The sequence below is a fragment of the Orbicella franksi genome, chromosome 3, assembly GCF_964199315.1.
Source record: "Orbicella franksi chromosome 3, jaOrbFran1.1, whole genome shotgun sequence".
Lineage (NCBI taxonomy): Eukaryota > Metazoa > Cnidaria > Anthozoa > Scleractinia > Merulinidae > Orbicella > Orbicella franksi.
Genome location: NC_138147.1, coordinates 34,815,749 through 34,956,968, shown reverse-complemented (window position 1 = coordinate 34,956,968; position 141,220 = coordinate 34,815,749). Strand labels below are relative to the sequence as shown.

The following is a 141,220-nucleotide window of genomic DNA, read 5'->3' as shown; positions in this document are numbered from 1 at the left end:
TGGAATAGTGATGTGGGAGACCATGGCATTTGGTGAGAGGCCATATTGGAACTGGAGTAACTTTGAGGTAACAAAATAAATATATTTTAAACTATTTTAATTGTTATTTCCTTTTCAACATAGATCGTTATGTGAGACACTGCATGTGTAATGGCTGGTGACCTGAAAAGCTGAAGGTTCAAAATGTGTTGATGATTCGATGACGATAAACAAGCCGGGATGTTTGAGAAACACGGATTTATCATGTGTTTTCATTGCTAATGTGCAGTCACTCGTTATCTTTACAGGTCATGGACAGAGTAGAGGGAGGCTACAGGCTGCCAGCACCTGTGGTAAGTATTTTACTTCTGAGTCTTGTTTAAGAACGTCAGCAGTTTGTTTGTAGTTTTCTTCGTGTTTCTTTATTTCTTTTTAAGTACAGTTTCCCTAGCCTGCGTGTTTCGCTACTCGGGGAAGAGGTGGTCAAAGAGTTGGAATAAAAAGGCGAGTTTATTGAAGTACATGGTTTGTCTCCATTTGTTTAGAAATGCCCGAAAATTCTGCATACAATTATGATGGATTGCTGGGACAAAGACAGGTCCAATCGACCGAAGTTTGAAGAAATTGTGAAGCGGTTGGATGAGCTTATCCGCACGCCGGAAATGTTAAATGACAGTCTAGTTTGCTATACAAGGTAAGAGGTAAAGAGGCTGTTGATAGTATTACGGGCGGCCTGACAGTTAGTGAGTGGAAGTTTATATTCAGTGCAGTCAGTATTTGAGGGATGGCCATTTTTCTCACGTTCTGGTCTTGGGGATTGACGCAAATTTATAGATAAAGGTAGCAAAAAAATGGATTGGAGGAGCTGAGAATGACGTTAATTAGTATCTGCGTTGAGGTGCACTGACGCACGACGATCCATGACCGGGAAATTATAATGAACCAATAGAGTTTATGTTCAGGTAAACTTGCTAGAAATAAAAAAATCTTACATGGCAAGAAATCTCGATAAAGCTTAGTTGTAAGTGTTCAAATTTCAGTGGGTTAACAGAGATTTTAGCCGGTCAAATTCTCCATTGTAGTCCGCAAAATGAGCCACAATGCCCGACAAGCTGATATATATCTGTTGTCACTTGTTATGCTGTGCTAGTAACTCTCCGGGTTCTGTGTATTAAAGCGCAGACAATTTCCATTTCCAACCAAGCCATTTACGAAAAGTCAGTTTTCTAAATTTTCCGTTAGTGGTCATTTCCTAAATTATTGTTTTGTGTATGTTAAATGACGTATTGCTATTACCTGGGAAATGAGTCTGTTATACTTAGTCGCGGTGGTTAACCGTCGCACGTGTGGAACAGAAGACGTCTTATCAATTGTAAACATACTGATCTCTTTCAGCGCCGTTTCAGCGGACTTCACCAAACTTAGTACGATCAACGAGTGGTTAGGCAGTATTCATATGGGACAGTATGCCGCGAACTTCAAGACTGCAGGCTTCAAGGACTTAACACAAGTAACATGCCTAAAAGACAACGATCTCAAAGAGATCGGGGTTACCCTGATAGGTCACAGGAACAAGATATACAAAAGCATCAAGTCCATGAGAAAGCATTTCGATAACATGCCTGAAGCGGTGTAAGACAGTAAAACATGGAGTCAATATTAAGTCAGACGGGATAAATATTACTTCATTAAATGGGAACCACAGAATGGTTTTTCGGGAAAAGGCGGAGAGGCCCAAAAGGGAAAGTCTGTGCTGCTTTCTGAGCCAAGATCAGCAGTAAGAATGGATGGAAGACTAAGGAGCGTCGTAAGATCTAATTTTGTAAATGGTTTAAGTTCACTGGAGAACTGTTATGGTCACATTATGGTAAAGCATTTCAATCAACCTTTGTGCCAACAGTTAGGTTGTGTTTTAACTTGCAAACACCGAAAAAATGTAATTTATTTTATTACGATCTTAAGGAGTGGATATGTCATTCCCTTTATTTTAATTTTTCCTTTTTAATTTTTCGCTTCTATTTATGAGAACGAAACGTGAAATCGAATAGAGAGGCAGTATTGAAAGCATGTACTTTAAAGAAAAGATTTCAAAGATAAGTTGTTCATTATACGTTAAATATCTAAACTTATTTAGTTTCCTGAACTGCATTCCAGTGATAACGACTTTGTTTCTCTTTAAGTTATAATTTGGATTTATTTAAACTTGTTGTTGGAAAGAGGTCGACCTTTTTAATTTATAGAGGTGTCTTCGGCCCTACCCTTTAGGGAGATTTAAAGGGATATTTTCCCCAGAGGTAGACTGAATGAGGGAGGTGTTGTTTCTGCAAGCAGTTCAGCAGAAGCTTGAAGTTTAAAAGCAGTTGCTAATTTCTTGATGACAAATTATTATTCCCTGGTCTCGGTCAATTTCATTTGTGCTGTTCAGTCTGCTGTGTGAAACCCCTCCCTTACCTATAAGGGGGAAATAAAGAGCTATCGTAGGACTCTCTACAGTCTCCTCCCTTGCCCGGTGTCCCCCTCCGGGGATGGCCACCAATGGTAAGTGCACTGCAGCTATTTCGAGAAAGCCTTTGAACAGGACAATGTCGCAAGGTAGCCTGGGACGGGTTGTTTCTTTTTTGTTTTTCGTTGTTAACCGGACATTGAAATTATTGTCGAGTCTTTTTACTCTTGACATAAGTGGCTATTGTCCAGGGAAGGGGGGCGGGCGGAGTTAAATGATAGACTTTGTTGAAGACGACATTTGTTGTATTTGAAGGGCTGGATCATCCGCAGATGACTATATTTAGATCATAAACGCTAGGCGGAGAGATTCAACTTTATGGGGAGGTATGGGTTGGGAGATCTTTGCTCTGTTAAACAGGCGTGTTTATACGGCCAAGCCGAATTGCTGTGTTCCATTACAACAGAGTAGAACACTTGTACTATAGCCCTTTTTGTGTTATTTAAGAAGTTTGTTTATCTATACGCGTTTTGAAAACCCGAAATTTCGAAATAACGATTCAAAATCTTCCAGCTGAAAATAGTTATAGTTATTTTACTGAGTAAGTAGACTTGTGTTTAAAGTACATTAAGTATATTTTAGGCTGAAAGAATTTACGAGCACCATGTTTCAGCTTCTTTGCTGATAGTTTTCTTGTCTGCTGTTTTATTTTCAGTACAGTATTTCATACACGTTTGTAATCAAACTTAACTGAGATAAGAATTGTAGCTGCGACACATTAGATAAGCTACTTAAACCTCGATTGGTATTTACAGTATTTTACTGTGAGTATATAAATTATTAAAGATTTTTATAAAGTAGTCTTGATACTTTCATCGACAATACTCTTGTACTGATGGTCTTGTTCTTGATGCTGGAATTTGAACGGTACTATCTATTTAACAATCATTCAACGAGCGCGTGATAGCTTCCATTTGGCTCGAAAATATGCTAGGATATTTGTCCGCGGACATTATCTGTACCGAGAAGAGAGCAGCGAACAGTAACATCCAAGGACAAATATTCCGCGCCAAATGAAGCGCTATCATGTTTATTGTCCTTCAACTGTTTTTCGCGGCACACGCAGTTTTCAAAATTGGGGTCGGGATAAATTCAGTCAGGTGACACATTAAAACAAAAAGAGCTAGTCTTGGATAGGGTAGGGGTTTTAGGTATCTAGTCTAGAACAGGGTTGCAAAATCAAGCTTATCATGGTCCGGTAAGGGTAAAGGTTTCAGTGTCCCAGCGATACAACCCTACCCAAAGATTTACAGAGTATTGCCCGACGGTTTTTCAAAGAACTTAATCAATCAAATAATTGCTGAACGGCATTGTTGATTGGTCAGCAGACATGCAACCGTTGAGTTTTCTATTTTATTTTCTTTCTTCTCACTAAATTGTGCTCTTCATTTGAACGAAACATCGCAACAAAGTGTCTCTCTCACAACAAAGAAAAAGGGTTTCTTTCTTTTTTCTTATGTGTTAACACTGAAAGCTATTGTTTATTTTCCAGCTAAATGAAATAATCCACAAGGCAGAGGTCGGATCTCTTCAATTCTTGTAGAAATTACTATTTGCGGGAAATTGGACAATGTTAGTGTCAATTGCAGTTCCAATGTGACCATCTTTATTATCCATTTATCGCTGTGTACGAGTTTGCACCTTAATGGCAGCTTAAAACGGACGACCGAGATAAACACAAACACTTATGTAAATTATGATCGACACATATCTACACTAGCTTTCGTCTCTAACCTTGGAAAATATCAGTTTGTCTGATTAATAGGAATTTAGTTCTAGCATTTACGTGAGATCAGCGCAATATTAGGGTGAGTAAAAGGTTCGAATCTTTGCTGTACATATTGTAACAATTATTAGGGACTTTGAGATACGCTACGGCGAGGTGCTACTACGGCTACTTTGGCCGTGAGGGACTAGGCTGACAACGGTGTTTTACCCGCCAAACTCAAATGATTAAGATTTTGCTGTACGGCAACGGTATGTGCAGTCTCTACGTGTCTTTACAAAAATGACTACTTCAAGGAAACCAGAGATTATTCTACTTTCTTACTAAATAGGATTTCCTTCTCCTGTACCCGTCTTACATCTCCCAGAACTCAGATCTGCCTTTTCGAACTTGATAGAACCGCCTGTAATTCCAACCACAAAACAAAATATAAACTCTGACATAAAAAAAAAGCTCGATTTCAACACGGACAGGTTGTTCGTACAACGATTACGTGATAAGCCCGAAAATACAAAACTTTCGATATAATAAAATACATTTTGAACAGTAATAAACAATTATAGCTCAGATGAGAACATACGAAGCTTTCTTATCTACGGCTGTTCGGCTCGATACTAATATGACTGAATTGATCATCTTGCGGTATGTGTTAAAATCGTCCAAATTTTCTATACAAATGACAGAGAAACAATGATCTTAGAGCTGATTTTTATGATTGAGAACTTTATCTTCAAACTAGGCCGTTCAAACAGTGAAAAAAAGCGTTAAAATGAGAAGTAAACAGCCGGCTTTAGAGTTAGGGTTAGGGTTAGGGTTAGGGTTAGTGAAGAGTACGTGAAACCAGGCACTTTCCCGTAGTAGAAAACAAGGCTACGGCGGGAAAGCCGTACTGGTACGCGCGTTATGACGTCACCGGAAGTGATCTTTACTATCTGCCGCCATATTACAGGCTAGCCATACCATATCTTAAAGTCCCTTAGTATTTACAACTGAATACGGGAGTATTACGACTGGAATATAGCGCTTTTCAGGATATTAGATTATATTAATTATACGCTGGATAATGTTATAAAGAAAATATATATACATGAACAAACGCAGCTCAGAGCGCGCAAAAAATTGTCGAATCTTTGGAACATCAACCGACGAACCCAAATCCACACAGCGGCAAAATGACAGTAGAGAAAGCACAAAAACGAGAGGAGAGCATAAGATCATCTTATTGAGAGATAAGTATATGATGAAGGCATCACTTGATATGTCGCTACTAAGAAAATAATCAAGAACAACGATCTCCACAAAAAAACAGGAGCAAAATATCTGAAAGGCCCACTATTTTATACCAACAAAGTCCGCAAACCAAGTTAGTAACTTGTAGGTCTATAGTTAGGTCTGACAAGGTCAGAAGAAACGTTTTTGGCAACGGACAGTGTACGGAAACAATCCTGAACGCACCCGAGGACAAATCATGTGTGTAAACTGAAGACATATCAATCGATTGGAATTAAAAAGGCGTATTGTAAAGGATGAAGATCATTACTTAATTCCTGACCGTCGACTCCAAGGAGATGTGTATGGACGAACCCTAATGAAAATTGCTGTCATGAACATTGCGTCTAAGGAACAGACATGATCGAGCGTTGCTAATTTAGTGTTCAGTACCGAGCAGATCACTAGAGCTGCCTCTGGAATCTCGTGCAAGCTGTACGCATGCGTGCACAAAACCGAGCAATCGAAAAGCACCTCTTAAGTGTATTTCCTCTGTTATGGCTACGGCTTGTGACGCACGCACAAGACCTGCATAGGATCGGAGAAACAATGTGTGACAGATGAGTAGATTATCAGGCTTAAAATCCTCCTCCTCAGCTCCTCCCCCTCATCGACATTTTTCATTTGTCAATGTACTTTTAAGTAGATGGACTATTGCATCCTCTGTGAGACAAGATGTTTTCTATTTGTTCCGAAAATAGACAAACAATTGTAGTCAAAAAGAAAGAATATACTAAAAAAAAATGAGACAGTAGATGTAAAACATCAACATGAATGGTTTGACTGATAAACCACAATTAGCTTCACCGGTCTCGGCATCTGTTTATTTCAATCTGTGTTTGGTTTAGAGGTTCAGTTTGCCATAAATTGCGTCTGCTGTTGTGTACCATCATTGAACGGTGCACTGATAATGAAGTATGAGGGTTTGCGGTGTTATAATTTTCCCTTCGTTTCTTCGTAACTGCGACACCGTATAGAAATTGTGATCTTCTTCAAACCTTTCATCTTTTTAACAGTGTTAGGCGACGAAGACATGCGCATGCGCTCCTAACCGATTTCGCGACTGTCATGTATCAGAAGTAATATATTGATATTACGCTACTCGTGGTCATGCAAATCTGTTTCTATCAATCTTAACAAGTGGGCGAGGGGTATTCGTAAAGGAATTGTTGCATCATTTTTCAAGCGACTGGTAGAGGCAAGAAGCGCAGAATAACTTGACTGACGTAGGTTATAACTGCACGGTATTGTGATAAGCTATGTTACATCGCAACAAGTGAAATAAATATACGAAAGAAACATATTAGAAAATAATAGAAAGAGAGAAAGGACTCTGCATTTTCTCCTGTCAGATTAATGAATCGAACCAGCTTTCGTCAACCCTGAGTTTAATTTAATTCAATTTATTCGCGACAACACTATTACAACACTATAAGTTACATAGTCATACTGGCGACAACAGACATTTCTCTCTCACCAAACTACTGTCTAGTCTTGCTAACTAACCAAATATGAAATGATAACATGATCTTCTGAGTTGTCCAATGATTTCCCTTGTTACGTAAACCAGCGAACTAAGTGAAAACAAAATAAGTTATAAAAAGGTGCCTGCATGTTTTGTCAACCTTTGATTTACATTATGTCGATTAGGTTAAAACTACATTTCTCTTTTTCACATTGCTGCTGCATTACACCCTTGGAATAAGTGTATGGAAATAATAAGTTAAAAAAAGGTGGTGTTCTTTTATTCTTCTTGCCTGCTTGTTCATTGTTACGAAATATCGTAAATCGTAAGAATCTACTCTTTAATCAGGCATTTTCTATAAGTTTTACGTTCCCTTTCACTTAGACCCTGCGAGACAGACGAATTCCGTTTTCTCTCTTCTCAGAAACATGGAATCTCCGATGTTTTGCAACTCCTTTGAAGACGGTTTAAGCAGACTGATACAGTTCTGTTTATCCGTCTTGGTTATCAAGACCGTGTTCCCTATCTTTTTGATATGGATCCTACACATATGGAGTATTAAACCCCACAATATTGAGTATCGTAGTGGGATCAATATGATTAAAATAACATTCAGTTAGATGCAATGTCACAAACATGTCAAAAATTAAGTACTACTCAGGACCACGTGCTTCAATTTCCTTTCAAGAATGGAAAAACAATGATATTCTCTAGACGTACAGTTTAGACCTCCTTCCTCTCTACACCGCCTTCAATTAACGATAAATGTCGTCAAACGAACTCCAACAGCAGATGTTCAGTATTTCAAGAGTCTTGATTGATGTCATTGACTGAGTTCACTCGTTTAGCTGCAGTTAAGAAAGTCCTATTTTGCTCGAGATGACCTGTTTTTTATCTTATAAACGTCAAAGAGATATTGACGGAGTATAAAAGTACTTTGAAAATGGATGGATATTTCTTAAGTTTCCTACGCACAATCTTTTAAAAACGAATGCTGTGAAGATGGTATCCCACTGTGCCTAAAATGGGACAAAACGCAATTGTAATGGTAGCCAAAATAGTGCATTTAAAAATAGTGCTTTCTAACTTAGAGTTTTCGCGGAAGCTTTTATCTCTCACAGCTTGTGTTGCTGAAAGAAAACCGCGCGACACATCGAAGAGCAAGCAAACATCGGTCAGTGTGGTCAACTGTGTGGCTGAGCGAACGCTCATATTGAAATAGATGAAAAGCTGATGAACGAGTGAAGGAGTCCACCAGAGTATCTTCGTTGAAAACGTTTACCGACGAGACGCAAAGCTTCACAAGCGAAACAAACAGATCGCGGTTATCTAAAATTGTCCGTTAAGTCGTCTTTCACACTCAGGTAAGCGTCTATCCCACAGTTAACTGTTTTTCACTTAATAAGATCCTCGATCGCTAGTTAAGGACTGAAGTGACAAATACCTCTTCTTAAGAATGATCTTCGAGCAAGAAGCCTTAATCTTTGTCTAAGTGCAATGTTTGAATTTGGATTATAAATCTTAAGAAATCATTTTAAAACTTATTGATATTAGGAATATGCTTTTTTATTCTCTTTGCAAAATATACTAAACATAAATTGACCAAAGGAAATTCTTTACCTTAATAAATTTATTTCACTGTATAGAGAGACTTGTACAAGTCTGCCACCAAGAATGGGGGTGTTAGCATTTCAGTGAACACGAATTTACATTGTATACTTGTTAGATAGAGCACTGATCCATTATGTATAGCCATCCATGTGTGAGAAGACTGCTGGATCATATCATTCTAAGATTTTAATTCCACAAATGTGGCGCCGAAACGCAGCTGACATGGTTGCCAAAATGATATTCTCGTTCACTAATTAATGTACGTATATCTCAGTTTATGGTTCATCAGTGCCACGAGAACAAGCTCCTTTCTCCATTCTTGATAAGAAAGTATTCTTTGTATGAACGATAAACAGGACAGAAAACATGGTGGTCATATAATTTATGCTCGAGATGAACTAAATCACGTAAGTTTCACAATTTTGAGCCACTTGACTCGTCACTTTCCGTTCTGGAAGTTGAGTAAGATATATATAGAACATGTTTTTAGAAAGAACAGTTTTTAGAACCTCTCTTTTTAGAATGACCCCATGGAGGGAATTTGTAACCACAGCAAAGTGGCGCATAGCATATGATGGAACAGATCGAACGTATATTTTCCTAAACTGAGTTCATTTAAAATAATGAACTGAATTATGTAAAATAAGAGGGTATTTGACGAAAACTGAGTTTGTCTCATCGAGGTAAAAATCGGTGTAGTGTTCACTGAAAAATAATTGTGTTCCTTTTTCAAGTTAAAAAAAGTTATTCTTGGTGGTTGTCTTAATTTCTAAATATTAGTCTAACTTCCGGCGGTACATCAAGGAAATATTTCCCAGTGGATAATGGTTTTTTGTTGTTTTCGTTCCCCGCATGTTTTACTGCAAAACTTTATTCCGGATGCGGCATCTTCAAACAGTTTCTTTCAAGCTCGCGGCTTTCATAGTAAGAACTAAGTTTTCGTAATTTTAACAATCAATGTTCCTATATGGTTTGTTATTATTTGAGTCTATTTTTACCTAGTGTGTACATGGCAATGAAAAATAACTTGATATTTTTGACATTGGTTCGACTTCGGGGTTAAAAAAAAGACTAAACTAACAAAACGAACTTATGAACGAATGAATAAAAACATACTAACAAAAGGATCATTCAATAAACGCGCATATCCTTAATCTTTAAAGAGTTACGAATAAAACACAACTCGGCCAGAGAGAAGACCAGAGAGAAGTTAAGCAAAAGATTATAGCAACTTTGTCTGAATTTAGAAATATGGTGCCTGGGGTGGCAACCGTGAGATAGTCGAGCAAAATTTATGAGAGTAAACTATTTATGCCATACGTTAGTTGGAAGAAACAAGCGTCCAGTATTCTATAGTTTCATTCCATCGCCATTGTGGAACGGTTATGGTCTATCTGCTGGGTGGTGCAGTTTTCTTAGAGTTGGACGATGTATCTACCTGCACGTAGTGTTGGGGTCGGGTGCCGCTGTAGGGAAGTGGCCACTAGGTTGCATCAAGTCTTAGTCGACTATAATCACCTGGGTTGTATTCACTGATTTAATTAACAACTCGGAAATGATTCTCAGTACCATAAAAGGGGGCGGGGGCGGTTGGTTGACGAGTCTCAGTGTTCGTGGAAAGACGAGCAAAGAAAATTGCTGGTTTAAAAGAACAGCCAAGTCCTTTGTCTATGATTGTACGTTTTAGAGAGCACTTCCATGGTGTTTGTATTTTTCCCCTGGTGTACAAAGTAGGCTATTAAAATCATCTTTTAAACACACAAGGCTGGTCCTGAAAACACAGGCTTCAATTTTTTATTCTTGGAATCAATGATCATCTTATCGTTTAAACAACATAAATATAGTTATTACTAAATTGTTATCATAAAGAATATTGTTGTCTTATTTTGTTGGGTCTTTTCTTTGTTCTGTAGCTTTGCATGGATCACTTTACAATACTAATCTGGCTCATTGGAGTGGTCCTGTTTACCCCTTTATGTATCAATGCACGAGCACCTACCATGGAGGAACCCCCTGAGTGCAGACCTCGTAAAAGCCATCCGTGCTCGAGATATTGCGGTGATTTAATGAAAATCGTTTATACGAGCGTGTGCTTCTCCGATTCAAGACGGCGACCACGCCCAGGTATAGTATGAACTATTCCCACAGGCTTATTGCAGATAGTTACAGGAACTTGAATTCTATGGTACAATAACATCACATTCTGTTGTATTCGATATATATGGTCTGACCGCTGTCTTACGGAAGAGTCTTCCATGTGAAGAGTATGTGTTCTAGGTATTTAACAAATTGACGTCATTCTTTTATCCGACGTCGCAAATCGAAAAACAGGGTTATCAGTTTTGGTGCAAAAACGGTGATAAAATGGTCCACAACGCCTATGATTGACCAAGGTCCATTTCTAGGCTTCGCCCGTGATTGACATTCAACTTTTCACTGCAGCCAGAAAGAACATACAATGCGAAAGGTAGCCAGTGTAAAAGGGCAGAGAAAAACAGAAAGGAAAGGGCCAACAAACGAAATTGAGAACGGTTAATGGCAAAAAAAAAAAAAAAAAAAAAAAAAAGAACAGAAGTCCAAATTTTGATTCTGCGCGTGCCCGTGATTGAAGTTTTGCTCAATTTTGTACCTAATCCTCGAAAAATCTCTCCTTTTAGTAAAAAAACGCTTTTGTAGCAAAACTTAGGCTTATTTAGCGTCATGGCAGCTAAAAAACCTGACTAAACGGTTAAAAACGGTATTTTTTGGCGAATGTTTTGTATTCAAAGGGTTAACAGCTCTTCCTCGCTTGATTGGACATAACATTTTAGCGATATCTTTGTTTGATTGACACAATCCTCCACGGATATAAGGCCTTTCCGTCAGTCCTTCTTTGGCACATAAAGTCGTGCCACCCAGTTCCGTGGATGAAACCCTCCATTCCGAGTGGTTAGCAATTTTCGTGTTCTGCTATCTTGGTCTCGGAGTTCTTGTTTCCTCCATTCAGGTATTCCTCCTGCACATCTTGCGAGTGACACTGCCGGGATGTTTATGGCTTGTACCAAGTTTCGAGTGGGCAACTTATCATTACTGATTACTTTTCACGTACAATCGATGACGCAAAACGCAAATACGTGTGCTACCTTTCTGTGACATTTTAAACAAGTCATTCCAATTTTCAGCTCTTCTCAATTTTACTCATATCTGTGAACTACATTTTGCTTCCTTTTTAAACGACTTTATTAGAATTGTTATTGTAAATAGTTTTGTGCATTACTTGAATGACCTAAATAAAGTTTCTCGTATTATTATTAAAGTAAAAATTATTATCACTATTGTTATCATTGTCATTATTATTATTATTATTATTATTAAAACAATTAAAAATTTATTATAATTATTATTATTTATATGAGATAACTCTTCTTCGGGGACTCAAAATTTGTCTCTTCTGGTTAATTACAGTAAAACATCTTCATTTTGAGTGGCCATCACACCAGTAATAAAATCGACAACGAACAAACATAGAAACCCCGGTTATGCAACAATCGTCCCAAGATGTGGAAAATTATCTCGGAATATTTTGAAGGAAATTAATGTGATATATGATATTTAATAAACTGATCTCGAGGTATAGGATTCTCAGACCAGCCCCTAGTAATGAGGTCTCGATGTCGTCGAGCGTCGTCGTGAAATGAAAAAGATTTAACAGATATCCAGAGGAGCCACTAAATCAGCTAGCCAAACTGATTCCCTTAGCTCTTATCTCACACTATCTCGCTCCAGCCAGCATCAAACTCGTCTAATTACTGTTCTTGCTCTTAATTTCAGGTTCATCATTTAATGAGATCAGGCTTAAGAGGGAAGATGCGTCAAAGTTTCTCTCTTTGTCTCTCAGCCCACGCAAACGTACAAAGGGATCTACATCTAGACCAACTACTCTGCCGGAAGAATGTTGCGGTGAGACATGTAAATTGGAGGAGGTTCGCGAATATTGTTAACTGTGCACGTGGCGAGAAATGATGATGTCTGTTAACTATCTAACTACTGTTGTAGACGAGGAATTAAGCAAATAGACGGTGGTAAGATACGGGTTGAACCTCGGCCTGAGAAAATAAAAGCAGTTATCAAATACGAGCGTTGTTGCTATACTGTTGTTTTTCTAACAATAATGACAACAACCATCTTTATCTACACTTTTCTTGCCTTTCAAATTAAACAACTAGTTAACTGGAAATGTAATTAGGGCTGCCTGGAATGTTCATGGGAGCTGGAGGAGCCTAGTCAGTCAGCCAGTTGAGCTAATTAGGGCTGCCTGGAATGTTCATGGGAGCTGGAGGAGCCTAGTCAGTCAGCCAGTTGATCTAATTAGGGCTGCCTGGAATGTTCATGGGAGCTGGAGGAGCCTAGTCAGTCAGCCAGTTGATCTAATTAGGGCTGCCTGGAATGTTCATGAGGGCTGGCGCGCAGAGCCTAGCTAGGCAGCCAGTCGATGTCATTAGGGTTGCCTGGAATGTTCATAGGGGCTGGCGGAGCCTAGCCAGGCAGCCAGTCGATGTAATTAGGGCTGCCTGGAATGTTCCTAGAGGCTGCCTGGAGTGTTCATGGGGGATGGTGGAGCCTAGTCAGTCAGCCAGTTGATCTAATTAGGGCTGCCTGGAATGTTCATGGGAGCTGGAGGAGCCTAGTCAGTCAGCCAGTTGATCTAATTAGGGCTGCCTGGAATGTTCATGGGAGCTGGAGGAGCCTAGTCAGTCAGCCAGTTGATCTAATTAGGGCTGCCTGGAATGTTCATGGGGGCTGGCGCGCAGAGCCTAGCTAGGCAGCCAGTCGATGTCGTTAGGGTTGCCTGGAATGTTCATAGGGGCTGGCGGAGCCTAGCCAGGCAGCCAGTCGATGTAATTAGGGCTGCCTGGAATGTTCCTAGAGGCTGCCTGGAGTGTTCATGGGGGATGGTGGAGCCTAGCTAGGTAACCAGTTGATGTAATTAGGGCTGCTTGGAATGTTCATAGGGGTTCATGGGGGCTGGCGGAAACTAGCCAGGCAGCCCGTTGATGTAATTTATGCTGCCTAGAATGTTCATGGGGGCTGGCGGAACCTAGCAAGGCAGACAGTTGATATAAGCATTATAAGCATAAATTTGCTCGCGTTCTATCACGAATGCCGTCCTCTTATTGACTACTCTACTCACTATCTATTCTGTTGCAGATAACAAAATGGCGACCTCTTCTTTACAAATTTCCAAATGTCTATATTAAAGAGGGATCTATACTCGTTTTGTCAAAATTCTAATAAGATGAATTTTGGCACAACGCTCTTGAACGTTTTTTTCCTATTTTCACTCGTCACCATTTGATTACCCGCACTAGTTTAGAATAAATTACAAGCTCCTATAAAATGCTAATCGTTTGCTCGAAAGAATAGTCTTTCAAGAAATTCACTGATAATCGTTTCACCTAGGAAATCTTCATAACCACAATATGCAAGTCACCACGTGCGAGCATCCAGCAGAAGTTTCTATTCGCTTTAAAAGCATAGAGTTCTCAACGAAAGGTTGCCGAATAAAGGAAATGTAAAAATTTAAAATTTCGTTTTAGAATGACTACCATTCAAAATACAGATGAAATGCATGTAGAAGCGGAAGAACCTCCAAAATTTCAAAGAGCTTTTCACTGCATTCAGTATATGAAAGTTAAGTATTCACACTAAAGCGTAATTTAAATATTATTTTTTTCCGACGGCTTTGCAGTCATTTTATCGGTCATAGCTTTACCAGTCCTTTAAAAATCCGAATCAAACACAGTTGAAAGCTAGTGCATTGATCCGTCATGCCTTTACAGCTATCGAAGAAAAGAAAAAATTCTCCAGGTTTTCTTCACCAGTAGGGTTTACACTACCCCACGATTTTCCTCTTCGTTGCCTCTTAAACGTTATTTGATGTTCATTCTTTGCGTACGTATGGACGTACGGACAATCACGTGGCAACTAAAATTTTTTTAGCTCGATGAGTTATCAATTTTTTTTTAAGTATAGGACTGCGCTCGTGCGCCTTCTGGGGGCACGAGCTCCGCTGTTAATATGTATTATAAAAATCAAAATGCACACAGCTGGTGGTTATGAACAACTAATAACATTAAAGTGTACTCTGTAATTTGTTTTGTTGGCTACATCTCGTGGCAATGTGAATAACAATGCATGATTTATATTTTTATGTATGTATTACACAAACGACAGTGAAATGTCAGTGTCCTTTCAGTCAATAGAATTATACCAGAAATACACGTAAACACAGCTCTGGCCGTGGTTGTTTACCTCACTGCAATCACCAAGGTCTTGTCCATACCATAACTGAAACTCCTGGTTCACTGAAACTGGCACAGCCTCAGAGCTCATATTAAATATGATTTCTGGCGAGACATCGTCGACGTTATCAAGGCGGTAGGTGTATTCAGTAGCGCAGACCGCATAATTGAAAGGCCTTGCCATCTGAGCTGTGCGTCTAGACGGCAGAAACATGCTCTTGTTTGAATACGTGATTATTGTCATAAGCGTCTTATCCCTATAACTAGGTCTTTCACAGCCCCAGTACGATCTCGTACTTTTTTTCGTGGCAAACAAGGATACCTGATGTGTGAACTAGCTTCAAAGCTGAAATAAAGCCGATCTTTCCGATAGTGAAGGAACCATAAGTGTCATCGCGCGCTCCAAAGCATACAGGATTGCTGTTTATCTTTTGCCAGGTTCCTAAATAAAACAGCAAGTATGGACATAGTTAACATTTGAAGTATTCTCGCTCTGAAACAATGAAACGTCAAACCGCAAGCTCTGTTAGGTTTCGAGGTCAATAGACCTATATAGGTTGGGCGGTTTGTTTTCCCATTAGAGACTATGTGATATTCTCTACGCAATTGTTCTATTATCCATCTAAAAGTTACTATTTGAAATTTGAAAGCAACAGTTCTTAAGAGTGCATCACATGGTCTGAAATATGGCAACAAACCGCTCAAGCTAACAAGGTCTATCAAACATAATGATGGGAGAAACTTCTCTGGCAAGTACGCTAGTGCAAATTCATCCAAGATGCACCAATTAAAACCAAAGTGTTTGTTCTCACCTAGCTCACATTTTTTCCCAAGAGCTCCTGATTGACATTTGCAACGGTAACCTTGGTCTGTGAAACCATTCTGACATCTACCAGCAGCGGAACAAGCGGATTTGAAACACGAGTTCTGAAAAATAACGTCAGTTGTGAATAAAAGGTAAAATTGTACTATTTAGACTGAGCAACAGCTTATGACAAAGTTACGTTCTTTTCATGCTAAATCTCGACAGAAAACTTTATCCTGTTGGACCGGTATTGGCGCCTTACTTTAAGAGAAATTGCCTGTAGTTTACGCTTTTTACCTTTACAATTTCCGGTGGAAAATATCATACGCAGTTTTGTCAACGCAAAGTTAATCTAAACCAAACATTCTGACTCAATAGACATCACGGTGACTTGTCTAACAAACTGATCCTTCTTAATTAATCAGCTGCGCTCGGATATAGTTAGAAAACTGTGGCACGTATATCATATGAAGACATGACTGATCATAACACATCATCCAAGCCGACTCATGTCTTTATTAGCATTTGAATAAACCTGAAACCAGCTGATTATATGAAGTCTATGTGAAATCAACTGTTGTCAATTGGAACTCTACGGAATGTAACACTTGACCACAGGAAACGTGCTACGGACTAAAACAATAAAAAAATGTAGTTTTTATAAACTAAATTTCAATTATTAAAATTAAAAGAAAGTAGTTTTATTTATTTTGTTACATCGTTTTGGTTATGTCCCCCTCCATGAGTGTTTAGGGTGTTAATGTATATCGACTCTTCCCAACGTAAAAAGGGATGAACACCTTTTGCCGCCTTAATTACAGCCAGAAAAGAGTAGCAGACTTTCTTTTCATAGTTGAGAGTGTGTCCGTGACTATGACTCAACAAAAAAACACCTTGAGTTAGAGTACCTGAAGAAGGCTGGTTTGGCCAGCCGAAATATAGTACACCTTCAAAAAAATCATCCTACGTTGTGTCGGTTTTTGCTTTTGTATTCTTGAGTTAGAGTATCTTAACGTTTTCAATGAGTTGCTCTCAAATAAGTTGCAAAACCAGTTCTTCTTGTTGGTTCTCCGGGTTTGTTCTAAAATGTCTCGTTACAATGAATACTAAACACACTTGCACTAATCCCCGTTTGACAGACAATGCTAACTTGTTAAACTATTTCCTAAACTTATGGTTCATGACACCGTATATTATGGGATTTATTGCGCAGGACGAATAGGCTAGCATAAAACAGATCGAGGGGTAGTGTGGAGGAAGGGTATGCATGATTTTTGCCAGAATGAGACTAATAACGATCGGTGGAACCCAACAAAGTATAAAGCCAAGCTTGACGGAAAACAGGATTTGAGTAGTGTTGAGTTATTCGCAGTTTGGTCTCAATGGATGTTCGCCTCGCTGCAGTGAACACGTTACTCTTAGGGAATGTCGGCGGACAGCTCTATAAACCAAGATATAACATACGAATATCAAGATCAGCGGAGGGCACCAGATAGCCAACGATTGAAACGACAAGAGGAACATAACGAGGAAAGCAAGTACGGCGGTTGAAATGAAGATAATTTCGCCGCCGCTCGCCCAAGCATACAGCTCTCCAAAACAAAGTCCCACAAGCCATATTGCAGCTATCATGATAACTGTCGACCGTTTAGTAAATATGGACAGGTACTTCCTTGGATGAACAATGCGAAAGTACCGGTTGACCGCCATGAGCGTCTTTGTTTGTAAAGAAATGAAAGACAAGGAAACTTCAAGGATGCCTTGGAACTTGCATATGGAATCATCTAATGGCCACTCAATAGTTATCAAAGCAGTGAATGTTAAAGGCATACAAAACACCGCCATAAAGATATCGATATGGCCAGGTTTACAATATAAGCATTCGTTAAGGTTCGAAGACGTCGATTTCGATGCACAACTACCAACACCATGGTATTACCAATGATTTAGAACAGCCATATGGTAACTGTAATGAAGGATTTGACTAACAGAACAGCAAAGGTTTTGGTATCCATTCCAATCTCGTTCAATAGTTCAAGGCAAATTCACCTCCTGTTCAGTAACGGTGATCGCTTTGTTCTGAGAAAAAGAAAACCTCTCTAACTGATGAATTTTAAATATACCAGGAAGTAATTAACTGCTAATTGAAACAATTGGATTGCATGTACCGCTTTCAGTATCTGCCTTAATATGTCTTAAGCATTCATTGTTATTTTGCCATCAAGAGTTTTTGGATAGTTCTATCCTTCGGACTATAGTTTTTTTTCGTTTTTTGTTCATTTTTTTTTTTTACGTGAGTAATTTCTTAATTGATTAATTATCTGTATAATTGAAAACGGCTAAATAAATATTCAAGGAGCAACTGCAGTTCTTTGTAAATATGGACGTTCCCGTTGCGATTATTTTCTTTGTGTTACCGGCAGAAGATAAGGCGGCAAAACATTTCCGCCACATATATTAGCTAGAGTGGACACACATGTGCTCGCTTCCTTAATGAGGAGAACATTGTCACAGAGTTACTTTTACAAGCTAGAGACCAGTATATTCGGACTGGGGAAAAACACTTTAAATGCAACTACAAAATAGATTACGCTCCATTCTTCAAAACTATTGTTGTATTTCCGGCGGTTTTGTGCTTACGGAGGCGATAAAACATGGCAGAACTTTAGTTTTAGCAAAGAGAATGCTGCGGTTTAACATTTGACTCCGGGAAACTGACACTTCGAAAAAGAAAGGACAATTTACATGCATGGAAATTCAGTTATCATCACGTACTAAGTACAGCTTTATTACAAGTAAAACTGATAAAAACTAAAAAAATAAAACTCCAATAAAAAAAGCCTCTGACAACAACGTTATAGAACACTAACTTTTACTTTTTCACGAACTTTACGATACTTGGATCCATTTAAAGGCTTGTATGCAATAAAAATAGATTGTTTATTACATTCACTGAAAGTTCCAAACTTTTGTTCCTTCCTAATCCAATCCTATTTTGTCATTTCCCTCAATCAGCTCAATCAGTGTTTTGAACCAAAGGAATATAAAATGCCAAACTACTCACAAGAGAGTAATTGTCTTTAAATTTGTGATATGTCAAACGTGTACAGAGAAAACTGTATTGAAATTTCTATTATAATGAACCTTTGACAACGAGGCATTTTCGAAAAATAATATATATATCTCTTAACGTTGGTTACTCCAAAGGCTGTGCTACCTGTAGTTACCTCTCGTAGGGCGGTAGCCAGAAAAAAAAAAAAAGAAAAAAAAATATATGACCGTGGTTAAATGCTCTTCCTAGGTGTTTAGCAGTATTTCATTTCCCCCTCATTAAAAAAAAGAAGGAAAAAAAAAAAATAATAGTTAAAACACTTGTTGTTTCCATGGTTACACAAGAAAACAGAATAATCAATTCCTTTGCCTTGGGCTACCTCGTGTCGCATATCAGAGTGCGAAATAAACAAGTGTAATGCAAGCGAAACGATAGCTTACGCTAGATAAAGTAAACAGGGTCAGTACATTTTCACTCCCGGTAATTTTACGAATACAATTCGATCGGGCAGCGCTTGAATGGTACTTACAGCTGTATTGACAATTAAGTTTTGCGACTTATCAAAATCGAGAAAATAAATAAAATGTGTCATGTGATCAGTGACGTACGATGTTGAAAAGAGAACAGACTGGACACTGATCCATCATGGCGGACACTTAAAGGAAACAACAGCAAGTGTCTACATGCACATGAACCGGCCTGCTGCTCCATAATCTATCCAAAATGATGCAACAACGTTTAAACGGCTTGAAAAGTCGCAGCGATGAGTCAAGACTGCAAGCTGCGAAAGATCTTCAACATTATGTGTCGACTGAGCTTCGCGAAGCTTCTGCCGAACAATACACGAGTTTCATGGACGAACTAAACCACCATATATTCGAAATGGTTTCCAGTTCTGATGCAAATGAAAAGAAAGGAGGAATTATGGCGATTGGTGAGTACTATAATTTATCTAACCAATTACTTAAGAAACGTTGACCCGTGAAAAGAAGCTAATTAATTAATCAATACACATGTAATCTCTGACATTTTCTTGCCTTTTGTTGCTTCTTTTAAGGTGAACAAAAAAGCTTACTTTCCAATTTCATGTGCACTAGTATAAGAGCACTATATTTAATAGACGTTCAAATCCTCTCGTTCATTAATTCACCTTCACAATCCACGTCCCGGAGCACACGTCTGATCACCGATTATTTACATTCTTCGAAAAATTATATAATTGTTGGTTATGGCACCTTAAGGTACATGCATCGGATGATTAACTTTGCATGCAGTACAGAGCTGGGGCCCATATAGAATTTTAGAGAAGAGGGTTTGAAATACAGCTGTACAGGCCACCAAGGGCAGTCCTCTTGTAGGTTGGTTCAGGAGTATCCTCCCCCCCCCCCCCCCGGAACATTTTTAAAATTGAGGTCCTTGGAAATGGGATTTGCGGCATTCTGAGGCCAAGACAGCATGTTGTAATGTCCCGAACCCCTCTAGATCTGCCCCAGCAGAGGAGAGTGGCAATTTTAGAGAGGTGGCCCTTATGGCGAGGAAGGGGTGTAATACATGGATGAAACCTGATTTGTTTGGGGGGATGCAACATTTTTATTTTCAAAACATGCTGATTGTAGCATGTAGAAATAGGTAACAGAATCAAAATATTTCTAGAAAACTGAAACCAAACAGAAACGGGGACCAACAACGTAGTATGTGTCCTATTACAATGAAACATGAGGTTTCATTTGCACCATTCATCAGTTGTTGATTAACTTGTTGTTTTGAAGGTTATGTGATAGTTGGGACATGCTTTAGTGACCATTGCTGTTGTGGAGAGGTTAAAATAAGAGTGAATGTATGGACTGTCAGCCGGGACAAAAAAGTGCCTGTTGTAGAGAGGTGGCTGTTAATACTGCATGCTTTTCTTTCTTTGTTTTGCAGTTGCTCTTATTGGCATTGATGGTGGGAACACCACAAAAATGAGCAGATTTGCCAATTACTTGAGAAATCTGTTACCATCCAATGATCAAGTTGTGATGCAGATGGCATCTAAAGCAATGGGTAGATTGGCTTTGACAGGAGGCACATTCACTGCTGACTACGTGGAGTTTGAGGTTAAGAGAGCTTTGGAGTGGCTGGGAGGTGATCGAAATGAGGGTCGACGGCATGCTGCTGTAAGTACACATCTGGATACAGTTAAGTGGTAAACATAAAGCAACTACACTACTTACTCATATTTTGGTTCTGCACTGTAATTATTAAATACAAACTGAACAGACAAGGATACCTGGACACAGAACAACAGTAAAGTAACTGGTCAATAATCTTAGTAATATGTACGTGTACTTGTAGCTTGCCAGGGACTGACCCTTCTGTTTCTGTTTGTCTCTACAATGTAGTGCATTCATACATGTACAGTTAACATGTGCGTGTAACTAACATGCATGTAGTAAAAGGTGATTTCTATGTCGATGTACGTACCATGCATGTGGTCACTACAGTGTGTATTCTCTAAAGTACATTGTGCAACTAACTTCAGAAATGAATCCTGGGTCACAAAGAGAGCCTTAGGGAAACTCTTTGTTGAGAGGATATTAATAAGATTGTTCTTTTAATAACAGGTCTTGGTACTGAAAGAGCTGGCCCTAAATGCTCCAACTTTCTTCTTCCAACAAGTTCAACCTTTCTTTGAGAACATTTCTAACACTGTACGGGATCCAAAGGTTAGTGACAGTGCCAACTGGGACATCATGTACTATTGTGTACTTTCCAGAAAATATCCACACCTCTCCCGCCCACAAAAGAGATTTTTTACTGGCACCTGCCCCACCCCTCTGGAAATTCCAATTAAGCCTCATGCGTTTCTATAAATGTTTTGGTCTTAGAAAACCCCCTATCCCTGAGGGAAATCCAATCCCTCCTGTGGGGGAGAGGAGGGAGAGTATGGATATTTTCTGGAACTACACATTATATATTACGTTTGAATAAAATGTTTGAAAAGAGTAATAGATGACAATATTATTTTTGTAAGTCATGTAGATTGGCCTTGATAATTTTCTGCTCAAAGGAAATTTTGGTTTATAGTTATATTTTGTTGTAGATAATAATATACCACATTGCATAATAAGAAAACAGATACCTTGAATAAAGATACATTGTATAAATTATGAATGTGCCATGAAAATGTAATTCCTTCTTCTCTGTTAAACTTAACACCTGTGACGCTTGTCACTTGTGTTGTAAACACATTGTGATTCGAGCCTGTCTGTTGCATGAATTGCCTTGCTATTCCAGTAAATTGAAATGCAGTGACTGATGAAAAAGACTGTTATTAAGGACCACAGTCTTGTACAGCTGTTTATGTTTACCCATAAATTTGAACTACTGTACATGTATAGTGTAAGCATGCCTACATATGAGTGTTTAATGTTACATCTTCATGCTTTAACCTTCCATGTCCACAGCAAGCTATTCGTGAGGGTGCAGTAGAAGCATTACGGGCATGCCTTGTTATTTTGGCCCAGAGAGAAACAAAGGAAATGCAGAAACGTCCAATTTGGTATAATGTAAGTTTGTAAAACTTATTGTGCATTGTACAGTGTAACTTGTAAGCACATCATTAAAGTCATCACATGATTACCTGTCATCAGTGGTCTGAGAGGTCTCAATGTAATCGGAATCGGATATCTGTATGCATGCATTCTTCGGATCATGTTTACTTAAGGCATCTGTTGGTCGAGTATCGGCCGATACCATCGCCCACCGACAATCGGTCGACATATCGGCCAATACGCGGCCGATATAACTGATGCCAGTTTACTGACCGCACGTGATCTACCCGAAAACTGATTTTTTTCTGAGGTCAGTTTTTCAGACCGAGGTCGGTTGCACAGAAACAAAAACTGATCCGGTCGTCAATGTCTGTCGATATGTCAGCCGAGTGTCAGTTGACATATCGACCGGGTATCTGTCGATATGTTGGCCAAGTTGTCGGTCGACATATCAACTGATAGTGTCAACCGATACTCGGCTGACAGATGCCTTAAGTACACATGATCCCATTCTTCTTCCTCATTACATAGCAGTTCTAATGATTTCCTTTTTTTTGCTGGTCATGTATGTAGTGTCATTCATTCTTGGATAAAATTTTACTAATGTTCAATCTTTGTTGTTTGTAGCAAATTTACATTGAGGCAAAAAAAGGGTTTGAGGACAATCTTAACACTAAGGAAAAAGGAGTTGTTCTTACAAAAGATGACAAAGCTCATGGATCTCTGCTTATTATGAATGAGCTGATAAGAAGTGCAAGCATCGAAGGAGAGGTCAGTAGACCTATTAAAATGCAAAATACTGCTATGCTAAGTACAATTTGTATATACATGTATGCTGTGCAGTATTGTGTTAGACTTGTGTCATGATTATACAGCAATTACAGTAAAGGTGCTTAGTAATCATACAATTAATTTATAATGAAGTGATATAAATATGTACATGTATCACCAAGTAGCCAAAGCTAGATACCAAAGCTATATAGTGTATCTGGAAGTTCTCATTTGATTTCTTCCATTTTAAGTGAAGTCTGTGTCTTCTTGCTTGTTGTTTCCATTCTGCACTGTCTTATGACTTTGTAGCTCAGTCAGAGTGTACATGTATGTAGGTCAGAGTTAATTAGGTTTTTGATCCTGAAAGTATAAAGTACATAATGCATAAAGCTTTATATAAAATAATTAATGAAATATTGGATGGCTCAGTTTTAAGAGGCCAGAGCTGTTTATGTATACCCTTAGTTATTTTGTACTATAGCGGGCCAAACAGGAACTAGAGGAAATCTACTGTGACCAAACACAGAGTCAAGTCAGCTTAGATGACCTGGGCATAACTTCTCCCAAGAGTAAGTTTGCTCTACAAACAGGCTACCAGCATCAGAGATCACTGGCTTTACTTGGTGGGGGAGGTATGGCAGAAACCATGTGCCACAGTAAGGTGTGCAAAGAATTTATGGATGACCACTTTGAAGAGGTGAGAATGTTTTGTCTTGAACTCCATTATTATTCTGTTATAACACTGCAAGATATTCATCATTTTATGAGAAATAAGTTAAGTAAACATTTACCATGGTAAACATGGTCATAATCATTATCAGTTCAGTATTGTTTTGTTTATTTATTACATTCAAGGAAATACCCAAAACTTATATCAAAAGAAATACAATCAGCTTAGTTACAGCTGTACTTTATTACAGGAGAATAATACATGTAAACTTTGGAGCTTGGAACCCAAAGACAGTTTTCTTTATGCACTTATCATTACATGTATGTAAAACCTATATATGGCGATTGACGTCTGAGGGAGCCAACGTAGAGGACTTGAATCTAATGTACATGTATATATATATATATATATATTTTGTCTTTCAAAGTTAATTTTCCTGAATTCATATATTTAGGTGTGCAAGTTGGTTTTGCGATACAAGGCAACGCGCAATAGTTCAATCCAGCAGATGTTATTGACCATTCTTCCCAGACTTGCTGCATTTCAACCTAAGAGATTTGTTAAAAAGTAAGTAAAAATATTACACAAAAGTTTAAATTACATTGGATGTTGGCAAGCAGTGTGTCTGTTATATAATTATATCATCATTCTATTATGTAAGTTATTAAACTGTGATGTTACATGTACATCTACACATAGACCTCCAAGCAATCCCTTATTTTTCTCAGTGTTAGTCTAGTGGATGAGCATGCAAGTCAAGCACGAAAATCACCTCTCCCTAGAAGATGCAATGCACTGTTACATGTAGTTGAGAGAAAAAGAAGGACCACTGTAGAGGCAACAAAAATAAAGTGTTTAAAAATAAGACTCCATGGGTACTTGAACATGTTCTCACATAATATACTTGTATGACTATACAAAAATAGATTCTAATTTGTGTTGTTTTTAAACCTTTCAATTTGATTAGATATTTAAAGGAAACCATGGACTATCTTTGTTTTGCACTCAAAAGGGTAAGTAGTTTTTGTTGAATGTACATGTAAAACACACTTAGTGAACATGTTTATGTAAAATGTAACGTGCTTTACATGTACAGCACATTTGGTGATAATTACTTAATGCGTTAAAACAAAAAGTTAATGCCATTTTCAGGAAAAAGAACGATCTTCTGCCTTCAAAGCCATTGGGTTGATTGCCATCGCTGTACGACAAGATATTGAAAAGCACAGGGGGCCTGTTTTTGAACAAGTGAAAGTTCTTTTTCCCATGAAGGATCTTGGACACAAGTAAGTGATTTTTTGGATAAATATGTATATTTTTAAAAGCACATGTGTGTAAATATGTAAGTTTTGTGTGTAGAACATTATTTTCTATGTCCTGTAATGCCCTTAGATCCACAGCACTTGGATTAGGAACAATTTTGTCATTAACTTGTACGTTTTCTGAAACCATTAACTATTTTATACGTACTGTACTGTACTTATAAGAATTGTTCACCACAACTCACCTCAACTCATGCTATCTTTTTGCAGGCGTCAAAAAGCAGTTACAGTTGATCCCATGGTATTTGCATGTGTTGCCATGATGTCCCAAGCCATTGGGCCAAAAATCTCAAAAGAAGTAAAAGACTTGTTGGAGCCAATGCTGTCAGTCGGTTTGAGGTAATATATCCATTCTGTTTGTTTCTGTGAACAACAGTTGGTGATTCTACACAATATACAAATTATTCATATTGTCTGTTGAGATCTAAGATTAAAGAACCCTTGTGGTCTCATTTAATTTATCTGCTGAAGAATGTGACTCAACTGGATATGTTGTTGTCCAAGTTCGGCAAAGGTACATGGTGTAGATCTGTCTACAATAGAAAAGCAATCTTGAACAAATGTTAGTCCGTCATGGCTTGGTTTCACTAGCAAAGATCCAGAAGGGGGGTGATCCAAATCAACTACACTCTCATGGCTGGTGAGGCCAATGTGTGACTGGCAGGCCCTGTTGTAGCGGTTGCAGATGAAAGATGGATCTAGGTTTGGTGCTGCAGCTTCACGGTTCTTTCTTCTACAAGTTAGATTACATGTATATCACCAACCGAACAAGTGGCAAATTGTAATATGCAAACCAGTTTATACACAAGAAAAGATTAAGAATTATTTATAACATGCACATAAAAATTCGTAGATTCTTATGTTGCCTAATGAGTGCGGTCATTTTTTGGCCACATGAAAGAGAGCTGCAGCAATAAAGCGAGAAGTACTATCTGAAGCCTGGATCTACATTTATTTAACAACATCTGGTTTTATCTACATGTATTTGTGGGGTAAATGTAACACATCATGAGTCAGAATATATATTTTGTGTTTTAGTCCAGCTCTTACAGCATGTCTACATGATTTAGCACACCAAGTACCTCAACTTAAAAAGAGTATTCAAGGTATGACACTACATCTGTACATGTAGATTATTACTGCTTTTGATTGCACTTTATAGCAAGCTTAATTAACTTATTATTTTGTTATTTCTCAGTGCAGCATATCTAGACATTAGTCTGCTTCAATTAAATAGTTCTGTCTACAATTGTGCAAGTGGACATGCCCAGCAAATGTGGACAGTGATTCAGACACAGACTTTCTTGGTCTAATTTACAGATGGCCTCTTGAGAATGTTGTCCATGATCTTGATGAACAAGCCATCTCGTCATCCTGGAGCACCAAGAAGTACCACGCCCACCCTCACTCCATCAGGTGGTTTCCATTACTGTTCCGACGATAAATACTGTACAATTCCCATATAATTATATTATTTTGCAGTACATTGTGGTAATTAAACACTTGTTAGTTTAGAGAATTTGAGGTTCATCAAGTGAACATTTATATGTAACTACATTTGTAATGACTGTAGTTTTATTTTCAACTTATTGCAGCTTCTTCTCACTCACTGTTTGAGTCACTGGATGTGACGAGCACTGTGTTAGCTCTGAGGACGCTGGGTACATTTGATTTTGAAGGTAATTAACACACGACTGTACACACAAACTGTTAGCTTTACTTTCTGTCGGTGAGAAGACTGTTACTGTGATCTAGCCAGATTGCCCTCTCATACAAATTTATTACATCACTTTGAAGTTTAGAAGCATACAGTGTAAACCTTTTGTACATGTATATCAGAGCTGTTGTTTGAGGCTGAAGTTTTCTATTTTAGGCCAGATGTTGAATAAATTGCTTGTCTGTCTGTGTCTGTCTGTCAGTCTTTTCTGTAACTCATCATAGTAAACAATGTACATGTACATGTTCTATAATCACTCACTGTAGCATACATGTATATGTACATGTATACTTTATTTATTCCAGAAGCAAACTATATGTACAATTAAAACCTAAAAATATGGCTAAAAAGAAAGATGCCTATAGAAAAGGAAGTTAAGAGGTTATCCCTATATGAAAACTCCCTTAGACTACGAGTAATCCCTCTTTCGCTTTGTCCGTCGTACGTGCACGACAGACAAAGCAAAAGAGGGACTACTCGTAGTCTAAAACTCCCCTAAAAATCCTTGATTATAATTAAATATTAAATATTTACATGTAAGCACAATTTGAGTTTAGATTTAAAATGCTGAAGGTACAATGTTTATCAGCTTCCACTACATCTCTTGTTCATTCATTCCATAATTAAACAATCGTAATGAAAAATGAATGTTCATACATGTATGGGTGAGTTATCAGAATTCATTTTATCGTTATCCATGCAGGACATCTGTTGGCACATGGGAATCTGGTTCGTCATTGTGCTGATACTTTTCTAGCAAGTGAACACAAGGATATCCGCATGGAAGCTGTTAGAACCTGCTCTAGACTTCTGTCACCATCTCTTCATGTAAGTGGAAAATATAAACATGTACTGTAGATAGACCTGGAAACGGACAGACAAAAATATGGATGAATGTACATCGAGATAGATGAAATACACTGTGACATATACACTGTACATGTGTACAGCCAGCAATGGTTCAAAAGTAGTGAAATCCAATGTCATTCTTTGCAGCCCATGGTAGTTCCCAATGCTGCAATTCATCATGTGTCAATCAGCGCCAGTTCAACACAGGTTGTATCAGAAGTGTTGTCTAAGATGTTGATGGTTGGAATTACTGATCCAGGTACATAAATTTGCTTGCTGTTAGCCAAGATAACTATAAATTACGTAGACAATATGATACTCTGCTTTGTACTTGATGTGCATGTAGTTATTAGTAAGAATAGTTTGAAAATGGCAGAAACATCCCATTAAAAAGATGCTCTTGTGAAAAAAACAAAGCAAATCAACACAAAACAAAACAAAACAGAACAAACAAACCTGTTGACAATGTAGGGTGTTTCTGTGGGCACTCTGGAATACTGAGCGGTGGGTGTACCATAGATATATGGTTCAATGGAGACATGTGCTTGCTGCAGTGTGAACATTGCAAGTCAATTTTGATTTTAACTCATTTCAACCTTAATATACAGAGTTCTCATTTCTAATTCTCTGACTGCAGACTCAGATATCCGATTTTGTGTGTTGTCATCACTGGATGAGAGATTTGACGCCCACTTGGCCCAAGCAGAGAACTTATCAGCCCTGTTTGTGGCCCTTAATGATGAGGTAAAAATTAATTGTTACGATTAGTTAATTAAAATTTATTTATAAGAAAACTTAGTAGTGAAAAAAGTGCCCTCAACTGGTTGAGAAAATTAAACTAAAACAGTGGTAATTCTGTGACACATTTTGATCATATCTAGAGTTTCAGTTTTGTCAGCTGAAAATATCTATTCTATCTGGGCATTATGTTTTGTAACACCAGCATATGACTTTATTTTTTTCAGGAGTTTGAGATTCGGGAACTTGCTATTTGTACAATTGGCAGGCTAAGTAGCCTAAATCCTGCTTACATCATGCCATCATTAAGAAAAACTCTTATTCAGGTAAAGAGAACACAACAGTTATCCACACTTCTTCACACTGTTGATGTAAAATATTCTTTGTAATGGCGTAAGTTAGTTTCCTAGTTTCATACATGTACAATGTACAAGTCATGTATTGATTTGCACATTGATTTTTAAGCAATATGATAGCTTCAGTGTACCCCACTAATTCGAGCTCAGTTATTTTGGATTCCCCATTATTTCAAACTCAAAATGACTTCCCTTGCTGGGAGTTCGAAATAGCAGGGTTCAACTGCATACACTTTATGGGGGCTTAATCTGTTTGAACTTTTCAAAGACAGTGTACTGTCTTCTGTGATGTTTAAAAGCTTTAAAATTTCATGAAAATTCAATGTTTTTTTCCAGTACATACTGTAATATGTTCAAAACAGTACCGTTATATTGCAGTGATTGTTTACATGTTGTATGTTTGCATCTTTTAATTGGAATTCATTATTTTTATTTATTTTCTTAAGATACTGACTGAGCTGGAATACAGTGGAGTGGGTCGTAACAAGGAGCAGAGTGCTCGCATGCTGGGTCATTTGGTGTCCAATGCACCAAGGCTGATTAGGCCCTATATGGAGCCAATCCTCAAGGTCTGTGGGACCATATACAAGTTACCGACAGCTAAAGTTAAAAAGCATGCCATTCTGTAAAAATGTTTGGTGACTTTGTTGTTGTCAACCATTTTCAGTACTTACATGTATAGCATGTCAAACAGTTCTTGTGATGCAGATCATGTTTTCAGTTATCATTAGAAACAAGTTTTTTTATCCACTCTGGACAGCTGTGTTTACATGCACTGTGCAGTCGTGTACTTGTAAGTACTACAAACCAGTATTTGTGTTTGAGGCCCTCTCTCTGGTGGATTATGGGGTCAGCAGATTTTACTGAGGCTTGGCAGGAGATTTCAGCTGGCCAATCCTTGCTCAATAAATATTTGGATGTTCTGTGTGTCTGTGTGTCTTTAACATTAACCAAAATGTTTCATCTTCACATTCCCTATTCTAAGCACCTGCTGTGTACTTTTAATACATTGTCAAATATACAGTACATTTAAACATGTATAACAAACTGTAATGTGGCAGAAGTTTGTAATGATTTCGACCTCTCAATAGGCACTGATTCCAAAATTAAGAGACCAAGATCCCAATGTAGTTATCAGTGTGTTGGCTGCAATTGGAGAACACGCTCAGGTAAGTTGCGTTTGTTTAATAAATATTATATTACAGCTTATAAATTAGGGAAATCCTTTTTACATTTGCAACTAGTCATACAAACATACATACTGTACATGTATACATCTGGCATTTCATTATTCCCAGTTCACCTCATGGATGAATACAATCATGTACATGTGAAGTACATCATAAATTGCAGAAATGTGTCTTAGGATGGTGTATATTTTTGTACTAATCAGGTTAGTGGCACAGAGATGAGCAAATGGCTGAATGAGCTTTGTCCCATAATACTGGATATGTTGCAGGATGCATCACTTATTGCAAAGAGAGAGGTAACTAACATTGTACATGTCAACGTCACAAAAAAAATATATCATTAGGTAAAGGAACTGAATGAAATTCAAGATTCAGTTAAAACCGTATGATTGCTATTTTAAGTGTCATTATTATGTTAGACTGAATTGTACTGTTTGCTTATAATTAACATGTACATGTACATACACGTATAATTATACGAATACCTTGTGCGAAACTGTATTGTAATTATTAAATGTATCTAAAATACCTGTATGTGCACACCTCTGATGATATGACGTGGGAACAGTATGCATATTCTATATTGCCATCAGTATCAATGTGTTTTTACCGACAGATTGCTTTGTGGACTCTTGGCCAGCTTGTTGAGAGCACAGGGTAAGATTAACAGTGTAGTTTGATCTTAACATATTATTAACACATATCCCAGCCACAAGTAGTGGCTGCTTGGTCATTTACTTACATGTAGCCAATTATTCAACTGTTGAATTTGATGTCCAGACTGAAAGTGTTTAACCTGTTGTGACAAGTTGAAATTCCTGTTGGTTTTACATACACAAGATTCTGTCATAAAATTGCGGATGGATAAAATTCATTAGCATGCCTGATGTTACTTTCAATTGTTTTTGAATAATAAGTTACAAATAATGCACAGGCCTGTTTTTCTCTACTCATTAGATATGTGGTAGAACCATACAGAAAATACCCGAACCTTTTGGAAGTGTTGTTGAATTTCCTGAAGACAGAACAGGCACCTGGGATAAGACGAGAGGTAATACTGTATCTGATGAAAAAGTACTTGGTATACTTCACTTAACCCCACTAACATGATCGCGTTCAATAGACCAGACCTGCACACATGCATCAATTTGCATCCCTTCTCCAAGCATCTGCTATTGAATTTATGTGACTACGTGTTTTTTTGTATGTAGGCCATTAGAGTGCTAGGACTCCTTGGAGCACTTGATCCTTATAAACACAAACTCAACCAGACAGGAGGGGTGCTAGTGGATGGTGACTCTGCTGCCATCAGTAAAGACATGACTGACAGTGAAGCAGGTAACACAGATAATTTATTGTCTCAAGAAACCTTTTTCCAGTCCTGACAAAGTTATGGCAACCAAACGTTCAATTAGGTTCTCCCTGAAATCTTGTTTGCTTGCCTCATGTTTTTTCTAATCCTTTTTCCATTGATATTTACAGCTGACACCAATACAAGTGAAATGTTAGTGACAATGGGAAGTATTCAATTGGAAGAGTTCTACCCTGCTGTTGCTGTATCAGCACTGATGAGGATAGTTAGAGACTCATCACTCTCCAGTCATCACACTATGGTCATCCAGGTCTGTTTATTACTGTGTATGATGCTTAGTGGTAAGGCTGCAATCTTCTATTAACTGCACTCCTGTTAAGTGGATGGACAAACATATATTAAAAGAGTCTGCTCAGAGGTTAAGAGAAAATATGAAGATCTCTGTCGAAAATGGGCTTGAACAAGGATTCAAGCACTTCCAAAAGGATTGGGTATACATGTATGACATGTTTTCAGAGAGAGGCTTTGATCTTAAATGACTGATATATCATTTCACTGTACAGTTGTTTGAAATATATTGTTCTAAAATTAGAGTAATGTAAATTGTTTTGTGGTTGTTGTGGTGATGAGGATTATTCAATAGATTATAACAATTATTGTTAATGTCATACTAATATTTTTGCCTTTTGCTTTCCTTTCATCAGGCTGTTACATTCATTTTCAAGAGTTTAGGAATGAAATGTGTGACATACCTATCTCAGGTATTTTTTTTTAAACAGAAAAATGCTAATATGGCATATACTTTATATGCATTGGAGTAACATGCACAATGCAGTAGAGATATTCCATAGTCTCTTTCTGATACCTTAGTCCAGAGAGCTGCAGGACAGGTTAACCTCTTTAGATGAGTTGTAATTGTAGATATACAAAACAATCAAGGTTTTCACTTTTATCACATTATTTGATTGAGCTTGCATTTTTCTTTCAGATCATGCCTTCATTCCTGAATGTAATCAGAACCTGTGATTCCTCATTCAGAGAGGTACTATCCTTAATTTACCTGTACTTACAAACGTTAAAGGTTATTTTTTTAATGAAATTAATAAAATCATTGCTATCATTTTCTGTTAATGACCAACATGTACATTGTCAGTGTATTTCAATGAAGGTTCCTTATGAACACATAAACAAGTAACAGACTGACGGATCTTATCTTGTCTTACATTGTTTTTCTTGCATTAAGTTTGTACTTCAACAACTTGGTGTACTGATATCAATTGTCAAGCAACACATCAGGAATTACTTGGATGAAATTTTTGGCTTGATTAAGGTTTGATTATTTACTAGACAGTTCTTTTTTTCTGTTATTTGTAAGTGTATTGTTTTCTTTCTAGAGAGAATAGATAGAGAACAGTATGTTGTAAGATAGCTAAAACAGGATAAAAGCAGAACATAAAAATTTGACATACATGTAAAAATACATTACAGATTCAAAATGCTTTAAACAGTTCTTAAGTTCAACTTTCAGTTTAGAGTTAAAATTATGAAGTACTGTCAGTTACTTAAATCAACTAACAAAGTATGCAACAGTGCAATTAGTCAGGCTCCCACACCGCAATCGTGTAAAACAGTGTATTTGTAATTGAACTTTTTTTTTATTCTATTGTAATGATTCACTGAAGATTTTACTGTGTTGAAATAACTAAATAAATAAAGTACTATAAAGCTTAGAATTTCATCCCTCAAATCACTGTAATTAACAGCTTTTAAAGTTGTAAGCTTCACTTTATACATGTAAAAATCTTGTCAAGGGAATTACATAAACCTTGTTTTTGGTCCCCTCATAGGGCCCCGAATCATCAAATGAAGCACTCAAGTTTGATAATGCTTGTAAAAGATCACTTAAATTCAGTTGCATAAAACAAAGGATACAAACTAGTAACAAGAATTCCTTTTCAAGGACTTCATGTACGGTTTTAAATTGTAATTTAACTTCACACTCTTAATGTTCTCAGCAATACTGGATTCTTAACAGTCCAATGCAGACAACTATTATTCTTTTGGTGGAGCAGATAGTTACTGCTTTAGGAGGAGAATTCAAGGTAATATAATTCTTCATGATTCTACTGAGCACCTTAATAGTAACACAGATCACTCTAACAACAGTAGTAGAGTTGATTCATTCCTGAGAATCACAGGGTTTATTACTAAATATCAGCTGTTGAATTGTGTACTTTCTGTAGATCTACCTGCCTCAGATCATCCCTCAGATACTCAAAGTGTTCATGCACGACAACAGTCCACAAAGGAGTGTAACGACAAAGGTACATCAGCCCTACATGTACAGTGTATGTACATGTAATGCATCTTATAAATAACATAAATGTACAGTTCTACTGGTACGCAAAACTGACCATAGTTCACATTTCACATGTAATATTCTAACAATGGGACGGAGACTTTTCCGAGAATTCTTTGTCTGTTACTTTCCATAAGAGACAAGTTTGGCAGAAGTCTGCTTGAAGTGATAGAGTTGTTATAATGACTTGTGGGATATTTGTCAGAGGTTTACCACAACAGTATTTATGCAATGTGTGTTATCATACCAGGGTTGCCACAGGTCAAAAAAAAAAGGTCATGAAAAAAAATAGTCTTCAGTTTCAGTCACAGAAAAATTGATGTTTTGAAGAAAATTCGGAAAAAAACTGAAACTGTTAGACCGCTGATTTAATACCAGTGAAGGCTGGGAGAAACATGTCAGATTAATATGATCTCAATCATGTTTTTCTCAAAGAAGAAAGCGAACTTCTTTGAAATGTATTGGTCTTGAAGAAATGGGTGGAAAGGACAGCTCTAATGGGGCACAAGCTGCTATTATATCTGACATTTTGTATTTAGTTGTTCAGGGAAATGTTATTTGTATTAAAGAAAGTTTTGGGAAACGTTAAGGAATTCTGAAAACTGGTGGCTATGGCAAACATGCGTAGTAAATCTCCATGATTGTTTTTGTTTTTGTTTTTTGTTTTTTGTTTTTGTTTGTTTGTTTGTTTTTTTCCACAGCTGTTAAATGCTCTTCAAATGTTTGGTTCGAGCCTGGATGATTACCTTCACCTTCTTGCACCTCCTGTTGTGAAACTCTTTGACTCTTCTGACATCCCACTCACCGTCAGAAAGTAAGTCAAGAGGTGCTTCATTTTGCCATTTATGAACAAATACTGTAGTTGGGTGGGTTAGAGAACAAATAAACTTAGGTTAGACCCAGCTGTTTGCACCTAGGGAATTGCTGATTATAACATTCTTGAATGAGGTAGTGCAAGTGTAAATACTGTTTTTGACTCGCAAATGGATTCTCACACACTGTACATTATCACACAAGTAACCGGATATGATGAACTGTGGTATGTCTGAACCTGAGCGAGTTGGTTCAGTGCGGTATCAATCTGTGGTGATTTTAGTTATATGTTGTCAATATTGCTGTACCTTGTTGTGGTTTCAGGTGTGCTTTGGAGACTCTAGATCGTCTTAGTGAGTCGCTGGATCTCACAGACTTTGCATCACGGATTATTCATCCCATAATCAGAACCCTGGACTCATGTCCTGAACTGCGGAGCACAGCCATGGACACTCTGTGCTCTCTGGTGTTTCAGCTAGGAAAACAGTATTCTAATTTTATACCCACAGTTCACAAGGTCAAGAAATTATTGTGAATGATTTAACCAATGCTGTAACTAAGATATTCATACATTGTAGCTCCTATACTGAAAATACGTCTCCACTCTAAACCCTTGAAAGCCCTGGGTAGAGTCCTAAAAGAAAAACTTCAGAATTGTTTGACTTATAGTAGACTTGCTCCATCACGTACCATTTTACTGCCAGACAGGCATTAACGACGGGGTTTCTAAGTCTTTCAGGAATGTAAAATGGCCGTTTTAAACTTCTTAGCACAAGCTGAAATTATCTTTATCCCTGACACTTGTAGGTCATTGTTAAACACCGCATTCAGCACCAACGATATGACATTCTCATCTGCAAAATTGTGAAGGTTGGTCCAATTTGTTTCTGTCAAGGTTTGTCTAATTTGTTCCTATTAACATGTGCAACACTGTACAATATTATTGGTTCACGTTTGTTTGCTTGTTTGTTTTGTTTTGTTTTGTTTTTTTTTTAAGAGCCCATTTCTGTTGGATTGGGAGAATGAAGTTCTGTCGCGACGCCAGAAGGCGGGCCGAGGTAACTTGGCAGATGACTCAGCCACTAATGCTGCCATTGAAGCTGCAAGCATCAAGAAGCTGACATTCAAAGCAGACAGTCTTCAGAGGGTAACACGATGATCGCCTTTGAAATTGTTTGTTTGTCTTGTTTATCTTTTACTTAAATTTGTGCCGTCTGAAGCACATGCACATGTACAGACCTATAACAGGTAGGAAAAGGGCGTTTCATTCTAGAAATTGTTTTGCTGTGGAACAATCATGCATGGTCAATGAACTCCAAACTATGGTAGAATAGTGCAGGACAAGTATTTGTCGGGTTATATTTGGTAGCATTGTGCCTTGATCTATTGAATCATCTGCACACAAAGGCTATAAAAGTGTAAAGAGATTTGAAGGCCTTTAACGATAATCGTGTTTTAAATAAAGGATTTTACTTTACTTTACTTTACTTTACTTTCCTTTCCTTGTAGGCTTGGGGAGCGACAAGGTGTGTGTCAAAAGATGACTGGATGGAGTGGCTGAGAAGACTGAGTGTAGAACTTCTGAAAGAGTCACCGTCTCCAGCGTTACGGTCATGCTGGGCCACTGCACAGACTTACCCTCCCCTTGCCAGGTACACACGCTACCTACATACACTATACAATGTAGATTAACGCTATACCTCTCACCATACGTCACTGCTCTGCTCTTCAGGGACCTTTTCAATGTCGCATTTGTATCCTGTTGGTCAGAACTGCACGAGGAATTACAGAATGAGTTGGTGAAACATTTGGAGATGGCCCTGGAATCTCAGATCCCAGAGATCACTCAAACTCTTCTAAATCTTGCAGAGTTCATGGAACACACAGAAAAGGTGAGATACTTATTATAATCGATGATTGGATAATTCTGGCAATTTGATGACAGTTGACATTATTAGGTAAACAAAGTTGTTGCTATGCGATCCAATGTAACACCTGCTGTGATCATTTGATTTAAGGGTGCACTGCCTCTTAACAATGATCTGCTAGGCGAACAGGCCTCCAAATGTCGAGCGTATGCGAAGGCTCTGCATTACAAAGAGGAGGAATTCCACAGAGGTCCAACCACCGAGACTCTTGAAGCGCTCATCAGGTGAAAAAAAAATTATATCTATTATCACTGGGAGTGACTTAGTTAGACTACACTATAGTCAGGCAAACATAAGTTTTAAGTTAAAACGTTGGTCAAAACTCTGCGTTAGGTGTGAAAAGGTGATATTTTTGAGACGATTTCTCGATTAACATATTTTTGTTGCGTCTTAGTATTAACAACAAGCTGCAGCAGCCTCAGGCAGCTCATGGTGTCTTGGTGTATGCCATGAAGAATCACGGGGCAGATGTGGTAAGCATATTAACTAACAGCAGATTGCAAAGGCGTTGAGGGTCTGCATGAACGTGTGTGTATCAACATTAAGAGATCTTGTCTGTTTAGAAAATCAAGGAGCGCTGGTACGAGAAACTTCATGACTGGGAACAAGCTTTGGAAGCTTACAACAAGAAACTGCTCCAGAACCCTGACGAGATCAACCTCGCTCTGGGGCGGATGAGATGTCTTGAAGCATTAGGAGAATGGTAACTAGCTTCTAATTGATTGAGGGTTTAAACTACAGAACTCTTAAGTTTAGCGTGAGTGTTTTTCATATGGCTCGTTAAATTTCTAAGCTTCCCTTCCGATATACGGTATAAAGAGTTAATTTTAGCTTCAGTGTTTTGTTTTGGTGGTGACCCGTTTCAGACCTTCTAATTTCTTCATATCATGAATTCAACCTTAAGGCATACAATGTGTAGATGTGCTTGTTTATGACCAAAAAGTTTGGATTTCGAAACGAAAGGAAGGTTAATTTTAATTTGCCTTATTCTTCGTTACTTTATGGTACTGTAGGTGATTAAGTAGATGACGTTGTTTTCAGGGGTGAACTTCACCAAGTAGCTGTCGAGAAGTGGCCGGTTGTTAGTGATGACATCAGACAACAGATGGCTAGAATGGCCGCCGTAGCTGCGTGGGGACTGGGTAAGACTTTATTAGACATTTAACGGAGGGAAGAGAAGTAGTGGTGAGTGTGATTGTATTGTGGTTATTCCTGTAGGTAACTGGGACAGTATGGAAGAGTACACTTGCATGATTCCTCGCGAAACGCAGGATGGAGCATTTTATAGAGCAGCTCTGGCCTTGCATCAAAACCATTTCCAGCAAGCACAAGCTGTGAGTCAATTGTCTACTAATTAATATCTGTATTTCAATGGCAGCGATAAACTGGCTTGTACCCAAAGCAGCAAGCTCTCCAGTGTAATTGACTTGATAAACAAGCCTCCGCTTCAAGTAGTAGACATACATGTGCACATACATGTCGCTAACAAAAGTTGATCTCTTTACTCCACTGATCAGTGCCAATGGAATTCTCACAGTTTAATTCTTTACTTGCTCATGTTTTGTTATTATTTTTTGTTATTATGTTTTGTTATTATTTTTTTGTTTTCTTTTCACTTAAGTGCATAGATGCAGCACGTGATGTGTGGGACACGGAGTTAACAGCCAGAGCTGGCGAGAGTTACAATAGAGCCTATGGGGTATGGCACTTCGCTATTATTCGTGCTTTTAACATTCTACCTATGCTGTTTACTTTGACTGATTAGAGTACATTATAGTGACCAGTGACCCTCTTTTTTTATCTCACATCTTTTAATGATGATGATTAAATGGTTTCCATTGAGATCGTTTGCACAGTATTGACATTCAGTCTTGTTGTCACTTTACTCTCAGGCAATGGTTAATGTGCAGATGTTATCCGAACTTGAAGAGATTATCCAGTTTAAACTTGTTCCAGAGCGCAGGGAAGCGATCAAGAGAACGTGGTGGAACAGACTTCAAGTAAGTGATGAACATAATCTTAGTTCTTCCATGAAAATAGGTTTCTAGGTAATAAAATAATATATTTCCCTTGATACAGTCTACAGGGTGAGGGTTTAAGCTGTGTGTGTATACGTGTGTGCATGTGTACATTTGTACATGTGTACAAGCGAGCGTGCTTACAATCGTGCAAGAGGATTGGGTAACCAAAAGTCTGAAAAGATCTTGTCCTTATTGATTTGTCTCCTTTATAGGGCTGTCAGCGTGTAGTAGAAGACTGGCAAAAGATTCTTCAAGTTCGTTCGCTAGTCCTGTCCCCACAGGAGGACATGAAGTCTTTTTTGAAGTACTCCAGTCTGTGTAGAAAGAGTGGTCGACTGGCCCTCAGTCACAAGACTCTTGTCATGCTGCTTGGAACAGATCCATCCAAACAGCCCGATCAACCTTTACCAACTACCTACCCACAAGTCACGTTCGCTTACATGAAACATATGTGGAGAGAAGATAAGAAGGTGCAGTAAGGCTACTGATTCGTTCTCGTAGTGATTTCACGGCCAATCTTCTTGTTCAGCTATCCAGACCGCCATGACTTGTTTCCCTAAATTTGTTGCGTCAGTGATGACATCAGTGTTTTGACATCAGTTTGTCGCTCTTAAGAGCCCTCCTGCAAAATGCGGTCAGCATTGTGACGGAGGTGTTGTCTACTGTTTCTTTCAGTGTAGTGTGTTGTCGAAGAAGTTTATTCTGCTTGTTTATACACACCGCGTGGATGTGTGTGCTTTCTGGATTTGCATAATGTGCTAGCCTACTTAAACATGCGTACACAAAATATAACACACAATAGGTGCTAATTATCACGTGGCAATATGTTACGTTCAGGATGAAGCTTTTCAGCATCTCCAGCACTTTGTACAAAGCACGTTAAACCAGCAGGCTTTGCAGTCACTGTCTCCTACAGATGATGGACAGAAGAGGGAGGAGCTTCTTAAACTCGTTGCCAGGTAACTGGCACATGACACATTCCTTACAACCATCGACTAGACTGTCTTGCGTTTTTCTTCTAACTGTTCGTGTTTTCTGGAAAATGCATTTTTGGTAGAACAGCTTGGCTGACCAGTTGAATATTGCTTAAACAGATGCTACCTGAAGCTGGGAGATTGGCAGACAGCTCTCCAGGGGTACAGCGAGAAGTCCATACCACAAATTCTGCGATATTATGCTGCAGCCACGGACAATGACAGGAATTGTTACAAGGCTTGGCATGCTTGGGCTTACATGAACTTTGAAACAGTGTTGTACTACAAAAGCCAGCAGTCATCTGGGGCTGATGATGCTAATAATGGCAACATCTGTAGGACTCCTCCTCCTGTACAGACATCCTCTGTAAGTCCAACTTAAAATTACGTCTGTTTATGTAGAACATACATGTTTAAAAGCATGAATGTAATGATATTTCCCCAAACTTTTAAGTGTCCTGGAAAGTTCTGGCTAAAAGCGGATAAACAGTGTCAGAATTTTTTCCTTGCATATCATCCACATGCGGTCAAGCTTACGATTAACGAGAATAAAAAATTAGCTGCAGGATATTGGCTTGATTTGTGATAAAATAACTCGAAGACTCTCTAAGAAGCCGCTACTGGTCTTTAAAAGGCAAGGTAGTCTCATAGACCGATTTTTGATCGTTATTTATTACAGGTGGCAAATCCAGTGATTACATATGCGGTGCCGGCAGTAAACGGTTTCTTTAAATCAATCGCATTGTCCAGCGGAAACTCCCTTCAGGATACTCTCAGGTAAGTGACCACTGACCAAGTATTTACGACGAGTTTATGAGCCCGCGGTCGTGACGTAACATTCATTTCTAAATACTTAGAGGGGGGTCACGCTATTTTCTGTTCTCCTAGCAGTTCGTCAAATGTCCTCAACAATGTACGTGAAGTGTGTCCTAAAAGAGCACAACTCTGAAGTTTAGTTCTTCGTATCTTTGCTTCGTTAGACTGTTAACGCTGTGGTTTGATTATGGTCATTGGCCCGAAGTCTATGAAGCTCTTGTTGAAGGAATCAAAACAATTCAGATTGACACATGGCTGCAGGTACTGAATATTAAAAATAATCATTTTATGTTGTAATAGTACAGTTTAAGATAAACTTCTTTTGCCAATTGGGAAAATCTGTTTCGGTCGGTAACAAGTGCCCTGTATGTAAGCGCTGTATATAGATGCTGTTTAAAGTTGTTACATGTTGGTTTTTTTTTTTACTGGTTTAGGTTATCCCGCAACTTATCGCCAGGATTGACACTCCTCGTCAACTTGTCGGACGGCTTATTCATCAGCTCCTAACAGATATCGGCAAACATCATCCACAGGTAACTGCATTCCGCTGTAGCTTGTCACCAATAGCAACTCTACAAACGTCACGCATCATACACTAAGGCAATAAGCAACAGATATTTGGTGTACATACATGAACTAGTGGGCTATCGCTCCTTGTGCCTTTCTGTAACAGCATTACCCTCTCTGTAACTAGTTGAGAAAACCCTGCATGTTTTTGTATGGCTATACCAGTCCTTGCAAATTAAATGTTTGTTTGTTTGTTTGTTTGTTTGTTTTTATCTGTCTAGGCCTTGATCTATCCACTGACTGTGGCCTCAAAATCAGCCAGTAGTGCTCGCCGTAATGCAGCTAATCAGATCCTAAAGAACATGGGTGAACACAGTCAACAGCTCGTACAGCAGGCAGTCATGGTATGTACTCTGCCTGACCACCTTACAACACATTTCCTGATTTTTACTTGGGGAGACAATATTAGCCGATCTGTATGCCAGCTTCCCCTTAAGCCGGAAAAGTTTCTCGTTGTGGGTTCTGCAAAATAAAATTCTTTCTTAAGACTGTTTAGGGCGTCAAATCTTAGGATGAGTTCTCACAGTCGAGTGTTTTCTTCCCGCTGTACAGATAATAAATCTCTATGTTTTATCAGATAATGTTTGCAAAACCAAGGTGAATGGTCTACAACACTATAAAAAGGTTTGTTTTTAGGTCAGTGATGAACTCATCCGAGTCGCCATCTTGTGGCACGAGTTGTGGCATGAAGGACTTGAAGAAGCTTCAAGACTTTACTTCAGCGAAGGCAACGTCAAAGGAATGTTTGGTGCGTTAGAACCGCTGCATCAGATGATGGAGAGAGGACCACAGACCCTTAAAGAGACTTCGTTTAACCAGGTACAGCTAAGGAACCAAATGTGATATCACTAAAATATATAGTCTTCTGAAAAGTTACTGTTTGAGTTGGTTTCGTTCACTGCCTTCCCATTTGTTCGTCCGTCCGTCCGTCCGTCCGTCCGTCCGTCAGTTTGAAGTGCAACTCGATGTAATGTCAGTCGATTGTAAACTTCTTCATCGGATTTTTAGTGATGATGTAATTTTGTTGTTTTCTGTCAGGCTTATGGTCGCGATCTGATGGAAGCCCAGGAATGGTGCAGAAAGTATCAACGATCAGGAAATGTCAAAGATCTGACACAGGCCTGGGACTTGTACTACTTGGTTTTCAGGCGAATCTCCAAACAACTCCCACAGGTACGGCTAAAACTTTGTAGTCAAGAAGGCAATCACTGTTTTATTCAAATTCACTTAAACTTGAATCCAGTACAATGCGTATATTTGTGATTTCAGTTGACGTCTCTGGAGCTTCAGTATGTTTCGCCCAAGTTATTGATGTGTCGTGACTTAGAGCTTGCTGTACCTGGAACATACGAACCTCACAAACCAGTGATCCACATAAGACATGTACATGCTTCACTTAACGTCATTACATCCAAACAGAGACCTAGAAAACTCTGTATTACTGGTGAGTGTGACCCGGAAAACTCTTTATTACTGGTCAGTATGTCGGCATTGAAGTTTCTGTGTACAGTGTCACCTCGTTGTAGTTGCCATCCAAATCTACTGTGGAGTCTGATACTAATTGTATATTGAGTGATAACTTTCTAATTACTTCCCCTGTGGTAAAGCCTTTTAGTCGGTGGGCTAGCGTTCATGTCTCGTTACTTGAAACGTTAATGGTCGCGGTAGACTCAAAGAGGGCAGCCTTCTCGCAGATTAAAGCCTTTTAACCGAGGCTAGTGAACTGATCTTGCAGGGAGCAATGGTTCGGAGTTTATGTTCCTGCTGAAAGGTCATGAAGATCTACGCCAGGATGAGCGAGTTATGCAGCTGTTTGGTTTGGTGAATACACTGTTAGCTGGAGATCAAGAAACTTCTAAAAGACATCTGGGGTATGAATCTCTCTCAATTTATTTTGTCTGTGTTCCGCTGTTTGATCAGTCATTGAGCCCAGTGTAAGCTGAAAGCTACACCAGAAAACACGAGAAGTCCTGAGTATGGGCTCCCTGTTCTGGCTCATATTTACATTTTCGGGTTTGTGCTAATGCTAACGTGATGAGAGAAGAACGCATCCGAGACCGTCCTTTTGTTTTACGTCTAAACATTGTGATTGCAGTAATGTGTTGTTTTGGTTGCTATTTTCAGAATTCAGCGTTACGCAGTTATCCCACTGTCAACAAACTCAGGTCTGCTGGGCTGGGTTCCTCATTCCGACACATTACATGCTCTCATCCGGGACTACAGAGAGAAGAAAAAGATTCTACTCAACATCGAACATCGCATCATGCTAAGAGTAAGTTTGTTACGGGAGGAAAATTCTTCCTGTTTTCTGTGACTCTTAGATCCAAACGTAAAGAGCAATTTTATATGATTATTCACTGGTATAATTTTGGCACGTAATACTGCTTCCATCGTAAGCCACGTAAGGGGTTTGGGGAGGAATATCAGACAGGAATGAGCGGCATACATGTAGGCTCACACGTATCAGGAAAAGGGAATAACATTTGGACAAAGTGAGAGGATGGAACCTTTTCCTCTCAGTACAATAGAAGTTTAGAAGGCTGGAAAAGACGGTGATTACACTATCTTTCACAAACTCCTTTAAGTAGAAAACTCGATAATCATGTTTAGGGCTCGTATAGTAATAGCAACTGAATAGTAATGGTAGCGTATGTATGATGACTGGAGATTACTTGGTCTATTGTGTCTTACTGTTGATGTTGTTATTTTCTAACCAATCAGATGGCTCCAGACTATGACCATTTGACTTTAATGCAGAAAGTGGAGGTGTTTGAGCATGCGCTGTCCAACACTAATGGAGATGACCTCGCTAAACTACTATGGCTCAAGAGTCCAAGTTCAGAGGTAAGCAGATGTAAAATTGATAACCTGAGGTGTACTCCAACAATTCACGGATAACTGTTGGGAGTAACACTAAAACAATACTACAGCCTCGACTGTGAATAATTCAGAAATTCAACGCTACAACAACACTTCATCGACACACGTTGCGCCTAAGAGCTAAGTAAGTCCGATCAAAATACGAACGTGTATGCAACTAGAACAAATAAGAAATAAGAAATAAATTACATTTGTCACAAGAGCAATAAGTTTAATATCTATAGCATGAAATATGCCTAATCATGTATTTATATGTATACTATAAACACTAAAAACTCAGCTAGGCACCCAGTGGAAATGACATTTAACTGAAATTGTGCGGCGTCGTATTCTCATAAAGTTATATTCTGCGCAATATATGCTTCTTTGTCAATTGAAGGGCCATGTTGCCTGATTTCTATTCAGTGTCCCGACTTCCACTTGTCTATTTTGTAAGTAGAGAAAACTGATCAGCTTCCTGGAATTCTTAGCATTCTTGTTCAGATGTGTCTCATATACACGGCCCCAGGAGCTTGTGCCTTTAAATACGCTTTACCATTGTTTGTAGGTGTGGTTTGATCGTCGAACTAACTACACTCGATCTCTTGCTGTTATGTCCATGGTGGGATATGTGCTGGGCCTGGGAGACAGGTGAGACACTCTCGGCAGTTCCCCAGTTCATTTCTTTAGTTTGGAATGGCTTCGCTATATCCGACATAACTGCACAACAAAAGATACACTTCATAGATACACTTCACAAGATATAATTTTTATTCACACCACATACAACATAATTATATACAATACTAATACTAAGTAGTGTTTGTTGCTGTTACATGTAACCACAGCACTGATAACGCGTGTTGTAATGATATTGCTTTTATAAGAATTTCTACTTACACAAATGTCTAGTCTTACAATTACACTGACAGAGGATGCACATGCCTACCACAACAAAGCAAATAGCAATTTACTATGTTTGTTTTGAATGTGGACAGTTTTTTGTCTTCCTGGCTACCTTGTTTTCTGTGTGCTCAATAACATCCGTTTCTCTGTCTTAGACATCCATCTAACTTGATGCTGGATCGCTTAAGTGGAAAAATCCTTCATATTGACTTTGGAGACTGTTTTGAGGTATGTATCACCAAGGCTTTCTTGAATTTTACGTGTGTACTGTCAATTTACCTGGCTTTCAACATGAACGGTTTCACAATCATGAACATGCTTTCCGGTATTTTGTTTCGCTCTGTAGGTTGCGATGACCAGAGAGAAGTTTCCAGAGAAAATTCCATTTCGACTCACAAGAATGTTGACTAACGCAATGGAGGTACAGCTAGTGACACTTGAAAGAACCTTTTACAAAATCAAGACTGACACTGGTGTTTGGTTTGGGTACAGGTGCTGAATATGAGCTAGAAAATCGTGTTGTTCGTCACATATTAACTAACTTGGTATCCAAATTTTAGATTCCCCGAAAAAACTTTAAAACTGAAGAATATGCTTGACTTAATTTAATATGTCTGAGGCATGTGTACAAATAGCGTGTTTTCTGGTTTACTTCTTAGCCATGTTTATAGATAGCGTGTTTTCTGGTTTACTTGTAAGGTGACTGGCATTGATGGAAATTACCGCATGACATGCGAGAGCGTGATGCGAGTTTTGCGGGCTCACAAAGACAGTGTGATGGCTGTTCTTGAAGCGTTTGTTTATGATCCTTTGCTCAACTGGAGACTTATGGATTGTAAGTTCAATAAAGTGGGATCAACGTTTTCATATAAATGATTTACTTAACAGCGTAGGGGAGTCTTATCCATATTATTATGGTTGGGTACTGTGAAAGTTGAAAGTGAGATCTGACTAAGAAAGCGTGACCTCAACGAGCCAAACGAAAGAACTAGTGACCTGAATGAATAATTGAGAGAAAGCGTGACTCGACCAAGCAAAATGAGGCAAAACGTTAAAAGTGTATTTTCTTGTATGTATGGAGAAAGAAATGTGTTCACTTTCGAGGTTCGTTCAAGACATACATTAATTCACAATAACATGCAATAAGTACATCTAATATTAAAATGAAATTTATGCAAGCTGAGACAGAGAGCAGCAAAAGACACAAACTCACCTCTGTTTTTTTGTGTTTGTTTTCACAGCTACACCGAAAATCAAGCACTCCAAGGGCCGATCGGATACGATGTCTGAGGGAGGGGAGGGTAAGTTGTTCTTTGATATTCATCACATTAATCGTCGTCCGGAATGTTGTCAGCGCACCTTCCTAAATTCCAAAGTTCCATGTGTGGAAAGATGTTACGTGTAAGATATAGTGACGAGCACCTCTCACAAGCTATGTGTCCGTTTGTCTGACTGTCAGTCTGACTGGCTGGGGGCTGTTACTTTATTAATATGTTTGTGTGTTTATTCGTTTGACTATAGATAACTAAATAACTAAATAAATAAATTAAATCATTTATTTAATGATTAGTAATTTATTATGCATTTTTAATTGTTACCAGATCTTTTGGAAGGTGTAGATGTCAATCCCGAAAGGCCAACAAAGAAGCAGTCGACAGAACACATGCCATCTTATGGTAAGAACAAACTGAACTCACAAGGTAGCCCAGTCTAATGACGATCTTATTGTGAAATCGATTTTGAGTTATAAAAAGCACACCCACATTTAGTGGCAGCCCGCTCTTTGTTTCATCTGATTTGGCAATCGCACAACATCGTCTCGTGTACCAGCGCGCAGAAAGATAAGAGCAAAAAATAACAAACGTTTTGTTCTGTACAGTTCTGCACATTTCTAAAGCTGAAAACATTGCGCCAGTTCTGCTGTTCTAAATGGGCGGGGAAAATGTGTAAACCAGTCTTTACATGAATGCCATTATGGGACAGCAGTTTTAAAAATGTTTTTGTCGACCATACTGTAATTGCTATTAGTCCTCCGCTTTCCTGAGAGCTAGTTATGTTTTGAAGCGTCTCAAAATCAGGGTTAAAATAACTAGATATTGTTCTTTCCCTGTAGAAGATGAAAGCGGCCCCAAACCTGAGGCGCTTAACAAGAAAGCTGTCGCCATAGTAAACCGCGTGAGAGACAAATTAACAGGTATACTGTTAAGTCATGCTATAGCAACAAGGAGTAAGGTAAAACTATCCGATGGCAGGCGATTTTACCGTCTTCAAGTAACTCGTGATAAACAAGAACGCGGATAAGATTGATAGAATATCATGCCGTGCACCGCTAGGCAGTCGTTTAACAACAGTTGTTGATACTTGGCAAATCTAAGGGACCTGCTTATTATGATTCAATGCGTTCTACAAAGTTGGCTGACCCGTTGAGATCTAGCCTTGTCTGTGTGGATAATCCACAGTATTGTTTGAATTAAGCTAAATGTTAAACCGAACACTGATTCCTGTACATTTTATAGGTCGTGACTTCACCAGTCATAACAATCTTGATGTAACAACACAAGTGGATCTGCTGATCAAACAAGCCACCTCACATGAGAATCTTTGCCAGTGCTACATTGGATGGTAAGACGTTTGTTTGAGTTTTCTCACAATAGTTCTCGCTGAAGATCATTACATGTATATCTGATATTTTTTACTTTGCTTCTTTTCACAGGTGTCCATTCTGGTAATGATACCTTCCGTTACTGAGAGGCACTTCATGAAGAGGATTTTGCCCTCGATACGCTGTGAAACTCGGCAAGGTTTAACTGGAGAACGTGAAGACCTTTTCACGAGAAACCCTTGCAAGGCTGACATTGCGAGAATTTAAACTGAGAATTGCTTATTTGCCAGCACGCTCAACGACTCTGGTCTCCCGGAATCATGTCGCAAATCGAGATCTGTTTCTTTTTTTATTCAAAGGTCGAGCTAAACTTGTGCTTTACCTATGTATCAGAAGGGGTATATGTGGGTATTACAGCGATCTGAGGGTTTCGCTTAGGACAATGATCTGAAGGTCTAAGTGTGGCTAAAACAGAAACTGGATTTCAACATTCAACAGTTGAATGAACTGTCGTCATCAAAGTTGATCATATGTAAATTTGATAATATATATGTATAAAAAATCAATAAACGTATGTAAAAGTAGTAATTTCCGTGCTCTGTTTCTTCTACCCTTATTAGAAATGGTACCTCGCAGAAGTGTGTCTACAGCGTATGAAACGTTAAATTAATTGATGGATAACATTTATATCAGGTGGCTGGTGAGACAATTTATTTACAACTTATTTACCGTGCGCTGTAATAATTTTTGAGAGAGATGAACGATTGCTTAAACTTCAGCATCACAGAATAAATCGGCTTTGAAACCCCCCACCCCCCTCCCCCAGCTGTGAAAGTTGAACTGACAAGAATAAGTTAACGTCTCTGTCTGTTAATCAGTCAACATTGTCATGCATATAAAAAATGAAATGGATTATACTTTTAAGGGATAATTACCAGGAATAAACTTGTTGTAGACCTGTCGAATATTGACCGTCGCCCGCGTTCGCAAAAAATACGACCGTTTTGCAGTCTAGAGCTGGAAGAATACAATCTTCATTCGGAGTATAGTTACTGAGATACATAAAAGTTAAATAGTATGTCAAAGGTACTTTGCCTCCGGGAAGGATTCAGCAGTCCAGACCTTATTGTCCCGTTGACAGTGTTCAATTCTCGTATTTAGTTGAAGGAACAAGTTCCAGTTCACTGAGTCTGCTTTCGTCTTGTTACTAAGCAACTTATTCCACCTTGATGTCAACTTTCCAACGTCAACTGTTCCTGTTGTTAATTGATTGAACAACAAACTTTCCGCGTGCTTGTTCCCCCAACTAAATTGCCGCACTTATTATATAATTATCAATTATCATTTTATATCAAGAAAAAAAGCTGACTGTTTATTGAAGCACTATGGTCGCCACAGTCCTCAAGCTGTTATGTGAAAATATTCCTTGAGAACATGTGCTCTTGGTGTCAGTCCAAGCAGGCGCCTGCTGTGTTAGTCACGCGAGACGTGCTGTTGGCAAGTTGCACGCTGTAGGGCTCGCTCGAGGGTTGTACTCTGCCTGCGCACTTGTAACAGAACATTCCCTTTAGTTTCCCCTTGAACCGTTCATTCAACAGAGAATATACAAAAGGGTTGATGGCAGAATTGAACATGAACATGGTGTCGGAAATGGCGTAGGAGGCAGGACCAAACATGTAGATGTCATAGTAGCTTAAGATATAAATTAATAAACCAGTAATCCAACAGACTCCAAAGATGGCACTGACAGTGATCACACTCAAGGTGACTCGCTTCCGCACTCTCAAAACTCCCTGAAAAAACAACGAAGAAAAGGCCTTGTAAAACGAGCAATTAACATAACGATTCGGACAGACAAACTTCAACAAACGAACACTGGCATCGCATCTCTAAAAATCAAACATTATATTATTTGATGCAAACTCTACAATCACTCTTGTCATGTACATGGCAAATATAAAATGTTTATGGTGGTCCATAAGCAGGCTGCTTATGCTTAAATTGTAATCTTGCCGACGAAAAATTACACCGGCTGATTACGAACATGTTGATTTGACTCTCTCACTGTCACACATACAAACAGATAAGGTCGTGATAAAAATTCGCTATTTCCTACCGAATTCTTGATAAGTCTCACCTTTTGCCGAAACGCGAGTTCCTGACCATCATTACGCTTAAACCACAGCGTGTAAACGACTCTGGAGTATAAGCCCGTCATCACTATCAATGGAATAATGGCCAATAATACAAGCCAAGTGGTCTCATTGGCCGCGCCCATCCAGCTTTTAGGCCAGTTCCACTTGCAGTCGCCGGTTGTTTCATCAAATATTGTAACCAGAATCAGTGGCATGTTTAAAGCGACAGCAAAGATCCAACAACCAGGAATAATCACCTGAAATTGACGAGTTTTGTATCAGTTTATTTACTGCGATGGAAATGTTAAATCAGTGATAAATGGAGTAGACAATGAAACATAATAGCTTCACAAGTTGACCAGCACCTCTATACATTGCCGCAAAGATCATCATCGTCATTGTTAGTAGTTGTAGTTATAGACGAATTAGAGGCAGTAGCAGCAGTAGCAATAACATCAGTATTTCCAATAGTTGACGCAGTAGCATCGAAGAAATTGTCGTGATAGAGCCGGGGGGGGGGGGTACTTCCTAAAAAGGGTTATATAGGTATGTGCGTCCCCAAAGGGTATGGTTTTTCGGCCGTTTTGGTCATAAATAAGGTATCGATTTTAGCCATTTTGGTCAGAAACATGGTATGGATTTTCCACTTTGGTCTTGAATTAAGTATGTTTGTTAGAAGAAGCTACTTTTTCATCATTATCGATAACACCATCAATGAAAGCCCTTAATAAATTGTACTTAGAGCAACTGTGCCAGCCGCAATGGCCATAAATAGGGTATCAAATTATTGGTCAGGTCATAAATAGAGTAGGGAAAATCACAGATTTAGGTCATAACTAGTATAGGGTAAGGGTTTTGAGAAGCGGGCCGTACACCCCCACCAAATTTTTCTGGGAGTACCTCCCAGGTGATAGAGCTAGTGTGGTAGTGATAGTACACGTTTGGTAGTTCTATTGCCCTAGTACGAGGAAATGTGAGTGAGTTACAACCATGAGTCTGCGCACTTCTCGTTCTTTGTGACTAACCTCTACTGATCAATTGTATAGTAAGCCAAAAAGCATGGTGCCGTTACAAGTACATAATCTAAAGTTTTCATTTATTTAATACATTGTTATTTACTTACCTTGACTTTTCGCTTGTTAAGTTTTCCTCTGCTACCAAGAGGACACATTACAGTGTAATAGCGTTCAACAGCAATAGCTACCAGAGTGACAGATGAGGAAGCTGCTCCCACCCACGCCACATTTCCCCCTGTCAGAATCATGCATAACCCAGAGCCAATGGCCCCGTCTGGGTGAGTGAAAGTTTTCTTCAAAATGTGATTTGGAGCTACAAACGCCGCGAACGTGATATCTGATATGGCTAGGTTCACAAGTAGATAATTGATGGGACTCCTGTGAAATAGATATCGAACTTATTTCAATAGAAGTAAGTGAAGTAAGCAAGTCTACAACTAGGATGCATGCTCAAGTGTAGATCGCCGCTTTGAATTGTACACAGTCTTTCCCTTTTGAAGTGGGATATGACGAAGTCACCCGCCAACGACATGGCGGACCATTCTGAGATGATGCAAAGAAACACTGAGCTGTTACCGGTCTTCAGTAATGTTTTTTTGCTCGCCTATCAGTCCTTATTGCTATTATCAACTCGTACTGATTGAACGTCTGCAAATTAGTCGAGCATATAATCATTGTATTTCACTATCTTATGAAATGCAAAGCGAGTGACCTGGATGAATGCATCATAATGAAAATCTAAAAAAACAAGAGCGGATGCTAGACGAAAACCAGCCGTACAGTAAAACGGATAAGATTCTATCAGTTAGAACATTTACGGCTCGTTAGAAATCAGAAATACCACCATTAGGAATAAAATCAGCATACCTCATATCTCGATTTCTGCTTATGACAAAGATAACGAGGCAATTACCAATGATGTCCGCAACAATGAGGGTGGTGAGTATTGTCGTTACGGCAACGTCAGCAGACATGACTGAAGGCTGTCAATATTAGTCACATGCCCTGAGAAATAAGCAAAGCAAATAAAATTGTATTTTTCAAACTTTATTTAAACAGAAAATCGTATAATATTGCATGGTCGTTCGAAAAGTTGTTCTAATTCACACCTCACCATGTCACGTACGAATGTTTGACCTAAAAACATGGGGTATGAGGTTTATCATCCTTGGTTACGATCCTGTCCAGGTCAAAGAATTGTACTTATTTTATCTCGTTCAACATTTAAAGAGACTTCTCTCCAGATGTTGATGCTTCAGAATTCTTTAAGGAATTCCCTATTAATTGCTAAAAGTTTACGATAACCGTCAATTTTACACTGTTGCAAAGATCTAAAGCTTCTAGAATGCCCATGTTTGGAGACTGATTCTCAAGGACAGCAGATCAATAAACGAATCATTACCTAAACTGAATCATCGGTTGACAATCAGTAGGACAACTGCAAACTTTGATGAATTGTGTAAATGATCGATTGTCAACTGCCGAAAGCCATGTACAATAATTTGAATATCACTTTCGGTTTTGGGTGAAGTTTAGAGTCTTCAGAGGTCACTTCATAAGTACATCTATTTAGCATTTTAAAACCCCGACCCAATTAGACTTAAGCTTATTGAATTTCCTTACGCAAACAAGTCACATCAGTTAGTATTTCCCAGGATTAATTTGCTTCTAATGTTTCCGTATATAATTTTTTGAGGTCTTAATTGTGTATTGCCTTATTGAACTCGATCCAGTACAACATCAGTTAAGCGTAGACCCTTATTATTAATGATTTTTAAAATTAGCTGGACTGAGAGTTTCTCATCTTGATTGCCTTTTATAGCTTAATTGCAAATTCTTTACTTCCATTTCCTTGAAAAGATATCTAGCGAATGAAACTGCTGGAGCTGCAGTTTAACTGTGTCTTCTTACAAATTATTATTATTATTATTATTATTATCATCATTATTATTATTGTTTTGTAAAAAAAATACCTCTTAGTCAATGGGTCTGGGGTATGTTATGAGCGAATCAGTGGATGAGTGAGTGAGTGAGTGAGTGAGTGATTGAGAGATGTATTTATGTCACACCAATCAGATCGGGGCTACTATAAACAACCAATCAAATGGCCGCTTGTAAAGGTGAATCACGTTTCTGAAAATTTCATCCCGATTTTAGGGCGACCATCTTCGTTTTTCTATAAACAGAAACAGGTATTCTTGTATTGGTCTTATTCCTACATTTCCGATGCTGCGTGTCCTGTGGTTAAACCCATGACTTTGTCGACGGTTTTCAAAAGATTTTAAAATTCGATAATCAGCCGAAGAATCGTAGTCTTTGGTATACACTAACATGTCATAAAGGTTTTGCTTTTTATATTACTTGAAAATTCGAATGAAATGAGTCTAAGCCGCTCGACAACTTGGTGATTTCTAGGACAGGAAAGATTGTTTTTAGTGCAAAATACTCTTTTGCGATGGTGAGAGGGCTTTCGTCCGTGATCCTATTCGCTAGGTCAGTTCAAATCGATATCATTCGCATTAGATGCAGTTCACGAAAAAAGAATTAAGTCGAAACCACTTATATTTTTCAGTTTGTGAATGTAAGGCCTCTTGTTGTGTATTTTATTGATATGACAGCTACCTTGGTGAGACCATGAGAAATGTGCAGGTGCGACTTGATGAAGAAACTAACAGTTGCAGCGGCTCTGAGCCCACCCGCCATCTACGTGTGAATCGTTCGCATTCTTTTAGCTGGCGCATACTTTGCACGGCTCAATCCAATACAAAGCGTAGAATCATCGAAGGCCTAATGATCCAACAATGGAAACCATGCGAAACTGTTCCCATCGGGAATTACGTAACGGATATATTAAATACACAATTAGCGGGTGGTTTTTTCTTACCCTGAAGATGACCTGGTGTCGAAAACGTTCGGTGCTTCTGTTTTCTTAATTTTCAACTTTTTAAGCATTGTAAATAGAAATTGAACATTTGTTTTTCCAGTAGCTCTCTGAGGTTTTTGTTTGTTTGTTTGTTTGTTTGTTTTTTGTTTGTTTTTTGTTTTATTTTTGCTGATGCGTTGTAATTTTTGTCCTGCTTCCTTTTCCTTTACTTTTTCTCTCTTTCTTTTCTCGCTATTTTCTATTGTTTACTTCCTTTTTATCAGCCGCAAAAGTTTTGGTACTGACCGTTGTCTTTCATTTTAAATAGCACCTTCCTGCCAGTAATTTTATGTTTTTACCATAAAGATGTGATCATGACACCTGCCAATTGAATCACAGCAGTGCATGAGAAGCCCAAATTTAAATGATTTCTTTGGTCCACATCCACCCTAATCCAGCATTTTAAGGAATAAAAATGAAAAAAAGGCACTGGTACTTCTTGAAATCCTCAGTATACCGGTCCGTTTTGACATAATATGTTGGACAATGTGAGACCTGCAATTTCCTTTTTTTTGATGCTCTTTCTTTTCTCGCTATCTTCTACTCTTTACTTCCTAAGAAGTGAGTACAGAAATAAACGTCATAGGAAACGACTGGACAATGGGAGACCTGCAATTTCCTTTTTTTATTTTTAATGCTCTTTCTCTTCTCTCTTCTACTCTTTCCTTCCTTTCTATCAGCTGCAAAAAGTTTTGTTACTGACCGTTCAAAAGACCGACAAACAAGACATCGATCATTTATGGGATCAATTATCATTATCATTATCATTATCTATATCATTATCATTATCATTATTATTATCATCATTATTATTATTATTGTTATTATTATTATTATTTTGTGTGTTTATACCATCAAGGTATCATTATCATTATCATTATCATTATTATTATTATTGTTTTATTATTTTGTGTGTTTATACCTTCAAGGTGCAATTTGATGCTCAAACGGAACTCTTTGAATTGAAACTAAAGTTCAAAATTTAGGCTACAATCTTTATTAATTGTTACAACCGTTCTATCTCTGTGAATTCTACTCCATGTATATTGTTAAATGCGATATAAATTGAATTGAAAGCCAGTATTTCATGTCATGTTTTGCCCAGAAACATAACTCCTTAAAAAACACAGAGCTGGCCACCAAACCAAACCAACGCTATCTGTTTAATTATTATTGCTTTACGCATTTAATGATAATTAAACTGAGGCCGCCATTAAAACTTAAAGGGAACTGGAGAGCGGATAAAGATTAGTGTTTCAAAAAGATGAGTGTAAGAGAGACAATTACGTAACCATATTCAGTGCCATTATGATGAGTTTTTCGGCACAGGATGACACTTCGAGCAACTGTTTTAATTTTGACAGAAGTATGTCAGTAGAAGTTCAAAGGAATTTAAAAGATAAATATCTGTCGTGAATAGTTAGGCTCGTGATTGTAATTTTATTGGTACACGTGTTATTATTTTAGAAGCTTCGTAAACCCTCGTTAGTTATAAAACCAGTAATTAATCGGAAAACGTCGTACAGTTCTAAGTAGGAAATTGCACATATGGTTTATTATTTCACATTTCTACTTAACAAGAAGTTAATCGTGTTTTGCGCGTTAAACGGGACTTTTGAGTTTAATCGCTTTAGTGTTTGTAAGACCTCTGCTTTTTGCTTCTTTCACAGCTAGCTGTAGCGAGAAGAGCATATTACCCAATGGCAAACTTTCTAAATTTAATAGTGCCTGTCTTAGCATTTTATGATTGTTTCTTAGTTTACTTTATGTGGTTCCCCATACCTTAGTAAAGTCAAAAACCTAAACTGTCAAATGATCAAAAGACGTTTTAAAACTGCTCAAGAAATATCCAGTGAGTGAGGTGGTGAGACTTAGAATTGATCGAAACATTATGTGGGCGCAGGTTAAAGAAATACGACATAGCTTATCTGCTGATGTCCCAGGAAGAAAATATTTTGTTTTTTTATATAAAATGTTTACCTTGGTTTTTGGGTTTGATTGCATTTTGTTTGTCTTTCATTTTAAATAGCACCTTCCTGCGAGTAATTTTATGTTTTCTGCAATAAAGATGTGATCATGACACCTGCCAATTGAATCACAGCAGTCCATGATAAACTCAAATTTAAATGATATTTTTGATCCACATCCACCCTAATTCAACATTTTAAGGAATAAAAATGAAAAAAGGCAGTAGTCTCGAGCTGATGCAGCTGGTTTCTTCATGAAATCCTCAGTAAACCGGTCCGTTTTGACATGATATGTTGGACACGTCAAGTTGTTTGCTGAAAATCATCACTTGTTATCGACTACTTTTGCTTTTTGTGCCAAGCATGTGGCATGTGTTTTCAATTCGTGAGGCAATAACTTGCCTGTGATCTGACAGCATTTTTTCCCTTTATTTTAAGACCTTCCTTCTTGGAAAAAGAAAAGTCTCACGTATAAGTAGCGTTTCAACGAGAGGGCTCATGATTGAGAATGCAAATCGGCGTCATGTTCGCTGTGACATTTAACAAGCGAAGAAAACTTGTCGGTCCAAAACCTAACTCGGCTGGTTTATTTTGTTCCAAATTAGCAATATATAATGCTCTGTTTGAAAACTTGGCAGATAACCATCAACTGATGAAGACTGGTGACTAAAAATAACATTTGAGAGGAAGATATGACGAAACACTGTTGTCACTCCGACCAAGTAACAAGCATGTGATCGCTTGCTTCATTTTGGCATTCATGTTTTCTCTAAACTCAGCATTTGCTTTGACAGCAAAGAAAATAATGACATGCATTGACAGAGCACAAAACACATGCGATGACAATTCGAAGAAATTCAGAGAATTGCAATAAATGTTTCTGATCCGTGAAACATGTCTCGTGAGATAAGTAATTTCAAGAAATTTTGTCTGTTGCAACACCTATAGGCAATATTTTTTTGTCGTCAAAGTAATTATGTGGTACGAAGTGAAAAAAGGTTGCTAGGTAAAATAACGGTCAAATATATAGAAATATCAAAATAATAACTTACCAAATTGTCGAAATGGTGAAACGGCAATGTTCCTCTCGGATGCGTGGCTTTATCTCGAGATGATATTGGATGTTACCCACGTACTTAAAATTGAGGAAAATGATTTTAATGTGAAAAGCTCTAAGAAGCGAGTACACAAAAAAACGTCATAGGAAACGACTAGACAATGTGAGACCTGCAACTGCTTTCAGCCTTATTATTTGCCCGGTCTTAAAACGGGTATTCTGAAACTTGCATTTGTCGTTATTTAAGCTTTCCATTTAATTTCAATATTTAAATTTCTTTATTTGATAGGCTAGATAAATTTTCAAAAGTAGCCGCAGCTGCAAATTATAATGATTTCCATTGTCGACACTGTTTTAATTCAACCTTTTACGTTGCTGTATGGTTTTATTCCGGACAAATGATTAAAAAAATTCAATTTCTGAAAGTCCTGGTTCATTTATGTCTGAGGTCGAATTTTTACTGTGTAATTTCAAGAGGAAGTTAACAAGCATGCAGACGTTTAATTTGACAACAACAACAAAAAAAAACTGGGGAGGATGCATAAGGGACACGAAGTATTGACCTTTCATTGTCACTTTATTGAAAAACTGCTTGACAAATTTGCTAGATATTATGCACATTTCGTTTAACTGAGATCTGTATGAATAAACATGAAGTTGAATAGTCGCTGAAAACTGACATTGTTTTGGTTTTAAGGTCAGGATTAATATATATGCTGTAATTCAATAAACAGAAGGAAATTACGGCTGAAAACTGTTTTAAAACTCGACCCTAGTTATTCACAATTATGTCCCATTGATTAATATTAAAAGCAATTGCGTAGGACGGGACATATCTGATTGCCTTCTCACTGAATCTGAAAATTAGTCAGTGGAAAACAAATATCTGACAGGTATGTAGATGATTAATTAGAAGCAGAAGGTATTTTAACGCTTTCCTTTTCGGGCAACCGGCGTTTCAGGCTCTCAAATTCGCTAAACCGTCCTTGGGTGGTAATATTAATCGTATTGATCGTTTAAGAGCAGGAAGGTAGTTTGTACGCTTGACTAGTTAAGGATGTTTTGAAAGTAGTTTGGTATTGGCCGATACCATGTAGCTTGTGACAGGGTTTCGAGCTAAATAGCACGTTTACTATACTTTGTAAAATCGATATCAGGGATCCTATTATCCTAGACAATCATCTTAATGAAAGTTAACGGAGCTAATATTCCAAAATTGAATAATATTATCTTAACGAACAATGACATATAGATGTCAACAAATTACAGGCGTCTTACGACACACGTCTCTGAAATGAAAGAAAAAAACTTCCTGTCCCTAGCAGGATTTGAACTTGCGTGATATCCACCACACTAGGAATCTTACTCAAAACACGGCGGCAACGGCAACGAGAACGTGGCCAAACAAAAGGGTTAATGAGCAGAACAGTGGCTGTGCACGTGCGTTATAATTCTTGGTACATTTCTTTGCCGTCCTTTACAAATCAACAACGTAAGTAAAATGACCAATTTTTAAGTTCTGTTACAACGGGACCCACTACGGCTACCTTTTCGTATTTCTATTTGGAACTGAACGCATTCGTAGCATATTCAGAGGGGCAAGTTTTAATCCCGACAAACACAGCGAATAGATCTAGGTAAATGCGAAATTCCAAAGTTAAATAGAAACACAGTCATTTTTTACTAGGCGTCGTCCCTGCCGTCGTCGTTTATGCGTAAGGTCCCTACTATCGGGGTAACCACGCTGGTTACGTGGCAACTTACTGTAGTGAGTAGATCGAGCGCGGCCAACCCAAGGGACATTGTTCTTTCGAGACATCTGTGTGTTTCATGCCGTAAATGTCCGAATCCGGGTTGATGACAATAGATAAATTATTTAAGCCAGGAAAGTCTTGGGAATTAATTTGTTTACATCTATCATTGTCTGCAAGGCTTTCCTGGCTTAAACTGTAATTTCTCTATTGTCATCCAACCGGATTTGGGGATTTAGTCATGAAACACACAGATGTCTCGAAAGAAAAATTTCCCTTGGGTTGGTGGCGCTCGATCTACTCACTACAGTCAGTTGCCACATATCGTGGTTGCCCTGATGGTGTAGTGGATATCACGCCCAACTAGTATGTTCAAATCTTGCTTGTGACAGGAAGTTTTTCTTTCATTTCAGAGACGTGAGTCGCAAGCCGCCTGTAATTTGTTTACATCTATAGCTCATTGTTTGCAAGGCTTTCCTGGCTTAAATAATTTTTTTACAGTTAACGAACAATTTAACATGAAAATTTGTGTATTACATTATTACCACGGAAAATCAAGAAACGCGACCCACAATGGGCATATTAGAAGGGGTTTTAGTAGCTTAGCAAGGATATCACTTTTTAGGATTAAGGAAAAAAAAAACAGTGAAGAAGTGACATACACTCTCCAACTTCGTTAGTAAAATATTTTGAGCTTTAATTCTGTAACGGCTGCAAAAAATGTGCGACAATGAAAACTGCGCGAGAGACTTTTTTTACCTACGGCTGTCGTGGAAGAAATTCAAGAAGAAGAAGAATTTTCAGCATACACGACTGAAACCAACATTTAGGTAATGAATGCCTAGAAACTTGTTGAAAATGAATTCCATAGGTATGCCAAGCTGTAAACTACCTCAGTTTTGATTTCCATTTCAAGCTTTAGCAAAATAAAACAAACAACATTAAACATTAATGCACTACTCGTGTTAATGCAGATTATGTTGGTAATTTACGGCACAGCTTATCAGAAGAAAACAAACAATTGTGCGTGGCCAGTAAAAGTTGAAATCCAAAAACATAAGCAATTTTTTGTTTTGTCATACAGTGTTATTATAAATTTTTAATTGTATTTTGTTTCTTATTTCATCAGGACCATTCTATAACGTTTCTTCGATAGGATTATTATCATAAACTATAGGAGCTAGCTTAAAATAGACATGGGCTCTCAATTACCCGCCATTTCTAACCAGCCGCTTAACAACGAGGACCACTTTGTGGAGAAGACTTTGAGCTACGGTCGCAAAATTCGGTGCTTAACACACAGTTTTAATTTGAGTATGCGGAAAAGTGCAGCTGCAGGTTAAACCTGCAGTTGATCTATTAGTTTACGATTCACAGAACTTGTTACTTTGGTGAGGAAAGTGATGAGTAAATTAAGATAAGAGCAAAGATCTCGCTTATCCGTTCTCAAGGAAATATATTGAAATGTCAACATTCGTTTAATCGAAAAGAAGAAAAAACAAACAAAACCAAAGCTCGGCAAATGCTTGGGGCATATGAGGATCGGCGGCAGTCTTCAACATGTCGAGCTAGGTATTTTTATGTACACATATATCCTTATTCATTAAGTCCGCTTCGTTATTTTTTTGGTTTTGGTCTCGTAATTCATCGGTTTAATTAACTTGATTGGCTTTCATGTCAAACATCGAGCAGGATATTAAAGCATCTGGACTTGTAACAGAAGGTCTAATATGTTCCACTCCTTGCTGTGAAACTAATTTTTTTTTCCGACTATGTCTGTGTTACTGACGGAAAAAATCTTCTCAAAACAAGAGATTCTGTCCAAAATGATAACTGTAATATGACCACAAGATTGTCACTTATCTTAAAACCACCATAGCCATGTGTCCTTATTGGCAGCTATCGTAACAGTGTTTGTAGTGTGCTTGCTAAGCGATAGAAATAAAAATAAAGTGGTAATCTAGCTTGCCAAGTCTCAGGAAACTTGCCATGCTTAATTTACTGCGGCAACCATAAAAAAGAAAGGAAAAAAACCCACCTGAAATTTGCCATATAGCAACTGCACCAAAGTTCGGATAGTTTCACATTTTGCAGCAAATGTTCTGCAGGTTCGCAGGTCAAGCGATAGAAACTGTTGAATATCTGACAATCAAAACGAAATGTACCGAGAAATCACCTATTGAGCTAACCAAAGTTTAAGACGAGAGCGTTAAGGGTGGTAAGAAATGTGTTTATGTCGTAAACAAACGTCTGCAGGCAGGTTAAGATTTCATGAGTCGGCCAAACACTAAAGTAAGGGGTAAAAGCTGTAATTAAAGCATTAGCACTAAATGAACACGGTAAAAAAATACACACGTAGCGCGGTTGTGAGATAAGTTGCGCGAGGCCTTGCGTAATGTAACAGCCCAGCTTATAAAACCTTGTTGAAGCGTTGCCGCAATTATTTGCTGTGAAAATTAGCACTAGCCTCCGGTTTGAGGAGAATTGCTCAGTGTTACAGTGCATTAATAGTAGCAAGCACATGAAACAAGCGGAACGTACCTAAATTACCGCAATACTTTATGCATGAAACAGCAATGTTTCCTTACTTACCAGAAGCAATAAACAAGTCAATCGAGTGGATCTGATACAAGATGCTGCCACTCTAGTCCAAATCGCCGGGCAAAGAGTTTGTTTTTTATCGAAATATGAAAAAGTTTCAAACAAGGAACTTTTAGAAAACAATAACCCTAAAATAAATATCAGTAGCAGCTGCTAAAATTCAGCAAATGTGATATGATGGACAGAACTGTGGGATATCCGGCAAATTGTTAGTTGCCATTTCCGATCCTTACCTGGGGATTCTGAAAATGTGTCCTTGGAGTTTTTCGAAATGAGGGCTTCCCTTTTTAATTTCAATATTTAAATTTCTTTGAATTTCAACGGTAGACTTGAACGTTTTTGAGAACCTGCCGCAGCCGTAAAATAAGAAATCCGTCATTTCGTGCGATTCATATGTTATTAGTTCAAGCTATGTTATTTTATTATTACTTTATTACAAGCTGTCAAAATCCGGTGTTATCCATTTGCGAAAATTTATTCTGATTAACATTTGTTTGGCATGTTAGTTTACGACGCAAGTTGATGGCAGGAATTAAAGAAACTGACGTTTGAAATTGATGCAAGTCTCGGCGGACGCATTGCTGAGTTTAGCGGATTTTCAACGCTGTCACTTGGTTTAATAACTGATGTCAATAGGCATGCGCAAATGTTGTTTAACTGGGCTTTGTGAACAACATGAGTTAATGAGGCGCCAAAAGGAAAACACACTATGATTGAAAACAATAACTTGCGATTGGATTGTTTTGAGCTTATGCCTATTCATACTGAAAACAATTGCGCAGAATGTTTTTAACCTGATTCTGAGAATTAATCCACGGGGGCATGAATAATACACCTTTTTCGATTACGCGGTTTGTTGCCCCATTTCAGACCATGTGATGATACTCTTGAGAATTCTTCCTTTCAAATTTTCAAATAGTCGTGTGCGTATGGATAAATAACTTTTAGATGGATAAATGAACAATTCTCTAGAGAATATCACTTGGTCTGTAATGGGAAAACAAACCACCCAAGCGAAAAAAGTCTATCGACATTTAATTTTAAAAATAATCAAAAAGTGATTTTTTTGTCATTTCCGCCAACCATAGGTTTGTCAATTTCTATTCTACATATAAGCAAACAAACTTAGCCAACCTGTTCTCTAGCCGTCAGTAATTTTAAGTAATTCGTTACGTTAAGGATCGCTTGATATCATGATGCAAGGTCGAAATCTTTAAAAGATCACAAAAAGATCGCTTGGTACAGCTTTTGAAAATACATTTGTTGTCAACACAACACTTTGAAACCTTGTCCTAACATCCACTTTAATTTCTACGGGTATCTATTTATTTATTTGTTTAGTTCTGCTCTCCTTGATTTATTCAGAAGTAACTCAACTGGAGGAAAATCTTTGCCAGTGCTACATTGGATGGTAAGGCGTTTGTTTAGCTTTCTCTCAATAGTTCTCGCTGAAGATCTACTTACAAATATCAGATTTTTTTACTTTACTCTTTTTTCACAGGTGTCCATTCTGGTAATGATATTTTCCATTATTGAAAAGAACTTAATGAAGATAATTTTGTCCCCGATACGCTGTGAAACTCGGCAAGGTTTGGCTGAAGAATGTGAAGACCATTTCACAAAAAAACTCTTGCAAGACTGACATTGCCAGAATTTTGCACCGTATCGCCAATTTGTCGCCTTTTTATCACAGCGTTAATATCGTGATTTCTACTGAGAATTGCTTAGTTGCCAGCGGGGTCAATTGCTCTGGTCTTCCAGAGTCGTGTCGCAGATCTGTCGCTTCGTTGATTCAAATGTCGAGCTAAGGTTGTGTAATGTATATAATGAAAAACATCAAAAGGCTTAAATGTGGATATTAAAGTGATCTGAGAGTTTCCCTTCGGGCAGTGAATTTATAAAGGCTTAGTGTGGCTAAACGTATTTGAACATTCAACAGTTGAATAAATTGCCGCCGTCAAAGTTGATCATATGACTGTAAGTTTGATAATATAAACGTATTGAAAGGTAGTAATTTTAGTGCTCTGTTTCTTCTACCTTTATTAGAAATCGCACCTCGCAGAAGTATTCTGGTTCCAGCTTTTTTCTTTGGAACGTATAAAGCTCCTGCTTAGTGAATAGAGATAAAGTGAAACTAAACCGTAACAGAGAGTACCCAAAACTGCTGCGTTTGCGCAGCTCGTAGCGTACATCTTTTATACATTTTATAATAAGGGCTTATTGGTATATCACAAGTTGTCCCAGTCCAGGTAATACATGTAGTAGAGCGGGCTCGCAGAAATGCTAAGTACGGTATTCCGGGGTATAACAAGACTAATTAAACTTGAAAAAAAAATTCATTTTATTATATTATGATGTGACGGAGGAGTCCGATACGTTTCGCCAACTTTTTGCATAACTCTTCAACCTGAAAACTAAATGAGAAGTCCTGATTTAATGTTACACGGCGAAGTTTGAAATCAGTAACATGTTCAATATGACTTGCATTTAAGTTGACTTCTATTGAGGTAGAGGCGACACGGTTCTGCAAACGGTTCCCCTTTACCAACATGGGCTTGGTTTATTCTGAGTTTATAAACATTCTGTTTCGTGTCGACCATTCATCTAAACGTTTGAGATCTTGACTGAGAGCCTGTATAAGCTGGGGAACTTTTTCCCAACTAGAGCTTTTAGATAAAGTTTTGTCATCAACATAAACGTCTAGTGTCGAGTCACGTATATTTAAATGCAGTCGTTAACAAGCAGAAGGAAGAGAATAGGCGCCAGAGAATAGATGTAAATCGGTGTACTTTAACTTACAAAAGACTGAATGGAAATACTTCGAGATATATCAACGACTTACTTATCAGAAACTCTGACACACATAACAGATCAACTCGTTTCTGTAATCTCAACTTAAGCTGCCATCGATTATTATTCAGAGCATCGTTATTATTAGCATTATTTATTTTATTTTATTCAGAGAGCCACGAGTTTGTCAGTTTTATTACTGTCAACTGTTACCCTCCTTAAATAAAGTCTAACTTACTTACATTACCTGATGTAGTACGACTTATTATAGAACACCACTACTCAGAATTATTAGGAAATCTTTAAAGGTACCTGTCACATTGTGGCTTGCGCGGACGGATTTTAGGCCAAAGCTGCAAATCCGTTTTCATGAGTGGTAGACAGCCTCATCACCTCTTTATAATGAAAACTGATTATCGACCTACACGGCAAATAGAAATTGAACAGGCAGAAACTACTTTGTATTTTGCTAACCGCAGTATACTCGAGGATTGCTAATCTCAAAACGTCAACATAAGCTGCAAATGACCTGGGAAGAGTAACAGCAACAAGCTGTTTTCAACCTCATAATGAAATGCCCGATCACCAGATATGAATTCAGATGTAATGAGGGACTTTCCTTTACTCGTCAGTTTTATGAAGGCCTATCCTATATTTATTTTGACAAAACCTCGCGCGAGTGAAATGAAAGCGAGAGTAGCTTGCAAAGGATATAAGATCAAAGGACAGTGTTAATAATAACACTGAGTCTACAGCGTATGAAACGTTAAATTAGTTGATGGAAAACATTTATATCAGGTGGCTGGTGAGACAGTTCATATACAGTTTATTTATAGTGCGTTGTAATAATGCGGTTACAATGACAATATAAAATGACGTGGGGAAACAGTTATCACATTACAATTTTGACAGAGGTAATAAATGAACAATTACTAAAACGTCAGCACCAGAGTAAATCGGCCTGCTTGTTCACCCCGGCACTTGAATTGCCGCACGTATTATATTATTTACTAAAAAACTTCAATGCATGCAAATGTCTAATATACTTGTTCCACTAATTTATATTGAAACCTCGATAAAACTGTCATTTGTACCTTGACAATGATGTTAGCAAAATCGAAACGTCGGAAAACTATAGTTTTACTATTACATAATTATCAATTATTATCTTATATCAAGAAAAAAAAAAGCTGTATGTGAAAGTATTTCTTGAGAACATTTCTTATTAGGTGTCAGTCCAAGCAGGCGCCTGCTGTGTTAGTCACGCGAGACGTGTTGTTGGCAAGTTCCACGCTTTATGGTGGCTCCAGGGTTGTATTCTGAGTGCGCACTTGTAACAGAACATTCCCTGCAGCTTTCCCCTGAACCGTTCATTCAACAGAGAATATACAAAAGGGTTGATAGCAGAATTAAACATGAACATGGTGTCGGCAATGGCATACGAGGCAGGACCAAACATGTAGATGTCATAGTAGCTTAAGATATAAATTAATAAACCAGTAATCCAACAGACTCCAAAGATGGCACTGACAGTGATCACACTCAAGGTGACTCGCTTCCGCACTCTCAAAACTCCCTGAAAATACAACGAAGAAAAGGGCCTGTAAAACGAGCAATCAACATGACGAATTCGGACAGACCAACTTCAACAAACGAACACTGAGATCCCATCACTTAAATATCAAAGATATTTAGATGCAAACTCTACGATCACTCTTATCATGCATAAGCCATATACAAGCTGCATTGGAAAGTATGCGTTTGTCCAAAATTACACCAGCTGATTACGAACATGCTGATTTTACTCTCTTATTGTCACACATACAACCCGATTAGATCAGCACAGAGATATGCTATTTCCTGCCGTATTCGTGGTAAGTCTTACCTTTTGCCGAAACGCGAGTTCGTGGCCATCATTACACTTACACCACAGCGTGTAAACGACTCTGGAGTATAAGCCCGTCATCACTATCAAAGGAATAATGGCCAATAAAACAAGCCAAGTGGTCTCATTGGCCGCACCCATCCAGCTTTTAGGCCAGTTCCACTTGCAGTCGCTGGTAGATTTATCAAATGTTGTAACCAGAAAGAGTGGCATGTTCAAAGCAATAGCAAAGATCCAACAACCAGGAATAATCGCCTAGAGTTGAATTTACTTAGATCAGTGATTAATGTATAGAGTAGACAATGAAACATAATAGCTTTTCCAGTGTTGATGATCATCTCTGTTGCCGCAGGATCATCATCGTCAAATAGTCAGAGCTAGTTCCAGTTATGGACGAAGCTATAGCGGCAGTGGCAATAGCATCAGTTGCAAGGATAGCATTGCAGAGAGCTGGTGTGCCAGTGATAGTGCTGGAGAGATAATGACAGTGCTAGTGTGGTAGTGTTAGTACCAGTGTGGTAATGATAGTGCCAGTGTGGTAGTGACAGTGCTAGTTTGGTAGTGACAGTGCCAGTGTTTTAGTGCTAGTACTAGTGTGGTAGTTACAGTGCTAGTGCTAGTGCGGTACTTTCATAGTGCTAGTGCTAGTGTGGTAGTGATAGTGCCGTAGTACAAGACAATTTTAGTGAGATATGACCATAATCATTCTTTGTGATAATCTCTAAAATCATTAAAAGCCAAAATGCATGGCATCGTTACAAGTAAATAATCTAGCGTTTTCATTCATTTTATACATTGTTATTTACTTACCTTGACTTTTCGCTCGGTAAGTTTTCCTCTGGTACTAAGAGGGCACATTACAGTGTAATAGCGTTCAACAGCAATAGCTACCAGAGTGACAGATGAGGAAGCTGCTCCCACCCATGCCACATTTCCCCCTGTCAGGACCATGCATAACCCAAAACCAAAGGCCCCGTCTGGGTGAGTGAAAGTTTTCTTCAAAATGTGATTTGGAGCTACAAACGCCGCGAACGTGATATCTGATATGGCTAGGTTCACAAGTAGATAATTGACGGGACTCCTGTGAAATAAATATGGAACTTATTTAAACAGCAGTAAGTGAAGTAAGGAAGTCTACCAATAGAAAGATGCATGCTCAAGTGTACGTAGATCACCGCTTTAAATTGTACACAGGCTTTTCCTTTAAAGTGGGATATGACAAAGCCACACGCTAATCATGCCCATTGTGACCATCCCGAGATGATGCAAAGAAACACTGAGCTGTAGTGGGGTATGATCGTCGGGTATCCGGTCTTTAATGCTTTTATGCTCACCTATCAGTCCTTATTGCTATTATTAACTCCTACTGATTAAACGTCTGCAAATAAGTCGAGTATATAATTATTGTATTTCACTATATTATGAAATGTAGAGCGAATGACCAAGATAGATGCCATCATAATGAAAATCTAAACCGGAGCGGATGTAAATGAAAACCGGCCGTACATCAGAATGGATAGGATTTTACCAGTTACAGCATTTACGGCTCGTTAGAAATCAGAAATACCACCATTAGAAATAAACTCAGCATACCTCATATCTCGATTTCTGCTTATGACAAAGATAACGAGGCAATTACCAATGATGTCCGCGATGACGAGGGTGGTGAGTAAAGTCGTTACGGCAACGTCAGCAGACATGACTGAAGGCTGTCAATATAAGTCACGTGACCTGAGAAATAAGCGTGGTAAATAATATTTTAGAGTGCAAGTCAAGTCAAGTCAAACTTTATTTAAACAGAAAATCGTATAATATTTGCTTGGTCATTTTAGGAGTTGTGTTAATTTACACCTAACCATGTCACGTACAAATGTTTGACCTAAAAACATAGGTTATGAGGTGTATCATCGTTGGTCCTGTCCAGGTCAAAAAATTGTACTTATTTTATCTTGTTCAACGTTTAAAAATAGTTCTCTCTAGACTGGCTGATGTTTCAGAATTCTTTTGGGAATTCCCTATTGATGGCTCAAAGATTACGATAACCGTAAATATTACACACTGTTGCAAAGAAAGAATGAAAGATGCGAATGCAGCCATAACACTACTGGAAAAATGACCTGAAAAAATTTCAGGCTATGAACGGGATTCGAACCCACACCTTTGCGTTGCCGGTGCAATGCTCTACCAACTGAGCTATCAAAGCGACATGAGAGCGGTCGTGTGTGAGTTCGGCCCTATATGTTCAGTGGACGTAATACTCGGCTCAAGCATGTGAATTCCATGGTAATAGATGTCACGGAATACATGACTTAAAATGGAATACATAACTTAATTGCAAATTCTTTACTTCCTGGCCATTACTTTGACATTGAATATATTACCATGGAATACTGTTACTAAAGCCTCTACAGTGCCCATGTTTGGGAACTGATTCTCAAGGACTGCAGACCAATAAGCGAATCATTACCTAAACTGAATCATCGGTTGACAATCAGTCAGTAGGAAAACTGCAAACTATAATGAGTTGTGTAAATGATCGATTGTCAGCTGCCGAAAGCCATGTACAATAATTTGATATTACTTTTGGTTCTGGGTGAAGTTTAGAAGTCATTTCTTAAGCATATCTAGCCCCGACCCAATTAGACTTAAGCTCAATGAATTTCCTAACGCAATCAAATCTTTATTTATTTGTAACAACCTTTCTATCCCTTTGAATTCTACTCAATGTATTTTGTTAAATGCGATATAACTTGAAATGAAAGCCAGTATTTCATGTCATGTTTTGCCGAAAACCATAAATATAGAGGTGGCCACCAAGCTAAAGCAAAGCTACCTGTTCAATTATTATTGTTTTACGTCTTATTATTTGCCCCCCAGGTCCTATGTTACTTTATGTTAAAAGCGATTACGCAGGATAGGACTTAACTCTTTGCTGGAAATTAGTCAGTGGAAAACACATAACTGACACGTTTTTAAATAATTTTAATGATTCAAAATTAATAATTAATTAATTAATTAATTTTAATCAAAATTAGAAGCAGAAGATATTTAAACATACTAGTCGGGCATGCTATCCTACACCCGCCTCCTCCACAGGCTTTTCATATTTTTTTTTTCTTAGCGCAAGGGGCATTGGGAGACTGGGATTGAGAAAGAAGGCGCAAGCGGGAGCTGGTAGCTAGTGAATAACGTTTTTTGTTAGCCACAGTTTTAATATGAGTATACCGAGAGCACCTGGCAGTTGAACCTGTAGTTGATCTGTAAGTTAACGATTCATAGACCCTTAAAGAGAGCAAAGATCTTGCTTATCCATTCTCAGGAAAATATATTGAAATGTCAACGTTTGTTTAAGCGAAAAGAAAAACAAACAAACAAACAAACAAAGCCACAGCGCGACAAATGCTCCGGGCATATGCCGGCCGGCAAATCAAAGAGATTCGCCTACGTTACCTGTCTTTATAAAAACAATAAGAAAAATGAACCTTTCCGATATTTTGATATATTAATTTTTACAATTTTATCTTGTAGATAAGCTAAGATAGGATCTCTCATACTCATTAAGTTCTTATCATTTTCCTGTAAATATTAAAATTTCATGAGTACCGTATGTCAATTAGTGATTCTATTTTACTAGTGTCCCCAATTAGTCTACCTAGGCTAAACACATAGACACTTAGATTAAGGTTTTACTTACTTACTTTACTTTATTTCTTCTTATATCTCCGTGTTCATTAAGTCCGGTTCGCTTTTTTTGGTTTCTGTAATTCATCGGTTACATTTAATTAACTTGATTGGCTTTTATGTCAAACATCGAGCAGGAAATGAAAGCATCTGGACTTGTATTACAGAAGGTCTAATATGTTCGACCCCTTGCTGGGAAACTAAAAATACTTTTTCCGACTATGTCTGTGTCACCTACAGAAAAATCATCTTCTCAAAAAACGATTATTCTCAAGAAGATAACCGTAACATGACCACAAGATTGTCCCTCAACTTAAAATCGCATGTCCTTATTGGCAGCGAGCAGAAGAGTGTATGTACAATAAAACAGTGTGCTTACTAAAAGACAAAAACAAAAATAAACTGATAATCTAACTTGGAAGGAGGAAAACTTGTCATGCTTAATTAACTGCAGCAACCAAACAAAAAAGAAAAGAAAGAAAACGCACCTGAAAACTTCCATGTAGCAACTACAGCAACTACAGCAAAGTTAGATTGTTTCGCGTTTTGCAACAAATGTTCCGCCAGTTTCCAGGTCAAGCGATAGAATTTCCGACAGTTCAAAAACAAAATGTAACGAGAAAACACCTTTTGGGCTAACTGAAGTTTGAGACGACTGCGTTAAATATTACTTTCATATGCACGCAGGATAACATTTCGTAAATCGGCAAGTGAAAAAAAAAAAATTAAAATTAAAGCAAGAGGTGGAAATTCTACATAAAACATCACAGTACTAAATAACAAAAGAAAAATTACACAACGAAATTGAGATAGATTTACAAATTTACAAAGCCGCTGTTTCCCCGTCTCGCGTAGTGCCGTTGTGAGATACTGAACATATAAGACCTCGTTGAAACATTGCTGCAATTAATTGCTACGAAAAGTAGTGCTACCCTTCGGTTTGAAGAGAAATTGCTCAGTGTAACAGCGCATTAACAATAACAAATACATGAAACTAGTGAAACGTACATAAATTGCCGCAGCACTTTATGCATGAAACAGTGATGTTCCTTACTTACCAGAAGTAATAAACTAGTAAATTCGGTGGATCTTATACAAGATGCTGCAACTCTAGTCCAGATCGCCGGGTAAAGAGTTTGTTTTTTATCGAAATAGGAAAGTTTCACCTGAAACAACGAACTTTTAGAAAACAAGAACCTTAGAAAACATCAGTATTACGTGGCAGCTGCAAAAATTTAGTTAATGTGGTATGATAGACAGAATTGTGGGATATCCTGCAAATTGTTAGTTGTCATTTCCGATCCTCACCTGGGGATTCTAAAAATGTGTTCTTGGAGCTTTTCGAGAAGAGGTCCCTTTTTAATTTCAATATCAAATTTCTCTGTATGGTAGGCTTGAAAGATTTTGAGAACCTACCGCAGCTGAAAAAGAATAGAGATCAGTCATTTCGTGCGATTCATGTAATAATCCAAGTTTTCAATCTGTGGCACTGCCCTTGAATGGTTTCGTTCCTATCTTACAAACCGCACACAATTTACCTTAATCGATGGAAAAAAATCACAGTCTCGTGAGCTTAAATGTGGAGTCCCCCAAGGTTCGGTCCTAGGGCCTATCCTGTACTTACTTTATACTGCACCACTGGCTGACATTCTACGGTACCACGAAATGCAATTTTACTTCTACGCTGACGATACTCAGTTATATATCTCTTTTTCAACAAACAACGACGTCGAATTAACTAATGCAGTTGGAAAAATTGAGGAATGTTTGTCTGATCTTGACAAGTGGATGTCTCTTAACAAGCTAAAACTGAATAAGGACAAGACGGAACTTCTTTATCTATACTCGAAACACAACCCGCAGCAGTCTCTACCACCAATCCGTTTTGGTCAAGACATAATTCAGCCATCTCAATTTGCTAGAAACATCGGTGTGATATTTGACAGTACCATGACTATGCTTCCGCATATCAGTTCTATTTGTAAATCAGCCTCTTATCATCTGCGCAACATCTCCCGGATAAGGAAATTCTTATCTACGAAAACCACCGAGATCCTGGTCCATGCTTTTGTGTCTTCCAAACTCGACCACTGCAACTCTCTTTTGTACAATGTACCGAAGTGTGCTTTAAAAAAGCTCCAGTCTGTTCAGAACGCCGCTGCCCGACTTATCACCTGTTCCCGAAAGTACGACCACATCACTCCAATACTGAAAGAATTACACTGGCTTCCTATTTCTGAACGCATTAAATTCAAGATTATGTTACTTACCTTTAAGGCTCTTCATCAACAATCTCCTGTCTACATTCAAGATCTAGTAGCGTACTACCAACCTTCCAGAATCCTCCGATCATCACACTTATTACTTCTTAACCCCACAAATTTTCACCTGAAGACATATGGTTCTCGAGCTTTTGCTGTTTCCGCTCCTGAACTCTGGAACAGTCTACCTGTTTCTATCCGCTCATCTGACAATCTAAGTTCTTTTAAATCTAAACTCAAAACTCATCTTTTTAAGAAAACTTATTATGCTTAGCGATTTTTACTTTCTATTACTTTCTTAAATGCACATTTTTAATTATTAAGATTAGTACAGATCATTTTGGCGAATTGTACAGCGCCTAGAGCAGGCGTGGATAGGCGCTATATAAATATTTATTTATCATTATAATCGAATCTATAACAAAATACTGCGATATATTCTTGAATCCCACTATTTTCGTGCTCTAAATCGCATCTTTTTCCCAGACAACGAGAATGGAACACTAAAAAAGCCAACCAATCAGATTTCAATGCCAGAAATCAAATTAACGGAAAGCCATCGCAATTTATTCACGAATCACGCTATTTTGTGTCCTAAGTTGCATCTTTTTCTGTTTTGCATACAAAATGAGATGTAAATGCGCTTCTGGTTCTGGTTTTAACAAACTGTCTTCTGTATCAAATTATGAAATATTGGTACTGGCCAAGGCGATTAAAAATCGATGTATTAAAGTGGTAATTGAGCTTCGTGTCGAGCAATTTTGGCCTGAAATCATGCTTGTAATTTCAAATCGAACTTGTGCTGCGCGCTCGTTCAGTTTTGAAATCACACGTATGATTTCAGACCAAATTGCACTCCATTCAGTTCAATCACCATTATGAGTTGTACTCTACTCGGTCCAATTACTATTACTAATAATAAATATAATAATAAATATAATAATAATAATAACTGCGAAAAAAACTTTTCTTAAAAACATTTAATAAATTTTTAAACGGTTAAAAAGTACTCGACATATCGACGTTCTTAGACGTCATTATCAAGTAAAAACACAGTATCAATATTCTATAAATTCAAGGAAAACAATAGTTCATTAAAAGGAAAGGTAGCATAAAAATATGCTACAAGCTAAACAAAGAGTTTAGCACTGATGGAGTCACTCTGAGTGTTAGGGCTAGGCCTCAGTCCCTTGATGACAAATTTCCCTTGGTACTTCTTGAGAACACGAAATTGGTCCTCATTAAGGAGATTTTTGCCGAGTATTGTAAGTCAGCATTACGTTGTTTATAAATTGGCATATGATCTGTGTGGTGCAGATTATGTTGGTTATACAGCCCGACACCTTCATCAACGCATTGCAGAACACAAGTATTCGGCTATCGGTAAACACCTTTTAGAAGTGCACGGTTCTTAGTTAAAAACACCTGCTCGTGTTCAATAAAATTACAGGATAAAAACGAGGTAAAAATCTGCGGTCTTCAAGGCATGCTTAAAATGTAAAAGTGACCTCATGTCAGGTATTGATTTGTCAAGACTGTTCCATTTTCTGCTATTCCTTAATATAAAAGGCCTTGTTTTCCATAATTGCGTCTAACTCGCGGTAAGTGAAAATTGGATTTGCCACGAGTATTACAAGAAAGGATGTCACTGATTCGCTTTGTATCAAACTCTCCTGGAATTCTCTGGCCGCAGGAGACAGTATCCAAGAGGAGTCTCGAAGTGGATTTTATACGTTTTCATGAACACAACTGAGTAAGTAAAGGTTAGCTGAACTAACAACGCTTCGGATTGACACATTATTGGGAGTGTATTTCCGGACACGTTTACATACTTCTGTAGTCAAAGCTTAGATTGCATGACTGCGTAATGTGGGTCCCAGTCCCCGACGAAACTTAAAATCTATAATGCCATTTACATATTCAAAAACGAAGACACAGCGGTGTAAGACCTGTCGGTGTTGGGGACATATGCTTTTTTGATGATTACATTCCAAACACAGTCCATCAAAACCACTCTTTCTAACGCAAACCTAACTAAATGTCTTTGACGGAGTAAACAGTCTATGAATCATTCTGGGAATTGTAATTATACTGACAATTATCTTCAGGACAGTGACAAGCATGCAGCAGTGTCTTGTAAACGGTTGTCTATCAGATATCTCTTCCCTAAAATGTGGGGTACCACAGGGATCGATTCTAGGCGCACCTTTATATCAATGATCTGTCCAATTGCTTATCATTCAGTCACTGTCGAGAATGTGTGCTGATGAAACCCACATTACATATGTTGAATCTGACTTAGGATCAATGCAGTATAGTCTGACGCATGATCTGCAAAAACTAAGCAAATATATGGCTTAGTTCTTACAAGCCTTCCCTGAACACTATACTAAAACTGAATTTATGTTGAATGGCTCCAGACAAAAACTGAGCACTCTGCCTGAGACACTTGAGCCCTTTACTGATAATGTTCCAGTGGAACAAGTTTCATCTGTGAAATCACTTGGAATATCTATCGATGAAAATCTAACCTGGCAAACACACATCGACAAACGTTGTAAAAAAAATCGCCTCCGGAATTGGAGCCATGAAACGAATTTTAAACCCTTTGTTCCACGATCTACACTTCTCAGCATATACAATGCTCACTTTGACTACTGCAATTTAATCTGGGGTAACTACGGCAAAACACTGATAGGCAGGCTACAGAAGCCGCACGTGTGTTGACTTCTTCGAGTTATGATGCTGATGCTAATTGCCTGCCTTAGCAACTCCGATGGAAAGATCTGTACGCCCAAAATCAAATTCATAAAGCTTTGATGGTATATATGTCTTTGAATGGTCTTGTTCCAGAATACCTCTCATCTAAAATTTACTAAACGAGATATAACACGCCACTCTTTAAGAGACTCCAAAAGCACACTAATGGTTCTCTTTCCATGACCTCAAAAATATCTTTAGTTACAGTGGTGCAACCCTCTGGAACGGGCTACCCTGTAGCCTTAGAGAGGCTAACTCCCTTAAAGTTAAAGACCTTGCTCAATCTCGAATGTATAAAATAGATACACAGCATTCATGGAAAACAGGTTGTTATGAGTACATAATTTTTAATCATATAGTAAATAAATTGTATATATAATAAATGATAAATAAATTGTCTATATTGTAAATGAAGTTGCAATGATATATTTGTAAACCTTGGTGAAATTTTTACCGTGTCTAAAGAATGATTAAAGATTTAAAAGATCAAAGAAACCAAACGGCGGAAACAAATGTTTGTTTAAAAGTAAACTAAAAACGTGGCTTTTTAAACAAGCATTTTTAAGTTGAAGTTCTTAATTATATATCTTTTTAATGATTTATCTGTTTCTGACACTTTCCTAATTTTTTCACAGTAGGCATTTGTTTAAGATTTAATTTCTTGTAAGCGCCATTGAACCATTGGGAAATGGGGCTATAAAAATTTTAATATCATTATTATTAAATGCACATGGCATAACCCTGAATTGACAAAACGAACTACAAAGCGTGGCTAAACCAATCCGTTGCAAAGCATGGCTCAAATACTCAGTCACAAATTAAAGCGTGATGAAATACTCAATTACAAAGCGAGGCTAAACCACTCAGTTACAGAGCTTGGCTTTACTACTTACAAAGCTTAGCTGATTATTTCAACTCACGATCAGCTGATGATGAACTACATTAGGGTTTGAGTAAGTAAACTCCTGACTACAAAACCAGCACCCTAAACACTTATCACAAATGAAGCATTTCTCTGAAATGCTATTCAAAAAACTTCGAGAGCACGAAGCATTATAATGTAAAAAGGATGTTCAAATGAATCTTCTATCTCGATATGTTATAAATCACGTCATTATATTATAATATACATCGAATTTAGTTTTCGTCTTTGAATCTCTAGCTTATTTCGAGCAGCCCTGTATTTACTTTTGTAATTAAATGCTGTTTTCGTAAACTGCAGTTTTTCCTCAATTATGCCAGTGTACAAATAAAGGTTGTCCACTTGTATCATGACTTGTTTAAGAGACTTCCTTCCATACCTGAGGTCTATGGATGTTTCCAACACTATGGTCCGTAAAAGCCATCAAGCTATTTTTTGTCTCCTTAAAGCATTGATGAACCTGATTGATCCACGGACAATGTAGAGCTGCAGCCCGCACCCGCATTGTGGGCCGCATGTGGAGTGCTGCCGGGTTTCCCGATTCTGTTAGGTTCCCTAGATGCACGAGCCCCATTTACAGTTGAAGACTTGCAGCATATCATTCCTTTCAACTTTTCCTTGAATCGCTCATTCAACAGCGAATAGACAAAAGGGTTGACAGCAGAATTGAACATGAACATCGTGTCGGCAATGGCGTACGAGGGAGGACCAAACATGGAGATATCATAGTAGCTTAGAACGTAAACGAATAAGCCAGTAATCCAACAGACTCCAAAGATGGCACTGACAGTGATCACGCTCAAAGTGGCTCGCTTCCGCACTCTCAAAACTCCCTGAAAATACAACGAAGACAAAAACTGCTGGAATAATCACAGTTGGTGGAACTACTTTATTACGAATCAACTCATTTAATACGGCTGTGACAGTTCTTAACCAACAATGGATTTAGCGAGGCAAATCCAAGGGAAATGGTTTTGAGTACGAAGTTCGAATTAGTGGGATCCAAATTTACAGACTTCGCATCAAGAATTGGTCATTTTCATGTTGTTTTTCGTCTCTGTTGTAATTGAGGAATATCAAATATCAAAACGGGCTTTGCTCAAATGTCGCCTCCGTTTGAAATAGAGGCAAACGCTAAAACAGATTCTACTCTTAGACCTCTTAGCATGTGTTTTTTAATTTGTTTCTCGCATCAGATACCTTGATTGGCCAGAAAGAAAACGTCGCCCTCTTACAACTGAAAACTGTTATTTTTTTGCGGTTTCAGGGCCTCAAAATGGAACCTACTCTGCTAAGGCTTCTCACTCCTGGTTATAGTAAATAGTACGGTAACCACGCTTATTTAATGGCAAAATCTACTATTAATTCCCCAGCTTTCAACTTGTGGCTTAACGTATTTTTCCTAAGCTCTCACCCTCTGTCGATTGGGAAGCTCGTTGTCATTACTCCTTTTGAACCACAACATATGTACAACTCTGGAGTATAAGCCAGTCATCACCATCAAGGGGATAAAAGCCAACCCAACAAGCCAAGTGGTCTCGTTGGCCACGCCCATCCACTGTTCAGGCCACATCCACTTGCAGTCGCCTGTTTCTTTGTCGAAATTTGTAACCATAATCAGTGGTATGTTTAAAGTCCATGCAAAGATCCAGCAACAGGGAATAATCACCTAAAGTCGGCCAAAAATAAACCACATATTAACATGCTGAATGAGACTTCGTGTTGAAGAACTAAACAGCGGTACGTGCAAATCCCCGGTTGATTGCCATCCGGGTTTTTTTTGGGACGCTGTGACTGGAAAAGACTTCACGTTCTCAATAAAACTAGCACTGCTTATTTGTCATTCAAACGTGAATGTCGTAATGCCGGAAACGAGTTCTAAAAAAGATAGAATTTTAAATTTGAATTTAAAATTTAAAATTCATTTTTTATAATGTAACTAATAGGAGTTGGACAAAAAACTACAATAAAAAAGTAACTAGAAAAATATAAATAAGTGAAAAATTAAGGCAGCTGTGCAAACAATCAAAATTTGTGATTGTAAAAGTGAAAATCTAGATATTCCTATCATTTTATGACAGTAACGATATATTTTTCATTTGTGCTAATAAGGTAAAACTCTGTAAACAGCTAACGTAAGAAGGATCACCCTGCAGACCCAGCGGAAAACTACAATCTAAAAGGTCCTGCAGGAATGGATATTAAAAAAGTCGATGGTGTCTTTAATGCTCCCATGTGGGAGATAATAAAAAGGAAAATAAAACTATCGGAGGTGAGGTCAGCCAAACATAAGGCATAATGCTATCATGAGATGATACCCAATACTTCATTTTCTTACAAAAGTGGTTGTTATAATTTTGAAATGACGTAATGTTTGGAGAAATTATAATTCAGTATAGTGCAAACTGCGCATTTGGATCGCATACAGCTACAGACACCGCACAATGAGGCAATTCACGACATCGATTTTGTTTAGCAATTTTTTATAAAACTTTCTCAGCTATATTCGTGAACCCAAGTTACAATCGAAACAGGGTGTCTAATCTTACTCATCAAAGTCACTCAAAACTTCATCTTATTGTTTCTTCATCGCTCCTACCTTCAGCTTTCGCTTTGTGAGCTTCCCTCTGCTACCAAGCGGACACGTGACCGTGTAGTATCGTTCAACGGCGATGGCAACCAGGGTGACAGACGAGGCAGCCGCTCCCACCCACGCCACGTTTCCACCTGTTAGAAACCTACATAACCATGAACCAACGATCCCGTCTGGGTGAGTGAAGGCTCTCTTTAAGATGTGATTTGGAGCTACAAACGTCGCGAACGTGATATCTGATATGGCTAGGTTCACAAGTAAATAATTGATTGGACTCCTGTGGAGTTAATATCAATCTCGACTCAACAACTAATGCATGAAGCTCAAGTCTGGAACTCTATTCTTTAAAATAACAATTCGGAGAAGTCTGATGTATGAGGTACTCTTAGTGACGAAAGAGAGAGAGAACAGGAATATTATAATATGATAATCACTTCCACTCAGCCACTCAATTCATTCTACCATGAGGCCCAGATGGCCATATGTTACTTATGACATTCCCTGTAAAGATGTTTATCGTAAGTCATTATATTCTAATTTATGCTGAGGAAGCCACAAAAAAGCCCCAGCTCCAGATAGTCTGGCTCTTACTTTCTCCTCCCCAGCAACGGGGAGTAACGAGCTACTGAAATTTTTATTGAAATAACCCTTGAGATTGTTTCCGAACAATAATACATATAAATATTAGAGTTACAGTCATTGTAAGCTTACCTCATATCTTTATTTACTTTTATAATAAAACAAACGAGGAGGTTTCCAGCAATGTCGATAATGATAAGGGTGGTGAGTATTGTCGCTACGGCAATGTCAGCGGCCATGTCTGAAGTCTGTCAATGTTTATAGTCACTTGACCTAATAAAGATGCAGAAAAAACGAACATGTATAACAACGCTTTTACACTCATAAATTGACAGGACCTACCTACATTATATTGCCAGGTAAATGTACTACTGAAGGACCTCTCAATTTAAATAGACGATATTGAGGTTAAAGAATAATGAAAAGGTTGAGAGGGATAGGCATTTTTTATGGACTAAGTAGGGAACTAAAACTAAGCCCATGGCTCATCGGGAATCTCGGATGATAATTGTTACCATATCATTATCATAAACACATTTAGCCTGGTTAAAATAATCAGTAACACCTGTGCCATCCATTGACAGTCCCTGATATTATAGGAATAAATTTAATTGGTATTGAATGAGGTATTCGTTCCTTTTCGAAAACGTCAAATGTTGATAGGTTTCCATGACTGTGAATATTGCATCGCATTTTAAAAATTGGCACGATAACTCAATTTTGCGCGTTCTTTCATACTACGATATCCCGATCGGGTAAATTTCTAATAAAAACCCTAATTATATGAAAATCTTTCTCCATTGAAGCATTATTCTTACATATTCAAGCTCATCAAAAATTGGGATTATTTTAATTGTGCAAAACAATGTCATGGTCGAAAGAACTACTTGCAATCAGATCAATCCTCAAGCCTTGTTAAATCTCGTTGGACGCAAGTAAAACTAACTTCTAGATGTATAAGTCTTTTACTGAAGTTCAGGCCAAACGAGAGTTGAGGGACGGGAACCAGTACAAACTTGACCAGAATACACGACAGTCGGCTAGAGTCGTGAGGAGTGCATTAGAGTTTCCGGCAGGCAGACCAGTGGCAACGAAATGCCCTCCTGTGAGCTCACGTTCTTCATTTTCGTTTGGCTCTGGCTGAAGACTGCTGTTTTACAAAGGTTCAAAAGTCATCATTTTGGAAATGATTTTTCGCTCATCAGCGATTATCAAGGCGATTGTTCACACACTTGCAAACCTTCCTCTTCTCGTGATGGCGCCCACCGACTCAAAACTCTACTTCGCGATATGGTTTCAGATGTATTATAAATGACTTCCGTTGGAGTTTCTTTGCCGTGGCGTAATCGGGAGACAACTTGGTTTTCCTTTACCTTATTTCAATCATGTTTAGCTTATATTTTAGCCGTAGCTATGATCGGCAAAATTCCCATTTTACGATTTACCGACAACCCCTACACTATTCGGCAAGACTTCTTTGGGCTTGTTTTCGTCAATGGAATCGTAAATCGTTGCTTTGTATTACTATGGCAATTTCTACGTATTTAGTCTTCTACAGTGTCTTCTAGCTGACTCTAAATTATCAAGTAACTTGATTATTCAGGGACTTACCTTTTCTTTCTACAGCGGCCTTTAGCATGTTCCTTCTGTTCCTAACATTGTATTATTCCCTGTACATGTTCTGACGACTATTCTTAGTTTTAGAAGTGTTGGGCTGAAACAGAAACCTCGTCATATTTGGAAACAGGCGGATATTCAAGTGGAACAGCCTAATGTGACGTAATTAAAAGCCGAGTGTCTGTGACAATAGAAGCGAACAAGATTGTGTTCTTGATGACACCTTTCAGTCTCCTCAAGGACTGCCGAGATACAATAGTTATCCACGCTTGAAATACATAGTTCGTGTGAAAGCCAATGCGCCACAAAATATATTAATCTGCTTAAAACCTATGTTTTTTTTTATTTGTGCAAGGGAACCGAGCAAGATATTGCGGTGTGTTGATTGATATGGAAAAATTCCACTGTATTGAGGTCAACTGAGAGACAGTGTCGCATATACATGAAGCACTTCGCTCGAATGTTTTCTAAAGAGTTCCATTTAAAATCCATTGTTCTTAGATATTTGTGAGAACACGTCTATTTTTAGCAAGCAATATACTGACACAATTTATCTCTTTCACGATCGTGTTGAGTTCATTTTTTTAGTCCAATGGAAAATTATGATTATGGATCACACTTCACATTGTTATCAAGAATTGCTGAAGGCCATTTCTTTTTTTGCATTGGGTACAAAGGCGCTTGTATATAACCCTATTTAATTTGAGTCAGAATTTTTTTGGTGAAATAACCATTGAACATAGCAGACTTGACGCACTTAGTGATAAATTCAAATGTAGGAGGAAAACCAATGTTTGTAAAGAGATAACCGCAAAAACTTATTGGTGAAAACAATGTGCTGCGAGGGAAAAATTAATAAGAATAAAGAAAACAATATGGCTTTCAAAGCTCTTGCTATCAGATCTGTGGACCACAAGGCAAACATCTAGGGGTTGGAAAACGTCTAAAATAATATCTTTTACCTTCTCACTGTACTCACAGCGGATGAAAGACATGCGGCGAGTGAAACTGAGCAAGGCAGTCATCAAATTGATCTCAAAAAATAATAACACACCAGCGGATTCCCAGAATCGACATTTGCCGTTGCGTCTCGGCAGCAAGAGTTCGATATTGTCATGAAATTAAAATCAGGACGTATAAAATAAAATGATTTATTCTCACTAATTGAGCGCGCTTCATTTGGTAAAATTGACAGGTCATATTTCTTGAGGCTTCATTTTCGCGACTGTAGAAAATTAATGAACCTAACAGGCGATAACATTCATTGACTTTATTAGCAATTTAGCGAAAATGTCCACCCGCTCCCAACGATAAAATAAAAAGGCAGCTCTTTGTATGATTAGCATATGACCGTGTGTCGAGAAAATGAAAACAGCGATTCGAAAAGAGAACGTGACGAATAAGAGGGCGTAACAGGAAAGGAAACATTTTGCGTGGCTAAAATGACAATCCATTTCCCCTTACTGAAAAAAAGACGGTATACTGTATAACATTTATGTTAATTTTTTTCCTAACCGGATAGCACTTTTGAATTTTTTTTTTCTTTCTTTTTTTTTTGCATTTTACCTGAGTCCACACAGATACAACTTTCAAATTGTTTTTAACCGCGCGGCCATGGGCCGAGCGCGGTTCATGTTCTACCCTTGGTTTATTTTTTTTAATTTTTTTTTTGTCGGAGACCAGACGCAGATCTCCACTCGGCCAACTTTGAATTACGCAATCTGTAATGTTTACTCGCCAAACCTTGTCAACAGAAATCTCAGATTACAAAATCACGCCGAACCTACACGTTGCAAAAAAATCTCTTCAAAACCCTGACATCGAAGCGATATATCACTTTAGCGTTAATAGCTACCTCATATCGGCAGTATTAAAATCTATTCGTTAACAATCCAGCTTCATCATATTAAAATTTCAACGAAATCGAACAAAACCAGAACTAAATATTATTAAATTTTTTTTGTAACCTAGCTTCATTGCTTGGGTCGACAAAGGAAGCGACGGTCGCCCATAGCCACCGAAACACATTAACATAACCAGTGAACCTACGTTTCGGTCAAAAAAATCCAGGATTATTGCCTGAAAGCTGAAAATTTAAGAGGAACATCTTTTTCGAACTTTTCTCAAGTTATTTAGACGAAAAAATGACCTCGGCGGACTCCAAAAGAGAACGAAACAAAAAACAGAACGAGACGGTGAGAAGAGCCGATAATTTATTCACCGCGTGGCCTTAGTTACGTTAAAGTTAAAAAAACCTTACTTCTGGATAATTTCAGCCTTACAAGTCAGCAACTGGTCCCAAATTACTTTCTGTATCCTTACAAATGTCCTGACTTCCATCTCCGAAAGATTTGGCCGCAATTTTTTAGCAAATAAACATTTCGCCGACAGCAATCACCATTACGGTGGCTTGCAACTAATTCGCTAACTTTACAAAACCCTCCCGAGGGGGGGATATGACGAAAAGAGCTGAAAAATGATGGCCGGAAATAGAGTAATTTTCTCAGCTTCCAGTGTGCCAAATTTGCTGGAAATAGGTTCAAAACCGATATTTTTTTTTCGTTTTTTTTCTTCGGGTCACTCATGCTACCAAAACAGTTAACTTTTAAAAGCGCGGTTGTAAGATCTTAAAGATCTTCTTGTTTAATCATGATTCCTCAAGCACCTTCACTTCCGGGCATCTTGAATGGACATGATAAAGAAAAGCTCAACATGTTCAGGGCAAGTGTTGACAAAGGAGAACGGGAAATGAAAAGTGCTGTAGAGGTAAGTGAAATGTCTATAAATAAAAAACTAAGCTTATTGAGGCGTCCACAGGGGGTTTGAACACGTGAAAAAAATGTTTCTTTTTTCGGCTTCTTTTTTAAACTGAGAACTAGGATCTTGCGTTTTACTTAGAAATGAGTCATTTTACCTGAGAACTGAGGAATCACGGAAAAATTATTATGCATTGATTGACATTCCAGTAAAAATATCCAGACCCTTTTTCAGCTATAGATGCTGCATATGAGTATTCACTGTATTATTAAATGCGTTTAATTTACTGTATTCTTAACCCATTGAGATTGCACTTAATGTATTCTTGACCCAAAAAAAGGACGCGCTGAAAACCCATGGTTACTGTGCCACTTGTGACGTCATTCATCTTTATTATACAGGTTTTATTGATCAAGCTTGTTCGGTCGAAATAGCTGGATATTGGCCAAGCTTATTTATTGCGCGTTTATACACGTAAAAAAAGAACGATGTCAATATCCGTCCATCTTGACCGAACAAGCTTGGTCAATAAAGGATTCATAATATATATATATATATATAAACACTATTTTCTTGCGGGACACAGCGGGTAGTCCCGAACGAGCAAGATCGTACCATTTTGCCCGCTTGGGTAGCCAATCACAACGCAGGACTCGTTTCATCTTGCCCGCTCACGGAGCTAGCCATATAATAACATTCGATACTGTTTGCAGTCGCTTTTTTCCAAAGAGTGCTTATCCTTGAGAACGCGAAAGCAAGACAGGCAGTCATGCCCCAATCGCTTCTCGTCTTTTAAAGCCCGCTCTCTACGCCCTTTCTGATCTTTTATTGAAAAACAAAACAAACTTCAAGCAGCAGAGGCCACGGTACACGGCTCGTTTTAAACCTTTGCGCGGAGTCTTTTTTATGTAGAAAATGTTCACTTTATGCCAGGTTTATGCAGAAACATTTCTAAGGCGCATAAATGAAATTGAAAGACCAAAGAAAGCCAAAGAAAAAGAAAGCAAAAATCTAAAGACCAAGACCAAGAGCCCAAGCTGATCCAGTCTAAGAAAAACTGTCTCTAGTACTGACAATGTATTTCTCACCTTTGTCCGTTTCAGTCTATTAACTCTTTATTAATGCCACACATTTGTTTTCATGAGGGCTCAACACAGACTGGTATATCACACATACTAATATATGTATATATGTACTAGTAGTAATCAGAGATTATGAGAGAGCGTTCGACGCTCTCACTTTAATATATATATATCGTAAATAAATGATTTCACTAGCTGACTTTCAACCTTTGTCTATTGCTAAAATCGACATTTTTCAGCAGCAACCGAGGTTTTACAGTCAGATACATTGTATGCATAGTGTCAAAGTCCATGCTAGTGAAGAGGTCACGATTTGTTGATACGTTGCGTTACGCCGCCAGTTTCTGTATGTAGACTCTCAAGTTTCATAGAATGTTTAAAGTGGTAGTATGACGAAAATCGCATCTTTCCTATCGCAGCCATTTTAAAACAAATAAGTAGCCTGTGTGAGAAGAAAAATGCTGTTTACTATATTCAAATATCTCTTTTCGTTCCAGAGATATTCAAGTTTTTAAAATATGCAAATTAGGCCAGTGATGACGTCATACACTCAACCAAATTTCATCAAAGATGATGAAAAGAGATATCTCAGCCAATTTGTATCAGAAATGTTTGATTCTAAGCAGTAAGATTCTACTAAATGTGCTCCACAATATGAGCTTAACAGTTTGGTTACCATGGCAACATACTGGGTTCCAGACCTCCCCAATATTAAAGGCATTTCTGGCCACCTTTGGTGTTCCATTTTGATACTTGCAAATGGTGCCTCATATGCTTGATCCAGCAAGCATATAAATATGTCAGCTCAAGTTTGTGGCCTCGTGTAATGTTTTGCGAGCTGAAAATCACTAACATATTGAAATCAAGTGGGTGGGGACTGGAAGGGAGTGAGTTGCCATGGGAACAGAATTTTTTATAGCGGTAGGTGTGATTCCTGTAGAACTATTAGCCTACCAAGTTTCAATGCTCTGCGCTGCAAATTGACCAAGATAGCTCTATTTATATACTTGATATAAAATTGGGTTGAGTGTATGACGTCATCAGTCATCTCATTTGCATATTTTACACATTTTTGAAACTTAAATATCTCCGGAACTAATGCAGATATTTGCAAACGGTAAACAGGGTTTTTATTCTTTCATGGAATTCTATGTGATACACCTAAAATATCAAGGAAGAAAAATGTGATCATAGTACCACTATAAATTACGTACGTTATTCTAAGCTAGCATTTGCAATCGCATGCTCGTTTCGCGTGGTCGTTCATCGTAAACAAACTCCGTGCGACTAATTCGAGTATTTCCCCTGATGAATAAAGTAGTCTTATGGATCTTGCCTTCAGAGTACATTTCCACCGATTCCAAACAATAAAATTTCGACCGGATAAAGACTGAGCTATCTGTCGCGGCTGGAACTAATCAACAAATGCAATCAAAATGTAGCTGTTCCCACGGTTATGATCATCCCAAAGCCAAGCCGTGTTAATAAACAAGGACAATTCCCTCAGATTTTGATAAATGCTACCGTCGAAGCGTTAAAAGTTCGCCAAAATCTAACGCTGAGAGCACATAATAGCGAAGCGTACGGCGACTGAATGGAAAGAAGTCAAAGAAGGATCCATCGGAAAGACGAGCTCGCATGGCCTGCTCAAATACTCACATGTTCTCCACATGTCTTATCACAGGTATTAGCATTAAACAGTACCAGTTTACTGGCCGTGACATGCCCCTGCCAAAATCAAGCGGGGTGGCCATTTTGGTGTCCTTACAGGAATGTGGTTTTTTCGGCCTATAACCGTACACAGGGAGACCAACTCTGGAAAGCCACAGGTCAAAATTAGGTTTGCGTTCCACTTCGTCGAACGCAATATTAATAAACAAAAACACTAGTGAACTTCGTTTTCACATATTTCACCAGCTTGGTGTGCGTAATTTTCCAGTTCGTAAATTCATCCATATCAAAAATTAATATGGTGGGTGTTTCTCAGAAAGTGAAGAATGATCATCGCAGTTACTTTTCCAATTGAAGCAATTGGAAAGAAGAAGCCTGAAAAAAATCAGGGCTTTAACGGGATTCGAACCCGTGACCTCCGCGATACCGGTGCGATGCTCTACCAACTGAGCTATGAAGCCACAGATTGGGAGCGAGGTCAATTTATTGAGTTCATATCTTCCCGTGAGGGCTGAGGGCCCCAAGTTTATCAGTAACTTAAGTTACTGTCACGGGTCACCCTCATTAAATAAAGTCTTTCACTTCACTTCACTTCACAGGAGTGAAATGATGTGAGGTTTATATGAAATAATCAGGCTTCTTCTTTCCAATTGCTTCAATTGGAAAAGTAACTGCGATGATCATTCTTCACTTTCATCTACAACCGCAGTTCATGTATGAATTATTTCATATAAACCTCACATCATGGTGTTTCTCGTTAACATATAAATACCACTAAATTAATTTTTTTCCAATATTTAAGAATAGTTTCTCAGGCATAGTAACTGATTCTGAAGAGATCAACCTTTACTAAATAGACAAAATATCAAGGGCACAGCCTCATTAACCCCCAAATTTTAATTCTTCTTTGGAAAGACAATTTTTTTAAAGGGAGGCAAACTATATTACTTGGGCTCTTCAATAAACTTGTAAATGAAAACCCGTTGACGCCAGTTCTTTTTGAACAAACGGCCCTAACAGGAAATGTGCGTTGTAAGTGGTTAGATTGACATGATTGACGTAAATAATTCATTAATTATGACGTAAAACAAAAGTTAATTTCGCACATTTTTCGGTGCAGTAATGGCAATACTTACGTGGACTGTATGAATGGGTGGACGGATTCAAACTTTCTCTGAAAATGGAACCTGCTACAAGACGGACTATCACTTACGTGGTGATCAGTTTCTTCATTGCTGGACTTCACTGCTCTGTTTTGAAAAATCGTAAGTTTTGTAAACATATATGGATTTCCTTAGTGTTTATTAGAGACCTTTCGAGTTTTCCCAGACTAGGTTTTGTTTTTGCTGTTCTTGATGCAACAAAAATACTGCTAAGAAACTTTTCTTACACCGATCTGGGTTTTCTTTAATACTAATTTTTCTGCTTCTTTTAATACTAATTTTCCTGCTTCTCCACCTTCATCATAACTACCGATGTAAACAAGTTCGTTACTGCTCGCGCACAAGTCCGTGTGCTGTCGTTTTAAGGACGCGGTAAGCGCGCAAAATGTTCCCTCAAACAGATTTTGGTAAAGCTTACCATGAAGTATGGTAAAGATCAACTTTTGCTAAAAAAAAATTGGGGGGTCACCGTGCTTGTTTTCGAGATAAGGCGCGCTGAAGACCGTCCGATTTTAGAAGTTTTCGTTATTTTAAGACGATGTTAACTTACAACCATCGGTTATAAAAAAGCTGCATTAGTGAAATTTAGATCAGGTAAACGTACTCAATTCAACGCAACTAAGAATTTTTTTTTGAATTATGATTGTTACATACACTAGTTACAATACTTATACAGCTACTTTACTTACTTACATTATCTATAATACTTCGTATTCAACTAAGTATATTAAGTAACCTTTTGGGGCTGATGTCGTTTCTTGAGGTAGATTAGGCCTAGAAAAGGAATACATATTAGTCTTGCCAATCCACATTCGAAGAAAACTTCGGTCACACGAGAGCAAGAAAAGCGGAATATTTGCAACTTCTCAAGGTCAGATATTTCCTATTTTTTTTTCTTAAAATAAATTAAATTGGGACAGGAAATGATCTACGAAAAGAAAAATGGGAGTAACCGGGCATCCAGGAGAATAAATTACAGGCGAAGTTAGCGCACCTTGTGCTAACCCTATACGTGCTTATCTTTCTTTATCAGTGCGCGCGCTTGATGTGTGACGTGACGTTGCGACATGAATATCGTGCGCACAAAGGATGGCCAGTAACAATGAGTGCGAACATCCTTAATTTGAATTAGAGGCACGTAAGCGAGAGGGCGCGAGGTGAGTGCGACGACTAACTGCCTTGCGCCAGTTATTCGCACATTGTTCGAGGATCCAGGCGTTTCTAAATGAATGAAACAATGGAATGGAATGAAGATAAATAACAAAAACTGTGTAAACACTGATGATAGCTATTTGTCAATTACAGTGAAGACACCCAAACCATGAACACTAGACATATTTTTTTAGCGAAGAAAGAATAAAGACCCTCTATATTATCAGAAGTTTTTGGCTTGTTTACACTGTAAAAGCACTAATCTTATACATTATATGAAGAGGCTTCACTCTTAAGTCACCAAAGAGATGTAAAAAACGGCTTAACTGCAGAATACTCTAACTCTCTTTCTTTAAAAATTTGTGCGCAAGTGGAATCGACAACAATAGTGGCAGGATATCAAGGTATTCAGCAGTCGCTCCCAAAAAAAGTGTCACGTGTTCGAGTACCCCTACTAAAAAACAGATATTTATTTGAATCATTTTTATGGCGACTAAAGAAATCTCTTAATCGACTTTCTATCCAGATCTCTCCCTTCCTATTTGTGCTCCATACTTTCCATTGTTTACTGTTTCAGCCGTACCAGCAAAGTGCTCATCTGACAAAGACTGTTTAAGAAGGCAAGCCACATGTAGCAGCAGTTAGAAATTATTCTACCTTTAATAACTTATACATCATAATGCAGGTGGTACAGCTTACATGAAGTATTAGCTAAGAGGAAGTTTGGAAATTTTCAATAAATGGATTCGTTTTCGAATGAGGATCGTAAAACCAAAGCCAGAGTAACTACCCAGTCAATCCATTGAACCAGGCAGATCTCCACAAAATACATGTAGCTGACGTGAGGCACGGGAAAATACGTGCGAGCGAAGGGTTCAGAGCCACCTCAAGGCGGGACTTAAATTAAAATTCTGAAAGAAATTCGACGTTTTGTTTTTCACGGAACTCGAACCCTAAGGTATTGAAGTTTTATTTTGTCAAGTACTGTCATTGTGAGTTAAAAACTCGTTTTCTCAAAACGAGTTATTTTCGCCTTTAAGAAAAATATTTTGGGAAGCATTTATTCAATTGAGCTAAAATTTTCAGGATTTGTTGTTCTTACTACGTTCTGTGGGATAAGCATAGAACTTTTCCATGCAGTGCATTCTGTCGAGATTATGTATTGAAACGTATGCTCGTCATTCTCGCCAGGCGCTTATCACTGCGCGTGTGATTATGGCTTTGTTCCTTACTCAAAACCACTTGCTGGAAATGTTCTATTTCCAGGTGGGAAATGCATTAAGAAGCCACGCCCAGGTAAATAAGAGCGCATGTTTGTTTTCTTGATATCTGCTTGCTTGGCTGTATAATGTGAAATGCAGTCAAATTCCAACATTGAAATCTAGAAGAAAGAGAAAAATAGACTAAATGTCGCCATGCTTTCTTTATTATCCACAAACACACTTAATAACTCTTATCGATTAAACGAAAAGAGGGAGATAACGCTCGCTCGCCGTTTAAGGAAGGGAGCAATATGTTGTGGGTTACAAATGGAGTTGGTTTTGCCGTATATCGCGCTCGAAAACTGATAACGTATTCTGTCCTTCGCTAGCACCGCTAATACGACACAGTAAACAGAACGTTGCAGCAAACATGTTCACGACCGTATCCTCAACTGATAACTATGCTGGATGCAAGACAAAAGAATGTAAAGAAGTTGCCGCGGTTGGACGCCTTGTGGTTGATGGTAATATCAATACCTGTTTCCGATCCCGGACTAAATACAAACCATGGCTGATGGTAAAACTTGACGACTATCATCCTATCTCTTTGGTTCGTATTATGACCTCAACGATCTTCCTGAGGCGAGTCAAGATGTCTGTAGGTAACTATAGTGAACTTCAGTAAAGATCGAAGCATCTTGTAAATATTAGCTGAAAATATTTTTCATGTTTGTTTTTCTGATTATAAGTTTTAATCCTCCTCGCTCGTAGCTATATCTCGATTTATCCTCGAAAAATATAGTTACATAGCCCCTTTTAGAAAAGACTGGTGGGAAACGATGTAAACATTTTAGAGGAAGAGTGATCAGAATTGATGAACTTGTTGTCCTAAGCTAAACTAACAATAACAACATAAGTATTCCGATGAAAGTTATTCTTAACCGAAGTGTTGCCGTCATAAAGAAACGGCAAATGAAATCGACGCACAACAGCCATAAGACAACACGGAACTCATTTTATAAAGAGAAGGCCAGAAGCAAGAGTCCTAGAAACTTCCAAAATTAGTTGCAACCCTCCACACGTTACTTCGGGCTTTGAGGTATTTTCCTCGAGGAAAGTGATTATAATATAAGTGATTACCTCCAGAGACTAGTTGAGTGGTTAAGAATGATATTACAGAATAGACCACCACGTTAAGCCTATTTTTATTTTATTTTTAATAATCAGGCGACATAAATACCCGGGCAAGCCGAGAACATTATACGCCGTGCGGCTTTAAAAAAAAGATAGAGAAAAACCGCCTGCTGAGTTTCGGTTGTGACGAGCTTTATGTGTATGGAAATGTCGTCAAAATATCGACTGACTCGTCAGACTCCATACTCAGTCTGTGTGAGGTTGAAGTTTACGCCGACACATACGGTAAGAGTCAAATAAATGAACCTTTCGCATCTTACTTTGTCAAGAACAGCACTTGCCACTTTGTCGCAAATGATCAACGGGGGTATCTCAAGGATCCCAAATGGAGTAGGTAATGTTAAGAAATAAACTGCATAATACAGAAGGACATAAAGTTATCCAAAAAGACTTCTGAAACAGATCGCCGAATTAATTCAATTTGAGCGATGCGCACTTGTCTAAAATGACGGAATCAAATTTTTGGGAACGGATATTACTCAGGACATCAATAAGAATTTAATAAGAGTAGCCTTTTGCAGTACACGAACCGTTTCTCAGCGCTAAAGGTCCCTAACTAGAGGCAGTTTATGCTACAAAAAAATTAATTGTTATACCTCCCAACTGAAATACGTTTTTCGATTGGAGAGGAACGTGTCACGTGTGGTGGGTCAAAACTCACTAACATCCTAGGGCGAACAAAACTCACTGACTCCCTCAGTAGGGAAACAGCAACTTGAACTTTCGACTCACACGTGATCAGGTCGTGCTCCTTGACACCGCGGCAAATTTGTGAGCCGGCCGATGTCAAGCAAACGAGTTCTTCGCAGTTTTTCTCTCTTTTTGAGTTGGGAGGTATACCAAAATACCTAATGACTGGTCCCACGGGAAACAGTGAGTTTTGTTTCCCCTCAACCTCAATGTTCCCTTCGGCTTCGCCTCGGGGAACATGGAGGGTCTCAGGGAAACAAAAGTCACTGTTTCCCTTACGGCCAATCATTAAGTGCTTATTGTCGAATATTTCGTACTTCGCTAATTACATTTCCATAAAGTACATATATTTATAACACACACTTTCCTTGATGCAGCAAACATCGCATTGAAGCAGTTCTCCAGGGGTAAATCCATGATTCCCAGTCACTTGGCTAATGACGGAAACCTGGAAACATGTTTCGTGACACTAAAAGAAGATGCATGGTGGCATCTGGAGTTAGGAGCTAACGTGCGCGTCTCTGTGGTGTTTATATTACACCGGAGCTTTGTGAACCTGGAACGCTTTGACGTCTTAGTCGGTGAGTGTGTTCTTTCAAAGTCTTTCTGTGTCTTCTGTTTATTAATTAATCTTTGGTTCGTTGTTATCATAGACCAGTATCATGTATTTAGGATACATTAGTGTGTTCCCGTGAGTTCTTTGAAAATATTCCGTTGTGTGTTCTATTCACATATGATATAAATATCATCACAGGAATTAATTTCATTTTGTAGGGAAAGACGACAGGAAGGAGACAGATCTTTGCACAACTCTTCCTAAATATTCTCATGAAGCAAATTACTTCGAATGTAAGAAGCCTGTTGTGGGGAGCTTCTTGAGAATAACGTGGGCACGAGGGCCCCGAAGCCAGTTGTCATTATGCGAGGTGGAGGTGTTCCAGACAAAGATAGGTGAGCATGTGCTTTCATCCTAACCAACAGATTTTCTGACCAGCTGGCTGACTGAATGACCCACCAAGCGACTGGCTCATTGAGACAGCGATAGGGAAGAGGATTTGAACCAGGAACCTCCAGATTTCAAATCCAGCATCCCAAACCACTCGACCACGCCACCTGCCTTGATTGATTGGCTCACTGACAACAACAACTACAACAACAACATTCTTTTATAACGCGGTGGGTTTTAAAGCTAATATAGCTTATGGGGCTGTGTAAAAATTGGTTATAACATGATAGAAAATTGAAAAATGCAAAAAGATATGAACGAACTCAATAAAAGACGAAATCATTGTCAATTTGAGGACTCTTCACTAATGTTCAAGTTCCTCAGGGCGGGAGACTTTTTTGCCCTTTAAGCATAATTTCTGGTGCTGACAGCGGATGGTTTTAAAAGATTCCAAACAATGGATTCTCTGTATGATATAGAGTTTTTCATATAATAAGTTTCAAAACGTTGTACGCTAACACGATGTTGATGACCAATGGATTGACTGACTGAGGGACTGCCTGAGTGACTGCCTGAGTGAGTGACTGCCTGAGTGAGTGACTGACTGACTGACTGACTAACAGGTCAACTGACTGACTGACCGAAAGACTGACTGACCAACCTATCGACCGATCGATTGACTGCCCAACTGACCAACTGTCTGACCGACGGACTGCCTGACTGCCTGCCTGACGGACTGATTGACAGACCAACTGACTGACAGACTGACTGACTGACTGGCCGTCTGACGGATTGACAAAACAATTAATTGATTTGAAATTGAGTGGACATTTATTTAACGCCGTTATTTTTGTTGTTAGTAAACCTCGCTGCTCAGCGCCCCACAAAATCCGGAACAAATGTAAAGTACTCCTATAGAGGATGTGATCAAAATATAGGTAAGAAAATACTATCAACAGTGCCGGGAATGTATACTGATATGAAAAGGAAAACAATCAACGACTTGGAAAATACCCAAGCAAACTATTAAACTCAAGAGAACGTGAAGAAGACATCAGATTCGTATTAAATGTTCTCTTTAGACCAAAATTATTTGAAATCTATAATTAGTATTCACTGGACCCTCGATTCTGCCCTGGCAGGAATCATTGCTTTGTGTTCTTGAGCAGAACCCTTAATTTTCACGGTGCTTCTGAACACCTGTCTATAAATAGTTGCCAACGAGTTTCATGCTGCTGGGACCCTGCGATGAACGAGCATCTGATCCGGAAGTGAACTAGTAGGTTACTGAAATCCGGTTGGTAGGTTTTACTTTGAAAGGTTTTCTTGAATTTGTTTTTAGAATGCAATAAAGAATCGGAGATCTGTTTGACATTCCCAAAAACGGTCAATTTATATTTCTTCTAGGCGTGGCTTTTTCAACAAAGCAATGGTGGTCCGTTGATTTAAAGGCCATATGTCAAGTTCATCTGGTGCGTGTGGTGACTGATGTGAATTACAAACCAGACAAACTCAAGAATTTGGAGATCAGAGTAGGTGAGGTGACAACACCTGAAACTACTCTGAATTTCATTCCATCCGTATAACCTTTGTAAAATAGGCTACAACAGGGATCAATCTCTGTGAGATGCAAGCCACGGTCCGTTGGAGCGCTGGAAGGGGTCACTGTGTTGTAAAAAAAAAATTAACTTTCCCTCGTGTTTTTCGATCAAAAGACGTTTTAGTATTAGATGATTTTGGCATGATTTAATTCTAAGTGTTAATTAGTATTTTGAAGAGGTGTGGAGGCAAGCGTATGACTCTAGTCAGAAGAGTGTACGTAATTACTAGTTTTATATAACATCATCAGTTGAATCTGTCAAAAGAGGATGCCATCATTTATTCTGCGGGACTGCCCCTTCAAGTTTCATCTTCGTTACAGATCACCGATCAGTTACAGTAGACTCCCCCTCCCCCCCCCCCAACTTGGAAAGTAACGCCATTTGTCACCTGAAAGTTAACGATAACTTAGAAGACAAAATTCTGCTTCATTTTCCATTGCAAACCAGTCTTTTTGCGCATCATTTTCCATTGCTTTTGACCCCCTTTTTTCCTTGTGTAGTAGTTACATGGTTCTCCGAAAAATTCCATTAAAAGGCTTGAATGTAACTTTTTACATGTTTATCGTTGACAGATGATGGTGAGAATGGTTTTGGTGAAGGCAAATATGTCGCCAAACTGGATAATCCAACTAAGGAAACAGTTCAAACAATAACGCTACCTAAAGACACCAAAGCAAGATTTGTCACCCTTGACTTGAAAAGGAAAAATGCCATTCTTAAATTTCGCGAAGTAGAAATCTACAATGGGCCGTTACTAGGTAACATTCTAAATTAATGTGTTTCTTGTGTTATATATTTTCATATCCCGTTCTGATAATGATCAGAGGTGTGGTAAAACACAGCGCACTGTTCTCATGCATGTTAAAATATTTGTTTTAGAGAAAGCATTTCTTCAAGTGCCAATGTCATTTCTGAACAAAAGAGACAACATCCGTAATTACATGGTGTCCAGGATTGTTATATTTTCTTTATTTCTGTTTTATGTAGATCTGGATGAATGTAAAAAGCCCGATGTCTGTCCTGACAACTACAGGTGTAAAAACCTTCCTGATTCATATTCCTGTAAGTGTGACGGTGGATACAAACTGACTGGACCAAGAAAGGAATGCAAAGGTAAATGTACAATGGTGTCAGAAGAATCCTTGTCATTAAAAAATTCGGCGAGAAACTCAATCAGTTTAAAATAATATAGGGCTGCGGGAGTGCGGGGGGGGGGGGATATATTAAGCCATTCCGCCACATTTTTCAGTGGTCTCATCTCTTATGGATTATAGAAGAAAGAACTTGAAATGTTAAAAACTCAAGTAGAAACCGAGGCATAGGCGTGTGGTTTCAGCACAAAGTTTTGGACATATTTTATATCGGCTTTTCCTCGTTTTTGCATGGTCTTTAAAATTCTTATTTTGTTTGTTAATTTTTATAATCTTTTCTCCTTTTTACATCTGTAGATGTCGATGAATGCGCAAACCATATTTCATGTCCGATGAAGGAATCTTTCTGTCAAAATACCGACGGATCATTTAAATGTTTATGCAGCAAAGGTTATGAGCCTGTTCATGACTCCAAAGGCCGACTTCAACGATGTGAAGGTAAGTCTTGGGTTTGTACCACTGATGGGTGATTGGAGGATTGGGGGATTTCTCATATCACGTCCGGTTCGCGCAAAATTCATACTTTACCGATTTTCAATTTTTTGTTTATCGCTTCCATGGAAATATCGATTGCCTTAAGAAATACATATTTCCAAACTTCAATCTATTTTCAATTATTGGTGTAGTTTTTGTATCAACCCGATTAAGGGAAGACTGTTAAAAAGCTGATTGAAAATGATTGGTATGGTACCACAAATACTGTGTTGAGACATCTGCATGTGTTATCTGATTTTAGACATCGATGAATGTTCACGTCGAAAACTAAACAAATGTCCAAACATCACCAGTTGTGTCAACCAGGAAGGCGGTTACACTTGCAAATGTGCTCCAGGATACGAACGCGACAAACGAAGTCACGCGACAGGCCCGAAAATTAAGTGTAAAGGTAAGCCGCACTCTTTGTTTGAGTCCTTCGTTCACTCAACAATTACAGTTAAGTACCCAGCAAGTTAGAACAAACACAGTAACATACATTAACAGCTTCAAAGCAGTCGTTGTGATGTGAAACGTTTTTACGTAAATAGATAAAAGGGCTGAGGAACTATGGCAAGATGGTTAACGCCAAACACCTCACAAGTGATGTCACTAGTCCATCGACCGTTTGCAGGCGCCATAAGACATTTTGCTGTAAAAGCTTGCAGCCTCATTCCAGATGGTCTGTGCTTTTACCACAGTTTTTTTAGGCCGAGTTTTGCCATGCAATTCATCGCAGACGTCTACGTCACTAATTACCAAGGCCGCCAGACCAAATTTTCCACAAATTTAACGAATACAAATCGTGGAGGTTAACAAAAGTTTTCCAACAAATTATCGATGTAATCAAGCTATACATTACAAAGGCAACAGATTTGTTGTCCGTTTGATTTGTAACAATTTTAAAACTTAAAATGCTAGTGGTCAATTTGCAAAGAATTTGCTGAGTGGCCTTGCTCCGAGTAGTCCCACTGTAAGTGTCAGGCTTCCACGTTCAATAATAACGTAATATAGCTGGGCAATTCAGTAATTTCATTTTTGAAAAATCGCTCTTATAAATACTCAATACAATACAATGTAATGTAATGCAATACAATACAATTAAGCAGGAAAGTTAACGTAAGTAGAGTAATGTGACGTTTCGACGACTTCACGTCATCATTGTCGAATGAATAAATTAAAATAACGGCAACGAATGTTTTACAATACAAATTTTATTAGCACTCCCCATGGGGGTTTTTCAGTACTAATACTACGAAATAAGTTACATTAAAATTAAAATGAAATAAGTCAAGGAATTATAAAAATGATATGAAATAAGGTGGAATTATGTGACAATATTGTATTATGAAAATAAAATTCACGTAACGCTTGCTAATTTTATAATTCTTTTAAATTTTTTAATTTTTTATGCTAAGTACTATAATGTCTGTCACATTAGAGAAACACCCCCCAAAACTAGAAGTAGGTTTATGCGTAGCATTTGATTTACCACGATTTACCACGATTTACCCGAATTCTCCACCAATGTAACGCAAAGTTTCCCGTGCGGAACTGCACGGTTAGGGACGGATATGGGCTATCAGCTTGGATGCTGTTGAGTACACGGACAACGGGCGGACGGACTTGACTTGAGGAAAGCTCGGAAGAGCACAGGCTCGCTGCGCGGCACTCGTTACTCAATGCCAAAGGTACCGGGTCGTTGTCATTCATCAACCGGACACTAAATCAACAAGGACTCTCACAGATCTTGACCTCTCTTGTCTTCTTTATTGTAGATTAAACCTCGTAGTACATAGGTCAAAGGTAACTCAGGGTAAATCACTGATTTACCCTGAGTTACCTTGATCACCTAGAAGGTGATCAAGGTAAATCGTGGTAAAATCGTGGTAAATCAAATGTTGTACAGTACGTGCTTATATATGCTCATGGTGCGATAATAATGGCAGGTACGTAACCTTTAAGGTTTACAGCAAAATAAATAGCTAAGTCAAGTCTTAACAATACCAACATCCGTAAAGGAAATTGTTAAACGTTTAGATCTTCCATTCAAGATACGTTCGAGGAAATTGCTCAAAATATAAGTAAATAATGGTGTTAATTGAAAATATGCTATTTTATATCTGACAACACGTAATATGAATGAATTACCGATATTAGACGAAATGCTCGACTATAAGTAATCGTAAGATTTAGAGAAGTTCCTTTCTATGTCAACATTTATGAATTTGTAATTATTCTGCATTTAAGATTCGTACATTGTTATCTTATACACCCCTCTGTAACAGACCTGGTGAAACCCGACCTGGTGGGTTATTTTGCCCTCCCTGGTGGAATTTTGACCTCCCTAGTTGGCACCTGGTGGTTTTTTAAAAACTCCCTGGTAAATTTTCTTGCTCCCTGGTGTAGAATTTTAGTTTCTCTGGTGAGGCGTGCTCTCCTGCAAGAAAAATTCACGAGTTTGGAATTCTGTTCTTGTTTCTGTTATATCAAAACTTTTTAAAGGATCGGGTATTACTTGTGGTATGTTGTTGTACAAAAGGATTGCGGGCTTGGGAAGCGCTCTTAAGGGCCCGTTAACCGATTCATGCGCGCGCTCGCGCGTGTTGCTAAGGAGGTGAAGTTTCACTTCCACTAACTAACGTTAGCCTGAGCGTGGAATAACTTGCAAATTCGCTTACATTTTAGATGTCTTTCTTTGTGTTTCACAAAATACAAAGTAAAAAAAGTACAAGCAAAGACAAAATAAGAGAAAGACACATAAAGAAGGGCAACAGAAAGAGAAAAACTAACTCCGTGTGGTTTCGTTTGATCTTACTGAAGTGCACTGGTAGTGTAAACTGCGCACGCGCTGATAGGGTAACTTCCAATATATATCGGGCGCACTTCCGGTTTCTTTAAATGCTAAAGGAAACGCGGTTTTTCATTAAATCCAGTCCTTTTCCACGAGTTTCGATTAAAGCCAACGTTAGAAACATAGCTATGCATTCCTTTTTCGAAATCATGCTTTTTTTTCAGGAAACTACGAATTTTTCAATATTTTGAAATTCTCTCAAAATCTGACCTTTCAGAAATGAAACAAAATCTTTGCATAGCGTAATGGGGATTTAAAATAAAACATTAAAGTGCCTATGAAGTAAAAAATAATTGCTGCTGATTTGAAAGGCTTTTCAAAGTAAAGAAGAATGGGGTTTTCCTTTTTGGCATATGTTTTTTCGTTTAAGAGATATTCACGTTTTTGTATTATAAGTGATGACGTCATAGGTGGTTCCACTAAAACAGTTCAACACTCAATCAAGAATATCTCTAGAAATATTAAAGCAGTGTTCTTTGAGCTTGGCACCAGAAATGTAAATCACAAAAAAACAAAATGACAGCCGTCGTGCCGTCGCCATGACAACAGTTATGCCGCTGGTCCTGTTTTAATTAAAACTAACATTGCCAGATTTCATCTTAAACAAGGATCATTCACTCCCAACAATCTAATGGGGAGAGTTAAGACAATATGGGAATCATGTGTGTTCCGAGCAAGACCCTCTGTCCCTTCTCAAAGGGTTGCAAATTGGCATATTTGGTTTTTCAAAGAAAGAGACTGGAACCAAAAGCGTTGCCATGGCAACAACACAGAAGGTGTCATTCTGTCTCTTTTGTGATGCACATTTGTGGTGTCAAGTTTGAAGAACACCACTTCAATACTTCTAGAGATATTCTTGATTCAGTGTTTTACTGTTAAAGTGGAACCACCTATGACGTCATCACTTTCCTCATTTGCATAATACAAAAACGTAAATATCGCTAGAACGAAAAAAGATATTCCAAAAAGGGAAACGCCATTCTTCTTTACTTTGAAAAGCCTTTCAAATAAGCAGCAATTATTTTTTACTTCATAGGCACTTTAAATCAATGAAAATAGTTCTGATAAAGTAATTTCGCTTGGAGCCCTTGCATTTTTTCTGTATTAGTCACATGACTATTGGCGTGGCCTAATGACGTCATCACTGATCATAAAAAAGTTAAAACACATGAAATAACTCTGAACTAACTAAAAATGATGAGGTTATATGAGAATAAATTTTCCTTAGCAATGGCTCGAAAAGATCACTTAATGGGCCCTTAAGAAACATGCGCAATTTGTCTCTTTCTATTGGTTCCCGCTGGCCAAAATCGTGCGGGCTCTTACCACTGACCGGCTCGTGAAGGAAACTGGCGGATGGGTCGGATAAATGTGGAGATTCTGAACATGTTTCTGATAGCAGCACAAGCAGTGAAACTTCTCGATCTTCCTCGTTTTCCTCCGAGGCCAGGAACGAGTATTCAAGGCGAGCTAAAAGGAGGAAGTGGCAGAAACATGTTAAAGATTGTTGGGATTCTTCCGACACATGTGACACGATTGAAACGAAAAAGCGATAGAAGAATCAGGTTACAAACGCAAGATAGTCAGAAAGGAAAGGAAAACGAAAAAGCACAGGCAATCACGGAAGAGTACTGACCGTGTCCCTAAGCGAAGAGCCCGAGAACAAGACGTCATTTTCACTGCCCTTGTAAGGATGGATGAGAATGACAGTCGAATTCCTGTCCTTTTCTCCTTGACCTCGAGCTGTGCTGCTTCGTTTGCTGCCTTTAAAGGCAAAGTTTTAGAAGCCTGTGGTCTCTCACGTCGTAAAAATGTTCAATTTTTCTATCTTCTCAATGACCTTAAACTCCAATTATATAATGATAATGATGATGATAATAATAATAATAATAATAATAATAATAATAGTCTTCTAGCTAGCCTTAAGCTTACTAATCGGGGATACTGTTAAAATTAAAATATAATATAAGTATAAAAACGATTCTGGTCTATTTATATTAAATTATACTACATTTTCGCACACTCTTTGTATTTACATCTAATTCCTACAGTTAAGATACTACTTTAGAATACGGAATATCGAACCTATATCTATAATACTTATAACTAGTGTTTACGGCTCAAGAGTTGCAAAGGTGACACCCTTTGCATGTGTCGCCTCCGACAAGTCCACTGAGGTCCCTTCCCCTGATGTTCGCCTTAAATCGCTGCAAAGACGTTTCTTTCTTGTCCCTATTGTCTAACTTCGACCACATCAATGGCCCAAGGAAGCGAAGGGAATGTTTCCCGTACTTAACAGTTCTTACTCTTGGTACGTAAAAATCTGAGTTCCACATGGGCGGCATTCATGCATTTCTTAAAGGAACGTACAATTTATACTGTTTTGTTGGAGTTGGAAACTGTGTCAAGCAAAGTTAGTGCTTCCATTCAGTCGAATGCGTGATAAAACGTTAATCTAAGACTGTTCTAAGTACTACACTGTAGTACTGGAATAGTAACATGTCAAGACAGGTCAATTATTTTTATACTTTGGTAGACAAAGACTTTCAGATTATTGCTTAAATGGCTTCTACTGGTGATAAACAACTCCTATATAAGTAGCCTCACTTGCTTTCAAAATTTAATTCAATACGTTTCTTGCCATATATATCAAACATGGTATGTTAAATACTGGGTCACACAGTTTTGCATGTATGTATGGGTTATTGACCATGTGTGAGGTCAAGATGGCTGAATATTGGCCAAGTTCTTTTTCTACGTGTATCAAGACGGAGTCGAGGTCCATAAACTAGCAAAAAAAGAACGAGGCCAATATCCAGCGATCTTGACCGAACAAGCTTGGGCAATAAAGGATTTATTATATGGCTTCCGGAACGCGGCGGGTAGTCCCGAGCGGGCAAGATAGCTCAATCTTGTCCGCTCGGGTAGCCAACCACAGCGCAGGATTTGATTCATCTTGCCCGCTCACGGAGCTAGCCATATAATAAATACATATATGGTTAGATTTTAAAAAGTCATTGGCCTCCCTGGTGATCCGGTAGGCTTTTGTCTACCCTGGTAGAGTTTTTGTTAAAAACCTGGTGAACAACCAAGTTCCATCAGGTCTGTTACAGAGGGGTGTTCTTATGACATTCCCTGTAGGTAACGATAAGATTACAATTCTAAGTAAAATGCGGAACTAATTTACGATAAGGATATACAGAAGAGCAAATATTACGCATAAACCTACTTCTAGTTTTGGGAGGTATTTCTCTGCTGTGACAATAAATATGCCTTCCCGTTATTTTTTATTTATTCATTCGACAATGATGACGTGAAGTCGTCGAAACGTCATGTTACTCTACTTACATTAAGTTTCCCGCTTAAATGTTTTTCTAAATCGTTTTTTATAAGAATACAATACAATACAATTTTATTGTGTTATACGCCTAGCTATTCAGTTGTGACATTACAAAATGAAATTGTATTCCACACACTCGCTAAATTTGATACGTCTTCATAACAATATTCACAACTTTCAGCTGGAAACTCTGATTACGGCAGTGTAAAGATGTTAGGAAGTCGTTTACAAATAGTCGCTACACAAGTAAATCTTCGGAAAACGAAGGCTCTAATTCTGCTTGCACCACTAATAACAGTAACCGAGGAGAAACCGTTTCAACGTTTTCCTCTGGGGGCTGTGTAATTAAATGATGACGGCTATTTTAATAACAAATTTCTCGTTATGTTATACATCAGATATTGATGAGTGCTCAAGTAATAGCAAGGCGTGTCACGAGAAAGCCTCGTGCTCCAACGGAATTGGTTCTTACAAGTGTACGTGTAACCATGGATACGTTGGAGATGGTCGGACATTTTGCTTTCGTAAGTTAAGTTCACTGTTCTTAAGGAGGTGAATTAGACAGAAACCACAAAGTCAATACAGTTTATAAAATAGTTGGTGATTGATTTCCTATTTCTTTGTACGCTACTGGATGAAGCTGTGTATAGATTCCGTTCTGCAGCTTGAGCAAGTAATCTACATATTGCCTTTGGCGTATTTGCTCTTTGATTTGATGATGTATAATTTCTAGTGGAATAAAATTAAAATTCTCTAGTTAACATCAAAACGTAAAACGGGTCTGGGCAATATGCTAAAACTATTTTTTTTCTAATGTTTAAAAAGGCTTAGAAACATGCTCAGATGACAAAGACTGCAAGCAGAACCAATTTTGCAAAGACTTCAAAGGGACACATCTGTGTGACTGCACGGAGGGATTTCATTTCAAGGCCAAGCAATGTGTCGGTGAGTAGGCGTTAATTATCTTTATTGTACTGATGGAAAAGTTAACGGTAAGATCATGCCTATACAGGGCCAAGTAAAGGCTAGGACTTGAAAATACATTCCGCTTAATTTAAGCATACAAAATGTCAAATTTTCAATGTTGTTTAGCATTGACGTTTTATTAGGGGGTTCTCGTATCGCCATGAAAACGATTAGAAAATTATTATCTACGGAGTGGTCACGTGGCACACTGCGAATTCACATCGTGTCAATGACGTAATACCATTCAAAAGCGGCCCTCCTGGAATTATGTCAGCAAATGGCCAAAACTGATGTAATAAGGACAAAAAACGAAATAGCACTAGATTCCTACCATGAATTTATTAACTAAAGCATCGGCTTTGTTTCGATACAGATAAGAATGAATGCGAATTAGATAAAAAAATCTGCGGTTTAAACTCAGCGTGCACCAACACGATCGGATCATTCAAGTGCAACTGTATTGATGGTTACGAGAGTAAAGATAATGATGGAAAGAACTGCTATGGTGAGTGTCTGTGTTGTCGGATTTAGTGGATATTTAACTAATTTCATGTTTTGTTTTAATTTCTAAAGATTAGACTATGTTGATGTTAATAAATGGTCGCTAAAGCTCCAAACCCTGAGTTGTTGTCTTAAGTTGTTTTATAGTTAGTCTTGGTGGAAATGTCTTTGTTCAGTTCCTAGAATAAGACAATTCACAATGCATTTGTAACCATTAATTTTCTTTTACGAGAGTAATTTTCTTACCGAAAACATTTCTATAGATAGTTTCAGCCTCGTAATCCCTAATTGTGCTAGAAATATCCCCGGGAGGGACTCCCATTTGAAAAAAAAAGGGGGGGTTCGTCGTTCCTTTAAGGGGGGCTAAAAACGCGGCTTTGGTATGTCTTAGGGAGCAGGTCCACAGCGGGAGTTTTCACTGTGCCTTTTAGGTTATTGAGTCAAACAAATAGGACAGGATATAATGTGTTGTTTAGAATTGGTACCCCTTGTTAGGGGTGAAAAACATTTCAAGCCGCGCCCACAAAGCTTAAGGTTAAGGTAAGGTACCTCTTAGGAGTTCTTTTCAAAATTTCGCCCGAGCACCCCGTCCTTTTTATATGGGAGTCCCCCCCTTCCCCCGCCGGAGAGATTTTCAACGAGCAGATACAACAAAAGTAACTAACTTCTTTCCTTAAGTTGTTCTAAAATGCCAACGTATTCAGACCCTCCTAGTGTGTTAATGTCACGGAAACAGACACTTTGTCAGCTAATTAACCTATCATAGAGCGTGTTACATCAAGATCAATTTATTTCTACAGATACTGATGAATGCAGCGGAAAGAGGCAGCGTTGTGGAGGCGAGGCAGTGTGTAACAATACCATAGGATCATTCCAGTGTATTTGCCCAAAAGCCGGTTTTACCTTCGATGGCAGAGAGAAGGAATGTTATGGCAAGTGTAACACACTAGTCCGTACAAAAATTAACTGGCGCAGATCAGATTCTTAAATTATTACAATCATAGTAAATCGTGCTAATTTTTGTACCAAGTCTTAAAATTCTGGATATTTTGTCATATAAAGAGCGTGGTCACATAGCTACAACGTTTCTCGTGTCGATCGCATTTCCGATCAAAGAAAAATGGCCAGGGAAGATGCTCAATAGAAAGAAATCCATGGAAGTGCCAAAGGCCGGTGGTGCAAGAAAATCTGAGTGCAAAGTTTTTGTAACGAAATGATGAGTCCATGACCGAGCTCAAACTAAAATTGTGAATTATCAGTTATATTGTCTTTACAACAATTTACAAAGATATACTATTTCAGAATAATCACAGTCGCCAAGTTATTAACAGCTTCATCCGTCTACTCCAGCTAATAACACTAACGTCCTTAGTCATCCAAGGCTGATGGTTTCTTATTTTTATCTCTAACATTTCTTTTTTCTTGTAATGCAGATATTGACGAGTGTGCGTTCAACGGCTCATGTGACCAGAACATGCTCTGTATGAACTCAGTGGGATCGTATTCTTGCAGTTGTCGCCAAGGATATCGCTCAAAAAAAACCCAACTGAGCTGTATAGGTAATTATCAAAGGATAGTCATCATGTGAAAGAGAAAGAGCTAAACTGAGTAGTATAGTAAGCAACGGTGAGGACTTATTTCCGTCACTGTTTCTATATAATTTACTAATTGTCGTGGATAATTCTTGTGACAATGTTAATTCACTTGAAAAACCTGTCCAACCGGTTAAACCAACCGGCATAAACAAAAAAAATTGACAAACTAAACTGAGTAGTATGGTAAGCACCGGTCAGGGCTTTTTTCCGTCATTGTTTCTATATAATTGACTCTGTTGTCGTGGATAATTCATGTGAAAACATTAATTCAATTGAAAAAGCTGTCAAACCGCTTAGACCAACCAGCGCAAACAAAGAACATGGCATCACTGACAAACATGTCAAACTTGTAGTATATTACAATCTGCAGTATTTTATACATGAGATCAAAGCAAAAGCCTTTGAGTCCTGTGACGTCTCCCGTCAACGTATTCCACAAAAAATATAGTAAAATCCACAATAACCCTCTCAATTAAAAGTTGCTATGCTACGTCCTCTTCTTAAGAAGCCTTCTCTGGATCACACGCAGTTTTCAAATTATCGCCCTGTTTCGAATCTTACTTTTCTCAGCAAAGCAATTGAGAAGTTGGTTGCTAACCAACTGATCTCCTATGTTAACAACAACAACCTGAATGAGCCATTACAGTCTGCCTACAAACAGTATCATAGCACAGAAACGGCTCTCATTCGCGTGCATAATGACATCCTCACAGCAATTGATAAACGTAGAACGGTAATTTTATTACTTTTGGACCTCTCTGCTGCTTTCGATACTGTTGACCATGATATTCTCCTCTTCCGTCTACAACAGCGCTTTGGAGTTACTGGCAAGCCGTTACTATGGTTTAAATCTTATCTGTCCAATCGCATGCAGTATGTCTCTGTTGATGGTGCAGCTTCCTCAGATCATGCTCTTCAATGTGGTGTTCCACAAGGATCAGTGTTGGGACCCATTTTGTACGTTCTTTACACTTCACCCCTTTCAGACATTGTAAAAAACTTCAACTTGAGTTATCATTTTTATGCTGACGATTCACAACTTTATCTGTCCTTTCAGCCAACTATACCCAGTGATAAGGATTTAGCTGTGTCCAACATCGAGCGCTGTGTACGTGAGATTGATCACTGGATGTTGATTAATCGTCTTAAACTTAACAAGGATAAGACTGAACTTCTAGTGATCTCCGCAAAACATCTATCGAGACCAACCCTTCAAGAAATCTCTGTCGTCGATGAAACCATCTGCTCGTCACAGAAAGCAAGAAACATCGGTGTCATTTTTGACCATCATTTTCGTTTTAATGAACATATTGCAAGTATTTGCAAATCATCTTTTTATCATCTCCGTAATATCAGCAATATAAGGAAGTACCTGTCATCGACCACCACTGAAATACTTGTTCATGCGTTTGTTTCTTCAAAACTGGATAACTGTAATTCTCTACTCTATGGCTTACCAAACTGTCTTTTAAAAAAGTTACAGCACGTCCAGAATGCCGCTGCTTGTCTCATCACCCTCTCTAGAAAACACGAACACATCACACCTATTTTGTTTAATCTCCACTGGCTTCCTGTTAACTATCGTATCATCTTTAAAATTCTACTCATCACGTACAAGGCCCTAAACGATCTGGCACCTTCATACGTTCGTGATCTTCTCACTCCTTACACTCCGTCTCGTCAGCTACGTTCATCTTCTAAAGAACTTCTTTCCATTCCGCACTTCAATTTGAAAACATATGGCGCAAGATCTTTCTCTGTAGCAGCTCCTACACTTTGGAACACTCTTCCGTCTGACATCAAGAACAGCTCCTCAGTGTCCCTTTTTAAACATAAACTAAAAACGTTCCTTTTTAAGAAAGCATTTTTATAACTTTTTAGCGACATTTTTTTATTTTTACTTTATTTGTCTTAAGTGTTTTTAATATTTCTAACTGTAAAGCGCTTTTGAACTTTTAGGATATTGGCGCTATATAAATATTTTATTATTATTATTATTATTATTAATAAATATATACCTAACCGATACGAGCGGAGCCCCATACCTGGGAAAATTTGGGAAACCATCAATCTCAAAAATTTTGGTTGTTCACGTGACTGTCCATACGTACGTCTGTACGCCAAGCCCCATACCTTGAAAAATAAGAGAGTACCACCATTACCATAGGTACGTCTTTGATAATGGACCTTCATGTATCCGCTGACCAGTACCACGTGACCATATCGCGGGCTTAGGTGAAGAGCTCATCGAGGTGACGTATTTTTTGAAGTCGACCGCTGACCAGGTACTGGGTTTTCAATTGGATCGTGGACTCAACCGAGGTTATTCATCTGGGGGAAAGGGAGGGAGTACATACAAATGCTAAATATCGGCGCAAATTAAACCCTGACGCGTTGTTGACTTTTCTTCCGACATATTCCTTGCACAATCGTTTCTTGGAAAGTTCCTGATATATTGGGTGCGTACGTAATCTCTACTCTCTTGGGTACACTCATTAGGTACGGTTTGTTAGAATGTAACTAGAAAAAAAGAGTGAAACTACAAACTGAACAATCATATGCTTACAATTGATTATTTTTTGAGTTTCTGGTCCAGGGAAAAATGTTCTTTTTTTCATTTACAGTTAATTATTTAATCACGAGTGTTACGCCACAATGTTATAATCGCCACAAAATGTAATATTAACACAAAATGTAATAAGAATTGCCGGAAAATGTAATACTAACGCAAAATGTAATAACATTGGCGCAAAATGTAATAAAAAGGTCAACGTAAAATGTAATGACTTTTCAAAGCAAAATGTAATAACTTTTCTAACGCATATTGTAATAACGCAAAATGTAACTCTCGAACGACATGTACGATATCTTGAAACCAGTATTATGACTCGGCCAACGTTATCCTAACGTAGGTGAACCCTACCATTTGGTTCAACTTGGTGTACGGGCGGAATCAGTTGGTACATCGCTTGTAACCCCTTCATACTTTCACAATCTTCAACACCAAAGATTATATGTTTCGAATAAGCGCCGCGTAAAAATTTTCTAAGTTTTGAGTTGACTGTACCCACATATTCCAATCACCGCACCCCTCAACAACAACCTGGTGCGTATTCAAAACACTATCTCTGGAGTTAAAGATTGTGAAAGTATGATGGGGTTACATCCTGATATTCCACCTGATTCCGATCCACAGAGCTTTCAAACTGAAAGCTATCGCACATTTTTTTTCGAAACAAAACCTGTACATCAAATTGAGCCAAATATTCAATTTACCTACATGTCACAGTATTACCTACGTTAATGTTAGGATAACGTTGGTCGAGTCATAATACTGGTTTCAAGATATCGTACATGTCGTTCGAAAATTATTACATTTTGCCTTATTACAATACATGCGTTAGAAAAGTTATTACGTTTTGCGTTGAAAAGTTATTACATTTTGCGTTTTCTTTTTTATTACATTTTGCGTCAATGTTATTACATTTTGCGGCGATTCTTATTACATTTTGCGTTGATATTACATTCTGTGGCGATTATTACATTTTGCGGCGTAACAACGAGCTCCGCTTTTAAGTTTGGCTTGATCTATATATTACTACTAAACTGTTTTCTAGGTACTTTTCAGGGGTTCTAGGTATGTTTTTAAAAACTGTGAAAATGGGAAACACCTCGACAGGAGTCTATTGGCTTGGCATACAGTAGTAGCCCTTCATTACGGTTTCTGTTGCATTTATGTTGTTTGCCTTAGATATTGACGAATGCGAGGAAGAAACTTATTCCTGTCCGAAGTTTTCAAGGTGTAAAAACAAGAATGGTGGTTATGATTGCCCGTGCAAAGATGGATTTGAAAAGACCGCGCAAGGAACATGTTCAGGTAACACATTATACTTCATTTTACTTTGCTTGAACCTAAGTTAAACTAAGCGTTTAGAAAGAACAATAGTTGTAGTGGCGGCGGCCGGCTGGATGGTGTGATGACCAACTGTCTGTTTTATTCTGCTTCAGCAAATAACATACCAAATGCAATTCACTTTAATGTGAACTCATTTTCAAACGGAGGCGCGGTTGTCGTAATCTAGTTTAAAATTTCAAATACTAATCAGATGGTCTTGGCATAACTTGTAAAGAGGTTGATTGGGTCCAGCTTGAGATGAGAAGAAAATTTAAAGGTTATGAAAACCTCGTTGCATCACTCGATACTATACATAAATTCGCACAGTCAAACCTCTACCTGCTCAATTTCTCTCGACTAATGTGTCAATACCGTCCGTTGCTAGCGTCTGTGCATTTTCTGTGAGGAGGAAATTAAAATGATGGGCTAAATAAATTATATTCTCTATTCTCTCTAGAAATTTGCACTCCGGAGTGTGATGAGAACTCTTATTGTGAAAACGGAAAGTGCCTGTGCAGAAGAGGATTCTTTCTGGGGTTGGACTATACGTGTCAACCAAGTGAAGGTGAGACAAGCACAGATAGGAGAGTTGCTATGAGGGGTCTGTTGCAAAAATTAGCAGTAAAAATAGTCGAATGTTATCGAAACAGTGAATGCCAAAATAGGATGAAGTATTAGAAAATTAATTATGAGCTCGAGATTTCTATCGCGCGATCGAAATCGAGAGCGAATAATCTAATTTTTTTAGTATAAATCTACTAGTCGTTCAAAACTTAATTAATCTAAATCCTTTTCACAGACACTTCAAAAACGCCAAGAGGGGGCCGTCATTTTGTTAACAAAAGCACACTGCTACGCTATTCACTATCACAGGATAGATAGTGAGCAGCATAGCCAATCAGAGAACGGCATTCGTGATAGCATGCTAGTAGATTTATACTAAAATAGAATAGATATATATTGAGTTTATTAATTGTTTGCTCATGTACAGGATAACTGAGCAGATGACAGCTAGATAGGCTCACTTATCTTAGAGTTATTTTCTGTGTTTTATATATTTATTGGATTATACAACGCGTAACTGTTATAATTACATCATTGCAGGTCTCCTAAGATCAGGAATATCGCTCCATTCTCCAGCTATACTCCTCACGGCTGCACTGCTGTGGTGCGTGGCCTTGATATAACATCTGACTTGTGTTTTTTTGGGTTTTTTTTACCTTTCTGTAGCTTCCTTGTCTGCATTTTCTCACTGCCAAATTTGTATTATGTACGTTTTGCAAGGAAAACGCCCCAAATAAACTGATCCATTGTTTTGCTGATGTAATTGGTGAGATAATGTTTTGATCTGATATATATTTTACTGAGCTTTTTGGGATTTGCTCTATAACCAAGCACAGATCGAAAGAAAAGAGTGTTTCAAGTCATTGAATAAAAAAGATTTTGTTTGCTTTACATAACATAACTATCACCTTCTCATTAGCTTAACAAACGAAAGCTTTACTTATGTAAAGAGACTTAGTAAATTTTCATTTTTTACAATAACTGTCAAATTTTCGCGCGCTGATTGGCTCATTTTTATCATCAATAAGTGTACGGACGGATAAAATGTTAATTTATGCAAGCTTTCAAGTTCACTTTTCCGCTGTCAAACTGTCAACTTTTTAACCAATGAGATTTTATGGACTTTTTTAGTAGCCAATCAAAAAGCGAGAAAAGCTATATTCCCGGCATTTGACCATTTTGGGGCCTTGTTATTGTAAAAAAGAAATTGTCGTCAGTTCTTTATGCGTCTGTCCTCTTATTGGTACGGTGATAAAATTCGTCATAACATTGTCAAAGTTTACTGCGGAACCACTTGCCTGCGGCTCGTGGTTCAACGACAACTTTGACAATTTTGTGACGCAATTTATTATCAATAAGAGGACAGACGCATAAAAAACTGACGTCAATTTGTTATGTGCACGAAAAGTACGCAAACATCCATACGTTTCGAGGCTGCTGCCTCTTCATCAGTGGATAAAAAGCAACTGTAAACTGTGCGCGTGATATAACGAAAAAATTGAGTTTGAAGTTATTTGCGCCCGCTGACTAAAAAGAGCGCGAGTGTAAACATTCAAAACAACATAAAATGTTATTAGCGCGCGCAATTGTAGTCATGTCTATCTGTCATTGGTTACAAGCGAACAATACAAAGGTTTTTTGGATAAATCTTGTTTTTTCACTTGTCACTTTATTTTTACGATGCGTGCAATGTTTCCCATTTCGATGATGTGACCATCTTCTTGAGTGCCCAATTTGTTTTAACTGTCAGTCTGAACTTTGTTAAAATCCGGATAGTTTGGATTCATCAAGCTATTTTGAAACATGTTTGTCTTTGCTAGTTCCATTATCTCTCAGTGTTTTGGTGTGATAACTTATTAAAAACAAAGGAAGTTGAAATTTTTTGATTTTTTACATCATAGTCAAGACAATGATAAGCTCATTTTTAATTAAAAATCTTTATTAAAATCTGACCTCGGATATATTTCTGATGCTGAGGAAAGGGATACTGAATTTTAAATAGAGCAAAACTATAATTTATATTGTAGAATATCAAAACATGGAATGAAAGTTAAAGCAAATTCAATTAATTGATCTTCATTAATTACAAGAAGGCCTGTTAAATAAAATTGATCTCAATAAATTATAACACATCAGCGGATTTCCCAGAATCGACATTTGCTGTTGAATCTCGGCAGCAAGAGTTCGATATTGTCGTGAAATTAAAATCAGGATGTACAAAATAAAATGATTTATTCTCACTAATTTGAGCACGCTTCATTTGGTAAAATTGACAGGTCATATTACTTGAGGCTTCATTTTCGCGATTGTAGAAAATTAATTAACCTAAAAGGAGATAACATTCATTCACTTTATCAGACATTTAGACAAAATATCTACCCGCTCCCAACAATAAAATAAAAAGGCTGCTCTTTGTATGATTAGCATATGACCGTGTGTCGAGAAAATGAAAACAGCGATTCGAAAAGAGAACGTGACGAACAAGACGGCTTAAAAGGAAAGGAAAACATTTTGCGAGGCTTAAATGACAATCCATTTCCTTACCGAGAAAAAGACGGGATACAACATTTATGTTCATTTTTTTCCCAAACCGAATAGCACTTTTCAAATGTTTTTTTGTTTTTTTTTTTACATTTTGCCTGAGTCTACCAAGATACAACTTTCAAATTGGCTGAGGCTGTTTTTTGATCCTGATTCCTCAAGCACCTTTACATCCGGGCATCTTGAATAGACATTATGCTAAAGAAAAGCTCAAGGTGTTCAGGGCAAGAGTTAATGAAGGAGAACAGGAAATGAAAAGTACTGCAGAGGTAAGCTGTAAAAAGTCAACAAATCAAAAACTAAGCTTATTGAGCGCCCACAGGGGGTTTGACACGTAAAACAAAATGTGTTTTTTTGTTGTTGTTGTTGTATTGCTTCTTTTTTAAACTGGGAGCTGGGTTCTTGCATCTGCAATTTTACTGAGAAATTAATGAGTCATTTTAACTGAGAACTGAGAAGTCACAGAAAAAATTATAATGCATTGATGGAGATTTCAGTACACCCATCCAGACCCTCTTTCAGTTATATCATTATAGATGCTGCATATGAATATTCGCTGTATTATTGGATGCATTTAATTCACTGTATTCTTAACCCATTGAGATTGCACTTAATGTATTCTTAACCCGAAAAAAAGACGCGCTGAAAACCCATGTGCCACTTGTGACGCCATTTCATCTTCATTTTACAGGTTTTATTGATCAAGCTGGCTGGATATTGGCCAAGTTTACTTTTTTCTTGTCTATACACGCAAAAAAGAACGAGGTCAATATCCATCCATCTTGACCGACCACGCTTGGTCAATAAAGGATTTATGACATGAAACAAACAAAAAAAAAACTTTTTTTCTTGCGGGACACGGCGGGTAGCCCCGAACGAGCAAGATAGTGCCATTTTGCCCGCTTGGGTAGCCAATCACAGCGCAGGACGGCTGGACTCGGTAATCTTGCCTGGTCACGAAACTAGCCGTATAATAACATCCGATACTGTTTGCAGTCGGTCAGCTTTTTTCCGAAGAGCGCTTATCCTTAAGAACGCGAAAGCAAGACAGGCAGTCATGCCCCAATCGCTTCTCGTCTTTAAAAGCCCGCTCTCTACGCCCTTTCTGATTTTTTATTAAAAAACAAAACAAACTTCAAGCAGCACAGGCCACGGTACACGGCACGTTTTAAACCTTTGCACGGACTCTTTTATGGAGAAAATGTTCACTTTGTGCCAGGTTTATGCAGAAACCTTTCCAAGGCGCATAAATGAAATTGAAAGACCAAAGAAAGCCAAAGAAAAAGAAAGCAAAAATCTTAAGACTAAGACCAAGAGCACAAGCTAATCCTCTGTCCCCGCCCCGATCGCTTTGCTCTCCGAATTCTTCTGTTTCGCGCTCGCCGAAATTTTTTCCGTCCTCGCCGGGAGCCTGTTCGCAAGCTATATATATAAAAAACATACCAGTCCACTGGGTTTCCACATATCACACCAGCTTGCTATGCGTAATTTCCCAGTTCGTAAATTCATCCGTGTCAAAAATTAATATGGTGTATCTCGTTAACATATAAATACCACTTACAAAACTAGTTCATTTTTTTTCCAAAATTTAAGAATAGTTTCTCAAGCATGGTAACGGATTTGTGAAGAGATCCATGTTTACTAAATACACAAGATATCAAGGGCACAGCCCCAGTAACCAAAAAATTTTAATTTTTCTTTGGAAAGACAATTTTTTTTAAAGAAAGGCGCACTATTCAATAAACTTGTAACTGAAAACCCATTGGTGCCAGTTCTTTCTCAACACGCGATCCTAACAGGAAATGCGCGCTGTGATTGGTTAGATTGACGTAAATAATTCATTAATTATGACGTAAAGCATGTAAGTTAATTTCGCACATTTTTCGGTACGGTAATGGCAATACTTTCGTGGACTGTGTGAAAGGGTTTACGGATTCAAAATTTCTCTAAATATGGAACCTACTACAAGACAGATTCTCATTTGCGTGGTGATCAGTTTCCTCATTGCTGAACTTCACTGTTCTGTTTTGGAAAATCGTAAGTTTTGTAAACATATATGGATCTCAGGTGTACCTAGTGTTTACTAGAGACTTTGGGAGTTTTCCCAGACGAGGTTTTGTCTTTGTTGTTGTTGACGCAGCCAAAATACTACTAAGAAACTTTTCTTACACCGATCTGTTTTTCTTTTTTAATACTAATTTTTCGGTGGCTTCTCCACTTTGAATCCATGATAGCTACCAATGTAAACAAGTTCGTTACTGCTCGCGTACAAGCCCGTGTGCTGTCGTTTTTAAGGACACAAAATGTTCCCTCGAACAGATTTTGTAAAAGCTTACCATAAAACAGGGTAAAGATCAACTTTTGCCAAAAAGCCCCAAAAATAGGGGGGTTACCGTGCCCGTTTTCGAGATAAGGCGCGTTAAAGACCATCCGTGTTAAGAGGTTTTCGTTATTTTAAGACTATGTTAATAGCAGGCAAGTAACAATTTTTAAGAAATGGACGACAACTTTAAGTTTAAAACAAGACATGTTTCGATCGTTCAACGATCATCTTCAGTTGTGAATTCGTTCACAAGTTCGGCGTATAAGTTAAAACGTGATACAATTCAAAATTTCGAAAAAGTTAACGTACAATTTTAAGAAGCGCGAGACATGGAATAACACTTGCGCGAGCACTACACTTAACACAAGGAAGAAAATTGTGAATAATTGAAATAATTACATTGAATATAACACCAAATGTTACGAAAAAATATATATACATATAGTTTAAGCACTCTGGCACAGATGACGTCAACATGTGGTAAGAACAAAAAAGTGGCACACGAGGCGATAGCCGAGTGTGTCACTGATGTTCTTACCACATTTTGGCGTCTTCTGTGATTTATTACTGAACAGACGCACGGCAACATGGAATCTATTTGTTTTATATAATAACGAAACAAACTACTACAGATAAAGCTTCGTTTATTTCAAAATCTTTCAACATAACTCGAAAGCCGGCCTTTGCCCACTTTGGCGGACACGAAACGTAATCTGTTGTCTATACAAAATGAAGCGATCTCATTGGTTGCTATGCGGAGCAAAGAATTGTGATTGGTCCAGGAAAATCACGCCACTGTCAAACTTGACTCGAGCGTCGCTTCTCGTGGAATGAAAACTTACAGCGAAAGCAGAATTGAACTGCGAAATCTACAAATTTTAAAGAAAATGCTGGATAAGTGAAGTCGGTTTTTGTCATCAGAGCAGCCATATGAGCCGAAAAGCGTGGATGTTGCCTTGAATATTGCAGGAGTTGAAAAATACGCTCGGAAAACTTGCGGTTGTGGTCAGCCTGGAGGCCATTCGATCGAGTTTTGAACGGAAAGGAGCGTTAGTGACGGTGTAAATTTGTGTCCTCTGTGGTTGACTATTCCCAAATCAGTTTGAAATAGTATCGGAGACACCTTTTAGCTGCGATACAGTTGGCCGTCATCTGTACTTTGCTCGCTGCTGTGCCCTGAAACGGACTGGAACGTTCGCATCGGAAAGCAAGGTTATGTGTTTTCTTATTTAGCCACATTTAATGTTTTGATATTTCATTCCTGACATCAGTCAGTGTGTCAACAATTATTTTGAGACTGAGAAAAAATGAATTTTTTAAATAAATTAATTTCATAAACATTTTGTTTATTGGGTTTGTTAAATTCGAGATAACGCAATGGTTCTCGGCCTACCAAGACCAATTTTGTGTTTGGTTTAGCCTCGCTCAACTGCCGACTGAGACTGCTCGAGTATTTTTTCTGAGTCATTTACTGAAAACGAAACGGCTTTATCTTTCTTCTTCTAGCTAGACTATGCTTCTCGTACCTGTTCAATGCATCGACAATACTTTTTTTGTACCTTATCTTTTTTCCAATCATGTAAAATATTATCTAAATTCTCAAAACTTTCCGCCATTTTTAAACGCGGAGGGAAAAACTTTGTAATGATGACGTCAGTCGTGCGTCTGTCCTCTAATAGATCATAGGCGAGAACCAATCAAAATGCGAGAATAACTTGGGTTATTATATAAATATATATATATATATGTAGGCAGTGTAAAAATTGGGAAACCAATTTTACACTGCTTATATATATATACTTCTTGAACTTGAACAGAATAAATTTATAGAGCGCTAGCTCGACTCTGAGAGGAGCAGTGTAGATAATAAACAATGGTAGCAAGACTTCAATTCATCGTTTTATTGCGACAACCCTGTTTCGTATGGTCAAAGGATGTCCACACTCATCAGGCAATATCAACGATTTCGTTGATATTGCCTGATGAGTGTGGTCATCCTTTGACCATACGAAACAGGGTTGTCGCAATAAAACGATGAATTGAAGTCTTGCTACCATTGTTTATTATATATATATGTAAGCAGTGTAAAAATGGTGTACCAAGCGATGAACTCCCAGTAAGAGGATCTGAAGGATACAATGTCTCTACGTAAATTTGTAGTTTAGTGTACGATGTGGCGAAGAGACCAACTCTTGACTGTTCTGGACGAGTTTAATGTACAACGTTTCGGCCGAAGTAACAAGCTCCCCATTGAAGGCCTCTGAATGAATGTAATTAGGTAAGAATCATAACATGATCCCAGGAAAGGGCCATTAAACTACAGTAATAATTTCCCTTCCAAAGCCCCTGAATGAAAAGCCGACAACAAACATAACAGAATCCTTGAAAAGAGCTCCTGAACTTAGAAATAAACAAATAACAAAAATGATAATAGAATAAAATTAAAATGCATCATGTTGGAAAAACGGCAAATCACAACTACTCAATTGTAGTAATTAATGCGGTGTTTTGATCTAGATTCCCGCCGTTTGTTAAGACCATGAGGATTAGGGGTAAATAATTGCGCGGTCCAATAGGCCTCCCTAGTGACTAATAATTGTTCAAGATGTAAGGAGTAAACACTACTAATTAAGTTAGATTTTTTCTCTCTAGTTTTTGTCACTCATTTGTATTCACCTTATTTGTATTCACATGTCAGCCATAGTTCTGTATTTGTCTTTGATTGTCTAATCCTTTTCACCTTGTAATTTAGACCTTTGTTGTATTACGTAACCTCAATCTTAATATTTCTGCTCTGTATATAAGTCGGTGTTTCTGTAAATCGCAACCATTGTAAATAGCTTTTTAGTTTTTAACTTTTACCTGAAGAAGGCCGAACGGCCGAAACGTTGTACATTAAACTCGTCCAGAACAGTCAAGAGTTGCTCTCTTCGCCACATCGTACACTAAACTATATATATATAATAAACCGGTACTAAATAAATGTATATACATAAAGAATAATATCAGAACGAGAGAGTTAAGTCAGCATGTTCCAGCCGCTTATTTAAAGTGGGATTCTCCCATTTGATGTGTATTGCTCTCTTCAACAAAAGTTGTAGTTTGTTGGGTGCACAATCCACGATGGAAAAGCAGTTCTTATTAGCTAAACACCGACATACCTGGGATTGCTGCAAATGCTGATATACATGTGAGTTCCTGTCCCTGCTCAGATGCTCACGAACGCGCGTCGAGAGATGTCGGCTAGTCTCGCCGATGTAACAAACATTACATCCTGCCCACGAAAACTTGTAGACAACGCGCGAACGGAGATCGAGAGGAACAGGATCCCTAACAATAATTATACTACCAACTTTAATGGGAGAAAAAGCTAACTTAACTTCGATGTTAGTACAATAGCGCTAAACGAGTTTGCGTAGCCTTTTCTGTGTTTCTCTAGTGATGGAGCCTACATAGGGTCACTTAAAATAATAAGTTGAAACGGCTTGCTGAACCTGAGAGCTGGCTGATGGGGGGATTGTAGCTCTACTAACGTATCTCTTGATGACCTTTTCTAAAATCTGGACAGGGAAAAGGTTAAGTTACCCTACGTATTTTGAACTAAAGGCACGCAAGCGCGAGGGCGCGAGGTGAGCGCAACGACTCCAAGAAAACCCTCTTAGAGCACTAGGTTGCACTATCAATAGGAGCCCTTAAGCTATTACCTAACATAGATTACATAATAATAGGATAAGTACAAAAATGAAAACATAAATATAGGAAAGAGTATTACAACAAATATTAAAAGCCTATAACTATCATAGTAATATCTTAATGCAGATAGTATATCATAATGCAGTTGATGCAGCTTACATGAAGTATTAACTAAGAGGAATTTTGGAAATTTTGAATGCATGGATTCGTTTTCGAATTAGGATCGCAAAACAAAAACCAGAGTAACTACGCAGTCAATCCATTGAACCAATCCAAACTCCAGAAAAATACATGTAGTTGACGTGAGGCACGGGAAAACACGTGCGAGCAAGGGGATTCAGAGCCACCTTTTAAAAATTTTTCGCAAATTTAAGATGGCTCTGAACCCCCTTCACAGAATTTTTTTAAACTTTAAAAAAAGTTGCGTCTTATCATGCTGATGAAAATTCGATAATAAAAAAGAGGGTCAACGAGCTTGTTTTTGAGTTATAAGCGCTTCAAGCTAAAATTAAGGGTGTTTGTAGCAGGTCATATTGTTGCTATGGTAAGCTATCGTGCCACAAAATTGACAGCAACATGTTTACCAATGTTTCTGATTCCACGATTTTGGCATCAACCGATGTAGAGTGGTTATAATGAACCATCAAAATCTAAGTCTTGGAAAGGACTGGAAACTGTTTCGAGCCACCTTATATTATCATTACTTTCCTCTTCACTTGCAGGCTTGGTGAACGTCGCTTATAGAAGACCTGCGTTTCAAATCAGTACATGGGCCAATCATCAAGCTAGTAATGCAGTAGACGGGAAAAAAACTGGCGTAGTGGAATATAAGAGCTGTGCTCAGACCCAGAAGGAAACGGATCCGTGGTGGAGAGTTGATTTAGGAAAGAGTGTCTGGGTGGAAAGCGTTCTCATTGCAAGCAGAACAGACTCTGAATTTAAAGGATTATCAAATGTTGAGATCAGAATAGGTAAGACATCTAACCATTGGTTTATAATGCTCTGTAATATATGCTTTACACATGTAACAGAGACCTCCAGGAGGAGTTAGGGATTAGGTACAGGAAACAGAACTATTTTGTCAGCTTTCAATTCCCTCTAAGGATCAAACTTTACTCTCCTCGGATTGGACAGGTGCCGGGAGTGGAGTGCATGAGGTTACCGTATGGAAGAACTTTCCACTATGTGATACTGCTTACTGCAAGTGTATGAATGGAAAATAGTAGTCAGAAACGTTTTTTTTTTTATATATTCCTGGGATGCTGCTAAGAATTAACGCATTGACATCCTTGCTGATTGTGGTAAGGTACAGAAATAACAATCGTTTACCTTGGAGGAGGTACCGCGAGGATTTTCTTCGGGCGTGCACAGGCTCTTTTCCCTGTTTGAGACTTCGGTCATACCTTATTTCAAACCTGTAAAACTCTCTAACACATGACCTGAATTGCTCAGGAAAGGATCCGTTTACGCACGTATTTTACAGACATCCATTTCACCGATTAAAAGGAAAAAAGTTGCCTCTAAACAACACTCCCAATTCCTAGCCAGGCTGCAAAATATATCCTATTTCATAACAAAATGGTCAAAAGCTAAAGCCTGTTTGAGGCGAGAACGGTTCAGTGGCCAGACCTTTAACGCTGCACATAATAATCCACTGAGTGCTATCCCAAGGGATGAATTAGAAACGGCTAAACACCAATTTTACAATTCGACAATTTGATTCAATACTCTAATATTTTCTTCATTTAAGGTAATAAGAAAAGTCGGTTTCCTGAACAAAACCCATTGTGTCGTCAAGGTCTCATTGTTCCCAAGGAACCATTGCTGTACAGCTGTGCTGAACCAATGCTTGGCAACTATGTGTACGTCATAGCTAAGGGAAAAGCAACACTGACTCTCTGTGCAGTGGAGGTCTACGTAAATAGTAAGTTCTTTCCACTCTCTCATTCGAAACAATTACGCACGAATGGTGATGAGGGAGCCACATGAACAGAAAGTACTGAAAACTAACACAAATAGGATCGCACCTGTCGCTTTTCCTTTGAACACCACACTTGCTAGCTCTTCCTTTCCTGTGTAATCCGGATGTACTTCTTACGTGATCACTGTTCTGACTGTTAAGTTTAATCCTCCTATTAAATAGAATGCTCTGTATTAAGGTGAATATTACTCTACTAGGACTTATCTTTTTATTTCAGGTGAGGCAATAGACATGAACGTGAAGTACCTTGTCCCGCATACACTTTGGCGTTATCACGGGAAAGCAACTTATTCTAAATTTGCAGGAAATGATTCCTTTTACTTCCATACAAAGAAGCGTCACACTAAAATACCTAGAAAAGAAATTGTTATAGATCTTCCGCCAAGAAAAGGAAGCTTGAAGCCTAATGATGATGTATTGATGCCTGTTGCGTACCCTGATGGCAAAGGAGCGAATGCTAAGTGTGGACCGAAAAACCAGGATAAGTATTTAAATGGAACATTCCTTGCTACTCAGGACAAGGTTAAAGGAGAGTCATTGTGGCTGGTAAAAAGTGTTTACACACGTACGTGCACACATTTGTATTTTATCCATCGGCTCTGCGTCTACAAAATTTCCTGTAGGTACAGAACATTAGAAGATGGGATGATGGCAGTGAGTTGATACCCCATGTTGGTCAGTGTATCAGGGGGAGGGCTGTTACTGGCTGTGTCAGTGGGGTGTGTTAATCTCGTATGTTATGGTCAATCAATCTGGTCTGATTAGTTATTTAGCATAATATTAGTGACCTTAAGCAAACCTCAGCGAGTTTTAATCCTTAAGACCCCCCAGTTTCCAATGTGATGAGAAATCAGTTAACTTACGGATCAATTCACTCCCATAGCCATGTTGCCATTTTCCGTTTTACATTTGTTGTCGTTTGTCAAACACGTTCAATGTTCTTTTACGAGAGAATTCACAATTACGCACATTTTAAATCAGGAAGAATCAAATAACAGTTCACCCACCCTTGCCTGTACCTAATTCCTGACCAACCTTGGCCAAACTGTGCGAGCAAAGGTGCCATATTCGAAAACCCTCCTAGCATTATAGTAGTATATTGTGGAGTATTTTTTTGCTGCTATATACACAGAAAAGATGTCAAGTTGTGGGCATAATCTTTGAATTTAGGAACATAAATTGTGGCATGATTTGACAAAACTGCGAGCAGTGTGATGTGCTACTTTTATGAGCACAATAAGTGAAAGCGTTCCCCTACCGCCAAACAAAAAGGAACTAGTGTACATATCTAATGCAATCCTCTATGACAAAATTGGAAGGCTAATTTTGTTTTGTTTTCGTGCGTGAACAGCTTTAGGACAAAAGGGAGAGAAATCACAACGTTTCCACTGCAGTTTGAAAGATCTTCGAATTAAAGGTAAACGAACAAACGAGATCCAGTATTTTAAGCATTCTCATGTTACCGTTTTAACCTCAAAATCTGTTTCCAAATGCATAATACGCGAAATTTTAACTTGAACGTAACTATTAAACTTATATCAGTGTAAGTTCTAGTCTTGATGAAGAAAAATCAGTCTCGCTCTCTAATATTAAATATTCCCCGCAGTGGAGACCTGTGTAACAAAGCAATGCAGGAACTAAGCAATGGAAAAACCTGAAAACTATATAGGAGTAGCAGTTCTTTGATAGACCAACATTTCATGTCAGGAGAGCTGCAAACCTAAATCAGCTTCATGCTTTAGAAATTAGACACAGCAGAGCAGCCTAATAGCGGACTTATGAACATTACAATGATGAAATTGCTCCTTTAACAGGTGATATTTGTCAGCTGGAAAACAAGTGCAGTGCATCGTTGGGAACTCACTGCGATACAAAATACATCAGCTCGTCATTCCCGCCTGGCGCTTATCACTGCGCGTGTGATGTTGGCTTTGTTCCTGATTCAAAACCACTTCCTGGAAATGTTCTATCTCCTGGAGGGAAATGCACTAAAAAGCAACACCCAGGTAAATTACTGCGCATGTTTGACAGTTTCTTGACATCTGCTTGCTTGGTTGTATAATGTGAAATGCAGTCAATTAAATGCCAACGATGAAATCTAGAATGGAGATAAAAGTAGCCTAATTGCCGTCATGTTTTCTTTATTATCCAACAAACACCACTTAATAGCTGTTATCGATTAAAGGAAAACAGAGAGATAACGCTCGCTTACCGTTTCCTCGAGAGAGGTAATGATATGTTGTGGGCTACAAATGGAGTTGGTTTTGTGTATATCGCGCTCAAAAACTGATAACGTATTCTGTCCTTCGCTAGCACCGCTAATAGGACACAGCAAACAGAACGTTGCCGCAAACATGTTCACGACCGTATCCTCAACCGATAACTATGCTGGATGTAAGACAAAGGACTGTAAAAGAGTTGCTGCCTTTGGACGCTTTGTGGTTGATGGTAATATCAATACCTGTTTCCGATCCCTGACTGAATACAAACCATGGCTCACGGTAGAACTTGACGATTATCATCCTATCTCTTTGGTTCGGATCATGACCTCAAAGATTTCCCTGAAGCGAGTCAAGATGTTTGTCGGTAACTATAGTGAACTTCAGTAAAGATCGAAGCGTCTTGAAAATATTGGCTGAAATATTTTTCATGTTTGTTTTTCTGATTATATGTTTCAGTCCTCCTTGCTCGTAGATATTTATTTATTTATTTATTTAACTTTATTTATGCACAGGTAAAACATCAGGACTTAAAGTAAATACTAAAATTTATCCTCGAAAAATATAGTTATGTGGCCCCTTTTAGAAAAGACTGGTAGGAAATGATATGAACATTTTAGAGGAAGAGTGATCAGAGTTGGCGAACTTGTTGTCCTAGGCTAAACTAACAATAACAACATACATGTAAGTATTCTGATAAAAGTTATTGTTAACCGAAGTCTGGCCGTCATAAAGAAACGGCAAATAAAATCGACACACACCAGCCATTTGACAATCGGCGGAACTCATTTTATAAAAAAAAAGGCCACAAACAAGCACCCTGGAAACGTCCAAAATTAGTTGCAACCCTCCAAGCGTTATTTCGGGCTTTGCGGTCAAGTTTTCCTCGAGGAAAGCAAGTATTACGTAAGTGGTTACCTCCAGAGACTAGTTGAGTGGTTAAGAATGATATTACAGAATAGAACACCACCTTAAGTCTATTTTTATTTTTATTTTTAATAATCAGGCGACATAAATACCCGAGCAAGACGGGAACATTTTACGTTGTGCGGCTTTAAAGAAAAGATAGAGAAAAACCGCCTGCTGAGCTTCAGTTGTAAAGGGGTTTTTGTGTATGGAAATGTCGTCAAAATATCGACTGACTCGCCAGACTCCATACTCAGTCTTTGTGAGGTTGAAGTTTACGCCGACCCATACGGTAAGACTCGATCAAAGAAATGAACCTTTGGCGTCTTACTTTGTCAAGAACAGCACTAAACAGTTTGTCGCAAATGATGGAGTAGGTAACGTTAAGAGATAAACTGCATGATACAGAAGGACATAAAGTTATCCAAAAAGACTTCTGGAACAGATCGCTGAATTAATTCAATTCAAGGGATGCGCACTTGTCTAAAACAACGGAATCATATTTTTAGAAACCGATATTGCTCAAGAAATCAAAAAGAATTTAGTAAGAGTAGCCTTAGCTTTTGCGATGTATGAACCGTGTCTCAGCGCTAAAGGTCCCTAACTAGAGGAATTTATGCTACAAAAATATCAATTGTGGAATATTTCGTACTTCGGTAATTACATTTCAAAGTAGATATATTTATAATGCACACTTTCTTTGATGCAGCAAACATCGCATTGAATCAGTTCTCTAAGGGAAAATCCAGTATTTCCAGTCACGAGGCTAATGACGGAAACCTGGCCACATGTTTTGTGGCATTTGAAGTAGAATCATGGTGGCATCTGGAGTTAGGGGCTGACGTGCGCGTTTCCATGGTGTTTATATTACACTATGGCCATATGACCTTGCATGGCTTTGGCATTTTTGTTGGTAAGTGTATTCTTTCAAATGTTCCTATATCTTCTGTTTATTACTCTTTGGTTCGATACAGTACATTAGTGTGAGTTCCCGTGACTTCCTTTTTAAAATATTCCATTGTGAGCTCTATTCACACACCGTAAATCCTCGAATTAGCGCCTGGGGCGCTTTTTCGAAGGGGGCGCTTAATCGAGGGGGGGAGGGGGCGCTTAATTTTTCCCAAATCGTGGCCTGACATGATCATTTTTTTAATACATCATCTGCACATAAACAACAACATAACCTGTTTATAGAAAAAAAAGCTGATCCTAAAGTTTAAATCGCGGCACCATTAGAAATCCACCTGGTCACAAACTGAAACAATGTACAAATGTAATACTACACGACGAAAACTACACACCCTTTGCTGTCTCATTACTGGTCCACAAAATAGGGGAAGGGGAGGGGAATGCTTTTTCGAGGGGGAGCGCTTATTTTAAATTTTGCCCGATATGAGGGGCGCTTAGTCGAAGGGGGCGGGGGTCGGCTAATTGGAGGATTCACGGTATGACATCATCGTAGGAATTAATTTTATTTTGTAGGGAAAGACGACAGGAAGGAGCATGAGACAGATCTTTGCACAACTCTTCCTAGAACTTCTCATGAAGCAAATTACTTTGAATGTAAGAACCCTCTTGTGGGGAGCTTCCTGAAAATTACACAGGCATATGGGCCCCTACGCAAGCTCTCATTATGCGAGGTGGAGGTGTTCCAGACAAAGATATGTGAGTTTGTCCTACCATCTTAACCGACTGGTTTTCTGACCAACTGACCGACGGAATGACTCACCAACCGACCGACTATCGAGACAGCGGTAGGGAAGAGGATTTCAACCAGGAACCTCCAGATTTCAGGTGACAGACAGACTGGCTCTCTGACTGACTTACTGACTAACTGACAGACTGACTGACTGACTGACTGACTGATACACCAATTGACTAACTGACTGACTAACTGACCAACCTATTGACCGGTCGACTGACTGAATAACTTATGTATAAGATAATTGAAACCCAATAAAGCCTTTATTACTAACTCACTGGACGGCTGGGCCACTGGCCGACTTGCCGGCTTGCTGACTGACTGACTGAAAGACTGGCCGTCTAAGTGACCGTCGAACTGACTGACCGCAGACTGACTGGCAGACTGACTGACTGACGAACTGACAAGCGAACTAACTGACTGACTGACTGACTGAATGACTGACTGACTGACTGACCGACTGACTGACTGACTGGCCGTCTGAAGGATTGACAAAACAATTAATTGATTTGAAATTGAGTGGACATTTATTCAACGCCGTTATTTTTGTTGTTAGTAAACCTCGCTGCTCAGCGCCCCACAAAATCCGGAACAAATGTAAAGTATTCCTATAGAGGATGTGATCAAAATATAGGTAAGAAAATACTATCACCAGTGTCAGGTATGTATACTGATATGAAAAGGAAAACAATCAACGACTTGGAAAATACCGAAGCAAACTATTAAACTCAAGAAGACATCATATCTGCATTAAATGATCTCTTTAGACCAAAATTATTTGAAATCTATTATAAGAAAAACAAGGGGCAAAACGATTAATTCACTGGACCCTCGATTCTACCCCGGCAGGAATCATTGCGTTGTGTTCTTAAGCAGAACCCTTAATTCTCACAGTGCCTCTGAACACCTGTGTATAAATAGTTGCCAACGAATTTCGTGCTGCTGGGACCCTGCGATGAACTAGCATCTCATCCGGAAGTGAGTAGAAATAAACTACATGTAGTAGCTTAGGTTACTGAAATCCGGCTGGTAGGGCGTACTTTGAAACGTTTTATTGAGTTTATTGTTAGAATGCAATAACGAATCAGAGGTCTGTTTGACATTCCTTTTCCCAACAACAATCAATGCCAAGGTAGCTTTACAGTCGCAAAAATTTCTATTTCAACTAGGCGCAGCCTTCTCAACAAAGCAATGGTGGTCCGTGGACTTAAGGGCCATATGTAAAGTTCATCTGGTGCGTGTGGTGACTGATGTGAATTACAAACCAGACGACCTCAAGAATTTGGTGATCAGAGTAGGTGAGGTGACAACACCTGAAACTACTCTGAAAGTAAGGCCATATTTCATTTGTCACCTGAAACTTAATGAGAAGTTACAAGAAGAAATTCTACTTCATTTTCCAATGCAAACCAGTCTGTTCACGCATCATTTTCCGTTGCTTTGACTCCGTTTTTCCTTGCTTAGTTAGCTAGTTCTCCGAAAAATTCTGTTAAGAGGTTTGAATGTAACTTTTTACATGCTTATTGTTTACAGATGTTGGTGGGAAAGGTTTTGGTGAAGGCAGTGAAATCGCCAGTCTGGCTAATCCAACTAAGGAATCTGTTCAAACTATAACGCTACGTAAAGACACCAAAGCAAGATTTGTCACCCTTGACTTGAAAAGGAGAAATGCCATTCTTAAATTTCGCGAAGTAGAAATCTACAATGGACCGTTGGGTAACAGTCCAAATTATTGTGAAATCATATTTTTTCGTCTCTTGTTGTTACTAAGGTGTGGTAAAAACACAGCGTGATTTTCATATGTTAATGCTATGAATTGCTTCAGAGAGAATTTGTTCAAGTGGCAACATAAATTCCCTTAAGTTAGCAGAAACAACAGAGACAACACTCATAAATATGGTGGTGAAAAATATCGTTGTCAAGAGCTGTTATATTTTCTTTATTTCTTTGTTATGTAGATGTGGATGAATGTAAAAAGCCCGATGTATGTCCCTACAACTACAGGTGTGAGAACCTTCCTGATTCATATTCCTGTAAGTGTGATGGCGGCTACAAACTGACAGGACCGAGAAAGAAATGCAAAGGTAAATGTATAATGGTGTCAGCAGAATCCTTGTCATAAAATGCGGCAAGAAACCCAATTGGTTTACAATAATAGGACAAGGAAGGCGAGAAGATATATTTGGGCATTCCAACACATTTTTCTATGTTCTCTTCTCTTATCATTATAGAAGTAAGGACACGAAATGTTCAAAACGCAGAGAGAACACCAAGGCGTGAGCGAGTGGTTTCACCGCAAAGTTGCAGATATATTTTATGCCGCTGTTTGTAAGGCCTTTAAGAGTATTATTTTGTTTTCCAGTCTTTATAATATTCTTTTCTCCTTACATTTGTAGATATCGATGAATGCGCCAGCAAGACCGCATGTCGGATAAAGGAATCTTTCTGTAAAAATACTGATGGATCATTTAAATGTTTATGCAACAAAGGATATGAGCCTGTTCATGATTCTAAAGGCCATCTTCAACGATGTAAAGGTCATTCTTAAGTTTCAATTTGAAAATCGTTTAACTGATGGGGGATTGGAGAATTTAATCTTATTTCTACTAACTCTTCCTTTAACTACTTTCTCTCATACCCGGGGCCCTCTCCTCCCAGGTAACAAAAATACGCAACGGAACCGTTTTCGTTCTCGAGATGACGGAAACTCAGAAAACTTTCCTGGTTTAAAACATATTTTCAGGGCTTTTTTTCGGTGTCATTCGAAGCAATTTCATTAAAACAGTGTTCAACTGTTGGCTCATCTGCTATCATGATGCAAAAAGCATAATTTCAAATACTATCATGATTTATCATTTCGGATCAAACACACATTTTTTTTTAATTCTTGTGTATTTTATTTTAAGGCATTGGTATTAGTTTTCTTATATCACGTCCGGTTTGCGCAAAATTCATGTTTTACCGATTTTCAATTTTTTGTTTATCGCTTCCATGGAAATATCGATTCCCTTAAGAAATACATATTACCAAACTTCAATCTATTTTCAGTTACTGGTGTAGTTTTCATATCAACTCGATTAAGGGAAGACTGTTAAAAAGCTGATTTAAAATGCTTCATTATGGTACCGAAAAAACTGTTTCGAGACACCTCCATGTGTTATCTGATTTTTAGACATCGATGAATGTCACCGTCCGAAATTAAACAGATGTCCAAAAATCACCAGTTGTGTCAACCAGAAAGGCGGTTACACTTGCAAATGTGCTCCAGGATACGAACACGATAAACGAAGTCACGCGACTGGCACGAAAATTAAGTGTAAAGGTAAGCTACACTCTTTGTTTGAGTCCTTCATTCACGCAACAAGTACCGTTAAGTACTCAGCTAGTTAGAACATACACAGGAACATGCACTAACAGCTTCAAAGCAGTCCTTGTGATGTAAAACGTTTTTACGTAAATAGATAAAATAGCGGAGCAACTATGACGAGAAGGCGAACTTCAAACACCTCACAAGTGACGTCACCACCCCAACGACCGTTTTCAGGCGCCATTAAACATTTTACTGTAAAAACTTGCAGCCTCATTGCACATGGTCTGTGCTTTTCCCGCTTTTACTTTAAGGCCGAGATTTACTATGCAATTTATCATAGACGTCTACGTCACTAATTACAGTGCGACTAATCTAACCAAGGTCGCCCGACAAAATTTTAAATTTAACCAATAAAAGTCGTGAATGTTAACAATAGTTTTCCAACAAATTATCGATGTAATTAAGCTGTATATTACAAAGGCAACAGATTTGTGGTCATTTCAATTAGTAACTATTTTAAAACTTTTAAAATGACAGTGGTCAATTTGCAGAGAATTTGCTCGAGTGACCTTGGTCAGAGTAGTCCCACTGTAAGTGTCAGGCTTCAACGGTCAATAATAATGTGATATAGCTGGGCAAGTCAGTAATTTTATTTTCGAACAATAGCTACAGTATAAATACTCACTAAATTTGATACAGTTTATTAAAATATATTCAAATATAGTCGCTAAATCTTGGGAAAACAAAGTCTCTAATTTTACTTGCTGCACTAATAACAGTAACCGACGAGACACCGTTAATTTACAACTTTTTCCTCTGGTGGCTGTGTAATTAAATGATGACGGCTATTTTAATAACAAATTTCTCGTTATGTTATACATCAGATATTGATGAATGTTCAAGTAATAGCAAGGCGTGTCACGAGAAAGCCTCGTGCTCCAACACAATTGGTTCTTACAAGTGTGTGTGTAACCATGAATACGGTGGAGATGGTCTGACATTTTGCTTACGTAAGTTAATTTCACTGTTCTCAAGCAGGTGAAGCCGGCAAATGCCACATGATCAATGCAGTTTATACCATAGTTTGAGTTCTTTCCTGTTTATTCTTCATCCTCTCCTTGTACGTTACTGAATGAAGTTTTGTAAATGTGCCGAATCCGTGCTCCAGCTCGAGCAGGTAATCTACATATCGCCTTTGGGGTACTTGTTCCTTGATTTTATGATGCATAATTAATTTCTAGTGAAATAAAATTACAATTCTCTGGAGAACGTCAAGTGCACATGATTTGAGACAGATATCTGGGCCGCGTTGTTCAAAGCCCGGTTAAGTTAGAGAGAATTTTTATTTCAAATTGGCAACTTTTTGATAAGGTTCTCTGTTTATTTTGTATGTCCTTCTGTCTTTAGTTTGAATAATTGCAAACTACACAAAACATAAGCACTGAATAGCAGTTTTATACAAGAAAAATTAATACTTCGGCTAACTTTAAATCCTGGGATAGCTAGCGTTAACCGGCTTTCGAACAACCCCGGCCCTGAGCAGTAAAGTTTAACTTGTCTAGGCTTAGAAACGTGTTCAGATGACAAAGACTGCAAGGAGAACCAATTTTGCAAAGACTTCAAAGGCACACATTTGTGTGACTGCATGAAGGGATATCATTTCAAGGCCAAACAATGTGTCGGTGAGTAGGCGTTAATTATCTTTATTATATATACTGATGGAAAAGTTAACGGCAAAATCATGCCATACAAATCACGTGTAATTTTACCAAACAGACAATAAAAAAAAAAGTAAGTGCTTGAATAAACGGATTTTAGACTAAGCGAGGAATTTAAAACGAGGAAAAGCCTCTCGTCCGTCGATATCAGTTTTGCTCTTTTCAGCTTAGTCTTTTTTTCGGAAGATAATATTTGTTAACGATGTTTGCCCACTAATGTTCTCGTCAGAAACGGCACGTATTTAAGCAATTTTTCATCTCATTTAGGGGGTTCGACCGAACCACCCGAATCTAACGCAGGTCAAATATTTCAGTGCTGTTTAACATTGACGTTTTATGAACGGGTTTTTCGTATCGCTATGAAAATGATCAGAAAATTATTATCAACGAAATGGTCACGTAGCACACTGTGAATTCACATCGTGTCAATAAGGTACTCCAAAAGCTGCCCTCCTTGAATCATGTCAGTAAATGGCCACAACTGATGTAACAAGACAAGAAAAAATAGCATAGGATGTGGACATTCTTCCACGAATTTATTGACTGAAACGTCGGCTTTGTTTCGACACAGATAAGGATGAATGCGAATTAGATAAAAAAATCTGCGGTTTATACTCTGCGTGCAGCAACGAGTTGGGATCATTTAAGTGCAACTGTCGGGACGGCTTCGAGAGTAAGAAAAACGATGGAAAAAACTGCTATGGTGAGTTGCTGTTTTATTGGATTTAGTGGATACTTAGCTAAGTTCATGTTTTGTTGTTATTTCTAAAAATTAGACCATGTTGATCTTCATAAATTAATACCCTGAGTTGTTACCCTGAGGTGTTTTAAAGTCCACTTAGTCTTGGCTGAAATGTCTTTCTTCAGTTCCTGGAATAAGACAATTCACAATGCATTTGTAACCATTAACTTACTTTTGCGAGAGTTATTTTCTTACCTAAAACATTTCTATATATAGCTTCAGCCTCGTAATCCCTGATTGTGCTAGAGATATCACAGGGAGGGACTCCCATACGAAAAGAACGGGGGCGCTCGTCGTTCCTTTTTGGGAACTAAACATACGGCCATGGTATCTGTTAGGGTGTTCAGCCTCAACAGATCCACTGTGGAAGCTTTTGCGGTACCTTTTGGGTATTAAGTCGAAAAAATATGACAGGAGATAATGTGTTGTTTTGAATTGGCTCCTCTCAGGGGCCACGCCCACAAAACCTAGGGTAGGGTTAGGTTCCTCTTAGGAGTTCTTTTCCGAATTTCGCGCGAGAACCCCGTCCCTTTTATATGGGAGTTCCTCCCCCCAGGGGGGAGATTTTCAAAGCCAGGTTCAACAAAATTAAAGTAACTGCTTTCGTTAAGTTCGTGTAAAATGCCAAAGTATTCAGACCCTTCTAGTGTGTTAATATCACGGGAAAAGGCACTTTGTCCACTAATTAACATCAAGAACGATTTATTTCTACAGATACTGATGAATGCACCACAAAGAGGCAGCCTTGTGGAGACGTGGCAGTGTGTAACAATACCATAGGATCATATCGGTGTATTTGCCCGAAAGGTTTTAGCTTCGATGGCAAAGAAAACAAATGTCATGGCAAGTGTAACACACTAGTCCATAAAAAAAATAAATGGTGCAGATCAAATTCTTAAAAATACTACAATCATAGTTAATCGTGCTAATCTTTGCACCTAGTTTTATATGGATATCTTGTGATATAAAGAGCACGGTCACATAGCTACAACGTTTCTCGTGTCGATCGCATTTCCGATCACAGAAAAATGGTCCGGGGCGGATGCGAGATAGAAAGAATCCATGGACGTGGCCAGGAGTCGGTGATGCAAGAAACTCTGAGGGCAAAGTTCTAGTGACGAAATGACGTCTCCAATTGCGGATTATTAGTTAGATTGTCTTTACCGTCGCTTTCATATAAGCGGGAACACGTGACGCCGAATTATGCTCTAATTAGGTGTTTAACGTAGCATGATTGGTCATCAAACATGTAAAGTTTAGCAGACCGTGGGGCGAACTTTTGCGCTAAGAGTTCAGCACACGAAAATGGCAGAAAGATTGAACATTGAAGCCTTTTTCAGAGAAATTGTCCCTGACCTGTGGCAATATACATACGCCTTTCGCGAAAGTGGTTTTCCTTCAAGTATAATAATATTTGTTAATGGTGAACATTTTGAGCGCGAAAGTTTCCGTTACGGTCTGCTAAACTTCTAATGTTTGATAAACAATCACAGTCGCAGAGGTGGTATCAGCTTCATCCGTCTGCTCCAACTGATAACACTAAAGTCCTTAGTCATCCAAGGCTAATGGTTTCTTATTCTTATCTCTAACATTTCTTTTTTTTTTTAATGCAGATATTGATGAGTGTACGGTCGGCGGCTCATGTGACCAGAACATGCTCTGTGTGAACTCAGTTGGATCGTATTCGTGCAGTTGTCGCCAAGGATATCGTACAAAAAAAACCCAACTGAGCTGTATCGGTAATTATCAAGAGATAGTCATTACGTGAAAGAAAAAGAGCTAAACTGCGTAGTATAGTAAGCACCGGTGAGGGCTTATTTCCGTCATTGTTTCTGTATAATTGACTAATTGTCGTCGATAATTCATGTGAAAACGTTAATTTACTTGAAAAACCTGTCCAACCGGTTAAACCAACCAGCATAAACAAAGAACATGACATCATTGACAAACTTGTCAAACTTGTCGTACATTACAATCCACAGCATTTTATTCGTGAGATCAAAACAATAGCCTATGAGTTCTATGACGTCTCCTGTCAACGTAATCCACACAAAAATGGTAAAATTCAGAATAAATGCCTAACTGATGCTTAATATACTACTAAACTGTTTTCTAGGTACTTTTCAGGAGGTGTACGTGCGTTTATGAATAAAAACTCTTAAAATGTATGGGAAGCACATCAGGAGGAGTCTACTGGCTTGGCATGCAGTAGTAGCCCTTCATTACGGTTTCTGTAGCAAAGATATGTTGTTTTTTTTTTTGCCTTAGATATTGACTAAGATATTGATTAGTGTTGACCGTGTTCGTTTCACTGGTGGCATGGCTTGTACGAAAGAGAGGATAAAATCAGGAAAGAAAATTGGATACGGTGACTGGTTGGAAGAGAGGGGGATGCGGCCTTGCAGTCGTAAACAAACGCCACGCCTGGCTTGTAATCAAGACGAAAAGAAAAATGTTTAAGGAAGATAACAGTAAAATAACCCGTGATAACATGTACCTTGACAGATATAACGAGTGCGTGGACGCACCTATAAAAATAGGCGATCAAGGAGGTTGTACACTCATGTTGTCACAAATGTCAGGCAAAAATACCACAGCAGATAAAAACAGGACACACTGTGTCACAAAAACAGCCACGTAGACAGGACTAGAGTTAACTTGTCCCCACCTAACGTGGACAAAATGAAGCGCAAGCCACCGTTAACTAATGGCTGCAAACAGAACAGAACTGCTGGGCGTAAAATAAAAGGCGTAGTAAAACGGAAAAACAGAAATTATAAAATGTTCGTCACAATCGGCAACTATATATAGCTAAGACGAATCCAGGGTAGGTAGCGACTGCAAAACCGCGCCCCTTATACTACGATACAGCTTTAGTTGGCCAAATGCACTCAAGTGCACGCCATCTTTCGCATACATTCCTTTCGAGGAATTCCATAAGCTTCTATGTTTCCAAAAATTGGCATATGGTAGTGAGGGAATGACTACTTCGGAATATTTGTTTAATAAAGTCACGGTGTTGTTAAACTCCGGAGCCTTATCCCTGAATATTGTCTGGCAAACTCCCACACGCTGAACTCCGTAACGCGAATGCAACACTTGGGCAAGATCCTCCAGGGATGAACCCACCGTTGTAGGGTCCAGATGAGATAAGTCATTTGTCTCCAGCTCTAAAATCACAAGGTGAGGCTGGAAGGATTCTACGACATGTAGATCATAAGCTAGAACCTTAGCTATTGTTCTCCCTCCTATACCGTGCCACTTCATAATGATCGGCTCTGCTATGCCCACCGATAGAGTAAGGTTAGACGAAGAAACTATGAAGCTGTGCTACACTAGGACACTATGTAATTAGTAGCACTTTCTAGATCTTATTTGTATTAAGTTAATCTAAATTTTAATGACTATTCATAAGTATATAATATGTAAATGAATTTATGTAAAATTAGGGAGGGCTATATTGTAAACTACTGGGCAACGAGTAAATTATATTACCCTCGTTAAATAAAGTCTTTTATTATTATTATTATTATTATTATTATTATTATTATTATTATTATTATTATTGCTATTAACCAGTGAACGAAAGAATGACCGAGAATTAGAACCCTTGGGTCAGTCATGTTCTAAAATCAAAAAAGAATGGGAGGAGAGGTGGTTTGCCTTGTGAGCCGTCGAAAATTATCATTTAAAGGTTACAGTAACAAACTGAGTTTACTTGCCTGAACTGGAGAAATGAAATTGCCTCTGCACCTAGAGGAAACCAAGACTCGATCGAGAAAATTCTCTGATGTGTACTCCTCGAAGGTTACGAAGAATGAGGGCGAACGCATGACTTACACTCTCCTTGTATGATGGGAATAAACCGCGGAATTCAAGATATTCAATTTGATTATAGATGAACGGATATATGCCGAATTCCAGCCTTCAGAACAGCCACATGGCAATTACGATAAGATAATACTAAAATGTTTACTAAACTAATGTCGGCCTCTACATAAATGACATTATGACGGTGTCCATAATCTCGTGTTTTTTGTTTTGTTTTGTTTTGTTTTTTCTGCCTTAGATATTGACGAATGCGAGGAAGAAACGTATTACTGTCCGAAGTTTTCAAGGTGTAAAAACAAGAATGGTAGTTATGATTGCCCTTGTAAAGATGGATTTGAAAAGACCGCGCAAGGAACATGTTCAGGTAATAAATTATAGTTCATTTTATTTTACTTGAACCTAACCTAAGCCTAAGCATTTAGACCGGCAGAACATCAGATGCAGTGGTGGCGGTCGACTAGATGGTTTTATGACCAACTGTCTGTTTTATTCTGCTACAGCAAATAACATGTCAAATGCAGCTCACTTTAATGTGAACTCATTTTCAACGGATGCGCGGTTGTCGTAATCTAGTTTCAAATTTGAAGTACTAATCAGATGGTCTCGGCATAGCTTGTGACCAAGTTGACTGGGTCCAGTTTGAGATGAAAAGAAGATACTTTTCTTAAAGGTTATAAAAAAACCTCGTTGCATCACTCTACACCTACATCATCTACATAAATTCGCATAGGCAAACCTCTACCCGCTCAGTTCCTCTCGACTAATGCATCCATACCGCATGTTACTAGAGTCTGCACATTTTCCGTCTGGAGGAAATTAATATGACAGGCTAAATAAATTAGATTTTTTATTCTCTCTAGAAATTTGCACTCCGAAGTGTGATGAGAACTCTTATTGTGAAAACGGAAAGTGCCTGTGCCGAAGAGGATTCTCTCTGGGGTTTGACTATACGTGTCAACCAAGTAAAGGTGAGACAAGCACAGATATAAGAGTTGCTATGAGGGGTCTGTTGCAAAAATTAGCTGTAAAAATAGTCGAATATTATCGAAACAGCGAATGCCAAAAAAGGATGAGATAGTAGAATAGATATCCGTTAAGTTTAGTAAACGTTTGGTCATGCACAGTATAACTGAGCAGCTTACAGCTAGACAGCCTTGACTTTTATACTCACTTATCTCAAAGTTATTTTCTGTATTTTATTGGATTGTGATGCTCCTAGGCTTTACACTAACTGTCAGTAAATCATTGCAGGTCTCTTAGGATCAGGAATGTCGCTCCAGTCTCCAGCTATACTCCTCACGGCTGCACTGCTGTGGTGGCTGGCCTTGATGTAACATTTGAGTTGCTTTTTACCTTTTTTAACTTCCTTATTAGTATTTTTCTAACTCCTTACATTGATTATGTACGTTTTGCAAGGAATACGCACCAAATATACTGATCCATTGCTCTGCTGATGAAATTTGTAAGACAATGTTTTGATTTGATATATATTACACTGAGTTTTCCCCAGGAAGGTTTCCAGGATTTACTTTAAAACCAAGCATAAATTGAAAGAAAAAAAGTGTTCCAAGCCATTTAATGAGAAAGATTTTGTTTACTTTACATTACATAACTATCACTTTATCACTAGCTTAACATAGGAAAGCTTTATATGTGTAGTCATGTCTATCTGTCATTGAATACAAGCGAACAATAAAAAGCTTTTTTGTATAAATCTTGTTTTATTCAATTGTTAGTACATTTTTACCACGCACTGTTTCCCATTTCGATGATGTGACCATCTTCTTGAGTGCCCAGTTAGTTTCAACTGTCAGTCTGAACTTTATTAAAACCCGGATAGTCTGGATTCATTAAGCTATTTTGAAATATGTTTACCTTTGCTAGTTCCATTATCTCTGTTTTGGTGTGATAACTCATTAAAAACAAAGGACGTTCAAATCTTTTGATATTTTTACATCACAGTCAAGACAATTATAAGCTGATTTTTGATTAAAAATCTTTATTAAAATCTGAGCTGGGATATATTTCAGATGCTGAGGAAAGAGATCTTTTTTAAGAAGGGACACTAAATATTGAATAGAACAAAACTATAATTTATACTGTAGAATATCAAAACATGGAACGAAAATAAAAGCAAATTCAATTCATTGATCTTCATTTGATACAAGAAGACTTTTTAGATAAAAGAACTTTATTTTACATTTACTGCTTTCATTGTCCTTGGTAAACATCGACTCTATTCAGCAAATAGAGCTTTTTAAAAAAATAATTTAATAATCTTCTCTAGCATGAACACACGGTTATATTTTGTGAGGGTTCTTGCATTTTCAAGAACATTTCTTGAGCCTAAAAACAACTTAAACAGACGTCAAGCCATTTACTTGACTTGTTACAGCTGTTGAAAGATACATAAAGCTCGCTCTAGAAACTGGGCAACGTTTCTGTATATTAAAGTCAGTGCTCCTTATTTCCTAGCGCTAAAGCGAAACATGGTCAGTTCTGAGGAAAGTTTAAGGTACGAAGGTAAGACTTGCTTTAATGTCACAGCATTCACGACCACATTTTAGATTAAGCAAACCATTCTCGGTGTTACAGGGACATTTATGTTTCAATTAGGCTTTCTTCGTATATTGTATCCAAGAATGACGGCAATTCAGAATGTGGAAAATCTGGCGAGTGAACAACTGCGAGGTAGTCATTTAATATTTAAATGGCTATTTGTTATTTTTAACGAAGTTAAACGCTTCTGCTTTTGTCTTCATGGTATTAACAAAGAGTTAATTCTTTTTTTTTTCTTTTTTAGGAAGATTGATCTACAAATACAGTCGGTTTAACAGTTTTTTACAGTAGTAGCAAACAGTTAATTCTTTTTTTTTTCAGGAAGATTGATCTACAAATACAGTCGGTTAAACAGTTTCTAACAGTGAATTTATGTCTAGGATAGGCATTATTTTATGACTGAGGGCTACAAAATTGCTAATTCAACGTTATCAATGTATGAGGCCGAGAAAAGCCAGTACGAATGAAACAAATATCTCGAGAAATACAAACGATAGTGGCAGTCGATACAGCACTGGGTTCTTGTTTATTTTACCAATCATCTTCTCGATCATTTTAATTGGAAATGTGCTTTTTCTCGTTGCAATCGAGTTGTTTCGAGTCCTGCGTGTTCCTGATCTACTCGTTGGCTCGTTGACTGGTATAAGCTCGTTGACTGTTAATAAAATTTTTTTGGGTAGAGTTAATACAGTGTCCCCAATTAGTCCACATGGGCTAAATACATTGACAACTAAATAAAGTTCTTACTTACTTATAGATCTTCTTAACGATATAGGACCTGTGTTAATGTCCATAACCGTCCTTAAAATCGATCAGAATGGCTTTAAAAGTTTCAACATCAGTTACCCCTTCTGTCACTTTTATTTTACAACTGGATGTCCTCATTTCTACGCTTGTCATCTTCCTTTACAGCTACTCTAATGGCTCCAGCAACTGATTAAAGAAATCAATGTTTACTGAATAAACAAGAAATCAAGGCCATAACCTCAATAACCCCAAATTTTAATTTTTCTTTAGAAAGACAATTTTTTCTTAAAGGAAGACAAATTATTCAATAAACTTGTAAATGAAAAGCCGTTGATGCCAGTTTTTTTTTCTGAACAAGCGATCTTAACAGGAAATGTGCGGTGTGATTGGCTAGGTTGACGTAAATAATCATTAATTGTGACGTAACCATATAAGTTTTTTTCGAACATCTTTCAGTGCAGTAATGGCAAAACTTAGGTGGACTGTATGAACGGGTGGACGGATTCAAAATTTCTCTAGAAATGGAACCTACTACCAGACAGATTCTCATCTGCGTAGTGATCAGTTTCTTCATTGCTGGTCTTGACTGCTCTCCTCGGAAAGATCGTAAGTTTTGTAAACATATATGGGTTTCCTTCGTGTTTATTAGACACATTACGAGTTTTCCCTAACTAGGTTTTGTTTTGCTGTTCTTGATGCATCCAAAATACTGCTAGTAAACTTTTCTTGCATCGATCTGATTTTTTTTAATATTAATTCTTCGGTGGCTTCTCCACCTTCATCATAGCTACCGGTGTAAACAAGTTTGTTACTGCTCGCGCACAAGCCTGTGTGCTGTCGTTTTTAAGGACGTTAGCGCGCGAAATGTGCCCTCAGACAGATTTTGTTAAAGCTTATCATGAAGTAAGGTAAAGATCAACTTTTGCTAAAAAGCCTCCAAAATAGGCAGTCACCGTTCTCGTTTTCGAGATGAGGCGCGTTGAAGACCATCCGTTTTTAGAGGTCTTCGTTATTTCAAGATGATGCCAGCTTACAACCATCGGTCATAAAAAAAAAGTTCATTAGTGAAATTTAGATCAGGTAAACGTGCTCAATTCAACATAACTAAGTATATTAAATACCTATTGGAGCTGATGTCGCTTCTTGAGGTAGGATAGGCCTAGAAAGGAATACATATTAGCCTTGCCTATTCACATTCGAAGAAAACTTCGCTCACACGAGAGCAGGAAAAGCGAAATATTTGAAACTTCCAAAGGGCAGATATTTCCTATTTTTTTGTTAAAATAAACAAAATCGGACCAGTAATTGATATACGAAAAGAAAAATGGGAATCACTGAGCATCCACGAGAACAAATTACAGGCGAAGTAAGTGCACCCGGTGCCACAGCCCTATACTTGCTAATATTTCTTTCTTAGCGCGCGCGCTTGATGTATGACGTGGCGTGACGTTGCAACATGAATACCGTGCGCAGAATGGATGGTCAGTAACAATGGGTGCGAACATCCTCAATTTTGAATTAAAGGCACGTAAGTGCGAGGGCGCGAGGTGAGTGCCGCGACTCTAAGAAAACTTTCTTGCAGCACTAAGTCGCACTATCAATAGGAGCCCTGAAGCTATTACCTAACATCATGATTACACAATAATAGGATAAGTACAAAAAAAACATAAATATAGGAAAGTATATTACAACAAATATAAAAAGCCTTAAACTACCATAGTAATAAGTTAATGCAGATATTATACATCATAATGCAGGTGATGCAGCTTACATGAAATATTAACTAGGAAGAATTTTGGAAATTTTGAATGAATGGATTCGTTTTTGAATTAGCATCGTAAAACCAAACCCAGAGTAACTACGCAGTCAATCCATTGAGCCAATCCAAACTCCAGAAAAATACATGTAGCTGACATGAGGCAAGGGAAAATACGTGCGAGTGAGGGGGTTCAGAGCCACCTTAAGTAAGTTTTCGAAAATTTAAGAAGGCTGTGAACACCCTTCACAGAATTTTTTTGAACTTTACAAAAAGGCGTCTTATCATGCTGATTAAAATTCGATAATAAAAATTGGGATCACCGAGCTCGATTTTGAGTTATAGGCGCTTAAAGCTAAGATTAAGGATGGTTTTAGCAGCTTATATTGTTGCTATGGTAAACGTGCCACAAAATTGACAGCAACATGTTTACCAATGTTTCTGATTCCATGATTTTGGCATCAACCGATGTAGAGTGGTTATAATGACCCATCAAAATCTAAGTCTTGGAAAGGACTGGAAACTGTTGCGAGCCACCTTACTGCGTTCGACAGAACACAGTTCTGATCGCGTAATGCAGAAAAATTCTTTATCTATGAATCTATTTGGGGACACCAATTTGGCCCCTTCAAAAGAATTATTCTGGGATGAACGACGTCATGTCCATGTTTGTCCATGTGCTTTCTTTTGAGTGTTGCTCAATATTGCGGACTTTCGAGTGTCGAGGAAGCTTATTGTGAACTGCTGCGGATACTGAAATTGTTTATTTTAAGTTCGAAGTCAGTGTTAATGGCATTTAAAAACCTTGCAGACATGTCTTCACGAAATGTGTACGACTTTTCCCTATAGCTGTTATTCCAAAGCCAAGGCGACTCAAAGTCGTGTTCGCAAGCAAAATAATTGGCCTAATTTTGGTACTAAAAGCACGTCGTCTCGCATACCGACGGAGCAAACATGGTTGAGGACTGCGGACTGCGGACTGCGGACTGCGGACTGCGGACTGCGGACTGCGGACTGCGGACTGCGGACTGCGGACTGCGGACTGCGGACTGCGGACTGCGGACTGCGGACTGCGGACTGCGGACTGCGGACTGCGGACTGCGGACTGCGGACTGCGGACTGCGGACTGCGGACTGCGGACTGCGGACTGCGGACTGCGGACTGCGGACTGCGGACTGCGGACTGCAGACTACGGACTGCATACTGCAAACTACGAACTACGGACTGGGTATGAAACGCAGACTTATGTATAAAACACGGACTGAACATTACGGACTGGGCATAAAACGCGCGCGGAATCAGGTATAAAATGGGGACTGCAGACTATATGCGGCCTCCAAATGCAGTTCATGGTTTTTACTGACCGGTCGTAACTAATATTACACAATACATGTATAAACGAGAACAAACCCTCTCGCAGACCTTCTCTCTCGCATGCACGTGCTTTACGATCAATTCAATTTTTTTTGCCCCTGTTGAAGGAAGACCTATTTCACGCCTACCTAACAGCTCAGGCACAAAATGCTTTCCCTGGAATTTTTGTTGTTTTTTAACATACCAAACCTCCTTTGGGATCACTTATTTGTTTTCGCCCCTGCTGAAGGGAGACAAATTTCACACCTACCTGACAGCTCAGGCGTAAAACGCTCTCCCTAGAATTTTTTTTTTTAACACACCAAGCTACCAAAACTCGAACACACTCTTTAATCTAAGATTACTAATAGTATTATCATTATTTTCCTCTTCATTTGCAGGCTTGGTGAACGTCGCTTATAAAAGACCTGCGAGTCAAATCAGTACAAGGGACATTTATGAAGCTAGTAATGCAGTAGACGGAAAAAAAACTGGCGTAGTGGAATATAAGAGCTGTGCTCAGACCCGGAGGGAAAAGGATCCGTGGTGGAGAGTTGATTTAGGAAAGAGTGTTTGGGTGGAAAGCGTTCTCATTGCAAGCAGAACAGATTCTGAATTTAAAGGATTATCAAATGTTGAGATCAGAATAGGTAAGACATCTAACCATTGGTTTAAAATGCTCTGTAATGTTTGGTTTACACATGTACCACAGACCTCCAGGAGGAGTGAGGGATTAGGTACAGGAAATAGAACTGTTTTGTCAGCTTTTAATTCCCTCTTAGGATCAAACTTTAACTCCCCTCGGATTGGGCAGGTGCCGGAAGTGGAGTGCATTCGCATTCGCATGGAAGAACTTTCCACTATGTGATACTCCTTATTGCAAGTGTATGAATGTAAAATAGTATTCAGAAACGTTTTTTGGCTATATTCCTGGGATGCTGCTTAGAATTAACGCATTGACATCCTTGCTGATTGTGGTAAGGTACAGAAATAAAAATCGTTTACCCTGGAGGAGGGGGTACTCCGCGAGGGTTTTCTTCGGGCGTGCACAGGCTGTTTTCCCTGTTTCATACTTCGGTCATGCCTTATTTCAGACCTGTAAAACTCTCTAACACATGACCTGAATTACTCAGGAAACGCTCCGTTTACCCACGTATTTAACAGATATCCATTTCACCGATTAAAAGGAAAAAAGTTGCCTCTAAACAACACTCCAAATTCCTAGCCAGGGTGCAAAATATATCCTATTTCATAACAAAATGGTCAAAATCTAAAGCCTGTTTGAGGCGAGAACGGTTCAGTGGCCAGAGCTTTAACGCTGCACATAACAATCCACTGAGTGATATCCCAAGGGATGGATTAGAAACGGCTAAACACCAATTTTACAATTCGACAACTTGATTCAACACTCAAATATTTTCTTTATTTAAGGTGATAATAAAAGTCGCTTTCCTGGCCAAAACCCATTGTGTCGTCAAGGTCTCATTGTTCCCAAGAAACCCTTGTCGT

At 38.3% G+C, this 141,220-nt stretch overlaps 14 protein-coding genes, 2 long non-coding RNA genes and 1 other non-coding gene across 21 annotated transcripts in view; 12 read left to right on the top strand and 5 right to left on the bottom strand.

Annotated features, from left to right (window-relative positions):
- Nucleotides 1-3,304, top strand: part of LOC145482297 (ephrin type-B receptor 1-B-like) — a 20,311-nt gene extending 17,007 nt beyond the window's left edge. For all 4 annotated transcript variants that reach the window (XM_081460956.1, XM_081460955.1, XM_081460958.1 and 1 more), the window contains 4 exons: nt 1-67; nt 288-332; nt 525-673; nt 1,375-3,304. The exon at nt 1-67 is cut by the window's left edge and continues 83 nt beyond it. In XM_081460956.1, coding sequence (XP_081317082.1) covers nt 1-67; nt 288-332; nt 525-673; nt 1,375-1,615 — 502 coding nt within the window. In that variant the 3' untranslated portion in view covers nt 1,616-3,304. The remainder of the gene's footprint in view (nt 68-287; nt 333-524; nt 674-1,374) is intronic.
- A 16,005-nt stretch (nt 3,305-19,309) lies between these two features.
- On the top strand, nt 19,310-48,014 carry LOC145482295 (serine/threonine-protein kinase mTOR-like). Its single transcript, XM_081460953.1, has 64 exons — nt 19,310-19,625; nt 20,615-20,847; nt 21,295-21,396; nt 22,138-22,239; nt 22,852-22,995; nt 23,477-23,692; nt 24,120-24,232; nt 24,633-24,678; nt 24,818-24,951; nt 25,198-25,326; nt 26,026-26,093; nt 26,308-26,403; nt 26,583-26,666; nt 27,408-27,532; nt 27,701-27,812; nt 28,191-28,297; nt 28,519-28,617; nt 29,094-29,216; nt 29,739-29,816; nt 30,041-30,133; nt 30,454-30,494; nt 30,795-30,888; nt 31,049-31,175; nt 31,320-31,459; nt 31,854-31,910; nt 32,138-32,191; nt 32,393-32,479; nt 33,165-33,251; nt 33,393-33,473; nt 34,210-34,322; nt 34,646-34,838; nt 35,129-35,191; nt 35,319-35,468; nt 35,831-35,973; nt 36,054-36,213; nt 36,340-36,473; nt 36,644-36,722; nt 36,813-36,952; nt 37,291-37,391; nt 37,468-37,583; nt 37,871-37,948; nt 38,142-38,249; nt 38,483-38,740; nt 39,108-39,229; nt 39,365-39,611; nt 39,924-40,021; nt 40,225-40,321; nt 40,495-40,593; nt 40,849-40,971; nt 41,264-41,446; nt 41,666-41,800; nt 41,897-42,071; nt 42,363-42,498; nt 42,752-42,899; nt 43,349-43,471; nt 44,055-44,137; nt 44,548-44,620; nt 44,739-44,813; nt 45,092-45,227; nt 45,634-45,693; nt 45,994-46,068; nt 46,506-46,586; nt 46,909-47,014; nt 47,106-48,014. The coding sequence occupies exons 1-64, from the start codon at nt 19,415-19,417 to the stop codon at nt 47,119-47,121; spliced, it is 7,410 nt and encodes a 2,469-aa protein (XP_081317079.1). The 5' UTR covers nt 19,310-19,414; the 3' UTR covers nt 47,122-48,014.
- Nucleotides 48,015-48,030: 16 nt separating this feature from the next.
- LOC145482296 (pyroglutamylated RF-amide peptide receptor-like) lies at nt 48,031-53,135 on the bottom strand. The gene is made up of 4 exons (XM_081460954.1): nt 51,013-53,135; nt 50,253-50,523; nt 49,132-49,386; nt 48,031-48,787 (listed from the first exon to the last, which is right to left on the bottom strand). Exons 1-4 carry the CDS (start codon nt 51,117-51,119, stop codon nt 48,443-48,445), a joined length of 978 nt encoding a protein of 325 aa, XP_081317080.1. The 5' UTR covers nt 51,120-53,135; the 3' UTR covers nt 48,031-48,442.
- A 6,325-nt stretch (nt 53,136-59,460) lies between these two features.
- Nucleotides 59,461-61,582, bottom strand: LOC145482294 (uncharacterized). The gene is made up of 2 exons (XR_014048752.1): nt 60,436-61,582; nt 59,461-59,985 (listed from the first exon to the last, which is right to left on the bottom strand). It is a non-coding gene; the product is annotated as an uncharacterized LOC145482294 (long non-coding RNA).
- Nucleotides 61,583-64,495: 2,913 nt separating this feature from the next.
- On the bottom strand, nt 64,496-67,019 carry LOC145480363 (substance-K receptor-like). The gene is made up of 4 exons (XM_081458650.1): nt 66,713-67,019; nt 65,930-66,200; nt 65,120-65,374; nt 64,496-64,810 (listed from the first exon to the last, which is right to left on the bottom strand). Exons 1-4 carry the CDS (start codon nt 66,817-66,819, stop codon nt 64,496-64,498), a joined length of 948 nt encoding a protein of 315 aa, XP_081314776.1. The 5' UTR covers nt 66,820-67,019.
- A 231-nt stretch (nt 67,020-67,250) lies between these two features.
- Nucleotides 67,251-67,322, bottom strand: Trnaa-ggc (transfer RNA alanine (anticodon GGC)). Its single transcript has one exon. It is a non-coding gene; the product is annotated as a tRNA-Ala (tRNA).
- Nucleotides 67,323-70,465: 3,143 nt separating this feature from the next.
- LOC145482562 (uncharacterized) lies at nt 70,466-71,335 on the top strand. The gene has a single exon (XM_081461152.1). It carries the CDS (start codon nt 70,466-70,468, stop codon nt 71,333-71,335), a length of 870 nt encoding a protein of 289 aa, XP_081317278.1.
- A 1,647-nt stretch (nt 71,336-72,982) lies between these two features.
- Nucleotides 72,983-80,002, bottom strand: LOC145482260 (allatostatin-A receptor-like). The gene is made up of 5 exons (XM_081460920.1): nt 79,527-80,002; nt 78,048-78,188; nt 77,343-77,613; nt 76,158-76,412; nt 72,983-75,576 (listed from the first exon to the last, which is right to left on the bottom strand). The coding sequence occupies exons 2-5, from the start codon at nt 78,152-78,154 to the stop codon at nt 75,187-75,189; spliced, it is 1,023 nt and encodes a 340-aa protein (XP_081317046.1). The 5' UTR covers nt 78,155-78,188; nt 79,527-80,002; the 3' UTR covers nt 72,983-75,186.
- On the top strand, nt 78,206-89,302 carry LOC145482282 (uncharacterized). 2 transcript variants are annotated; one of them, XM_081460944.1, is made up of 4 exons: nt 78,206-78,274; nt 82,195-82,298; nt 86,163-86,307; nt 88,949-89,302. In XM_081460944.1, exons 3-4 carry the CDS (start codon nt 86,223-86,225, stop codon nt 89,242-89,244), a joined length of 381 nt encoding a protein of 126 aa, XP_081317070.1. In that variant the 5' UTR covers nt 78,206-78,274; nt 82,195-82,298; nt 86,163-86,222; the 3' UTR covers nt 89,245-89,302. The 2 variants fall into 2 exon arrangements, with proteins under 2 accessions (XP_081317070.1, XP_081317071.1); XM_081460945.1 differs by lacking the exon at nt 78,206-78,274 and having other exon boundaries at nt 81,287-82,298.
- A 658-nt stretch (nt 89,303-89,960) lies between these two features.
- LOC145482277 (uncharacterized) lies at nt 89,961-92,629 on the top strand. Its single transcript, XM_081460940.1, has 4 exons — nt 89,961-89,978; nt 90,821-91,024; nt 91,218-91,394; nt 92,250-92,629. Exons 2-4 carry the CDS (start codon nt 90,859-90,861, stop codon nt 92,417-92,419), a joined length of 513 nt encoding a protein of 170 aa, XP_081317066.1. The 5' UTR covers nt 89,961-89,978; nt 90,821-90,858; the 3' UTR covers nt 92,420-92,629.
- An 8-nt stretch (nt 92,630-92,637) lies between these two features.
- LOC145482561 (uncharacterized) lies at nt 92,638-107,643 on the top strand. The gene is made up of 11 exons (XM_081461151.1): nt 92,638-92,660; nt 92,744-92,925; nt 93,563-93,748; nt 93,978-94,103; nt 94,439-94,579; nt 94,878-95,027; nt 101,208-101,333; nt 101,635-101,754; nt 102,149-102,280; nt 103,077-103,835; nt 107,623-107,643. Exons 1-10 carry the CDS (start codon nt 92,638-92,640, stop codon nt 103,262-103,264), a joined length of 1,374 nt encoding a protein of 457 aa, XP_081317277.1. The 3' UTR covers nt 103,265-103,835; nt 107,623-107,643.
- Nucleotides 107,508-108,650, top strand: LOC145482283 (thrombomodulin-like). Its single transcript, XM_081460946.1, has 2 exons — nt 107,508-107,748; nt 108,224-108,650. Exons 1-2 carry the CDS (start codon nt 107,607-107,609, stop codon nt 108,442-108,444), a joined length of 363 nt encoding a protein of 120 aa, XP_081317072.1. The 5' UTR covers nt 107,508-107,606; the 3' UTR covers nt 108,445-108,650.
- Nucleotides 108,651-112,823: 4,173 nt separating this feature from the next.
- LOC145482560 (uncharacterized) lies at nt 112,824-121,163 on the top strand. The gene is made up of 6 exons (XM_081461150.1): nt 112,824-112,908; nt 117,610-117,858; nt 118,638-118,811; nt 119,086-119,433; nt 120,226-120,285; nt 120,683-121,163. Exons 1-6 carry the CDS (start codon nt 112,824-112,826, stop codon nt 120,928-120,930), a joined length of 1,164 nt encoding a protein of 387 aa, XP_081317276.1. The 3' UTR covers nt 120,931-121,163.
- A 2,472-nt stretch (nt 121,164-123,635) lies between these two features.
- LOC145482293 (uncharacterized) lies at nt 123,636-125,389 on the top strand. Its single transcript, XR_014048750.1, has 3 exons — nt 123,636-123,658; nt 124,252-124,993; nt 125,229-125,389. It is a non-coding gene; the product is annotated as an uncharacterized LOC145482293 (long non-coding RNA).
- Nucleotides 125,390-125,399: 10 nt separating this feature from the next.
- Nucleotides 125,400-130,904, top strand: LOC145482559 (uncharacterized). Its single transcript, XM_081461148.1, has 9 exons — nt 125,400-125,406; nt 125,654-125,779; nt 126,065-126,232; nt 126,868-127,017; nt 127,890-128,043; nt 128,247-128,275; nt 128,568-128,687; nt 129,286-129,426; nt 130,180-130,904. The coding sequence occupies exons 1-9, from the start codon at nt 125,400-125,402 to the stop codon at nt 130,362-130,364; spliced, it is 1,080 nt and encodes a 359-aa protein (XP_081317274.1). The 3' UTR covers nt 130,365-130,904.
- A 2,620-nt stretch (nt 130,905-133,524) lies between these two features.
- LOC145482288 (thrombospondin-3b-like) lies at nt 133,525-134,601 on the top strand (the record flags this gene model as incomplete). Its single annotated transcript, XM_081460950.1, has 2 exons — nt 133,525-133,660; nt 134,157-134,601. Coding segments are annotated over 2 exons (354 nt in total), but the record flags the coding sequence as incomplete, so codon positions are not given.
- Nucleotides 134,602-137,123: 2,522 nt separating this feature from the next.
- LOC145482558 (fucolectin-like) lies at nt 137,124-140,579 on the top strand. The gene is made up of 3 exons (XM_081461147.1): nt 137,124-137,208; nt 140,113-140,361; nt 140,494-140,579. Exons 1-3 carry the CDS (start codon nt 137,124-137,126, stop codon nt 140,577-140,579), a joined length of 420 nt encoding a protein of 139 aa, XP_081317273.1.
- The last annotated feature ends 641 nt before the right edge of the window (nt 140,580-141,220 follow it).

Bases quoted from the DNA above. Each gene is read 5' to 3' on its own strand.
- LOC145482283 (XM_081460946.1), top strand. From the start codon at position 107,607: ATGTTGTTTGCCTTAGATATTGACGAATGCGAGGAAGAAACTTATTCC. The intron at 107,749-108,223 runs GTAACACATTAT...TATTCTCTCTAG, and splicing joins CGCGCAAGGAACATGTTCAG to AAATTTGCACTCCGGAGTGT.
- LOC145482296 (XM_081460954.1), bottom strand. From the start codon at position 51,119: ATGTCTGCTGACGTTGCCGTAACGACAATACTCACCACCCTCATTGTT. The intron at 50,524-51,012 runs GTATGCTGATTT...TCTATTTCACAG, and splicing joins AGCAGAAATCGAGATATGAG to GAGTCCCATCAATTATCTAC. The intron at 48,788-49,131 runs GTGAGACTTATC...TTGTTTTTTCAG, and splicing joins AACTCGCGTTTCGGCAAAAG to GGAGTTTTGAGAGTGCGGAA.
- LOC145482560 (XM_081461150.1), top strand. From the start codon at position 112,824: ATGGAACCTACTACAAGACAGATTCTCATTTGCGTGGTGATCAGTTTC. The intron at 117,859-118,637 runs GTAAGACATCTA...TCTTCATTTAAG, and splicing joins AAATGTTGAGATCAGAATAG to GTAATAAGAAAAGTCGGTTT. The intron at 119,434-120,225 runs GTACGTGCACAC...GAACAGCTTTAG, and splicing joins GGTAAAAAGTGTTTACACAC to GACAAAAGGGAGAGAAATCA.
- LOC145482558 (XM_081461147.1), top strand. From the start codon at position 137,124: ATGGAACCTACTACCAGACAGATTCTCATCTGCGTAGTGATCAGTTTC. The intron at 137,209-140,112 runs GTAAGTTTTGTA...CTTCATTTGCAG, and splicing joins CTGCTCTCCTCGGAAAGATC to GCTTGGTGAACGTCGCTTAT. The intron at 140,362-140,493 runs GTAAGACATCTA...ATTCCCTCTTAG, and splicing joins AAATGTTGAGATCAGAATAG to GATCAAACTTTAACTCCCCT.
- LOC145482559 (XM_081461148.1), top strand. The intron at 127,018-127,889 runs GTAAGCTACACT...GTTATACATCAG, and splicing joins CACGAAAATTAAGTGTAAAG to ATATTGATGAATGTTCAAGT. The intron at 129,427-130,179 runs GTGAGTTGCTGT...TTATTTCTACAG, and splicing joins CGATGGAAAAAACTGCTATG to ATACTGATGAATGCACCACA.
- LOC145482561 (XM_081461151.1), top strand. From the start codon at position 92,638: ATGAACGAGCATCTGATCCGGAA. The intron at 92,926-93,562 runs GTGAGGTGACAA...TATCGTTGACAG, and splicing joins GAATTTGGAGATCAGAGTAG to ATGATGGTGAGAATGGTTTT. The intron at 93,749-93,977 runs GTAACATTCTAA...TGTTTTATGTAG, and splicing joins CTACAATGGGCCGTTACTAG to ATCTGGATGAATGTAAAAAG.
- LOC145482260 (XM_081460920.1), bottom strand. From the start codon at position 78,154: ATGGCCGCTGACATTGCCGTAGCGACAATACTCACCACCCTTATCATT. The intron at 77,614-78,047 runs GTAAGCTTACAA...TTAACTCCACAG, and splicing joins AAAGTAAATAAAGATATGAG to GAGTCCAATCAATTATTTAC. The intron at 75,577-76,157 runs GTGAGAGCTTAG...TTGTATTTTCAG, and splicing joins AGCTTCCCAATCGACAGAGG to GGAGTTTTGAGAGTGCGGAA.
- LOC145482295 (XM_081460953.1), top strand. From the start codon at position 19,415: ATGATGCAACAACGTTTAAACGGCTTGAAAAGTCGCAGCGATGAGTCA. The intron at 35,469-35,830 runs GTAACACGATGA...CTTTCCTTGTAG, and splicing joins AAGCAGACAGTCTTCAGAGG to GCTTGGGGAGCGACAAGGTG. The intron at 36,474-36,643 runs GTGAAAAAAAAA...GTTGCGTCTTAG, and splicing joins ACTCTTGAAGCGCTCATCAG to TATTAACAACAAGCTGCAGC.
- LOC145480363 (XM_081458650.1), bottom strand. From the start codon at position 66,819: ATGTCTGCTGACGTTGCCGTAACGACTTTACTCACCACCCTCGTCATC. The intron at 66,201-66,712 runs GTATGCTGAGTT...TTTATTTCACAG, and splicing joins AGCAGAAATCGAGATATGAG to GAGTCCCGTCAATTATCTAC. The intron at 64,811-65,119 runs GTAAGACTTACC...TTGTATTTTCAG, and splicing joins AACTCGCGTTTCGGCAAAAG to GGAGTTTTGAGAGTGCGGAA.
- LOC145482277 (XM_081460940.1), top strand. From the start codon at position 90,859: ATGATTCCCAGTCACTTGGCTAATGACGGAAACCTGGAAACATGTTTC. The intron at 91,025-91,217 runs GTGAGTGTGTTC...TTCATTTTGTAG, and splicing joins ACGCTTTGACGTCTTAGTCG to GGAAAGACGACAGGAAGGAG. The intron at 91,395-92,249 runs GTGAGCATGTGC...TTTTGTTGTTAG, and splicing joins GGTGTTCCAGACAAAGATAG to TAAACCTCGCTGCTCAGCGC.
- LOC145482282 (XM_081460944.1), top strand. From the start codon at position 86,223: ATGGAACCTGCTACAAGACGGACTATCACTTACGTGGTGATCAGTTTC. The intron at 86,308-88,948 runs GTAAGTTTTGTA...GTCCTTCGCTAG, and splicing joins CTGCTCTGTTTTGAAAAATC to CACCGCTAATACGACACAGT.
- LOC145482562 (XM_081461152.1), top strand. From the start codon at position 70,466: ATGCAATTTTACTTCTACGCTGACGATACTCAGTTATATATCTCTTTT.